The 144179-nt window shown below is 43.5% G+C and overlaps 2 protein-coding genes across 2 annotated transcripts; both read left to right on the top strand.

Annotated features, from left to right (window-relative positions):
• The first annotated feature begins 250 nt into the window (after positions 1–250).
• TMEM39B (transmembrane protein 39B) lies at positions 251–23254 on the top strand. Its single transcript, XM_060784146.2, has 9 exons — positions 251–447; positions 3860–4041; positions 6337–6556; positions 10286–10369; positions 10489–10640; positions 12747–13083; positions 15008–15195; positions 18203–18323; positions 22738–23254. Exons 2-9 carry the CDS (start codon positions 3914–3916, stop codon positions 22972–22974), a joined length of 1467 nt encoding a protein of 488 aa, XP_060640129.1. The 5' UTR covers positions 251–447; positions 3860–3913; the 3' UTR covers positions 22975–23254.
• Positions 23255–42333: 19079 nt separating this feature from the next.
• Positions 42334–109577, top strand: LOC132781443 (uncharacterized). Its single transcript, XM_067460747.1, has 5 exons — positions 42334–42463; positions 67910–68034; positions 70584–70838; positions 89004–89126; positions 109137–109577. The coding sequence occupies exons 1-5, from the start codon at positions 42334–42336 to the stop codon at positions 109140–109142; spliced, it is 639 nt and encodes a 212-aa protein (XP_067316848.1). The 3' UTR covers positions 109143–109577.
• Positions 109578–144179: the final 34602 nt, after the last annotated feature.

The raw sequence follows: 144179 nt of genomic DNA on the forward strand, positions 1-144179 counted from the left end.
TATTTGTCCACACTACATGATACTTCACTATGCATCTGCAAAAATTCCACAAATCGGGAGGAGGAGGAGAGACAGAGAAAGGATAAGCGAGACTCATAGGACTTGATCCCAGCTGCTGCCTGCTTGTTTAGAGCCTGCAGCCATTACATTTTGCCTTTCCTTTCATGCTCTTTTAGAAAAGGAAAGGCCAGATTTCCCCAAGACAGCCTTCTTGGCTGAGTCCTCATTCCACGTGCAGAAGATACCACCCCAGCCTCTTTGTTCCCGGACGCGCCTGCGCAGTGGCGCGCACATTGTGTTCCCAGCCGCGCCTGCGCAGTGGCGCGCGCTTCGCCTTCCCCGACAACGCTGAGGAATCCATTTGTCCTTGCTAGGCCGCCGTCGCCACCTTCCCTCTTCGCCATCTTACTCCCTTCGGCTTTCTGCTCTCGGACTGAGAAGAGATGGGTGAGGAAAGGGAGGGAGGGACTGGGCGGGAGGCTGCATGGTCTGCCCCATGACCCCCCCCCTTGATTAATCTAAAACCCATTTCTAATGAGACCGCATTAGGCCGTCCACACCGCTCTGTTGTTGCGCGACCGTCCACTTTGCCATAGCAACAGTGTCCCTGGAGTGCTTGGATGTATAGTTTACTGGAGCCCACGGGTGGCTCCTTGCCTGAGGTTTCCAAATGCTCCTCACCTGGAAATTGGGAATAATGTTGCCATGGTGATTGCAGCGGGATAATAGCGCTACAATATAATATAAGAATGCTAATATATTATATATAATATTTATAATGTTATATAATATATACTTCAACTTATGATATAATGCAATATATTATATAATACTAGTAGTATAATATACTGGTGGTATATGTGCTGTGGTATAATATATAATAACAGTATTGTATATTATATTGTTGATACTAGCCACCCCCTGCCACGCGTTGCTGTAGCCCACATGGGGGTTCTGTGTGGGAGGTTTGGCCCAATTCTATCGTTGGTGGGGTTCAGAATGCTCTGTGATTGTAGGTGAACTATAAATCCCAGCAACTACAACTCCCAAATGTCAAGATTCTATTTTCCCCAAACTCCACCAGTGTTCACATTTGGGCATATTGAGTACTTGTTTGAGTTTGGTCAAGATCCATCATTGATTGAGTGCACAGTATCTGTGGATGTAGGTGAACTACAACTCCAAAAACAAAGGACACTGCCCACCAAACCCTTCCAGTATTTTCTGTTGGTCATGGGAGAACTGTGTGCCAAGTTTGGTTCAATTCCATCGCTGGTAGGGTTCAGAATGCTCTTTGATTGTAGGTGAACGATAAATCCCAGCAACGACAACTCCCAAATGACAAAATCAATTTTTGGAGTGAAGAACATACATTGGGTTGTTAGGTGTCTTGTGTCCAAATTTGGTGTCAATTCGTCCAGTGGTTTTTGAGTTCTGTTAATCCCACAAATTTTTATTTATATAGATTGTAATATAATAATACGAATGTTTTAGTTATACTACTGATAATATATAATAGTATGTAATGATAGTAGTGTTTTATTATTGTATATTTGTATATTTTAAGTTGTATTGAAGTGTTTTAAATTGTAAATAGCTTTGAGTCTCCGTATGGAGAGATAAAGCGGGTTATAAATAAACAATAGTGCAATGTGGTAAGTCCTTGAAACCAGGCAGGCAGAAAGAGGAAGAAGTGATTGGATAAACCTGCATTGTAAATCAAGCATGGGTAAACTTGGGCTCTTCAGGAGTTTTGGTCTTCTAACTCCCACAATTCCTAACAGCCAGCTGTTAGGAAATGTGGGAGTTGAAGTCCAAAACACCTGGCAGTCCAAAGTTTGCACATACCTGTTGTAGATAGATATTTTTGTGTATAGATATAGATACACAATAGATTATTGTTGTTGTTGTTATAATAAATATAGTATAATTTTTCCTTTATTCAATTTGTTGTCGATCCACTCCTTTGGACTTCATGCAATTCTACCATTTTAGAAATATATAGGATCCTGTGCTATTTTTTTTCCATTTCTGGCCAAATAGCTTAAATTCGGATAATATTTTGACTTTGGTATGTTAGCAATTAAATTTTGTGGCAGTGTCATTAATTGAATAGCATTTTACACACACAGACACACATATGGATGTGTGTATGTATATGTATATATACACACATATACATAACATATATAACATTATATATATACACACACACACAGTATAAAACAAAATATGTGTTGGTCAGTGTAACAGCAAGTCATAACCTCCACATTCACATGGAACAATAAAAAAAAGATGAACTTGTAGAAAATGGTAGAAGTACAAAGTCGTGGCAAGAAGCATAAAGTGAAGAGGCAGAAGCCTCATGTTCTTCATACTGTATTCATTCCAGGTTATCTCCCTCTCTCTCTTCATGAAGCCAAATATGCCAGAAATCAAAAAACACAAAATCAACAAACCCAGAGTTCCTCTAAGGCAGTGATGGGCAACCTTTTGAGCTTGGTGTGTCAAAATTTGCCAAAAACCAGAGCATAACTTGGCTGGGGTGTCAACTTCGAGAGAGAAAAAACATAATTTTGCAATATTTATAGTTTAAATAAGAAAAATGTATATTCCAGGCTGACTTATGGAGTGAACAATGCTCAAATGTGCAGATGTTAAATTTGTAGAGCCTTTTACAAATTTAAGGATGGAATTAGATTGGCTCTTATAAGGTGTACTTCTCTGTATGCGGCTGCATGTAGCTCCGTGTCATCAAAATTGCCATGTGTGTCAGTGCTGACACGCATGTCATAGGTTCACCATCACGGCTCTAAGGGGACAAGAGCATGAGGCTCGAAGTTGCTCCGTTGAAACCCTAAAGCAGGGGTCCTCAAACTTTTTAAACAGAGGGCCAGGTCACAGTCCCTCAAACTGTTGGAGGGCCGGATTATAATTTGAAAAAAACTTGAATAAATTCCTATGCACACTGCACATATCTTATTTGTAGTACAAAAAATACTTTAAAACAATACAATAATTAAAACAAAGAACAATTTTAACAAATATAAACTTATTAATATTTCAATGGGAAGTGTGGGCCTGCTTTTGGCTGATGAGATAGGATTGTTGTTGTTTGCTTTCGAGTCATTTCAGACTTAGATTGACCCTGAGCGAGGGCTGGGTAAATGACCTTGGAGGGCTGTATTCCATCCCCGGACCTTAGTTTGAGGACCTCAGCCCTAAAGGCCTGTACTCTCTCGCTAGTGCTCCCTCTGGCACTAGCCCTTAACTCAAAATGCTGCTCTTATGGCAAAGTAATAATAATATTTATTTATTTGATCAGTCATATGGCCATTTCAAAATAGAACACGATTAAAAAAACAAGGCAAAAGGGTGAGCCAAAGTGAAACCTGGGCCGAGCAACAGCTCTTAACTCAAAACGCTCTTCTGTTGGGATGCTCTTAAGTAGAAATTCCACTATACTCCAAAAACTTCATTTTTGTGGCTGCCACAAACAATGTTGGATTGGTTGAGACTTGATGAGATATTTATTGAAAAACTATAGGAAAATTTGCTGCAGGATGACCCTCCCACAAAAACAAAGTTTTTGCAGATTAATAAATATTTCCCATATTGTTATGATAGACCCAACCAGGAAATGACATTTATAACCCAGGAACAAAAATCGTGTTACATAGTGTTACAGTTCAGATTGTCTGAGTTTGCAGTCAGTCTTCAAATCCAGCCTTCATGTAGCTGTCCATTTTTTAAAACCAGTGTGTCTGTCCATTTTTTTAAAACCAGTGTGTCTGTCCATTTTTTAAAACCAGTGTCGTGTTTTACAGCGATTGCAGGCTTAACCAGGCTTTCCTTTCAGTCCTTAGAACCAAAGGTATCATCTGAGGAGAGCTGCCTTCGCCTTGCGGTGGTTATGGCAGGGGGAAGGCGAGGGCCTAACCGGACGTCCTATTGCCGCAACCCTCTCTGCGAAAGCGGAGCTGCCGGAGGGGCCAGCCATTCCACCAGTTCCTCAGTCACCAGCGTGCGGTCAAGGACCAGGTAGGCAGCAGCTGGCTCTTACCTTCAAATAAGAGTTCTGTCCTGTCTCAAACCTTTCTTATGTCAACTAAAGGTGCATCTCCACACTGTAGAATTCATGGAATTTGACACGACTTAAACTTCATGATTGTAAGAGCTGTTCAGCAGTGGAACTCACTGCCTCAGAATGTGGTGGAAGCTCCTTCCTTTGGAGGCTTTGAAGCAGAAGCTGAATGGCCATCTGTCAGGGTTCTTTGATTGTGCTTTTCCTGCAGGGCATCTGGAGCTGGACTAGATGGCCCATGGGGTCTCTTTCAACTCTATGAACTACCATGGCTCAAGGCTGTTGACTCCTGGGAGTTATGCTTTAGTGATGCACCTTCCCCTTTTGGCAGAGGATGCTAAAGACCTAGTCAAATTGCACCTCCCAGGATTCCATCACTTTGAACCGTAGCCATTAAAGTGTGCCAAAAGTGCATTAAGTTTGGGACACTTTGACAGCCTCTTTAAATGCACCCTTAGTCCCTATCTGCAGAGTTTTCTGAGTTATTGAAGTCTGTGTTTAATTGAGCTGTCAACAAGTATCCAAAATGCTCAGCATTTATGAGAATCTGTCCCTCTTCCTGAACTGTCACTCTTCCAGCCAAATATTTCTGAGGTTTGGGCTGTTTTTGCCTCCCAAAAGCAATGTGTAAAGCATTACGGTTGTCTAGTCTCAGGTGCAATTCATTTTCTGCTGCAAGTGTGCATCTTGTGGTATTAAGCTTTATAAAAATTCAGCAAGCTACAAAAATGCAACCGTTATTCTTGATTAAGGGCCAACAAGTGCAAGCAAGATAGGGCTCTTTATTTTGTTTTGAAAGAAGACAGTTAAAAGAGGAATGGGGTGGATGGAGCTGGAGAGAGATCGAGAAGGAGGGGATATTTTGTGGAAGATGTCAAAGAGTGCCGAGAATTTCCACGAAGAGCAAAAAGTTCACGTTGGCAACTTAAGGCCATTTTCTTAACCTACTATGTCCCAAAAATTGTGATGGAGGTTGCCAGCTCAATAAGGGACAGGGCACCTTATTTATCGTGTCAGGAACGAACCAAAACAGTTGTATTACATTAAAAACAGACAAACAAGCAAACAAAACACACAATTTGCAGACTTGGTGTTCTATAAAATGTCCTTTTACCAGTAGCTGGCCACTTGGAGTGCCTCTGGTGTTGCTGCAAGAAGGTCCTCCATTGTGCTTGTGGTAGGACTCAGGTTGCATTGCAGTAGGTGGTCTGTGGTTTGATCTTCTCCATACTCGCATGTGGAGGGCACCTAAACCTGTAATAATTGCATAGAAGAGGGAATTTTTAGCTGGCATTGCTTACTTACTTGAGCTGTTGGAATTTAAAATACAACACTTCCGACAGGCCTTCCCAGTCTGTTTTAACTATGCATTTTAAACTCACACCTTGTGTTTACTACATTTTAATCTTTGTTCTGTGTATTTTAATGTTTGTACTGTGTTTCATAGAAATACTTTTTAATATGTGTATTTTAGATAATGTTTTATGATGGTGTGTGTTTTAGCTATGTTGTGCCTTGCCTTGTGCCACAAGGAGAGATGAGGAAGAAATATTATTATTATTATTATTATTATCCATGACACAAATAGGTAATTGTTTTTAATTTTGCCATGTAGTAGTAGTAATAGTAGTAGTGTTATTGTAAGCCACTTTTAGTCCCCATGGGGAGAAATGCAAAGTAGAAATAAAAGATGATAATAATAGTAGTAGTAATAATAATGTTATTGTAGGAGGAGCCGGTGGCGCAATGGGTTAAACTCTTGTCCCAGCAGGACTGCTGACCGACAGGTCAGGGGAGGGGTTGAGCTCCCTTTGTCAGCTCCAGCTCCCCATGCGTGGACATGAGAGAACCCTCCCACAAGGATGATAAAACATCAAAACATCTGGGCATCCCCTGAGCAATGTCCTTGCAGACAGCCAATTCTCTCATACCAGAAGTGACTTGTAGTTTCTAAAGTCGCTCCTGACATGAAAAAAGAATGTTACTGTAAGCCACCTTGAGTCCCTATAAGGAGAAATGCAAAGTAGAAATAAAGATGATGAGCATAATAATAGTGATAGTTATGACATTTTAAGCCACCTTGAGTCCCCATGATGAGGAAGGCGTGTAAGAAATGAAATTATTATTATTATTATTATTATTATTATTATTACAACGTAACTGTTAAAGGTACAGGAGCACTGTTCTCTATTTTACCTGACAACCTCCTTTGTGAGTCGTACTATTTTTCTTTTTCCCTTTTTGTCCCATAGGAGTGGTTCGGGGACGGGCCTATCCAGCCCTCCCCTGGCAGCCCAGACGGTGGTCCCCCTCCAGCACTGCAAGATCCCAGAGCTGCCCACCGAGAGGAGCATCCTGTTTGAGCTCCAGCTCTTCTTCTGCCACCTCATTGCTCTCTTCGTCCACTACATCAACATCTACAAGACAGTGTGGTGGTACCCACCCTCGCACCCACCTTCTCATACTTCCCTGGTGGGTATCGTTCTTTGTTGTGTCCCCTATTTGCAAAGTGGCCAAATTGTAATCATGAATTCAAAATGCCAAATAGAGGCTGTCCCCAAGTTACAAACATCTGGCTTACAAGCGACTCCTAGTTAAGAACAGGGCTGAGACAACAGGAAGTGAAAGGAATCTCTTATCGGAAAGAAAATCCATTCCTGGGAGAGTTATTATAATGAGGAAAGGGGGTCTCCACTGAAGCTTTATTCCCAATTATTGTTTTCACCACAAGCCAAATTTTCCAAAATCCAATTGTCACCAGGACAGAAAGTGAAGTAAAATCTTCTGAACAGGGGCTCAGGCAGCAAAGGAAACACCACAGGGGTGTTAGTCCTTCCCTATGAGACCCAAAAGTAAAAATATATGTCTTTTTGGCTGGAGTTACACTTACAAAATGCCCTTGCTCTGACTTACATACAAATTCAACTTAAGAATTTGTGGCAGGGGGTTGAAGTAGATGACACATGTGATCTCTTCCAATTCTGTGATTCTATAAGAACAAACCTACAGAACCTATCCTATTTGTAACTTGGGGACTGTCCTCTTAAAATGACACTTAGTATGTTATGATGATTTCCTAAAAGCCTTATTAAAATTGAAGACCTCATACTGCTTCCAACAATAGTTGGTGTAGAAATGCTTTGTAGGGTCCTTGGGTCAGACTGGGGGGTCCTGGGGGGTCCCTTCCAGCTGTAGGATTGTATTATTTTAATCCAGAAGAAGCTGGAGCGCTTTGGTTCTTCTGTTGTAGTTCATTCCATCATCATCACCAGGAGCCCCTGGTGGTGCAGTGGGTTAAACCCTTGTGCTGTCAGGACTGCTGACCGAAAGGAAGGTGGTTCAAATCCAGGGAGCAGAGTGAGCTCCTGTCTGTCAGCTCCAGTTTCTCATACATTAGCATGAATGAAGCCTCCCACAAGATGGTAAAATGTCTGGGCATCCCCAGGGCAACATCCCTGCAGATAGCCAAGTCTCTCACACCAGAAGCAACTTGCAATTTCTCTCTCTCTCTATTTGAGAAGAGAAAATACAGTTATATAGACATATACTATACATCTCCCTCTCTTTTATTTATATTCACCCCTGTGCTCCCCTTCTCCAGAGCCATCTCTTTTCCTAAAGTCCCACCAAAAAAATCAGTTCTTCATTTGGAGATAAATTCCCATCTTCTTTTTCCAATAATTTTTCTAGAAATTTTCCCCAGATACTTTCAAAGTCATTTTTTACATAATCCTTTCTTTAGTTTTGAGTTTGATGTTAGCTTATCGTTCAATGCCATTTTCCAGATTTCTTTATACCGTTCATTAATCTGTATTTTCATTGCCCCTTTCCAATATTTTGCAATTAATAGTCTAGCTGCTGTTAATAGCATGTCTATTAAATTTTTTCCCTCTTATCTTTCCCAACCTCTTCTTTAATTAAAAGTAATATTTCTACTGGATTCCTCCTAATTTTTATATCCATAATATTTTCTATTTCTGTTATAACCAATTCCCAAAAATCTTTTACATATTTGCAGTCCCATCACATATGCATGTAGGTTCCAATTTCTTGGCATCCTCGCCAACATTTTTCATTATTGTTCTTATTTATAATGTTTAACATTCTCAGTGTTAAATACCATTTCCAAATTAGTTTATAATACTTTTCTTTTATTCTAATTAACATGTTTTTTAAGTGTCTTGCTATGCCGTCGCGCCTGGGGGCTATAGATCTTAGTGAAAGAAACATGGACGTGACATCTTTCCCCGGGGGATTGCTTCTTGCCCTCCTTTAGAGAACTGGAACTCTCAAGGATCCAGACACTAGATAACTTGAAATAGTCTTTATTGTTCACAATGAGTTATCTTCCTTAGGCATAAACTTGATATTTCCACAGGGGTAAAGAAAACATACTTTACAGTCTCTGAAGTCTGAGTTTTCCAGCGGAGAAGATTTCCAAGTTCCCTCTTTCTCAATGTTCTGTGAATGCCTGAACATTCACAACCCCAGTCCAATGACCTATATTTGAAGGCACAAAGTCTTCCTCTTGATGCCAAAGGACTGGTTTGAAGGCGCTTAAGATTCCGCAACGTTGTCCGGATGAGCTGGATATGAAGAATGAATCTTAAGAGTACAAACTTAAGAATTGGTGATAAGAGATGACTTGACTGAGGGCTTTCGAGCCAAGCCTTTCTCACATCCATCTGCTGAGTTGTCTGATGGTAGAATGAAAAGAAAGCACTGCCCTCTTCCCTGGGAAGGGGTGGAGTCAAACAATTGGGCTGGGGGAGCAAAATAACATTGATTGACAGCTACAGATAACCAAACAGTTAAGCTATACATTCACATATAAGTGGGGCCAGTCGCGCCGTCACACTTGCTTTCCATATCTCTTCCCGTTCTTTTTCAGTTATCATTGTTCCTACTTCCTCCTCCCATCATTCTCTTAATGTTAGTCTTTTCTTTTTTCCTGTGTCTTTAATTACTATTTTATATATTTTACTTGTTCCTTTTAATTGCTATTTTCTCTTTTTAATCCTTTTAATATCAATTCCTAAAATTGTGTTATTTGCAACTTGCAATTTCTCAAGTCACTCCTGACACACACAAAAAATCATCACCACCATAATAATAATAATAATAATAATAATAATAATAATAGTCATCACTATAGTAATAGTAATAGTAACAGTTGTAGTAGAGATTGAACTTGGTTTGTTTCCCGCTTTCTCTCTTAAAAAAAAGACTCAAAACAGTTCACAATAAAACCAATTCAATATATCATTTACATTTACACCGGTGGTATATGACACCAATTAAATTAAACCACATGTATAATAACATACCGAAAACCTGCTGGAAGTGTAATGAACATGATGGGAGTTTCTTTCGTATTTGGGGGAGTTGTGAGGTAGCCCAGAAATTTTGGAAAGATATACACGAAAAAACCCAACAGATTTTCAATAAGAAATTCCCAAGGAAACCGGAATACTATTTAGTGGGGATTACAGATAAAGACATAAATCTGAACTCAAATGAGGATATTTTGTTTACTTATGTGACGACGGCCGCCAGGATGGTATATGCGAATATGGAAGCAAAATGTAATACCAGAGAAGACTAATTAGTTAAAGAAGATAATTGAAATTAAAGACATGGACACATTAACTTTTTTATTAAGAAAAAATACAGGAAACCCGACCAAGCAAACAGACTGGACAACAATTGAAGTTCATATAGAAAAGAAATACACGGAGTTGTAAGTCATAAAGGGAGAGCATATATTCAAAAGAGACAATGTGAGCAGAATTAGAAGGAAGTACTCCTCGTTTTCTCTCTCTCTTTTTTTTTTTCACCTCACTTTTTCCCTTTCCCTCCACTTTTTTTGGGGGGGGGGAGGAGGAATTTTTTTTCTTCTTGTTGGATGTAATCTTTATTGTACTCTTTGTATACTATTTTCCTACTTTTCTATCCTCTTCTAGTTTATTCTCCCACTTTCCATGTAACTATATAAATGTTCAATAAAAACTATATACAAAAAAACCCAATATATCATTTACACCTAAAAATAGACAAACATTCAAATAATTTTAATTTGTTTTCGTGCACGTCCTGGTTACACAAAGAAACTCACTAACTGCAAGTTTCCCCTTGTTCTCTCCTTCCAAGACATCTCATTTTGCACTCAGCAGACTTTTTCCATTTCTTTTCCTCTTGCAGAACTTTCATCTCATCGACTTCAATGTCCTCGCCGTGACGACTATTGTTCTCGCAAGGAGATTGATCGGGGCCATCTTGAAAGAGGTAAAAGTGGGGATCCCACAGGGCTAGGGGTCTTTCCTGTCTATTTTAGTGGAGCTTTCCTTCTTCCGTAGGAAGAGCTGCCAATTGACTTCTATCTTGCTCTTCTTGGCTCCCCCCAGGCTTCTCACACTGGCAAGGTCTCCCTGCCACGTTCCATTTTCCTTGTGATCACTTGCTTTGCAGTCCTTACTGGGGCAGGTTGGATCTTCAGATCAATAGTCCACCTCTTCAGGACATACTCTTCCCTCAACCTCTTGTTCCTATGTTACCCGTGAGTACCCTTCTCTCATATGTAGGCAATTCAAAGGTGCAATTATTTGCATAGAAATAGACAGATTATTTTTTAAATCATAAACTATTACATTTGGCCCGGCCATAGGTTTTTTAAATCCTTGCATGTTATTGTTTATATGCGAGTTATATTAATTGTATTGTTTTATTTGCTTATTGCTTTTTGTTTTATTGTTGTGTTGTCAGGCTTGGCCTCATGTAAGCCACTCCGAGTCCCCTTGGGGAGATGGTGGCGGGGTATAAATAAAGTTTTATTATTATTTTTATTATAAGCCACTGGACACATTCTTAGAAGAATGGAATCTTATCTATCTACCTATCTATCTACATATATTGGAGGGAAAGGGAAAGACTTTATGTTTAGGTTTGGAGACATAAAACATTGAGAGATTTGCTTGTAAATGTTAAAACAAACAGAAGTCAACAATTTGCTCGATATAAAGTGGAAGAAAAAATGTTAAATTTATAGAGAAGCCAAGAAAAGAGAAGCCGGAAATCTACTTTTGAAGCTATTTTTTTTGTCTATGTTGGTAATTTTAAGAGTTACAAGTACAGTAGAGATGTGTGTTGGTTAAGTAATCTGGATTGCTGTGAGTTTTCTGGGCTGTATGGCCATGTTCCAGAAGCATTCTCTCACCATGTTTCACCCACTTCTATGGCAAGCATCCTCAGAGGTTGTGAGGTCTGTTGGAAACTAGCAAGTGGGATTTATATATCTCTGGAATAATGTCTAGAGTGGGAGAAAGAACTCTTGTCTGCTTGAGGCAAGTGTGAATGTTGAATTTGGCCACCTTGATTAGCATTTAATGGCCTTGTAGCTTCAAAGCCTGGGTGATTGCTGCCTGGTGGGTCCTCTGTTGGAAGGTTTTAGCTGGCCCTGATTGTCTCCTCTGCAGTATTTGTTATATTGCCAGCCTCCCGAGATGAGGACCTGTCCTTTCCTTCTTTCTAAAGCATCCTATATATCAATGCTTCTTAAATCCAAGTGGGCCTCCTTCGCTCAATGTTGGATTCCTGAAATGTTGGGCCACAATAAAAGGTTTCGAATGCCATTGTAGGAGTGCTGGTGGTGCAGTGGGTTGAACCGCTGAGCTGCAGAACTTGCTGACTGAAAGGTTGGTGGTTCAAATCCAGAGGGTGGAGTGAGCTCCCACTGTTAGCCCCAGCTTCTGCCAACCTAGCAGTTTGAAAACATGCAAACGTGAATAGATGAATAGGTACTGCTTTGGTGGGGAGGTAATGGCACTCCATGCAGTCATGCCGGCCACATGACCTTGGAGGTGTCTATGGACAGCTGGCTCTTCAGCTTAGAAATAGAGATGAGCACCACCTCCCAGAGTCAGACTCAACTAGACTTAATGTCAGGGGAAACTTTTACCTTTTTAATGCAGTCCATTTACACAAGACTGCAGAATATGCTTCAGCTGTACTCCACAAAAAAAGGAAGAAAACAGCCTGTTTATTAAGGCTTGCAAATCTTAATTTATTATAAGTAAATGGTTTTTACCTGGGTCACATCAAAATTTCTTGGGCAAAAAGGAGTTGGGAGTAGAAGATGTTTAAGACATCCTGCTATACAAGCCGTCCCTGAGTTACAAACATCCAACTTACAAATGACTCCTAGTTAAGAACGGGACTGAGACAACAGGAAATGAGAGAAATCTTCCCCTCGGAAGGAAGGGAAATACACTTCTGGAAGAATTATTATTTGCTGAAGCTTTCTCTCCAAAATTTGTTTTGACAACAAGCCAATGTTTTCAAAATCCAATTATCACAGGGATAGAAAATGTGTGTGTGTGTGTGTGGGGGGGGGGATCTTCTGAATAGACAGCAAAGGAAACCCCACAGGGGTTTTCACCCTTCCCTATGTGATCCAAAGTTTCTGTGTGCGTGTATGTGTATGTGGCTGGAGTTACACTTTAAAAATGTCCCTGTTCTGACTTGTATACAAATTCAATTTAAGAAAAAAATGTACAGAACCACTTTTCTTCGTAACTTGGGGCTGCCTGTATATGGATGATTCCACCTCACTAAAAGGAGGCCATTCAGAGCAGCTTTCTTTCTTTCTTGATTCTTTCTTCTCTAGGTTCGGCATGTATGTCCCCTTCCTGCAGCTGAACTGCGACTTCCGCAAGACGGGTCTCTTCTCCCAAGTGGCCAGCATTGGGCCCCGGGAGACAGGCGAAGTCAGCCCCAGGGGAAAGGACTACCTTGCGGCCCTCAAGGAGACCTGGAGGCAGCACACACGCCCACTCTGCGGCACAGAAGCCATGCCCAGCCACGCCTGCTGCCTCTCCCCGGACCTTATCCGTAATGAGGTGGAGTTCTTGAAAATGGACTTCAACTGGCGCATGAAGGAAGTGCTGGTCAGCTCCATGCTCAGCGCCTACTACGTGGCGTTTGTGCCCGTCTGGTTCGTGAAGGTATGCTCACCCAGTAGCAAAGGGACAAGTGGCCTTGGTTCTTTGAAATTGTCCTACAGCAGGGGTCCTCAAACTAAGGGCCGAATACAGCCCTCCAAGGTCATTTACCTGGCCCTTACTCAGGGTCAACCTAAGTCTGAAATGACTTGAAAGCACACAACAACAACAACAACAATCCTATCTCATCAGCCAAAAGCAGGTCCACAGTTCCCATTGAAATACTAATAAGTTTATATTTGTTAAAACTGTTTTTCATTTTAATTATTGTATTGTTTTTAAGTGTTTTTGCACTATAAATAAGATATGTGCAGTGTGCAGAGGAATTCATTCATATTATTTTTTCAAATTATAATTCGGCCCTCCAATAATTTGAGGGACTATGACCTGGCCCTCTCTTTAAAAGCTTGAGGACCCCTGTCCTACAGCTTTATTGACTCTCCTTCCCCGTTTTCCCAATGCTGGGACTTAAGGAAGCTTTATAGAATCATAGAGTTGGAAGAGACCTTGTGGGCCATCCAGTCCAGCTCCCTGTCAAGAAGCAGGAAAATCACATTCAAAGCATCCCTAATAGATGGCCATCCAGCCTCTTTTTAAAAGCCTCCAAAGAAGGAACCTCCATCACACTCTGGGGCAGAGTGTTCCACTGCTGAACAGGTCTCCCAGTTAGAAAGTTCTTCCTCATGTTCAGGTGGAATTTCCGTTCTTGTAGTTTGAAGCCATTGTTCCACGTCCTAGTCTCCAGGGCAGCAGAAAACAAGCTTGCTCCCTCCTCCCTATGACTTTCCCTCACATATTTATACATGGCCCTCATCATGTCTCCTCTCAGCCTTCTCTTCTACACGGTAAACATGCCCAGTTCTTTAAGCCGCTCCTCATAGCGCTTGTTTTCCAGACTCTTGATCATTTTAGTCGTCCTTCTCTGGACATATTCCAAATTGTCAACATCTCCTTTAAATTGTGGTGCCCAGAATTGGACACAGAATTCCAGATGTGGTCTGACGAAGGCAGAATAGAAGGGTAGCATAAAAATAAGGAAGAATTAAATGTTAATACAAATGTAGCTAGAAACATTCAGAAATGTGTTGCTTCTGAATAACTTTCTCAGGGACTTTTTGAGCCATGAGGTGGAAAGCCATGTATAGTTGTTGGTGGTAACCAAGTGGTTGTCTGCTTTTTGATACATGTATTTAATTGCATGTATTTTATGTTGATATGTTTTGGCTTTGTTCTGCACAACCTTGAGTCATTAGGAGGGACAGGTAAGAAATTATATGTATTATTATTATTATCAATATCATCATCATTCTACTCAATAATCCAACATAGAGGAGCTGGATGCTGTAAATCACCTGGAAAGTTGACAGCCTCTTGTAGGAAAACAAAACCCTGATGATGGTGGTGGTGGTAAATGTTATTTCTTACCTATTTCTCCTCGAGGTGGAGTACAACATAGTTAAACTACATAGATAAAAACATAAAACCATTAAAAACACATGGCAGGGGGTGGGGCGGGATGGCCCTTGTGGTCTCTTTCAACTCTACAATTCTATGATTTTTAAAAGACATACATATAAGATGAAAACATCCACAGAACAGTAATTTGTCTGAAATGATCAAAACATTTCACCCTCAATATTTTATGGGACTTTCAATATCTCTGCATCTGTCACATTAGACTTGCTGTCTCTGATGGCAGATAATAATGTTGTCTGTCATTACAAAGCAGTATTGGCTGGCATTATTCGGGCCGGATTGATTGACCCTTGCATTTTGGAATGTGAAAACAGTACACATTTGGAAGAAGCTTGGTTGCCTTTTGGTATAAAAAGAACCTCCCCACTTGGCCCACCTCCCTTTTCAGTCTCTTCCCTCCAAGGATGGGCTTCTCTCCCTCTGACTCACTCTTACCTTTTTCCTTCCCCAGAGCACTCAGTATTATGACAAGCGCTGGTCCTGCGAGCTCTTTCTCCTGGTCTCCATCAGCACCTCCGTCATCCTCATGCAGCACCTCCTCCCGGCCCGGTATTGTGATCTCCTCCATAAGGCTGCAGCGCACCTGGGCTGCTGGCAGAAGGTCGACCCGGCCCTTTGCTCCAACGTCTTGCAGCATCAGTGAGTAGCGCCCCGAGTGTCATCTTCTTTTAGGGGATTTGCATTTGCAGGGGATAATCCTGAAGGGTAGCTGTTGCTTGTGCAAATGGACTCCACAGAACCTATCTTGTTCATAACCTCGGGGCACCTGTATGTGTATGTTTTAATATAATAATAATAATAATAATAATAATAATAATAATCCTTTATTTATACCCCGCTAACATCTCCTGAAGGACTCGGTGCGGCTTACAAGAGGCCGAGGCTCAATTCATCAGTAAAACAACAGCAAACAAATACAACAATAAATAAACTCATAAAACAATAGCAATAAACATTCGACAATAACACCACGACGCATTTAAAAACTAAGGCCGGGCCAAATGTAATGATTAATTTTTTTTTAGATGCTGGACATAACCAGGTGAAATTGATAGGTTTTTGGAGATAGGTGCGGTATGCAGACAACCTTAAATCTCTAGTAAATTGCATTTGGGACATGATGCTTGGAGTTTCCTATTCTGGGAAGCCACACTGGAACAACCACGTCTTCAAGCTCTTCCTAAAGACTGCCAACCTTGGGGCTTGTCTGATGTCCTTGGGGAGAGAGTTCCAGAGTCGGGGGGCCACCACAGAGAAGGCCCTGTCCCTCGTCCCCACCAATCACGCTTGCGACGCAGGTGGGATTGTGAGCAGGGCCTCTCCAGATGATCGAAGAGATTGTGCGGATTCGTATACAGAGATGCGGTCACGCAGGTAGGCGGGTCCCAAACCGTTTAGGGCTTTTAGGTAAGCACCTGCACCTTGACTTGGGACCGGAAAATGAACACTCCTTAAACAGGAGGGTTGACCTCTCCCTGCAAGGAGCACCAGTTAACAACCTGGCCGCCGCCCGTTGGACCAGTTGAAATTTCCGGCCCGTTTTCAAGGGCAGCCCCACATAGAGCGCATTACAGTAGTCCAATATATTCTTTTATCCTTGCATTTTAACTGTGTTTAATCTGTGATTTTATAGATGTATTTAACTATGTCGTGCCCTGCCTCGAGCTAAAGGAGAGGCAGGTAATAAATAAAATATTATTTTTATCATCATCATCCTATTTAATTGTTTTTAAATTGTTTTTAATTTTGTCATATTTTTAAATTTATTGGGTTATGTCACATTATTGTAAGCAACCTGTTGCAGCCCAGCCACCTATGTGACTCCTTTTTACCCAAAATGAAGAGCTAATTAGCCCAAATATAGCTCAGCCAACAGGAATCAATCAACTGATTAAAAGTTTATGAAAGAAAGGAGTGTTCTATAGAAAAAAACTAGTTCAAAAATACATTCCAAAGTAAAAAGTACAAAAATATTTCCGAGATATATGTAAAAGGCAGAAGCAAAAGTACATCCAAAGTATAAGCTTCAAAAGTCATTTCAAAATCTAGAGTATAGTCAGAGCATGGGTTGTTGTAGGTTTTTCGGGCTATATAGCCATGGTCTAGAGCAGGGGTCCTCAAACTAAGGCCCGGGGGCTGGATGCGGCCCTCCAAGGTCATTTACCCGGCCCTCGCTCAGGGTCAGCCTAAATCTGAAACGACTTGAAAGCACACAACAACAACAACAACAATCCTATCTCATCAGCCAAAAGCAGGCCCACACTTCCCACTGAAATACTAATAAGTTTATATTTGTTAAAATTGTTCTTCATTTTAATTATTGTATTTTAAGTGTTTTTGCACTACAGATAAGATATGTGCAGTGTGCATAGGAATTCATTATTTTTTTTTCAAATTATAATCCGGCCCTCCAACAGTTTGAGGGACTGTGACCTGGCCCTCTGTTTAAAAAGTTTGTGGACCCCTGGTCTAGAGGCATTCTCTCCTGACGTTTCGCCTGCATCTATGGCAAGCTTCCTCAGAGGTAGTGAGGATGCTTGCCATAGATACAGGCAAAATGTCAGGAGAGAATGCCTCTAGACCATGGTCATATAGCCCTAAAAACCTACAACAACCCAGTGATTCCGGCCATGAAAGCCTTCGACAATACATAGAGTATTCTTGAGGCAGGAATAAACACAGTCCTGCACTGACAATAAAGACAAAATGCACAATACTTAGACCAAGAACTGTATCCAAATGAGATTCCCCAATCCCAAACAGGAAAATGTGACATGAAAAGCAAGGCCAGAATCTCCGATCACGGAACGCAAGGAAAAGGAAATTTTCTTCTGAAAATGCACAGTTGTCCGCACATAAAGCAATCCAAGGGGTTAGTTTAAGAAACCGAATTGGTTCCCATAGAAACACTAACTATCTAACACCTGGAATCCCCCTTTTTATCTTTCAAACATTGAGAAAACCTTAATTGCCTCTGCTTGGCACTATCTCGCCGTAACTGAAGACTCCGAGTTGTGGGCAACAATCCAATGTCTTCCACCTCCCTCACATCTTTCTCAAGGTCAGGTAGAGCCTCTGGCTGCGTTTGATGTGAAACACCCTCACTAAAAGCAAATATGTCTGTAAAGCCATTCCCATCATCCAGAGAAGAAGTACTTTCTCCCTGAGGTACTACAGAAGTGGTGGGCTCCAATTCAGGAGCCCAAGGCACCACCAAAGAATCCCCCTTCTCCTCCTCAGACCAGGCCTCAACACTGCCTTGAGTCCCTCTGGGGAGAAAGGTGGGGTAGAAATAAAAATGGATGATGATGTTATTGGAAACCACCTTGATGGTGATGGTGCCGTTTTATGATCATCAATGCACCCAAGGGGTCTGAGATTCAACTTTAGGCTCCACCAACTGAAACAGGCCTTGCTAACTCACGAAAAAGAGAACTGGCTAGGAGTCCATTATGCCTCATTGTGGTAAATCCCTTTCTACAATAAGAAACAAACAAATTATTGGTAATGACAGACTGGCTAAAGGTGTGATTGCAGAATTGTCTTCCAAACCCTTTCTTGGGAGTAACCTGTGGAGTAACCTCTGGATTGACAGGGGTCCCTGCTTCCTCCCCATGTCCCAATGATTTTTGATGTCCTTGTTCAGGTGGACGGAGGAGTGCATGTGGCCCCAGGGGGTGCTGGTGAAGCACAGCAAGAACGTTTACAAAGCTGTGGGCCATTACAACGTGGCGGTGCCTTCAGACGTCTCCCACTTCCGCTTCCATGTAAGTCTTCTACCCTTTTGGCAATTCTGGCCATTTCTAATCCAGCTCCAGAAAGCTCATAGAAGACCCCAATCCGCTTAGACATACACATAGACCCTGGATGATATGGGGACCCAAAGCCATTCATTGAACTGGTGGGAATTTGAAGGCGTGTCATTGCAGTCCTGGACCAGCACTTCTCCTGTGTAGGAGGAGTTGGCTCGTGGGGCAGAGCTAGTGTTATACAGCTAGTCCCCAAGTTACAAACAAGAGGTTCTTTAGGTTTGTTTTTAAGTTGAATATGTTTGTAAGTCAGAACAGGGACATTTTAAAGTGAAATTCCAACCAAATATATATGTATATTAGCTTTGGATAGTACAGGGAAGGGCGAACATCCCTGTAGTGTTTCCTTTGCTGTCTGCGCTCTTTTCAGAAGATTTCATCGCACTTTCTGTCCTTGTGGTAATTGGATTTTAAACATACGGCTTGTTGTGGAAACAGGATTGGAGCTAAAACTACACTGGAGACCCCTTTTCCCCGTGATAATAACTCTTTCAGGAGTGGATTTCCCTTCTGAGGGGTAGATTTCTCTCACTTCCTGTTGTCTCACTCCAGTTTGTAACTATGTTTAAGTTGGATGTTTGTGACTTGGGGACTGCCTATATATGTATTTATGATGGGAAATAGGAGAGAAAATACTCAGGTATGGTGTGGTAAACAAAAGAAAGTTGCCTAACTTTGGTAGTAGTAGTAATTTTATTGATTAGCCCTTAGGCCATATCACAATAAGAAACAGAACAAGGCCTGACAAGACCTGATCACACTCCACGTAGAAAGTTAAAATAAGACACTTATAATAATACAGTAAATACATATGATAAGACATGATAAAACTGATAAACTGATCAAGCTGAGTAGATACATCATATTTCATTATCACCCCTACAATTTACCCCAATCAGCCCTACATATGTGGTTCTCAGACGTATTGTTTTGCTTAAGTACAGAGCTGTTTTAAATGTTATTTTTGGGTCTTGGCCACACATAAAATATGTTGTTCTGATGTGAGAATCCCAATACATTGTCCGTTTGATATATGGACCAAGGTGGAAGTCTCTCACCTTTTGATACAATTTGCAATCAAACAATATGTGTGCTATATCCTCAATTTCAGGTGCCCCGCAGATACAACTCTGTTCATTATAAGGGATGCTATTAAATCTCCCGTATCTAACCATTGTCTCGAGCTGATCAAATCTGGCTTGAGTGAATACCTCCCTGAGATGTTTTGGTATTTGCATTTTTAGGTAGTTAGCAGTTTGAAAGGTACGTTTATATTGACTCAGCCATTTTAGATGTGAGGGCGATCTGGCTGGGACATCTGTCACCCCATTGATCGCCAGGGTTGATTCGGCTGATCTGGCTGGCTAGGCGGGTGTCCCCTTCCTTCCTCACCGCTCCATGTGCGTCCCTCCTGAAGCTGCGCGCTCGGTGGAAGAGGACGACGTCCCTGGTATAGAAGGAGTGTACCAAGGTCTCCAGTCTTCGGTCCCGGGTTTACGATAGCTGCGCTTCCCTGCTAGAACCTCCAAACAAGCTCAAGGCCTAACTTTGGTAGATTTTTTTTCCATGTCAGGAGCGACTTGCGAAACTGCAAGTTGCTTCTGGTGAGAGAAAAATTGCCGTCTGCAAGGACATTGCCCAAAGGATGCCCCAATGTTTTGATGTTTTACCATCCTTGTTGGAGGCTTCTCTCATGTCCCCCCATGGGGAGCTGGAGCTGACAGAGGGAGCTCATCTGCGCTCTCCCCGGATTTGAACCTCCAACCTGTTGGTCATCAGTCCTGCCAGCACAAGGTTTTAACTCATTGCGCCACTGGGTGAAGAGTCCCTAATGCTGCCTCTTATATCTGAGTATAAGGCATCTTGAGGCAGGGAAAGACCTTGTGGTGCTTCCGGGGCTGCCGGTGTCGTCCTCCACTGAGAGCTACTTCCGGAAGTAGCGCTGGGCTAGGATGGCGGCATCCAGGTGGTTCATGAGCTGCGCGTCATGCCCCAAGCAAAAGGTTAATAAATAGACTGGTAGGAGCATGGCCTTTTCCTGTTCAATCATCCCACAATAAATATTAATGTAAAATATTTACATTACATTATTTATGTGGTGGCGGACAGCAACCCTTTTTTTCCCCTTTCTCCCCTTTCTTCCTTCTCTACCTATTATTGGACTGCATCTCCCAGTAGTCCTCCTGATCTGTTTATCTACCTATATCTATCTTATCTATCTGGAGGGTTTCTGGGAGTTGCAGTCCAGGAGTAAGAAATTGGAAATATGCAGGAATTGGGATGGTCTTAAAGAAATCCAGGGAGAAGAAAGCTTGCAACTTGAAAGCAGTGCATTTGGATCACCTTCCTCTACTAAAGGGCCTGGTGGGATGCTGGGAGCTGTAGTCCAGAAGAAAGTGTGGATATGCTCTTGTGTGTTTTGTTTGCTGGGGAAGTCGTTTTTGCGCATGCTTTGTAAAAAATCTTTTTTGCTTTTTAAGTCCCTTATGCTATGATTTTCAATGTTTTTATGAGTGATGGTAACTTGTTGGCCTGATAGATGTTTTGTGTCCAAATTTGGTGTCAATTCGTCCAGTGATTTTTGAGTTATGTTAATCCCACAAACAAACATTACATTTCTATTTATATAGATATTCGTTGTGGTGAATGTCCTGGCAGTGTCTTTTAGGGCTGTGCTTTTGTCTTACACCAAACCTCATCCATTTGTGGGATTGTAATCCCAAAAAACTCCATGAGAAAAACTTAAGTTTAAATACACTTTTATTGTGTTTCCAGGTATATAACAACTGTGATAATTTGTGCTTGCTTTAAAAGTTTATACTTTAATGCCTCCTAAACTGCTCAATAATTTTTGAATAATTAGGTACCAGATTAAAAGTATTTTATGTAGTTTCTATTATTATTATTATTATTATTATTATTATTATTATCTTTATTTGTACCCCGCTAGCATCTCCCGAAGGACTCGATACGGCTTACAAAATGTACGGGTCATTGATCTTGATTTTTAGATATGCCAATTTAAAGTGTGTGTGTGTGTGTTTGAAAACATATATTAAGAAGCACAATGGGGTAAGAAAAAGTGACTGGACTTGCACTTTTGAGTGCCCACCGAAGTTTATCAATGAAGCCTGATTTATGTCAAAATCTATTGCACGGTTTTCAAGTGTTGCCAACAGACGTTGTGGTATTCTTTTGTAACAATAAATTACCAATTAACAGTCATTTCCAGTTATTTTAAAGCTTGAAACTTTGTAACTTAAATAGGAAATTGATTTAATTAAGTATATAGAGCAGTGTTTCTCAACCTTCCTCATGCCGTGACCCCTTAATACATTTTCTCATGTTGTGGTGACCTCCAACCATAACATTATTTTGCTACTTCATAACTGTAATTTTGCTCCTGTTATTAATTGTAATGCAATTATCTGATAAGCAGGATGCATTTCCATTCACCGGACCACATTTGGAACAAATACTCAATATGCCCAAATTTGAAAGGGGGAGGGGATTGATTTTGTCATTTGGGAGTTGTAGTTGCTGGGATTTAGAGTTCACCTACAATCAAAGAGCATTCTGACGGAATTGACCCAAACTTGGCACACAAAACTACCATGGCCAGCAGAAAACACGGGAAGGGTTTGGTGGGAATTGACCTTGAGTTTGGAGTTGTAGTTCACCTACATCCAGAGAGCACTGTGGACTCAAACAATGATGGATCTGGACCAAACTTGACATGAATACTCAATATGCCCAAATGTGAACACTGGTGGAGTTTGGGGAAAATAGACCTTGACATTTGTGAGTTGTAATTGCTGGGATTTATAGTTCACCTACACTCAAAGAGCATTCTGAACCCCACCAACAATTAAATTGGACCAAAATTTCCACACAGAACCCCCCCTGACCAACAGAAAATACTATTGTCGAAGGCTTTCATGGCCGGAATCACTGGGTTGTTGTAGGTTTTTCCGGGCTACATGGCCATATAGCCCGGGAAAACCTACAACAACCCAGAAAATACTATGTTTTCTGATGGTCTTTGGCGACCCCTCTGACACTCCCTGGCGACCCCCGCAGTGGTCCCAACCCCCAGGTTGAGAACCACTGATATAGATGGTTATAGAATAAACCATATTATTTTATTTATTTTGTGTTATTGAACTCCTCTTCATTATTTGATTTTTAAAAAGTCGCTCATCCCCTAAAAAATTTTTCTGTCTACGGTACTGCTGCCAATGTTGCCACCCAAAAAATATGGGTGCGACTATTACATGGCAGCAACTATTATGCAATGAAATGCATTAAGTGTTGGTGCATCTTCACTTCCAGTCTGCTGCCAGTTCCATTTTCTCTCTCTGTTCCTTTCCAGTTCTTCTTCAGCAAACCCCTCCGGATCCTGAACATCCTGATCCTCCTGGAAGGGGCAGTCATCTTCTACCAGCTGTACTCGCTGGTGGCATCGGAGAAGTGGCACCAGACCATCTCACTGGCCCTGATCCTCTTCAGCAACTACTATGCCTTCTTCAAGCTACTGCGTGACCGGCTGGTGCTGGGCAAGGCCTACTCCTACTCCGCCACCAGGGAGGCCGACCCCAAGCTCAACTGAAGGCCTCACAGTTTTTATACAAGGGGAGGGCAAGGGGTGCCAGGGGAGCCACCTCAGAGCTCCGTTGGGCCAGAGGCTGCCTGAGAAAGGTTCCCCAAAAGACCCCTCACAGAAACGCAGGAATGGGCTGGAACAGCACACGGCACTGGAGGAACGTGCAGTCAGGCCGGCCCTGAGCTTTGTATGTCTGGGGTGTGTGTTTTTTTTACCACTGCTTTGGTTTTCGTTTTCTTTGATAACTGGTGTATGATAAGGAAAAATATCTTATTTTTGTACTCTTTGCGGCTGTCTGTCTGGTTTGTTCATCTTCAGTGGAGGCAGAGACCATAGCTCAGACCTTTCAAAACATTTCATAGGAGTGACACACTTAGGATCATAGAACCATAGAGTTGAAAGAGACTGCAAGGCCATCCAGTTCAACCCCCTTCTGCCAGGCAGGAAATGCACAATCAAAGCCCCTCTGACAGATGGCCATCCATCCAGATATAATTGAGATAGGTAGCTCTTATATATTTATATATGGTATATATATATCATAGAATCCTAGAATAGGAAGAGATTACAAAGGCCTGTTGCATTCCAGGCCAGGAAACACCTCTGTGCTTAACCACTGCACTCCAGTCCAAGTTTAATCAGCAAAGCGGTTTATTGAAAATTATATAAACGCACTTCAGCAAAGTATTGTCCAAGGCTTTCATGAACGGAATCACTGGGTTGTAGGTTTTTCAGGCTGCATGGCCATGTTCTAGAAACATTCTCTCCTGACGTTTCGCCTGCATCTGTGGCAGGCATCCTCAGAGGTTGTGAGGTCTGTTGGAAACTAGGAAAGTTGGGTTTATATATCTGTGGAAAGTCATGGTCAGTCTTATGTAGTGTTTTTTCGGTGTGGCTTATAACAGTAAATAAGGAACACTCAATCACAGGGGAACTCCAGACAAAAAGCAATCCGTAACAGCTAATCACCTCTCACCAAAGGATTCCCCCAGGAAGTAACAAGCCATATCTAAAAACTGTCAGGCCATCAAATGCTAATCAAGGTGGCCAATTGAAACATTCACACCTAGCTCCAACAGAGAAGAGTTCTTTCTCCCACCCTGGATTTTCCACAGATATACTGTATAAGCCCCATTTTCCAACAGACCTCACAACCTCAATGTATGAGGCTAGCTTGAATCATGGGAGATGAATCGTTCCCACAAATAGTCCCGCCGAAGGTGAAGCACTAGAGGGGCTCTTGCCTATTGATCTACTCATATTTGCATGTTTTTGAACTGCTAGGTTGGCAGGAGCTAGGGCTAACAATCAAAGCCCTCCCTGCAGATGGCCATCCAGCCTCTGTTTCAAAACCTCCAGAGAAGGAGATCACTGGATTCCTAGGCAGCAAAGAATTCCACACTTGAACATCTCTAACCATTCTTTCTAATGTTTAGGTGGAATCTCTTTTCCTGCCATTTGAATTTATTGCTCCATTGGGTCTTAGTATCTGGAGTAGCAGAAAACAATCTTGTCGCCTCCTCAGTGGGACATTCTTTCAAATACACTATGTTACAAAATTTGAAAAAAAATTGTGTTCCTGGTTTGAAAGTGTTGTTTCCTGTTTAATTAGGTGGTCCTTGCTTTAAAAGTACTTGTTATACTCCAAAAACTTCGTTTTTGTGACGGCCACAAACTATGTTGAAATGGTTGAGGCTCTAGGGGATATTCTTTGAAAAACTGTAGCAAAATGTGCTGCAAGATGTCATGCAAAAACAAAGTTTTTGTCGTTTAGTAAATGTTTCCATGTTTTTATGATAGAACCTATTAGGAAACATTTATAACTCAGGAACAAAAATCGTGTTACATAGTGATATTTAAATATGGCCGCTGTGTCCCCTCTCCTTTTCTTCTCCAGGCTAAATATACTATCCTCTCCTTAAGTCGTTCCTCATAGAGATTGGTTTCCAGACTGTTGACCCTTTTGGCCTTCCTTCTCTGGACACGTTCCATCTTGTCCATCACCTTCTTGAATTGCTTTGCCCAGAAACATGCACAATATATCTAGAGAGGTCTGACCAAAGCAGACGAAAGTGGGACTATGCCTTCCCTCTTGCTGTTGCCTTCCCCCATTGTCTGGAACAGCATTTCTCAACCTGGGGGTTAGGACCCCTGGGGGAGGGATCACGAGGGGGTTTCAGAGTGGTCACCAAAGACCATCAGAAAACATTTATTTCTAATGGTCTTAGGAACCCCTTTGGCAAAGAAGGCTGAAGATCTCTCCGCCTGTCCTCTTCCTATTTTGAAACAGACTGCGAATCCTCCCACCAAAAGCCCTCCCACTGTGATTGGCTGGCCTCTCAGCCAAGGGGAGGGATGTTTCTGAGACTCCAAGCAAGGAGGGGAGAGCAGGCGTGTTCAGTGCATGTCAGCATGGCATGTATGTGTTGGTGAGGGAGAGTGCAAGGCTGGAGGGAGGCTCGTGCCAGTGATTCCCTTCAAGGCATTGGGGTTCTGTGACAGTTTTGGCCCAATTCTATTGTCGGTGAGGTTCAGAATGCTTTTTGATTGTAGGTGAACTATAAATCCCAACATCTACAATTCCCAAATGTCAAGGTCTATTTTCCCCAAACTCCACCAGTGTTCACATTTGGGCATATTGAGTATTCGTATCCAGACCTATCGTTGTTTGAGTCCACAGTACTCTCCGGATGTAGATGAACTACAACTCCAAAACTCAAGGTCAATGCCCACCAAACCCTTCCAGTATTTTGTGTTGGTCATGGGTGTTCTGAGTGCCAAGTTTGATTCAATTCCATCAATGGTGGAGTTCTGAGTGCTCTTTGTAGGTGAATTATAAATCCCAACAACTACAACTCCCAAATCTCAAGGTCTATTTTCCCCAAACTCCACCAGTGTTCACATTTGGGCATATTGAGTATTTGTTCCAAGTTTGGTCCAGATCTATCGTCTGAGTCCACAGTACTCACTGAATACAACTCCAAAACTCATGGTCAATGCCCACCAAACAATTCCAGTATTGGTCTATTTTCCCCAAACTCCACCAGTGTTCACATTTGGGCATATTGAGCATTCTTGTAGAGTTTGGTCCAGATCCATCATTGTTTGAGTCCACAGTGATCTCTGGATGTAGATGAACTACAACTCCAAAGGCAAAGGACTCTACCCACCAAACCCTTCCAGTATCTTCTGTTGGTCATGGGAGAACTGTGTGCCAAGTTTGGTTCAATTCCATCATTGGTGGAGTTCAGAATGCTGTTTGATTGTAGGTTAACTATAAATCCCAGCAACTACAACTCTCAAATGACAAAATCCATCACCCCACCCATATTCAAATTTGGGCATATTGGGTATTTGTGCCAAATTTGGTCCAGTGAATGGAAATACATCCTGCATTTCAGATATTTACATTACGATTCATAACAGTAGAAAAACTACAGTTATGAAGTAGCAACAAAAATAATTTTATAGTTGGGGGTCACCACAACATGAGGAACTGTATTAAGTGGTCCTGGCATTAGAAAGGTTGAGAACCACTGGTCTACGCTGCATAATCCTTGTCTTGGAGGTGCATAGGGCTAGTAGGCCAGCTGCGTCTGCTGGCCACCAATGCAAGAAACAACAGATGCACCAAAAACAGGTGGACGCCAACGGCTCTCCAGAGCCGAGCAAATTGTGCTTCCAGTTGCGCTGAGCGACAGTCTGGCTCCAGCCATGTGCCATGTGCAAAAGACATTGTCCGCCAGGCGGCAGCCATTTAGAATCACTTCAGATGATTTTTGCTCTTTTTTCCTCCCCGCTGACTTGCTGCTAAAGCATCCCCATCTCATTTCCACACCAGCTTTTCTTTTAATCCCTTGGAATAATAGTCAGATTTGTTTGCAGAAGGAAGGACCACAATCCCAATTCAATCAGGTGCCAAACACACTTCCCTACAAATTGAGACTTTGCAGACAAACTGTACTGTGAATTATATGATTTCCAACAATCCGTCAGATGATATTATCCTCTTGCTTTCCCCCTCCCTCCACCCCCAATTCAAATGTCAAGGCGACTTACAACAGATTAAAAAAAACACATTGCTAAAATTTATAGAATGCGGAGCTGGATGATTAAACTCCAAAAAAGGAAAGCAGATCTTGAAAGCACAACAGAATAATAAACACAAAAGCCCAAGGCATGGAAAGGAGGGTTTGTATACATCGGTCCTCAAAGGCCTGTCAATCTCACAAATATTCAATATTTGGAAATGCAACTCGAAGGAGGCAACGCAGTATGGCATTTGGGGAATATTCTGAATATCTGAATATTCTGTGCCATTTTTCTCTCTCTCCGTCAGGTGGTTTCTAACATGAACAACTTAATAGCATCCACCTGTGTTAATTGTTTTCCCCATTCAACCACAATGTTATCGGGCATTTCAGCACACTAATGTTATCAGACTAAGCTTTTTCTGCTGTTTCCAAGCTTTGCTCAGTCACAGTGTGGTATGTTTTAGTGTTTATATATGTTAGTTTTTAATTTAAGGCATTCTATGATTTTTAATGTCAGCTATATTGAGTCTGGAGCCAGGAGGGGAGGCGGGTAAGAAACAACATTATTATTAATACACAAAGAAGTGGGAGTAGGAGAGGGACGGACAGACGGACGGAAGGGACGAAGGAAGGAAGGAAGGAAGGAAGGAAGGAAGGAAGGAAGGAAGGAAGGAAGGAAGGAATCTCTGCCTAGTCTCTGCCCTGGAGACTAGGATGTGTAACAATGGCTTCAAGGAGATTCCACCTGAACATTAGGAAGAACTTTCTGACTGTGAGAGCTGTTCAGCAGTGGAACTCTCTGCCCCGGAGTGTGGTGGAGGCTTCTTCTTTGGAGACTTTTAAACAGAGGCTGGATGGCCATCTATCGGGGATGCTTTGAATGTAATTTTCCTGCTTCTTGTTGGGAGGTTGGACTGGATGGTCCACAAGGTCTCTTCCAACTCAATGGTTCAAGAAAGGGAGGGAGGAGGAAGGAAGGAAGGAAGGAAGGAAGGAAGGAAGGAAGGAAGGAAGGAAGGAAGGAAGGAAGGAAAGAAGTATCTGCCTAGTGTCTTCCCTGGAGACTAGGACGTGAAACAATGGTTTCAAACTACAGCAAAGGAGATTCCACCTGAACATTAGGAAGAACTTTCTGGCTGTGAAAGCTGTTCAGCAGTGGAACTCTCTGTCCTGGAGTGTGGTGGAGGCTTCGTCTTTGGAGGCTTTTAAACAGAGGCTGGATGGCCATCTGTCGAGGGTGCTTTGAATATGATTTTCTTGTTTCTTAGCAAAATGGGGTTGGACTGGATGGCCCACAAGGTCTCTTCCAACTCAATGATTCAAGGAAGGAAGGAAGGAAGGAAGGAAGGAAGGAAGTCTCTGCCTAGTCTCTGCCCTGGAGACTAGGATGTGTAACAATGGCTTCAAACTACAGGAAAGGAAATTCCACCTGAACATTAGGAAGAACTTTCTGACTGTGAGAGCTGTTCAGCAGTGGAACTCTCTGCCCCGGAGTGTGGTGGAGGCTTCTTCTTTGGAGACTTTTAAGCAGAGGCTGGATGGCCATCTATCGGGGATGCTTTGAATGTAATTTTCCTGCTTCTTGTTGGGAGGTTGGACTGGATGGTCCACAAGATCTCTTCCAACTCAATGGTTCAAGAAAGGAAGGGAGGGAGAAGGAAGGAAGGAAGGAAGGAAGGAAAGAAGTCTCTGCCTAGTGTCTTCCCTGGAGAGTAGGACGTGAAACAATGGCTTCAAACTACAGCAAAGGAGATTCCACCTGAACATTAGGAAGAACTTTCTGGCTGTGAGAGGTGTTCAGCAGTGGAACTCTCTGTCCTGGAGTGTGGTGGAGGCTTCGTCTTTGGAGGCTTTTAAACAGAGGCTGGATAGCCATCTGTTGAGGGTGCTTTGAATATGATTTTCTTGTTTCTTAGCAGAATGGGGTTGGACTGGATGGCCCACAAGGTCTCTTCCAACTCGATTCAAGGAAGGAAGGAAGGAAGGAAGGAAGGAAGGAAGGAAGGAAGGAAGTCTCTGCCTAGTCTCTGCCCTGGAGACTAGGACATGTAGCAATGGCTTCAAACTACAGGAAAAGACATTCCACCTGAACATTAGATGTTCTTAACTGTGAGAGTCATTCTCTGCTCCAGAGTGTTGTGGAGGCTCCTTCTTTGGAGGCTTTTAAGCAGAAGCTGGATGGCCATCTGTTGGGGATGCTTTGAATGCGGTTTTCCTGCTTCTTGGCAGGAGATTTGACTTCATAGTCCACGAGGTCTCTTTCAACTCAGTGATTCGATGGAGGGAGGGAGGGAAGGAGGAGGTTGCATCCCAGAACTGGGTACAAAGTTCCTTGTCACCATAATGCTTCACACTTCTGAAATACTGCTGGCCACAGCAGTTGAAATAGGGATCAAAATGCTATTGTTTGCATTGCTATCATCATGATCTTTTTTTCTATCCCACCTTTCTCCTTATAGTCACTCAATACCTCCTTTATTATTACTATTATTCTTCACCCATCTCTCCTGACAGCTCGAGGTGGGGCATCACATAGTTTAAAGGTAAAGGTTTCTCCTTGATATTAAGTCTAGTCATGTCCAACTCTGGGGGGTGTTGCTCATCTCCATTTCTAAGCCGAAGAAGCGGCATTATCCATAGACACCTCCAAGGTCATGTGGCTGGCATGACTGCATGGAGCGCTGTTACCTTCCCACCATAGCGGTACCTATTGATCTACTCATATTTGCATGTTTTCTAACTGCTAGGTTAGCAGAAGCTGGGGCTAACAGCGGGAGCTCACCCAGCTCCCCAAATTCGAACCACCAATCTTTCAGCAGCTCAACATTTAACTCACTGCTCCACCGGGGGCTCCATCACATAGTTAACATATGCCCATAAAAATACATATTACAACATGCACAGGTTAAAATACATGACACAAAAGTTAAAACAGAATAAAAACCATGTGATTTTAAAATTTCATGATTTTCAAGTATGTTGAGGATCCCCATGTTGTGTTTTCAAGTCATTTTTGACTCAAGGCAATCCTAAAATGAACCTATCCTGGGCTTTTCTGAGGCCAAGAGAGTGTGGCTGCCCCGAGGTTTCTATGGCCAAGTGGGGATTCGAACCCTGGTCTCCAGAGTCATCTAGAGCTCAAACCAATATGACTCCATCGTGCTTCCCAACCTTTCTTTGAACCATTATAATAGGTTACTTCTCCCAAAAGAACCCATACTCCCTACTGGTCTGTTTACTTCTTGTCCCACAATTCCTATTGAACCAGGCGTCCAACTGTTGTCTAACCAAGAGCCCCCAGTTGTCCTCTTTCTCTCCCAAGGGGCATTGCAGAAAAGAGGGTCCGGGACCCTCAGATTCAAAGCTCACTCCCCATTTGATCCTGCTTTGTCCAATGTTTTGAGCTCCCGGCTCCGAGGGCTCCCTGCCGGCTATCTAGGCCAAAAGGGCACCATCTGTCCGGGGCAAGATTATTGCAGATGAAATAAGAAAAAGTCTTCCCTGGAGATTAAATATTGAATAGGCACGTCGATGCCGCAGTGTGGCTGGTGTTGTTCGTCCGAGAAGAGAGCAGGAAACCCTACCCTCAGATGGCACCACCAGTAAAGGACTCTGTGTATTCTCAGGAGCACTCTGGTCAACTGGAGGAACAATCTTGTGAAGCCACTTTGGGGCTCCTTTAGGGGAGAAAAGCGGGCTATCACACTATAGTAATGGTAAAGGTTTCCCCTTGATATTAAATCTAGTTGAGCACGACTCTAGGAGGTGATGCTCATCTCCATTTCTAAACCGAAGAACCGGCGTTGTCCACAGACACCTCCAAGGTCATGTGGCCAACATGACTGCATGGAGTGCCATTACCTTCCCACAGAAGTGGTACCTATTGAACCACTCACATTTGCATGTTTTTGAACTGCTAGGTTGGCAGAAGCTTGGCCTAATAGCGGGAGCTCACCCCACTTTCTGGATTCAAACCGCCGACCTTTTAGTCAGCAAGTTCAGCAGATCAGCAATTAAACATTACATTCCCTAATTGGTTCTATCACAAAACATGGGAAAACCGAAGAACTGCCGTTGTCCACAGACACCTCCAAGGTCATGTGGCCAGCATGACTGCATGGAGTGCCATCACCTTCCCACAGAAGTGGTACCTATTGAACCACTCACATTTGCATGTTTTTGAACTGCTAGGTTGGCAGAAGCTTGGTCTAACAGCGGGAGCTCACCCCGCTCGCTGGATTAAAACCGCCGACCTTTTGTTGGCAAGTTCAGCAGATCAGCAGTTTAACATTATATTCCCCAATCAGTTCTATCACAAAACATGGGAAAACCAAAGAACCGCCGTTGTCCACAGACACCTCCAAGGTCATGTGGCCAGCATGACTGCATGGAGTGCCATTACCTCCCCACAGAAGTGGTACCTATTGAACCACTCACATTTGCATGTTTTTGAACTGCGAGGTTGGCAGAAGCTTGGCCTAACAGCGGGAGCTCACCCCACTCTCTGGATTCAAACCGCTGACCTTTTGGTCGGCAAGTTCAGCAGATCAGCATTTAAACATTACATTCCCTAATTGGTTCTATCACAAAACATGGGAAAACCAAAGAACCGCCGTTGTCCACAGACACCTCCAAGGCCATGTGGCCAGCATGACTGCATGGAGTGCCATTACCTCCCCACAGAAGTGGTACCTATTGAAACCCTCACATTTGCATGTTTTTGAACTGCGAGGTTGGCAGAAGCTTGGCCTAACAGCGGGAGCTCACCCCACTCTCTGGATTCAAACCGCTGACCTTTTAGTCGGCAAGTTCAGCAGATCAGCAGTTAAACATTACATTCCCAAATTGGTTCTATCACAAAACATGGGAAAACCGAAGAACCGCCATTGTCCACAGACACCTCCAAGGTCATGTGGCCAGCATGACTGCATGGAGCGCCGTTACCTTCCCACAGAAGTGGTACCTATTGAACCACTCACATTTGCATGTTTTTGAACTGCTAGGTTGGCAGAAGCTTGGCCTAACAGCGGGAGCTCACCCCGCTCCCTGGATTCAAACCGCCGACCTTTTAGTCGGCAAGTTCAGCAGAAAAGCAGTTTAACATTACATTCCCTAATTGGTTCTATCACAAAACATGGGAAAAGGAGGGATATCCTGCAGCACATTTTGCTATAGTTTTCCTATGAATATCTCATCAAGTCCCAACGAATTCAACATAGTTTGTGGCTGCCACAAAAACAAAGTGTCTGGAGTCGAACAACTACTTTCAAAGTAAGGACTGCACAGTTAAACAGGAAATAACACTTTCAAACCAGGAACAGAAACATTTTTCAATTTTTTTAACATAGTTATCAGATCATGAAGGAGGCAGTCTGTCATCTCTTAGAAAAGAAGGCAGTGATCATTTAAAGTCAGCATAGATTTCTCAAAAAGAAGTCATAGGCTCATCTCTTTCTTCGATAGAGTTACAAGCAAATAGTAGATGCAGGGAATGCTGTGAATGCAGCATATCTTGATTTTAGGAAGGCCTTCGACAAAGTCCCCTGTGATCTTCTTGCGAACAGATTAATCAAATGTGTGCCAAACAATGCTCCTGTGAAGTGGATCTTCTAATTGGTTGAGTGACCAAATTCAAAGGGTGCTTCTCTCCAAAGGTCCCACTTCTTTATCCTGGAAAGAAGTGACTATTTGGGGCCATAAAGAGGGTTCTGTCCTGAGACTTTCAGGGCTGTTTAGGGTCTTTATCAATGACTTGGATGCAGATTTAAAGGGAAGGCGGATCAAGTTTGCAGGTGGAATGTTCCTTAGACGATCCCTCGTTGTCTGAGTAGGATTGTCTTCCAAGATCGGTGTACTCGCAGTGGGTCCGTAGGTGACTGTGGAACCCTATTCTTGATCTGCATCTTCTTCCGCAGTGAGCACATTGGTGGAAGGTGGTCCCGGTCGGGATTGGCTTGATGCACCTTCCTCTTGGCACATTTCTCTCTTTCACCCTCCATTCGTGCCTCTTCAAATTGTACAGCACTGCTGGTCACAGCTGACCTCCAGCTCGAGCGCTCAGGAGCCATGGCTTCCCAGTTCTCAGTGTCTATGCCAGAGTTTTTAAAGCTGGCTTTGAGCCCATCTTTAAGTCTCTTTTCCTGTCCACCAACATTTCATTTTCCATTCTTGAGTTCGGAATAGAGCAACTGCTTTGGGAGACAGTGGTCGGGTATCTGGACAATGTGGCCGGTCCAGCAGAGTTGATGGCGGAGGACCATTGCGCAAAACCACACACATATACGCAAACACGCATATACACAAATACACACACACACACATATACACACACAAAACACACATACACAGACTGGGCCACAGCAACACATAGCAGGGGACGGCTAGTAAATAATAAATACCCCTCTCTTCTGCTTTGGTCAGACCTCTATCTGGAATAATAGGCCTGTGTCCAATTCTTTGCCCCACAGTTTAAGAGGAATCTTGGCTCTAAGCTGAAAGGGGTCCAAAGAAAGAGGGTCGCTAAAAATGTCAAAGGTCTGGAGACCATGAATAATCCCTCTGAGGAGCAGCTGAAAGAGCTGGGTCTGTTTAGCTGCAGAAGAAAAGGTTGAGAGAAGGCATGATGAGAGTCATGTTTAAGAATATGAAAGGATGTCCTAAGGAAGAGGGAGCAGACTTTCTTTCTGTTGTCCTGGAGACTGGAACTCAGTGGAGACATGGGTTCAAATGACAAGAAAGGAGATTCCACCTGAACATTTGGAAAAACTTCCTGACCATAAGAAGAGATGTTCATCAGTGGAACTCTCTGCCTCGGAATCCGGTGGAAACTCCTTCCTTGGAGGCTTTTAAGCAGAGGCTGGATGGCCACCTGTCAGGGGTGCTTTGAATGTGCTTTTCCTGCATGGCATCATAGGGCTGGACTAGATGGCCTTTGGGGTCTCTTCCAACTCTATTATTCCATGATTCTATCTATCTACCTATCTATGGTACCTATCTTTTCTGGAGGTTTTCACATAGAGGCTAGATGGGCATGATTGTGCTTTGATTGTGCTTTTCCTGCATAGCATGAATAGAATTGGACTGGGTGGCCCTTGGGGTCCCTTCCAACTCTAGAATTCGATGGATCTATCTATCTATCTATCTATCTATCTATCTATCTATCTATCTATCTATCTATCTATCTATCTATCTATTTCCTTCTCTGGAGGTCTTTAAGCAGAGACTGGATGGCCATCTGGTGGGGGTGCTTTCATTGTGCCTTTCCTGGAGGACAGAATGGGAGACTGGATGGCCATCTGTTGGGGGTGCTTTCATTGTGCATTTCCTGGAAGACAGAATGGGGTTGGACTGGATGGCCCTTGGGGTCTCTTCCAATTGTTGGATTCTATGGATCTATCTATCTATCTATCTATCTATCTATCTATCTATCTATCTATCTATATCTCCTTCTCTGGATGTCTTTCAGCAGAGACTGGATGGCCATCTGTTGGGGGTGCTTTCATTGTGCATTTCCTGGAAGACTGGATTGGGGTTGGACTGGATGACCCTTGAGATCCCTTCCAGCTCTATTATTCTATCATCATCATCACCACCACCATTAGAAATGTCATGTCGCTTGAGGAAGCATCCACAGTTTTGGGCAAAGAAGGCGATATAAAACTACGAATCCCAAGATCCCATAGCATTGAGCCATGGCTGTTTGAGTGGAGTCAAACGGCATTCATTCTACAGTGGAGATGCAGCCTGAGATATCTATTTTCCTAGGTTAAAATAGAATTTTTAATGAATAGTTTTTTTCCAATTTGTGCATAATTAACCCCAGCAAATACTGGAAATCTATTATCTATGTTTATTTCCAAATGACTCCCAATAAGTTGGCAAACCCATTGGCCATCCATGGTTTGAGGCCCAACTGGGCTGACCTAAAAGTGTCCTAAATGTCCAGTTGGATAGAACCACAAGAGAAACAAGGGGACCCTCGCAACTTCATCTCCGGACCCATTTTACGTCTCTCCAGCAGAGGGTGGCCTCCCCTTCTGTTTGCGGGAAAAAGATTACAAGAAGCTTCCATTTTAGATCAAAGTGGCTGAATTTTTCAAGAAGGGAGAAGTGTCATCGTGTCATTGTATTAAAAAAGGAAATGAATCCAAGGAATCTTGCTGCACCTTTACAACTGATTCGTTGCAATTCCAATCCACTTCTTTTATATCGCCAAGGATTGAAAGTTAAAGGCCTCTGATTGAAATCCACAAAAACACAAGACAAAATCAATCACTGAGGCCCCAGGACATTGACATACAATGCAGTGTAGACTCAGATTATGCAGTTCATGTTCTTATCATTTGAATCCATTGGTTCATGTTCTTATAATCTGGATCCATCGGTTTATGTTCTTACAATTTGCATCCATTAGTTTATGTTCTTACAATATGAATTCATTGATTCCTCTTCTTATCATTTGAATCCATAGGTTTATGTTCTTACCATTTGCATCCATTAGTTGATGTTCTTATCATCTGAATCCATTGGTTTATGTTCTTATCATCTGAATCCATTGGTTCCTGTTATTATCATTTGAGTCCATTGGTTTATGTTCCTACCATTTGCATCCATTTGTTTATATTCTTATCATTTAAATCAATTGGTTTATGTTCTTGCCATTTGCATCCATTTGTTTATATTCTTATCATTTGAATCCATTGCTTTATGTCAGCGTTTCTCAACCTGGAGGTTGGGACCCCTGGGAGGGGTCATGAGAGAGTGTTGAGGGGATCACCAAGGACCATCAGAAAACACATGGAGGCAGAGGCGGCCCTAGGTAATTTTCAACGGTAAGAAAACAGTATTTTGCCCCCCCCCCACCCGCAACCAATCATTGATATAGATTTTCTGTTCGTCGTGGGAGTTCTGTGTGCCATATTTGGTTCAATTCCATCATTGCTGGAGTTCAGAATGCTCTTTGATTATAGGTGAACTATACATCCCAGTAACTACACTTGCCGCACTTGCTCCCTTGCCTGGCCCGCTTTGGGTCCGGAGGCGTGCCTGAAGTCCAGAGGCGTGCCAGGAGAAGAGGCGACTTTTGGTGTCTTCAGACATGCCTCCGGACCCGAAGCGGGCCAGGCGCAGCGGCTCCGCCCCTTGGCCCACCCGCAGATTGGGAAGAGGAGAGGAAGCGGATGGAGCACCGAGGGATCAGGAAAGGGAGCCGGTCATGGGGAAGGGATCGAACACGGAGAACGATTGAGCGCCGCTCTGCTCATGTACCCGGTGGCCGGGTGGAGCAGGAACGAGAGGGGCTAGGCGAGGCTCAAGGGCCCGGCCCCTTTGGGAAGAGGATCGCCCGGCAGCGAGGCAAGAAAGCCGAGGCTCCCCCTGGACTGCTAGGGCTGTTGTGAGCTGAGGGGGCGCTCCTCGAGTGGCGGTCGAGGGGCATTTACAGAGGCGCCTCTGCGCCCCTGGCAAAAAAAGTGTTCTGCGACTGCTTACTTCGCGTAATGGACAAGCCGCCCCTGCATGGAGGTTCTGTATAGGAAGTTTGACCCAATTTTATTATTGGTGGGGTTCAGGATGCTCTTTGCTAGTAGGTGTACTATAAATCACAGTAACTACAAGTCCCAAATGTCAAGGTCTATTTTCCCCCAACTCCACCAGTGTTCGCATTTGGGCATATTGAATATTCGTGCCAAGTTTGGTCCAAATCCATCATTATTTGAGTCCACAGTGCTCTCTGGATGTAGGTGAACTACAACTCCAAAACTCAAGGCCAATGCCCACCAAATCCTTCCAGTATTTTCTGTTGGTTGTGGGAGTTTTGGGTGGCAAGTTTGGTTCAATTCCATCGTTGATGGAGTTTGGAATGCTCTTTGATTATAAGTTAACTATGAACCTCAGCAACTACAACTCCCAAATAACAAAATCAATGCCCCTCAACCCCAACAGTATTCAAATTTGGGCGTATTTGGTATTTGTGCCAAATTTGATCCAGTGAATGAAAATACATCCTGCATATCTGATATTTACATTACGATTCATAACAGTAGCAAAATCACACTTATGAAGTAGCAACGAAAATAATTTTATGGTTGGGGGTCGCCACAACATGAGGAACTGTATTAAGGGGTCATGGCATTAGGAAGGTTGAAAACCACTGGTTTATGTTCTTACCATTTGCATCCATTTGTTTATATTCTTATCATTTGAATCCACTGGTTTTTGGTCTTACCATTTGAATCAATTAGCTCTTGTTCTTATAATATGAATCCACTGGTTTGTGTTCTTATCATTTGAATCCACAGGATCCTTTTCTTATCAAATAATAATAAGAGGAATACGTGTATTACCCACTTCTTCACTGGCACAAAAGGGAACCGGTTCCATGTTCTACATGACATCTTTCCGAATCTCGAAAGATTGAATTCATGTTATTTTTCAGTCTCTTGCAGAATCCCAAGTGATGGTTCTGGAGTGACATAATAATAATAACAACAGTCAAGAACCAACATTGAGGGAAGTCAATAGTAGTAAACTGCTTAAAGTGCAAAAGACAAAGAGTGAATACCATAAAAACACAATGCAAAACTGGCATATGAAGGCTCTCCTTGGACAGTTCCTGAGAAAAATTGGGAGCCAATTTGACAAAGAAAAAACATGGCTGTGGCTCACAAATGGAACTTTGAAAAACTAGACTGAGGGCCTGATTCTGGCAGCCCAAGAACAAGCCATTAGAACAGATGCCATCAAAGCCAGAATTGAAAAGTTGACAAAAGATCCCAAATGTAGACTCTGCAAGGAACCAGATGAAATGATGGATCACATACTCAGCCGCTGCAAGCAGATCGCACAGACAGACTACAAGCAGAGGCACAACACTGTTGCTCAGATGATTCATTGGAACTTGTGCTGCAAATAACACCTGCCTGCGACAAAGAACTGGTGGGATCACAAGCCTGAAAAAGTTACAGAAAATGAACACGTCAAACTACTCTGGGACTTCTGCATTCAGAGTGACAGAGTTTTGGAGCACAATACTCCTGACCTCCTGATCATGGAAAAAACCAAGTATGGATCATTGATGTTATAATCCCAGGCGACAGCAGGATTGATGAGAAGCAACTGGAAAGGCTTACACGATATGAGGATTTAAAGATCGAACTGCAAAGACTCTGGCACAAGCCAGTCAAAGTGGTCCCAGTGGTGATCGGCATACTGGGTGCAGTGCCTCAAGACCTTGGCCTGCACTTAAAAACAATTGGTGCTAACAAAATTACCATTTGTCAGCTGCAAAAGGCCACCCTACTCAGATCTGCATGCATTATTTGCTGATACATCACACAGTCCTAAACACTTGAAAAGTGTCTGACATGTGATCCAATACAACAGCCAGCAGAGTGTCTGCTGTGGACTCATCTTGTTGTGTTAATAATAATAATAATAATAATAATAATAATAATAATAATAGAATGGGTGGGATCATAACCCTGAAAAAGTTACAGAAAATGAACACATCAAACTACTCTGGGACTTGCGCCTTCAGACTGACAGAGTTTTGGAGTACAATACTCCTGACCTCATGATCGTGGAGAAAACAAAGTATGGAACGTCGATGTTGTAATCTCACGCGACAGCAGGATTGACAAAAAGCTAATGGAAAAGCTTACACGATACGAGGATTTAAAGATCGAACTGCAAAGACTCTGGCATAAGCCAGTAAAGGTGGTCCCAGTGCTGATCGGCACACTGGGTGCAGTGCCTAAAGACCTTGGCCTGCACTTAAAAACAATTGGCGCTGACAAAATTACCATCTGGCAGCTGCAAAAGGCCACTCTACTCGGATCTGCACGCATTATTTGCCGATACATCACACAATCCTAAACACTTGGGAAGTGTCTGACGTGTGATCAAATACAAAAGCCAGCAGAGTGATCTTGTTTGCTGTGTACTAAACTTGTTGTGTATCAAATAATAATAATAATAATAATAATAATAATAATAATAATACGCTTGGGAAGTGTTTGACTTATGATTTTGTGATACTAAATCCAGCATATATATCTCGTTTGCTGTGACATACTGAGTTTTTGTGTCAGCAAAATAATAATAATAATAATAATAATAATAATAATAATACGCTTGGGAAGTGTTTGACTTATGATTTTGTGATACTAAATCCAGCATATATATCTCGTTTGCTGTGACATACTGAGTTTTTGTGTCAGCAAAATAATAATAATAATAATAATAATAATAATAATAACTTTATTTATTTTCCACCACCATCTCCCAAAAGGGACTCGGAACGGCTTACAAGCATGTGGTAGTGCAGCGGAATATACAAATATGATAAACACAGTAAAACACATAACATGTTTACAATAAAACACAAAAACAATTGTAAACAATAGCAATGCCAGTAACATAAAACATATTTTTTTCATTTATTTACGACATTTCTATCCCGCCCATTTCAGCTCGATAGCAACTCAGGGCGGCGTACAGACCAGCAACAATTAGATGCCATATATAAATACATATCTCAATAAAAACCATTAAAATACATCATAAATATATTATTGAAGGCTTTCATGGCCGGAATCACTGGGTTGTTGTAGGTTTTTTTGGGCTACATGGCAATGTTCTAGAGGCATTCTCTCCTGACGTTTCGCCTGCATCTGTGGCAAGCATCCTCACTACCTCTGAGGATGCTTGCCATAGATGCAGGTGAAACGTCAGGAGAGAATGCCTCTAGAACATGGCCATATAGCCCGAAAAAACCTACAACCCACATCATAAATACATATAAAATCCATAAAAAACTATAAAACTATAAAAATCAATAAAAAAAACCAATCTACTTAAAACAGTATAATTAAGATGAAGCTTTGCTTTTTATTTTTTATTTTCCAAAAAGGGAATCTGTATCAATGCCCTCTTCAATCCAGCAGGGAGCCTTCTTCCTTGGGAGGCGGAGGTCTTGGGAGCCAAAAGAGGCCTCTTCTGGAAGCTGGCACTAGTCGGCACCCATGCACTGCTCCTGTTTCCAACTCTGAAATTCAGTCGTAAAGATGGCATCCTTCTGGCAAAGCCATCCTAGGAAGGAGGGGCCAGGAGGGCCTTCTTACGGTCAATGAGCAGAAGAGGGAAAGTGGCAACGGCTGCGGGAAGGAGAAGAGGAAAGAAGGGATGAGGGACTGGGGAAAGCCACTTTGGTTCCAGCAAACATCATGGGGAACTGGCACAAATTGGCCATCTGCAAGGGTGTTGCCCAGGGTACACCTGGATGTTTTACCATCCTGTGGGAGGTTTCTCTCATGTCCCCACATGGGAAGAGCTCCCCAGATTCAAACCACCAACCTTTTGGTCAGCAGTCCTGCCAAGAAAGGGTTTAACCCATTGTGTCGCCATAACCACAATCCCCCATGTGGTCACAATCCTGGCAGCTGCTCTGAAAGAAGTCCAGAAAGGGAGGCACATATGGTACCACACTTATGCAGGGCGGAAATGAAATGCATGGATATAGGATGTGGGACAGTAATCCACGCAAAAGGGACCTAGGTGTCTTAGCAGAACATAAGCTGAACATGAATCAAGATACCCAAAAGCCATCCGGTCCAACCCCTGTCTGCCGTGTCAGGAAGATGCCATAAAAGCTGCACATGAGCCAGTAGTGTGATGCAGCAGCAAAAAAGGCCAATGCCATTCTAGGATGCATCCATACAAGATAGGGTCCAGACCTATGGAAGTGATGTAGCTATGGATTGACGATAGGAATATATACTACTGAACATGAGCCAAGAGTGTGATGCGGCAGTGAAAAAGGCCAATGCCATTCAAGACTGCATCCATACAAGGATAGGGTTCAGATCAAGGGAAGTAATATAGCTCATCGGGAATAAGACGGCATTGAGTTCTGGACAAAGCAATTCAACAAGGAAATGGAGAAAATGGAAAGTGTCCAGAGCAGAATGGCCAAAATGGCCAAAGTTTTGGAAACCATACATCTATGAGTTGGGGGTTTCTAGCACGGAGAAGAGAAGGTTGAGGCATGTAAGAAATGCTATTATTATTATTATTATTATTATTATTATTATTATTATTATTTTATACATACATACATATTTATTGAAGAGGGGGCAATGATTGTTTTCTGCTGCTCCAGAAACTGGGGCACAGTGGAACAATATGTCTCTGTCCAATGGTCATGTCATGACACAAAAGATTTGTATTTTAAATTGGACTGTGGTGAGTATGTGTGCACAGTTTTGTCAAGATCCCTCATTGGTGGGGTTCACCGTGCATTCTGGATGTGGCTGGACTACAACTCCCATTATTCAAAGTAAATCCCCCCCCCCCCAACCTCTACAGTATTTTAGGTTTGTGAGCCACAGTTGGTCCAAATCCATTGGTAGGGTTCACAGTGCTCTATGGATGTGGGTGAACTACAACTCCCATCATCCAAGGTAAATCCCCCCCCCCCAAACTCTACATTATTTTAGGTCTCTGTGCCACATTTGGTCCAAATCCATTGGTAGGGTTCACAGTGCTCTGTGGATGTGGGTGAACTACAACTCCGATCATCCAAGGTAAATCCCACCCAACCTCTCCATTTTTTTAGGTATGTGTGCCACATTTGGTCCAAATCCATTGGTAGGGTTCACAGTGCTCTGTGGATGTGGGTGAACTACAACTCCCATCATCTTGGGTAATATCCCCTGGCCTCCCCCTAATCCCTCCCCCCAACTGTATGCAAAGTTGGTCATGATGGGTCTGAGTGTCAGGTTTGGTGCAGATCACAGTGCTCTCTGGATGTGTGTGGACTACAGCTCCTATCATCCAAAGTCAATCCCTAACCATGACTATTTTAAGTTGGCCGTGATGGTTCTGTGTGTCAAGTTTGGCCCAGATCCATCATGGGTGGGGTTCACAGTGCTCTCTGGAGGTGGGTGAACTACAACTCCCATCATCCTATGCCAAGCCCCTTGACACCCTACCAGTATGTACAGCTGATCATGATGGGTGCCTATTTGGGACTGCAATGCCTTTGTTTTGCCCCCGACTGAGCGCTCTGGCCTTCTGCATTGAAGGCTCCATGCATTTGGATCGGGGCCATATCCTTCCCAGACGGATCCATCCAGCCGCCATGCGCTTGATCCAACATGTCAGTCTTGCATTGGCGGCAAACATCTCCCCCTTTTGCTCCAGACTCCTGATTTTGTAATTAAAGCTTTTTATTACAATCCCTGGGACAGGGAGAGGTGTCTCAATCTAATGAGTGGATCAACCCGTTCTGCAACCCGTCTGGAACCCAAACTCAGTCCTTGCCTGTCAGGATATGCAGCGGCGGAGGGCTTGGCTGTATGAGAAACCCCAAAGGGCAAAGGGTTCTTGCACAAGTGCCTTCCGGGAAGAAGAACACTTGTCACCTTTCGAGAGCATGAACTTGTACCGAGAGATCGCTTTTGGTGAGTCCCAATTGCCATCAAAAGACCTTAAGGGTTGTATCCTCCTTAAAGGACTATTTTGCTGAATGTTTCAAAGTCTGAACGAGTTGCAAAGGCCTTGGAGTAAGAATGACCACCAAAAAGGAAATGTGGCCACCATCCACTCCTTTAGCCACTTAGCTGTCATTTACTTGCTTGGCTTATTATTATTAGTTCATTATTGACTTAATTTTGCCCCTGACTTTCCCCCGATACAAAGACATCACAATAAACATGACACCTATCTATCACGTTTAGATTTTAACTAACCGAATGGTGCAAAAATGCTTACTCTTTACACACCTGAGTTATAGCACTATGTAACAAAATTTGGGGAAAAAATGTTCCTGGTTTGAAAGTGTTATTTCCTGTTTAATTGTGCAGTCCTTACTTTGAAAGTAGTTGTGCTAGTCCAGAAACTTCATTTTTGTGGCTGCCGCAGACGAAGTTGAATTGGTTGAGACTCAATGAGTTATTTGTTGAAAAACTATCACAAAATGTGCAGCACAATGTCCCTCCCGCAAAAACAATATTTTTGCAGTTTAATAAACTTGGATTTCCATGTTTTTATGATAGAACCAGTTAAGAAATGACATTTATAACCCAGGAACAAAAATCATGTTACATAGTGTCGTCATCATCATCATCATCATCATCATCATCATCATTAGATACACAGCAAGCTTAGTACACAGCAAACAAGATCACTATACTGGCTTTGGTATTTCATCACTCATTGGACACTTCCGAAGTGTCTAGGACTGTGTGATGTATCGGCAAATAATGCGTGCAGATCCCAGTAAGGTGGCCTTTTTCAGCTGACAGATGGTGATTTTTGTCAGCACCAATTGTTTTTAAGTGCAGGCCAAGGTCTTTAGGCACTGCACCCAGTGTGCCGATCACCTCTGGGACCACCTTGACTGGCTTGTGCCAGAATCTTTGCAGTTCAAACTTTAAACCCTTGTATTGCATCAGCTTTTCCAATCGCTTCTCATCAATCCTGATGTCGCCTGGGATTGCAACATGGACAATCCATACTTGTTGTTTTTTTTCTTTTTTAGCATTTCCTTGGGAGATGCTAGCGGGGTACAAATAAAGTTATAATATATTATTATTATTATTATTATTATTATTATTATTATTATTATTGAGGGTTAATTGGGACTGCCGCTGCCAAACAGGAGCCGTTGGAAGGCACGACGTTTGGAGCATTCTTCCAATGCGAAATCAGCATTTACATGCGCAGCTTTGAGGCCTAATTCCCATGCATGATGTAAAGGAGGGAAAACATTAGGAAATTGAATTATTATTATTATTATTATTATTATTATTATTGTTATTATACATCCACTATTTCCAGCCTTTGCTTTCCCCCCCAAAGGGCCAGATCTGCTAGCTGGGCCTTGCTCCAAAGCACAGCCGCCATGTCTGTCTCCTTGCATTGATGGCATTGATGCTCTCTCTGCTGGATGGGGAGGGAAAGGGGGGGCGACACACAGACAAGGAAGCTTTCTAAGCCCCTGAATAGTTGCCATGGGGACGGAAGGGAAAGGTTACTGTGGTCCCCATGGGAACGGCTGTCGTCAGGCACCCCCCCACCCAAACTATCACCAGGGGGGTTGCTGCGCATCCTATATCCCTTTCCTTCCATCAGGACAAAAGAATGGGATGGGGTTGCAAGCAAAGGCAAGGAGAGATACAAAAGGGGAAAAATATTCCCCCATAAAGCCAATATAAAAAGAGGAATGGGCTCCCAATGCTGAGATTTCAGGTTTTGGAGAGCGAGGCATCCAAGGGTGCATCTACACTGTGGAATGGATGCAGTTTGACACCACTTGTCATTATGTTTATTTAACTGCCAGGGCTCAGTGCTATTGGACTGTATGAGTTGTAGTTTTTGGATATGTATTAGGTTTGCTTATTTATTAGTCACCTTAAGTCCCTATGGAGAGAAAGGTGAAATAATAATAATAACAACAACCACAACAACAACCACAATACCATTGGTGAGATATTGGTTTCACCTACACTATGGAATAGATGTGTTTTGATACTCCTTTAGCTGCCAGGGCTTAATGCTATGGGATCGTAAGAGTTGTAGTTTGGGAATTTATATTAGGTGTGTTTATTTATTAGGCATCTTGAGTCCCTATGGAGAGAAAGGCGGGACAGCAAAAAAAAAAAAACACAACAACAATACAAATGCCTCCAGAACATGGCCATATAGCCCGGAAAAACCTACAACAACCCAATAATACAATTGGTGACATATTTTTGTACCTACACTATGGAATAGATGCGTTTTGATACTCCTTTAGCTGCCAGGGCTGAATACTATGGGATCATAGGAGTTGTAGTTTGGGGATTTGTATTAGGTGTGTTTATTTATTAGTCGATTTAAGAACCTATGGAGAGAAAGGCGGGATAACAACAACAACAATACAGTTGGTGCAATGTTGGTCGCATCTACACTATGGAATAGATGCCTTTTGATAATCCTTTATCTGCCATACTATGGGATCGTAGGAGTTGTAGTTTGGGGATTTATATTAGGTGTGTATATTTATTCATCAATTTAAGAACCTATGGAGAGAAAGGCGGGATAACAACAACAACAATACAGTTGGTGCAATATTGGTCGCATCTACACTATGGAATAGATGCCTTTTGATAATCCTTTATCTGCCATACTATGGGATCGTAGGAGTTGTAGTTTGGGGATTTGTATTTGGTGTGTTTATTTATTAGTCACCTTAAGAACCTATGGAGAGAAAGGCGGGATAACAACAACAACAACAATACAGTTGGTGCGATATTGGTCGCATTTACACTATGGAATAGATGCCTTTTGATACTCCTTTATCTGCCAGGGCTCAATATTATGGGATTGTAGGAGTTGTAGTTTTGGGATTTGTATTAGGTGTGTTTATTTATTAGTCACCGTAATTCCCTATAGACTGAGAAAGGTGGGATAATAATAATAGTAACAACAACAACAACAACCAACTGCTGAGAGAGGGGGGCAGAAGACAGTTTCACCTTGTCTCCTGTGCTATTCTAATAATATAATGTAATATCATATAATATATTGTATATACATATAATATTTATAATATTATGATGTAATGCAATATAATACTACTACTAATAATATGATATTGTAATTATATATTTATATTACATGTAATATTAGTAATAATATTACAATATAACGGTATAGTACAATATTGTCATATTTAATACTGATATTCTACTATGCTAATAATATAGTATATTGTTTGTATATATATCTTGTAAGCCGCTCTGAGTCCCCTTCAGGATGAGAAGGGTGGCATATAAATGTCGCAAATAAATAAATAAACAAACAACACAATTGGTGAGGTATCAGTTGCATCTTCACTATGGAATGGATGTCATTTGATACTCCTTTATCTGCCAGGGCTCAGTACTATGGGATTGTAGGAGTTGTAGTTATTGGTTTTTTATTAGGTGTGGTTATTTATTAGTTACTTTAAGGCCCTATGGAGAGAAAGGCGGCATAACAACAACAACAACAACAACACAATTGGTGAGATTTCGGTTGCATCTACACTATGGAATAGATGGCTTTTGATACTCCCTTATCTGCCAGGGCTCAATGCTATGGGATTGTAGGAGTTGTAGTTTGGGGATTTGTCTTAGGTGTATTTAACCGTTAGCTGCCTTGATAGATATTATTATTATTATTTGATGAGATATTGGTTGCACCTACACTGTGAAAAGAATGCAGTGTGGCACCATTTAAACTGCCATGGCTCAGTGCTATGGAACCTGGGAGATGTGGTTTTCTAAGGTCTTTAACTCTTTCTTCATAAAAGTACCAGTGCCTCACCAAACTACAACTTTCAGGATTCCACAGCTGTTAAAGTAGGGCCAAACTGCATTCATTCGACAGTGTAGACACATCTCTCTGCAATTGCCATTGCATCCGTGCATCAACCTTATTTTGGATGCAATTTTGTAGGATACGATGAGTATCCGCATGGCAGGCATTCTTGAGTTACAGGTTGTGCCTCCATTATCCAACACTCCAAATCCTGCAATGGGGAGTTGTAGTTTGGCACGTTCATTGGTCTTCTCGGCCTCGACGAACTACGACTGGATTCTGAGACACGGCAGCTAAGATGGGTCGAAACTGCATTAATTCTACAGGGCAGATGCACCCACGAGGCTGGCTGCCCAAACACCTGGCTGAGAGCAGCTCCATCCCTTATGGGTGGGGCTTCTCACCTGTCTCAGCTTACCTGGCCTCTCTTTCACCTTTCCTTGGCTTCCTCTTCCTTCTCCGACTCTCACCTGGATTTGGTGCCAGGTGACTCAGGTCTATGGGACAGGAGGCTGTGACTCATTATCCCTCCTTCCTAGGATTCAGGAGAGAAAAGGTAAAGAGGTGTGTTCAATAATGTGGGTCTAACTTGTATTGTCTATGGAAAGGATGGCGAAAGTCCAGCCCATGGGCCAATTATAGAGTTGGAAGGGAACCCAAAAGGCCATTCAGTCCAACCCCAGGAAGTCATAATGCAAGACAATGAAACGTCGGTTGTAAGTAGCACCCTGCTATTTCTTTGACTCACAGAATCCTAGGGTTAGAAGAGATCTCAATCAAACTCCTTTCACAATCCAAGCCCTCCCGACAGCTGGCCACCCCACCTTGGTTGAAAGCCCTCAGAGACGGAGGCTCCACTGGATTCTCAGGCAGCATTTTCCATGGTCAAACAGCTCCAACCATTGAGAAGATCTTCCTTGCATTTATCCAGAATTTCCCATCCTTTGAATCCACTGCCCCATTGTGTCTAGGGTGCATCTACACTGTTGAATTCATGCTTTAACTGCTTTGGCTCAATGCTATGGAATTGTGGTATTTGTAGTTTATTGAGGCACCAGCGGAGAAGGCCGAAGATCTTGTAAAACTACAACTCCCGAAAGGTGCATCAATTTTGCATCAGATTTAGGTCCCTGCAAGTGATTATGCAAGGGCGGAGAAACCAGTGAATGCTGTTGGATTCCAATCTCCATCATCCCTCATCAGCCAATAGAAACCCAGGACCCTTTGGGTGTTGTTGGATCTCAATTCCCATAATTCCCTGTCAGTCTATATTATTTTTTATAGTGCAATGTACCCTAAATCATAGAATCCAAAGATTATAGAGTCCAACCCCATTCAGATGCAAAACTCTATACGGTTTAGGTTCAGGTTCAAAACCCTATATGGTTTAGGTTCAGATGCAAAGCCCTATACACTTGAGCTTCAGATTCAAAACCCTATATGGTTTAGATTCAGATGCAAAGCCCTATATGGTTCAGGTTTAAATTTAAAGCCCTATACAGTTGAGCTTCAGATTCAAAACCCTATATTGTTTAGATCCGGATGCAAAGCCCTATACAGTTGAGGTTCAGACAATTTGAAAGGCTAAGGGTGAGGCAACAGTTTTGTTGACACCCCTTGAAATGACACACGGCTCAATGCTCTGGGATCTGCGTTGTCATTTTACAAGGTCTATGGCATCTTCTGCCCTTCTTCCAACCCCATGCCGAGATGCAGGCACGCCCAAAAAAGCCCTCCTGACAGATGCCTATTCAATCTGTGTTTCAAGACCTGCAGATAACCAATGCAAAGCCACTTTTTCCTGCTCCATACATGTGTGTTTGCCTAGAAGATGTCACAGGGCTCCCAAGCAAGAGCTCATCCCTCCTTCTTTGTGTTTTCCTTCCCATTTTTTGTGGCTCCTCCGTCTCTGGTTGTGAAAGGCAAAGCACAAATAATAATCCCCTGACACTCATCCCTTTGAAAATCTGGCCTCTTGGGCTGATGTGCAAGTGACTCACGCCTCTCCCTTTTGTGCCTCTTTGGGGTTGAGCCAACCCCTTTCTCAACTGGTGGGAATTGTCGGATGGGTGCTATGCTTGGCTTTCATGTTAGAGGGAGGACACTGGAAACCCATTGGTGGCTTGCAAAGGAAGGGGAAGAGAATGGCAGCAAAAGGGCATGAGCTATCTGGGGCCACACACAAGCTGCCACTTGCAGGATTAAAATCCAGAACTTGCCACAAAGCCCTATATTTGTATCTGTGTATGTCTCTCTCAAACATAGTAAGGCATATGCAGAGGCGGCCCTAGGTAATTTTCAATGGTAAGCAAACAGTATTCCCCCCCCCCCCCAACCAATCATTGATATATACATATTTTCTGTTTGTCGTGGTTCAAATTGGTTCAATTCCATCATTGGTGGAGTTCAGAATACTCTTTGATTGTAGGTGAACTATACATCCCAGTAACTAGACTTGCCGCATTTGCTCCCTTGCCTGGCCCGCTTTGGGTCCGGAGGCGTGCCTGAAGACCCTGGCTTGTGCACCAAAAGTCACCTCTTCTCCTGACTTTCTCCTCAGCCATTGGGACCTAGAGAGAGAGAGAGAGAGAGAGAGAGAGAGAGGTGGAGATGCCCACCTTTCCTGAAGGTAGGCGCAAAAACAAAGGAGGGAGCGGAGGTGGGAGATACCTCCAGCCGGAGGAGCTCTCTCTCTCTCTCTCTCTCTTCGTCCCAATGGCTGAAGAGAAAGTCAAGAGAAGAGGCGACTTTTGGTGTGCACGCTGGGGTCTTCAGACACGCCTCCAGACCCGAAGCGGGCCAGGCGCGGTGGCTCTGCCTCTTGGCCCACCCGTGGATTGGGGAGAGGAGAGGTGGAGAGCCGGGGGATCGGGAAAGGGAGCCGGTCATGGGGAAGGGATTGAACGCGGAGAACAATTGAGCACCGGCTCTGCTCGCGCACCCGGTGGCCGGGTGGAGCAGGAACGAGAGGGGCTAGGTGAGGCTCAAGGGCCCGGCCCCTTTGGGAAGAGGATCGCCCGGCAGCGAGGCAAGAAAGCCTAGGCTCCCCCCGGACTGCTAGGGCTGTTGTGAGCTGAGGGGGCGCTCCTCAAGTGGCGGTCGAGGGGCATTTACAGAGGCGCCTCTGCGTCCCTGGCAAAATAAGTGTTCTGCGACCGCTTACTTCGCGTAATGGACGAGCCGCCCCTGGGCATATGAGTCCTGGACTAGGATTTTGGAAAGAAAGGGATTTTGGAAACCTCAACTATATAGGGTTTTGAATGCGATCAAAAACATATGGGTTTTGAATTTGAACCTCAACTGTATAGAGTTTTGCATCTGAATATAAATCACATAGCCCAGATTGGACTATTGCAATGCGTTCTCCATGGGGCTGCCCTTGAAGACGGCCTGGAAGCTCCATCTGGTATAACAGGCAGCAGCCAGGTTCCTTACTGGAGCAAACTATAGGGAGCATACAACACCCCTTTTAAAACAGCTTCACTGGCTGCCAATAAGTTGCCAAGCCAAATTCATGGTGCAGGTTATAACCTATAAAGCCCTAAACAGTTGGGGCCCCACCTATCTTTGTGATCACATCTCCCTCTATGAACCAGCACGAACTTTAAGATCTTCCGGGAAGGCCCTCCTTTCGCTCCCACCACCGTCACAAGCATGGTAGGTGGGGACAAGAGAGAGGGCCATCTCGGTGGTGGCCCTCACCTCTGGAACGCCCTTCCTAGAGAAATAAGACAGGCCCCATCCCTCCCCTCCTTTTGTAATAGCTTGAAGACCTGGTGGTTTAAACAAGCTTTTGAGATCATAGAATCATAGCATCAAAGAGTTGGAAGAGACCTCACAGGCCATCCAGTCCAACCCCCTGCCAAGAAGCAGGAATATTGCATTCAAATCACCCCTGACAGATGGCCATCCAGCCTCTGTTTAAAAGCTTCCAAAGAAGGAGCCTCCACCACACTCTGGGGCAGAGAGTTCCACTGCTGAATGGCTCTCACAGTCAGGAAGTTCTTCCTCATGTTCAGATGGAATCTCCTTTCTTGTCGTTTGAAGCCATTGTTGAATACAGCCCCAGATACTGTTGAATATGGCCATATCTTTTTCTACCAATTACCCAGGTCACTTCCTCCTATTAGGCCCCGGAAATGAACAGCCATAGACTGTACCTATTATTGTTGTTGACTGCTACAGCATTGCACCTAATTTCCCAGGCCCTCTACAAATTGCACTAGCCTTGGCCTGGCCTTTTAAATTGCCTTCAACAGGCAGGATTATTTTAAATACATAAGTGCTATTGTGATTTTTATATAGTCTTGTTAATTTTATGTTTATGTTGTTTAGTTTGTATGTATTGATGATGTTACTTGGAAACCGCTCTGAGACTTCTCGGGGAGATAGAGCGGTATATAAATAAAGTTTTGTTTGTTTGTTTGTTTTGAATCTGAACTTCAAAAATATGGGGATTTAAATCTGAACCTAAACCATATTTAAATCCCCACTTGGCTATGGAAAGCCTTTGGGCAAGTCTCATTCTCTCAGCCTCAGAGGAAGGCCAACGCTGAACAAATCTTCCTGAAAAAAAACTGATATAGAGTTGCCCCTAGTCAGCAAAAATGAATCCGCACGATTTGTCATTGGGAGACTTAGGTTTGAATCCCACTCAGCTTTGAAGTCCTCCTGGGTAGCCTTGGGTAAGTCACGCTTTCTCAGCCTCTGAGAAAGGCCATCGCAAACCTTTTCGGAACAAATTCTGCCAGGAAAACCCCACAATCGGTTTGCTTTGGGGTCGCCATAACTCAGAAAAGATTCAGAGGCATACAGCAACAGCAACGTTCATTAGACGTTGTTGCAGATTACTAGGTAACCTTCCTCCTTGCCCTCTTTTCCTCTCTTTCAATTGCTCTGGAAAGGAAAGGAAATCCCACGCAAAACAAGGGAACCGAGTCCCTTTCGCATCCCCCGCCTCATTTCCTCTTTGGCAAAAAGAGTAAGCCTCGCTTTCCACAAATGACCGCTTCAACCCCCGGGAGTTGGCCGATAGTGACTCCTCTCCAAAAGACAGCTTTGGCAACACTTGCAGCCACTGATTTTGTCCTGACTGGGTCTTACTTTTAGAAATCATTATGTCAAGAGCGGGAAGAAGGATAACTCCATCTTCTTCCTGAATGAAGAGTCTGATGTGTGAATTTGGGTGCATAGTTTGGGCATGTGAGCAGGGCATAACATCGGCATCATCGCAGCCCAGAAGTATCACTGATGGCATCAGGGTTGCATTGGGGCCAGAGACAAATTCCTCTCTCAGAAATCCCTACTTCTATCCTGAAAGCCCAAAATGTCTTGGTTATCTTCTACCTTCTGTCTCAAAATTACAAGTAATTGGGATGTGCAGGGATTGGAGTTACTTGGGTAGAGTTCGATTACACTATGGGCCCGTCCAGAGAGTACCTTTACCCCAGGAGCTTCTGCAGCAAACAGGAGGGTGGCCAGACACCGTTCTCTGTAAACATGGAAGCAATCGCTACAAAAGGCATAAACATGAGATTTCCATGTGCTGGAATATTACACTTTTGGGCTTTCAGGCCAGAGGTGGAGATTTCTGAGAGAGGAATTTGTCTCTGGCCCCAGTGCAACCCACATCTGCCTGATGCCATTAGTGATACTTCTGTGCTGCGATGATGCCAATGCTATGCCCTGCTCACATGCCCAAACTATGCACCCAAATTGACATATCAGAGTCTTCATTCAGGAAGAAGATGGAGTTATCCTTCTCCCTGCTCTTGACATCTTTGCATGTCTGTTTGTCCCTGCAATTAGAAATCATATGATTTTTTTATCTCGGTTTGTTCCCAGGTTTTAGATGTTTGTTCCTGATTGGTCGGTTCCTAAAAGGAAGGTGACGCTTGAGTTGAAGGCAAAAACTTTGTTTGTGTGCCAGAAACGGCATGAAACATGTGGGGGACACGTTTTCTCTGGCCATGACAAAGTTGTGCCCCCTCCCCCCCCCGGTCAATGTTGTATATATTTTCACAAGAAGAGCAATCAGGAACAGCCGTGTATAACCCAGGAACAGGACCCTGTTGTTTGATGCCACAAGTACACAACCATATCTATCTGGACAGATGGCCAGGCAGCCTGGCTCTAAAAAGTGTCTATAATGACAAAGTTCTGCTCCTGGCTTGAAAGTGTGTTTTCCTATTTGATAGTGCAGTACTGACTTGGACAACTTTGTTTGTGTGGCAGATACTTCATGAAACGCCTGGAGGGCACGGTTTCTCTGACCAGGATAAAAAACTGAACTTTTGCACTGATTCGCATATTCAAATCTCCACATATCCGCATCTTGAGAGGTTTTTTTTTAAAAAAACCTACCTAAATTTTCAGCGGAAGTTCTGCAAGTCCATCTTGGGAGCCTCTAAATCTCACAACAAAAACATCAAGTCTGGACAATGGAGGCAGAAATCCTGGGACTAACAGGTCTGTATTTGGACCTATTCTGAAATCCTGGGAGTTTTCCCCCCTGTTTAAAACACCTTGATTTAGTGCTGCTTGGAAATGCCCTATATAACATGGGTTTTTTGTTTTGTTCCTGGGTTATAAATGTCATTTCCTAATTAGTTCTATCATACAAACATGGGAAAAGTTTATTAAACTGCAAAAACTTTGTTTTTCTGGGAGAGACATCATAGAATCAAAGAGTTGGAAGAGACCTCATGGGCCATCCAGTCCAACCCCCTGCCAAGAAGCAGGAATACTGCATTCAAATCACCCCTGACAGGTGGCCATCCAGCCTCTGTTTAAAAGCTTCCAAAGAAGGAGCCTCCACCACACTCTGGGGCAGAGAGTTCCACTGCTGAACGGCTCTCACAGTCAGGAAGTTCTTCCTCGTGTTCAGATGGAATCTCCTCTCTTGTAGTTTGAAGCCATTGTTCCATTGCGTCCTAGTCTCCAAGGAAGCAGAAAACAAGCTTGCTCCCTCCTCCCTGTGGCTTCCTCTCACATATTTATACATGGCTATCATATCTCCTCTCAGCCTTCTCTTCTTCAGGCTAAACATGCCCAGCTCCTCAAGCCGCTCCTCATAGGGCCTGTTCTCCAGACCCTTGATCATTTTAGTCGCCCTCCTCTGGACACATTCCAGCTTGTCAACATCTCTCTTGAATTGTGGTGCCCAGAATCATGCAGCACATTTTGCTATAGTTTGCCAATGTATATCTCATTGAGTCTCAACCAATTCAACATAGTTGTGGCAGCGAAATTTGTAACAAAATTTGCAAAAAACCGCTCTGTTCCTGGTTTGAAAGTGTTATTTCCTGTTTAATTGTGTGGTACTTACTTTGAAAGTTGTTGTTCTATCCCAGAAACTTTGTTTTTGTGATTGCCACAAACTAGGTTGAATTGGTTGAGACTCAGTGAGATATTCATTGAAAAACTACAGCAAAATGTACTGCAGGATGTCCCGCAAATACATTTTTTTGTAGTTTCATAAACTTTTTCCATGTTTTTACGATAGAACCCATTAGGAAATGACATTTATAACCCAAAAACAACAATCGTGTTACATAGTGTCATTGACTCTCCTGGAAGGTTCATGTATGTTCGCCAGGAGCAGGGCCTCAAAACTGGGAAGGAAATAGCATCATTGGGCAGGAATGACAATTACCGAAAGGAGATGAAAAGCAGGGCTCAGGGGCAAATGACTTGGCGGTTTCTGCACACCTTTTTGGGAGGGGAGGCACCCCCCAGTCTCGCCAAACTGGTCTGACTGGAGGCAAGACTAGAGTGGGGAGGCAGGAAAAGCCAAAAGCAGGAACATATGGTGCTGCAACGACAGATTTTGAAAGATATTGGCACCCTTTTGGGTCCCATCCTAATCATTTGGGTGCCAATGAGTCACTGGGGGAGAAGCAGATATTCCCAGGAACAGCTCAGCGCTGGAGCTCAGGATCAAAATTAGGAGGTTGTTTCTCCCCAAAAAAGGATTTCCCTTTCATTCCCAAATTGCCATCTTTTCAATAACAGAAAGTTTTAGTTGAGCATCTGGAGATATAGTTTAGGTGTCTCAAGAAACGGGTCAAAGTGATCAAAGGAAATGGCAGCACAGCAAATTCATGACTCCCATAGTCATTGAACCAATTCAGGTAGTTTCACTTACCCACTTACTCACTTCGGGCCCACAAAGAGATATCTAGTACAGGTTGAGTCTCCTTTATCCAAAATCCTTGGGACCAGATTCTGTATTTGGATTTCATTTTTCTCTAGATTTTGGACTCCTTTCATCTAAGTCCCAGCCTTTTTTTTTTTGACCAGGGACCACTTTGACCTGGGACTACTTGACCAGAGACCACTTTGACCAGGGACCACTAGACCAGGGACCACTTGACTGGGGACCACTTTGACCAGGAACCACTTTGACCAGGGACCACTTGACCAGGGACCACTTTGACAAGGGACTACTTGACCAGGGACAATTTTGACCAGGGACTACTTGACCAGCGACCACTTTGAACAAGGACCACTTTGATCAGGGACCGCTTCCAGGATCACTTGATCAGGGACCACTTGACCAAGGACCACTTTGATCAGGAACCATTTTGACCAGGGTCCACTTGACCAGGGACCACTTTGACCAGGGACAACTTTGACCAGGAACCACTTTGACCAGGGACCACTTTGACCAGGGACCACTTGGCCAGGGACCACTTTGACAAGGGACTAGTTGACTAGAGACCACTTTGACCAGGGACCACTTGACCAGAGACCAGTTTGACAAGGGACTACTTGACCAGAGACAACTTTGACCAGGGACCATTTTGACCAGGGAGTACTTTGACCAGGGACTACTTGTCCGGCGACCACTTTGACCAGGGACCACTTGACCAGAGACCAGTTTGACAAGGGACTACTTGACCAGAGACAACTTTGACCAGGGAGTACTTTGACCAGGGACTACTTGTCCGGCGACCACTTTGACCAGGGACCACTTTGATCAGGGACCGCTTCCAAGACCACTTGATCAGGGACCACTTTGACCAGGGACTACTTGACCACTTTTTAATTCTATTTTTGGAGCCCCCGGTGGCACAGTGGGTTAAATTGCTGAGCTGCTGAGCTTGCTTACCAAAAAGTCACAGGTTCAAATCCAAGGAATGGGGTGAGCTCCTGCTGTTAGCCCCAGCTTCTGTCTACCTAGCAGTTTGAAAACATGCAAATGTAAGTAGATCAGTAGGTACTGCTCTGGCGGGAAGGGAACGGTGCTCCATGCAGTCAAGCCGGCCACATGACCTTGGAGGTGTCTACAGACAACACTGGCTCTTTGGTTTAGACATGGAGATGAGCACCACCCCCCAGAGTCGGACACGACTTGATTTAATGTCAGATGAAAACCTTTACCTTTACCTTTAATTCTATTTTAATATTCATTTAAGTGTACATTGTGTTTTAAGGCATCAAATCGTCGCCTGTATGTAAAGCCTCCTTGAGTCCTCTCGGGGGTGAGAAAGGCAGGGTAGAAATGTCGTAAATAAATCAATAATAATCTGCAGAGCGAAATCACTTTCTTCAATTTTCATTTTACACTGCATGAAATGGTCAGTGTGGATGGGGCTCAAATCCGACTGGGACCCCATCAAAGAGAGGACCATCCCTGTTAATTCAAAGCAATCCCGGTCTTTCTGCTCCTGCTTGGACTCATTTCTCAGGCCAAGCACATCCTCTTGTGCATCAGAGCAGAGAGAGGAATGTCTGGATCTGGGAAGGGAAAGCAGGAAGGGATGGGAGGAGCGAGAAGGAGGAATCCCCCTCCCCATTGCCTTCTTGGTATTCAGGGCAGGGGCGATGGGAGCTGCAGAAACCATGGCTATGCACGGCTGGGGGTTGGCCATGGCGCAGGCGCAGGAGCAAGGGATCAGGCCTGGAGCCCCTTCCTTTCCTTCCCCTTCACAGCTCCCAATCTCTCTGCACTTTGATGTCAAGGACTCAATGGAGCCATGGGTTCAAATGACAGGAAAGGAGATTCCCCCGAACTTTAGGAAGAACTTTCTGATAATAAGAAGAGCTGGTCAGCAGTGGAACTCTCTACCTTAGAGTCCAGTGGAAACTCCTTCTCTGGAAGTTTTTAAACAGAGACTGGATGGCCATCTGTCAGGAGTGCTTTGGTTGTGCTTTTCCTGCCTGTCAGAAGGAGGTTGGATCACATGGTGCGTACAGTCTCTTCCAACTCTATGATTCTATGAGAAGTTGGAAGAGAGTTTAGAGCAGCGTTTCTCAACCTGGGGGTCAGGACCTTGGGAGGGATCATGAGGGGGTGTCAAAGGGGTCGCTAAAGACTATCAGAAAACATAATATTTTCTGTTGGTCATGGGGGTTCTGTGTGGGAAGTTTGGCCCAATTCTGTCATTGGTGAGGTTCAGAATGCTCTTTGATTGTTGGTGAACTATAACTCCCATTGACCACAACTCCCAAATGTCAAGATCTATTTCCCCCAAACTCTACCAGGGTTCACATTTGGGCATATTGGGTATTCGTGCCAAGTTTGGTCCAGATCCATCATTGTTTGAGTCCACAGGGCTGTCTGGATGTAGGTGAATTACAACTCCCAAACTCAAAGTCAATGCCCACCAAAGCTTTCTAGTATTTTCTGTTGATCATTGGAGTTCTGTGTGCCAAGTTTGGTTCAATTCCATCATTGGTGGAGTTGAGAATGCTCTTTGGTTGTAGATGAACTAGAAATCCCAGCAACTACAGCTACAAAATGGCAAAATCAATCCCCCCCCAAACCCCACCAGTTTTCAAATTTGGGCATATTGGGTATTTGTGCCAAATTTGGTCCAGTGAATGAAAATACATCCGGCATATCTGATATTTACATGACGATTCATAACAGTAGCAAAATTACAGTTATGAAGTAGCAACGAAAATAATGTTATGATTGGGGGGTCACCACACCTTGAGGAACTGTATTACAGGGTCACGGCACTAGGAAGATTGAGAAACACTGGTTTGGGGTCATTGCTTTGGATGGCAATGCCCAGGTTACCCGGCTTTCTGAGAATGGTAGCAATAGACACCATACGTTTTTGCCACTGCAACTCTTCCTGCTTTGGGAGGTGTTGGACACTAGGGTTGCTTTGGAGTTCGGGAAAGATACTTTCAGGGACTCAGCTCAAAGCTGGAAATAAAGCTGGCCTCACAATGCAAGGGAAACTGAGACAGGGCAGCTGCTCCTTGGCCAAGACACATTCTCCTCCTCTGAGATGCAGGACAATTTCTGGGCTCCTCCATTCCCGGGAGCATTCAGCTCCAAGGCCCATATACAGCCGACAAGAGGCGAGAAACGGCATCCAGAACCCAAGGAGAGGAATGTCCGAGTGTCCAGGACAGAAATGGACACCTCGTCCTCAAGGCGTGAAAGGAAACACACTTAGGCCCCAAGCAAGTCAGGGAAATGCCCTCCAAATGCCCCCCAAATTATCTAGATCAGTGTTTCTCAACTTTCCTAATACCACGACCCTGTAATACAGTTCCTTGTGTTGTGGTGACACCCAACCATAAGACTGTTTTCATTGCTACTTCATAACTGTAATTTTGCTACTGTTCTGAATCGTAATGGAAATATCTGATATGCAGGATGTATTTTCATTCACTGGACCAAATTTGGCACAAATACCCGATATGCCCAAATTTAATACTGGTGGGGTTGGGGAAGGGTTGATTTTGTCATTTGAGAGTTGTACTTGCTGGGATGTATAGTTCACCGAGCATTGGAACTCCACCAATGATGGAACTGAACCATACTTGGCACACAGAACTCCCCATGGCCAACAAAAATACTAGAAGGGTTTGCTGGGCATTGATCTTGAATTTTGGAGTTGTAGTGCACCTTCATCCAGAGAGCATTGTAGACTCAAACAATGATGGATCTGGACCAAACTTGGCATAAATACACAATATGCCCAAATGTGAATACTGGTAAAGTTTGGGGGAAATAGACCTTGACATTTGGGAGTTGTAGTTGCTGGGATTTATAGTTCACCCACAATCAAAGAGCATTCCGAACCCAACGAACGACAGAATTGGGGCAAACTTCCCACACAGAACCCCATGACCAACAGAAAATTCTTAAGGCCATCCAGTCCAACACCCTTCACCAGGGCAAGAAAACGTAATCAAAGCCCTCCTGACAAAGAGCCATCAAGCCATAGATATAGATAGATATATATGATTCACACACCGAGAGATATAGTATCATAGATTTGAATGGGACCCCTAAATTAGGACAATTATATGTTGTATTTGCTGGGATTTATAGTTCACCTACAATCAAAGAGCATTCTAAACTCCCTTAACGATGGAATTGAACTAAACTTGGCACCCAAAACTCCCACAACCAGTAGAAAATACTGGAAAGGTTTGGTGGGCATTGACCTTGAGTTTTGGAATTGTAGTTCACCTACATCTAGAAAGCACTGTGGACTCAAACAATGATGGATGTGGACCAAACGTGGCACAAATACACAATATGCCCAAATGTGAACACTGGTGGAGTTTGGGGAAAATAGACCTTGATATTTGGGAGTTGTAGTTGCTGGGATATATAGTTCACCTTCAATCAAAGAGCATTCTGAACCCCACCAATGATAGAATTGGGCCAAACTTCCTACACAGAACCCCCATGACCAACAGAAAATATTGTGTTTTCTTTGGCGACCCCTCTGACACCCCTCTCGCAACCCCCCCCCCGGGATCCCAAACCCCAGGTTGAAAAATGCTGATTTAGAGTCTCCCCAAAAACAAAGGGATCCAAGACCTAGAAATTCCCTGAGTCTTCCTTGTCTAAGAAAACCCATGGAATTTCCCTAAATCCTCAAGTGACTCGGAGGCATATACATGTCCAGAAAGAGAAATGCAACTTCTTGGTTGGATTGCCATATCAGCCTTTCCTCCTTGGCCTCTGCTGGGATTTACTTGGGTTTCCTTTTTGAGGGTTTCCCCTCAATCTACTCAGCAGTTCTGGTGAAAACCACCTCAATTTGGGCCTTTTCTCCTTTCCTGTGGGGCTTCCCCTTTCTCCTTTTTCGCTGGCGATCATTCGGCTTTCAAAAGCCCCGCATTGTGAAAGCATCAGAGGGAAGAAAACGGTGCCGTGTCAGGCCCTTTGGGGATATTTTCAGGAGTCTCATTTGCAAACTTGGATGGAGAGCTAATACCCCAAAGGACGGGTTCAGGACCCAAAATGATATTCACAACCAAATAAACTTCATCAGGGAGAAATGTATGGTACTAGACTTAGGAAACAAAAGGGAAATGGAAGGATATAGGATGGATGACACCTGGCTTGAAAGCAATCAATGGGAAAGGGATTTAGGGGTCTTTATAAACCACAAGCTGAACATAAGCCAAGAGTGTGACAAAGCAGCTAAAAATGCCAATATGATTGGTAAATTTTAAGCTGTATTTTACCTGTGTGTATGATAAAATTATTATTATTATTATTATTATTATTATTATTATTATTTAAAGATTGAACTACAAAGACTCTGGCACAAGCCAATAAAGGTGGTCTTAGTGGTGACCAGCACACTGGCTCCAGTGCCTCAAGACCTTGGCCTGCACTTAAAAACAATCAGTGCTAACAAAATTACCATCTGCTGCAAAAAGCCACCCTACTCGGATCTGCATTCATTATTCACCGATACATCGCACAGTCCTAGACACTTGGGAAGTGTCCGACATGTGATCAAATACAAAATCCAGCATAGTCATCTTGTTTGCAGTGTACTAATCTTGCTGTGTATCAAATAATAATAATATACTTTATTTATAACCCACCCTATCTCCCCAGGGGACACCGGGTGGTTTCCAGCAAAATAAACACAGTGGCAAACATTCAATGCCAAAACAACAATAACAAATCAATCCAATGTGTTAAAAACAGACTCAATAAAAAATAAAATAGCAACTTAAATAAAGAGACATGATACATCACAAACATTTACAACATGACAAGTCCTTAAAACTCTTAAAATTACACAAAATTATTACGTTATATGTATTTTAGTAGTGCTTCCTTCTACTTAGCTGTTTTAACTATGTTGCACCCAGCCTTGAGCCTCAATGAAAAGATTATTATTATTATTATTATTATTATTATTATTATTATTATTATTAGACTGTTATAAAAACACAGTATGTCACAGCAAACTAGATATATACTGGATTTCGTGTCACAAAATCACAAGTCAAACACTTCCCAAGTGTCTAGGACTGTGTGATGTATTTTCGAATGATGCACACAGATCCAAGTATGGTGGCCTTTTGCAGTTGACAGGTCGTGCTTTTGTCAATTTATTATTATTATTATTATTATTATTATTATTATTATTATTATTATTGTCTAAGCTGGAGAGATGACATGACCTCATCTCTGTTCTGTTTTGATCAGGTTTCACCAGGAATAATAGCCCTGCATCCAGTTCTAAAGAAAGGAATTCAAGAAAGAGATGGGCAAGATGGAAAGTGTCCAACAAAGGGCCACCAAAGGTCTGGAAACTATGAATCCCTCTAAGGAGCAGGTGAAGGAGCTGGGGATATTTAGTTTCGGAAAGAGAAGGCTGAGACATGAGAGCCATGTTTAAATATTGGAAAGGATGTCCCACTGAGAAAGACAAAGCTTGTTTTCTACCACTCCAGAGACTGGGACACAATGGAGCCAAGAATTTAAATTTTAGAAAAAGAGATGCCACCTCAACATTAGGAAGAACTTGATGGTCAGGGCTGTTCAACAGTGGGATCCACTGCTGCCTGTTTGGCGAAACAGCAGAGCTCTTCTCAACCCCCCCCCCCCCAAATGTTGGGACGTGCTGCTGTGTCCTTCTTTTACCAAAGGGCCCAAAACCTCCAGAGTCTCTTTATCCAATCAAACACTATAAGGAAGGAGATTGTTCAACAGGTTTATTTGATCAAACCATCCTGCCGGGTGAACAGAAAAAAGTGCTATACAATTCTGGGGTGCAGCTCATTTTTATGGTCAAAACTTTGAGCATGTGAACAAGCTATTTTCAGGGTATTTTCTCCAATTTGTGCCTCATCTCTATCTCTTCCTTTTGTCCCTTCTGGCTCCAGTGCTTATCAGTATTTTCCTCAGCAGCCCCTTCCTGCATTCCCCCCGTCCTCTTGCTTGTTGTTTGGGACCCGCCTACCTGCGTGACTGCATTTCTGTGTATGAACTCACACGATCCCTTTGATCAACTGGAGAGGCCCTGCTCGCACTCCCACCTCCATCGCAGGCGTGATTGGTGGGGAAGAGGGAAAGGGCCTTCTCGGTAGTGGCCCCTCGACTCTGGAACTCACTGCCCAAGGACATCAGACATGCCCCAACTTTGGCAGTCTTTAGGAGGAGCCTGAAAACGTGGTTGTTCCAGTATGCCTTCCCAGAATAAGAAAATACTCTCAGCAATAGGTCCTTTAAATGCACTTTATCATTGATTTAGGATTGTTTGCTCGCCCCATCTCTCGCCGAAAATTCTATCCCAGTATATTACCTTGTTCATGCCCAGCATTATTTTTTAATTTTTAATTATCACATTTGGCCCAGCCATAGGTTTTTTAATGCTTGTTGTTACTGTTACTGTTTATTGTTTATTTTTTGTTTATGAGATTTATTTTGATTGTTTTGTTATTGCTTTTATTATTATTGTTCTATGGGCTCAGCCTCATGTAAGTCACACAGAGTCCCTTAGGGAGATGGTAGCGGGGTATAAATAAAGTATTATTATTATTATTATTATTATTATTATTATTTCCCATTTAAACTTGTCTGAGCTCTCTGCTTTGGCCCGTAATTTTCCATTGCTACCTTAGCTCTAGTCCCTTCAAAACTGCAAATCCCAAGATCCACCTCCCATCTGCAAAGCAAAATTTAGCATCACTTTCCCTCCCATGGCTCCATAGGATTGGATAATAATAATAATAATAATAATAATAATAATAATAATAATGCTTTATTTATAGGCTGCCCTATCTTCCCGAGAGGACTCAGGGTGGCTTCCAGACAAAGGAAAGAACTTGGATTCAGAGTTTGTAATGGAAAGAGAAGGGGAAATGTCTAAGCAACAAAATCTGGGATTCCCTCGCATGGTTCATGTGGTGTCAGACTGCAATGTGGAGAAAGGGACAGAGCCACAGCAGCCACATTTTCTGAAAGAGAGGGTACTCTGTGTGTCTCTATGGGGAAAGCACTGCTGGGGAGGTCTGTTGGACGTCTCTGGGTGGGAACCATCTGCTGGGGGTCCCTCTAATCCGAGGGATTAGCGGCCACATGGCAGGTGCGCCATCCATTGCAGGTAATCAGGGGAGAGGCACAGGACCACCAATTAGGGCTAATCCCATCTCTGCACCTGACTCAAGGAAGCTCAGAGGTGCCGGCATCTATGCCTGAGAGAACTCATTCTCTGCTTTTCAGGAAATGGCATGGAAAGGTTTGCATCTACACTGAAGAGTCTATGCAGCTTGACCCCACTTAAACAGCCTTGGCTCAATGCTATCGAGTCATGGGAGCTGTAGTGTAGCGAAGCACTAGTCCTCTTGGGCAGGGAAGGTTAAAGGTCCTGCAAAGCTACCACTCCCATGATTTCCCAGCATCGAGCCATGGTGGTTCAAGTGGTGTCCAACTGCATTCATTCTGCAGTGTATATGCAGCCAGTGTCTCCTGTGAGTGCTGGTGCCTCACCAAACTACAACTCCCACAATTATTATTGAGCCAGGGCATGGCATCAAACTGCAGTAATTCTGTAGTGTAGATGTACTCCATGAGGACAGTAAAATCAGTGAAGGGAAGTTCATTGCCCTAAGTTTGGGAAAGCTAGTCCTGTGCAACTGCAGCTCCCAAAATCCACAATGTTGTAGATATAGGATTATGGGATTTGTTGGCAGCAGGGATGGGTGGGTCATTGGCAGAGGAGCAGTGAATCCACTCCAGGTTTTGGTTTGAATTGTAAAGGCTCTATTTATAATGTCGAACCTGATCTCCAAGCTGTGCTCAGTCTTGCACATCTTGCACATCTCCTTGAAAGTTCAGACTAAATTTCATAACATGTCAATTGAAAGTTCAGACTAAAAACCAAAGCATATTTATTAAAAGTTTGAAATAAAGGCCATAACATGTTCATTGAAAGTTCAGACTAAAATCCAAAGTGTTTTCATTGAAACTTTGAACGAAAGTTCAAAGACTATTCATTGAAAGTTCAAACTAAAGTCCATAACATTTTCATTGAAAGTTCGGACTAAAATCCAAAGCGTATTCATTGAAAATTTGAGCGAAAGTCCATAACATTTTCATTGAAAGTTCAAACTAAAATCCAAAGCGTATTCATAGAAAGTTCGAATTAAAGTCCATAACATTTTCATTGAAAGTTTGGACTAAAATCCAAAGAGTATTCATTGAAAGTTTGAACTAAAGTCTGTAAACTTTTCATTGAAATTTCGGACTAAAATCCAAAGCGTATTCATTGAAAGTTTGTAGTAAACTCCATAACATGTTCATTGAAATTTTGGAATAAAATCAAGAGCATATTCACCCTCCTAGTGCTATGGAAGTCATCAGCAGTATAAGGTCCAAATATTCAGGAACACACATTGCTACTATCTTCTTTGCCCCATGATGCTTAATGGTCTTGCCAAGAATCTGGGCACATGTTTTCCAAGTCAAATCCCGCAACAAAATGCCAAGCGTCATCTTATTACTCCGTCGCACCCTTTTGATGTTCCAAGCATGTGGGACGATTGATCCTTGAGGGAAACATTACAACGACCTGATTTGGTAGTACAGTAAGTTATATCTCCATATTACTGACAAGGTCTACAGCGAATGCACAGAGGAGATTGCAATTCAAGCCCAATGCAATACAACTTTGTGCAATAAATCCCAAACAGAGGTGCTTTTTGTCTGCCATAATTGTCTCCCTGTTTGATAAAGTCCTTAGTCTCTTGCAGCATTAAAAAGGAGGAAAGGGGAGGAGGAACATAGCTACGATTAAGGAGGAACATAGCTACGATTAAGTTTAGTTAAGATTAACTGTTTTTTAATTTATATGAAAGTATATTATTATTATTATTATTATTATTATTATTATTATTATTTGAAACACAACAAGATGAGTCCACAGCAGACAATATCGCTGTGTTGGCTGTTGTATTGGATCACACGTCGGACACTTCCCAAGTGTCTAGGACTGTGTGATGTATTGGCGAATAATGCGTGGAGATCCCAGTAGGGTGGCCTTCTGCAGCTGGCAGATGGTAATCTTGTCAGCGCCGATTGTGTTTAAGTGCAAGCCAAAGCCTTTAGGCACTGCAACTAGTGTGCTGATCACCACTGAGACCACCTTTACTGGCTTGTGACAGTCTTTGCAGTTCGATCTTTAAATCCCTATTATTATTATTATTATTATTATTATTATTATTATTATTATTATTATTGCACAATGTTTCATGCATCCAAACCCATTTCTTCAGGTGCAATATGAAGAGAGCTACATAGTTTGTACTATGGAATATTGTTCTCATTAATGAATTACTGATCTGAAAAGTAATAATTACCTATATTTTCATTTTTGTCTGTCTACTGAGGAATCTGTATAACAACCGAGTAAGAACAGACAAGAAACAACCGACTGGTTCAAGATTGGGAAAGGAGTACGGCAGGGTTGTATACTCTCACCCAACCAATTCAACTTGTATGCAGATCAATCCCTGCACATTATGCGATGTGCAGGGATTGATGAATCCAAGGCTGGAGTTAAAATTGCTGGAAGAAACATTAACAACCTTAGATATGCAGATGAAACCACTTTGATGGCCAAAACAAGGAGGAGCTGAGGAGCCTTATAACCAAGGTGAGAGAAGAAAGTGCAAAAGCTGAGTTGCAGTTAAACATTAAAAAACCAAGATTATGGCAACCAGACAGATGGATAACACTGTTCTACAAATTTTCCGTTTTTCTCAGTTGCGGAAACGAAATGTGCCGTTTCTTAATAAATTTAACATGCTGAATTCAAATATAATAATTAAATGTGTTAATTGGCTCTGGTTTTTATGCAACAGCTATTTCAATTTTCTCCACAATAGGTAATTCGTTAATATTATGATAATGCGCCTAACCTTACTGCATGTATATAAACCATGAATATTTACTAAATTTTAGTCAAATTATATTGCCAATAGTTTATACATGAGAAATATTTATTTAATTAGTCTATTGTTTATGTTTGTGCAGCAAGAAACTATATTAGTAGGCCGAATGCAGTTGAAAAGTCTGAAAGTTTAAATGTCGCTTTAATCGTGACTTTAGTTTGCTTCTCTTGACTTTTCTTTTGTATTCAAGGAAAGGATGGTCTCTTACAATGCTCCAGCAGTAGTCTGACAGCATTGACGGAGTCCATTTGCCTTGATATCTTTTTTCCATAGTGCTTTATTTACACACGTGCAAGGCATAACTACAGTAAAAAGAACAATGTAAAACGATGTTTAACGATACTGTCTCAGTCTTCAACTGACTGACCCTCACCTTCAAAAGTCTGGCCTTATATAGGGCTTCCTGGCTTTTGCACACGGCACTAATACTGCGTCATCAAACTTTCTAGAATATTCTAAAATCTTCCATAGTGGAAGTCGCAACATGCATTTTTTCAACCATATGTGATCACGTGATTGCTTATATCATAAAAACTAGAGCCACTATACATTTTTAAATGTCATTTTCATTTTCAGTACCCCAAAATCATAAAAGAACAACTATTTTCAGGCCCGCAACTTTTTCTCCGTTGAACAGTGTAATTGGCAAATAGAGGAAGAAAACGTGGAGGCAGTGACAGACTTTGTATTTCTAGGCGCAAAGGTTTCTGTAAATGTGGACTCCAAACAGGAAATCAGAAGACGTTTTACTTCTTAGGAGGAGAGCAATGACCAATCCCAATAAAATAGTGAAGAGTAGAGACACCACACTGGCAACGAAGATCCGCATAGTTAAAGCAATGGTATTCCCCATAGTAACCTATGGATGCGAGAACTGGACCCTAAGGAAGGCTGAGAGAAGGAAGAGAGACGTTTTTGAACTGTGGTATTGGAGGAAAGTTCTGAGAGTTCCTTGGACCGCAAGAAGACCAAACCAGTCCATACTCCAGGAAAGAAAGCCCGACTGCTCACTGGAGGGAAGGATATTAGAGGCAAAGGTGAAGTACTTTGGCCACATAATGAGAAGACAGGAAAGCTTGGAGAAGAGAATGATGCTGGGGAAAATGGAAGGAAAAAGGAAAAGGGGCCAACAAAGGGCAAGGTGGATGGATGGTATCCTTGAAGTGACTGGCTTGACCTTGAAGGAGCTGGGGTGGCCACGGCCGACAGGGAGCTCTGGCGTGGGCTGGTCCATGAAGTCGCGAAGAGTCGGAAGCGACTGAACGAATCAACAACAACATTTTCATAAAGCAATCTGTGGAAAAATGAATTTACTAATTACGGAGTAAGGTAGGAACTATGGGTACCTTTGGAAGGTATGATATTTTCCATATTTCATGCCATATTGATTATGGTACATCTTAGGTTTCTTCTTCTAGTAGTTTCTTTATAAAAATTCAGTAGTGAAATTTATGTATGCATTTATATAATGAGTATATTACATAAATATACTCATTACATTAGCATGGTGTATATTATTATTATTATTATTATTATTATTATTATTGTGGTGGTGGTGGTGGTGGCTGGTTTTTTTTCCTATTTATTTATATTTTCTCTCTCAAAGGAGATGCAAAGTGACAATGCTAAAAACTGGGTTGCTGTGAGTTTTCCGGGCTGTATGTTCCAGAAGTATTCTCTCCTGATGTTTTGGCCACATCTATGGCAGGCATCCTCAGAGGCTGTGAACTAAGAATGCCTGCCATAGATGTGGGTGAAATGTCAGGAGAGAATGCTTCTGGAACATAGCCATACAGCCTAGAAAACTCACAGCAACCCAGTGATTTCAGCCATGAAAGCCTTTGACAACGCAATGTGAATATAATACAATGTACACTTTAAAACCTACAATATATAAATACTAAAATAGAATTATGCATGTTACTATTAAAAATAAGTAGTTAAAACTCTTTAAAACTTTTAAAATACACAGCTGTGTGGGCCTGTGTTCGAATCCCTGTTTGGCCAGTGGGTGAGTCACACTCTCTCAGCTTCCAGAATCTATGAGATTGGTTTTCCATGAATCGGAAATGACTCAAAAGGACCCAAGAGGTGCCTTTATATGTTAGGGACGTAATTCTTTGCTAATTCTCTCTTCCAAGGAAGCAATGAGAAATTCCTCCATATCCTTCCCTGGAAATGTTTGCTGCTTTTGAGATGGAGCAAAATCTGCACAAATGTCCTGGACACTTCTCCATTCTCAGGGCCCAGCTGCCATCTGGAAAGATGCCTCCTCTCTCCTGTCTTTAGGATCAACCAGAGGGAATATAGTTTTTCAAAGGGCACGAGTCCAAACCCAAGGGACCCGGGCTATTCCTGAAGCCGAGTCCGGCGCTTTTAAGGAGGGGCTGCAATTGCACTTCATCTGAACAGACAGACACTCGAGAACCAGCAGAGACTCAAGAACCAGCAGGAAAATGATGTTCCCAGAAACAGCTCTCTTTGTGGTGAATTATATCCTCGCTCGGTATGTACTTCCAATGCATTTCCAATGGAAAGGCCAACTCCCTTGAAATGTACAGGCGCAGCTAGCTTCGACTTCTTTTGGTGCATCTAGACCAGGTGTTTGGAGTTCAACTCCCACAATTCCTAACAGCTGGAAGGCTGTTAGGAATTGTGGGAGTTGAAATCCAAAACACCTGGAGAGCCAAAGTTTGCCCATGCTTGCTCTAGACTGTAGAATTGATGCGGTTTAACCCCATTTAAACTGTCATGGCTCAATGGTATGGTATCACGGGATCTGTAGTTCGATGTAGTACCAACACAAGGCTAAAGGCCCCCGGTGGCGCAGTGGCTTAAACCCCTGTGCCGGCAGAACTGAAGACCAACAGGTCGCAGGTTCAAATCCGGGGAGAGGCGGATGAGCTCCCTCTATCAGCTCCAGCTCCTCATGCGAGGACATGAGAGAAGCCTCTCACAAGGATGATAAAAACACCAAATCATCCAGGCATCCCCTGGGCAAAGTCCTTGCAGACGGCCAATTCTCTCACACCAGAAGCGACTTGCAGTTTCTCAAGTCGCTCCTGACACACAAAAAAACAAAACAAAAAACCTGCAGCCCGTCATTCCACAGTATCGAGCCATAAAGTGATATGGAACTGCATCAATTACGTTGAGTAGATGCTCGCTAAGACCTGAGTTTTTTGACAAATTCATACCAATGAGCCTCGTTTCATGGCAAGTCCAAGCTACAACATCCTCAGTTTAGTCCTTTTGGTTTCTTCAGATTTGATCTCAGACCCATTTATGGGTCTTTTTGGCCATCCATAGGATCCTTAGAACTTTCCTCCAGTTCAAAAAGAGTTGGTATTTATCCCAATTGCTTTTCTTCTGTATCCAACTTTGAGGTCCTCACACAGAAATTGGAAATCCGATGGGTTCGATACCTTGGACACTTTCTTTAAGGTTCAGATTCAAACCTAGAGTCGATTTGCTACCTTACTGGCCTCAAAGTACCAGAGAAACAGCAAATGCGAACCACTTTCAGATCGAGTGAGATTTTGGTTCAGTTACAGTACTAGGGAAAGATATGTCTTTTATTAAGAAGATTAGACAATAGAAAACAATTTGTCACTTAAGAGGACTAATAGGAAAGTGGTCTGTACATTTCTGTGACCTGGGGATGGAAAAGTGAATGGGATGACACAGAATTTTAGATTGCAATGTATGACTGTATTGTGATATTGTATAAAATGTGATATGTGTGTGTGTGTGCGTGTGTGTGCTTCGATGCCCAGCAATGCTCAGGTTAGGTCTTTTGTAATGATAAATATTAGAAGAAGTCATTGTTTGTTTTTGGATTTGATGAATTTTCCCATTAGAAAATGTATAAGGGTGAGTGAACTACAACTCCCATCATCCTGCGTCAGTTTCCCCCAAAACACTGCCAGTATGGGTATAAATGCCAAGTTTGGTACAGATTATTTGTTGGTTGAGTTAACAGTGCCCTCTAGATATGGGTGAACTACAGCTCCCTACTTCCAAGATCAATCCCCCTCAACCCTGCCAGCATTCAAAGTTGGTCATGGGCAGGCATGTAGCAGGGGCGGGGGGGGGGGCGGACTTGAGGGGCTTCAGCCCCCCCCCCCCATGAAATTCTCATGGTGGTCTGCAAGAAGGCCTTACTGGTGCATTATTTAAACTGTTATGTTTAGTCATATCATGATCTGATCACCATACTCAATATATCCCATATGCATGGGGGTATTGGGGTAATAGTACAAAAGGTTTGCTAGGGTAGACCCTCTTTCACTCAGTCTTAGCCCCCCCCCCCAATCAAACTCAGCCCCCCCCCCCCCGAATCAAAATCCTGGCTACAGGTCTGGTCATGGGGGCTCTGTATGCCAAGTTTGCTCCACATCCATTATCCGTGGGGTTCACAGTGCTCTCTAGATGTGAGGTGAACTGTAACTCTCACAATCCGGGGTCATTTTTCCCATCCTCAAACCCCAACTGTATTTTCTGTTGGTCTGCAGATGGGAGGTGGATCTTGGGATTTGCAATTTTTGAAGGGACTTGGGTTAAGGTAGTAGTGGAAAGTTACCAGCCAAAGCAGAGAGCTCAGTAAAGGGGAAAGATCAAAAGGGAAATGTCTAGTAACAAGCAGGCATAGTAAGGAGAGATGCAGGAGGTGAGGTCTGTTGCTTAGAAAAGCAGGCACTGATAAGAGTTGGCACCAGAAGGGACAAAAGGGAGAGAAAGAGATGAGGGACTAATTGGAAGAAAATGACCTGAAAATAGTCTGTACACATTCTCAATGTGTTCACCATAAAACTGAGCTACTTCTCAGTTTTGTATGACACTTTTTTCAGTTCACCCGGCAGGGTGATTTGATCAAATAAACCTGTTGAACGATCTCCTTGCTTCCTGTATTTGATTGAATAAAGAGACCCTGGAGGGTTTTGGGCCATTTGGTAATAGAGAGAAATGGCAGCACACCCCAACAACACCCTGGGAGAGGAAGCCAATCCAAAGCTCGCATCCTTTGCCCTTTGACGACTTGTATTCCCTCTGCAGGAGGCCCCGGAGCCCTTCTCCCCGCCGGGTCTTTGCGGAGATGCCCTGGAAGCGGCTGTCCAGCCTGCACCCAGCCTCCTACTCTGTCCGCCATGGTCTTCAGGACTACTGGGTCAGCCCTCAGAGGCGCCACTTGGCCGGCAGTGCATGGCACACCTCAGCCAGGAAGGTCCTGGTGCTGCCTGGAAGCACCGGCGTCTCCGACGTGGAGTCGGCCCACTGGCCCAGCTCAGGGCAATACAGGCACAACCTCATGTGAGTACTGAGGGCAAGGGGCCACTGGGCAGTTGCAAGGAAAGGGTTGAGGGATCAGGCCTATAGGTCACGTTTGCATGGCTTCAGGGCAGTAGATCTTCATGTGAGTAACGGGTTCAAGGATCCACATGTCAGAGCTGTTTGACAGTGAAATATACTATCTGCAAATCCAGTGGAGTCTCCTTCTCTGGAGGTCTTTAAGCAGAGGCTGAGTGAGCATCTGTTGGGGGGGGGGGGGCTTTAATGGTTTCTTCCTGCCCAGCAGAAGAGCGGAGGGACTGGATGGCCCTTGGGGTCTCTTCCAACTCTCTGACTCTATGGTTCTATGAGTAATAAGTTTGAGTATCCACACAGAGTGGGTTGGACAACGAATTCACAGTACAGTTGCAACAAAAGGCATAAGGGCCCTGTGAATGACATTTATATGGCTTATATGTTTGATTGCATGCAGCGGATAGAGATCTTAGTTTAAGATCAAACCAAAGGCTTGGAGAAAAAAACCAAGATGTGTTAGAGGAACCCTATCCTAAGATAGGAAAATTACACAGATCTAACCTACCAGACGAGGCAGAGGAAGATCCCAAAGGGGTTCGTTTACATCACAAAAGGGTCAGGATTAGTAGGCAGAGAATGTTATGCCATTAGATTACATAACATAGATTACATAACATAGATAGGATGCTTGCCATAGATGCAGGCGAAACGTCAGGAGAAAATGCCTCTAGACCATGGCCATATAGCCCGAAAAAACCTACAGCAACCCATAACAGACTGTTTGTCATTTGTAGTTATTGTTCTAGGGTTTTGATGTTTGGGATGCAGTAGTATTATTCTAGAAAAAGTATTTTTAATCTTTTGTTGTTGTTGTTGTTGTTTGTATGTAGGTTTTGTTTTAATCTGTCTTAATACATAATTTAATTATTAAAAAAGGATTGGTAGGCAGAGAGGGGAACCCTTCATTCTATAACTACCTCAAACTATCAGAACCTATTGTCAACAACACATTGTGAGACATTCTTCACTCTTCGGAGTAAAGCTTTGTTGCATTTCCAACAATGTGCACTTTGGGGTAATACAGACGCAACCTTATGCGAGTTAAGGAGTTCAGGGATCCACACAGAATGGGGTGATGGATGGGGGAAAAGGACATGGGATGGTTACAATGAAACTGATCAAGGGTCCAGTGGATGTTATTCCCGTAGCTCAGTGTTTCTCAACCTGGGGGTCGGGACCACTGGGAGGGGGTTGCAAGGAGATGTCAGAGGGGTCACCAAAGACCATCAGAAAACACAGTATTTTCTGTTGGTCATGGGGGTTCTGTGCAAGAAGTTTGGAGACAAAAGTTAAAACCACTTCTGTCATTGGTGGGGTTCAGAATGCTCTTTGATTGTAGGTGAACTATAAATTCCAGCAACTACAATTCCCAAATGTCAAGGTCTATTTTCCCCCAACTCCACCAGTTCACATTTGGGCATATTGAGTATTTGTGCCAAATTTGGTCCAGATCCATCATTGTTTGAGTCCACAATGCTCTCTGGATGTAGGTGAACTACAACTCCAAAACCAAAGGACACTGCCCACCAAACCCTTCCAGTATTTTCTGTTGGTCATGGGAGTTCTGTGTGCCAAGTTTGGTTCAATTCCATTGTTGGTGGAGTTGAGAATGCTCTTTGATTGTGGGTTAACTATAAATCCCAGCAACTAGAACTCCCAAATAACAAATTCAATGCCACTCACCCCGCCTCCTCCCCCCAACTTCACCAGCATTCAAATTTGGGCATATCGAGTATTTGTGCCAAATTTGGTCCAGTGAATGAAAATACCAGTACATCCTGCATATCAGATATTTGCACTACGATTCATAACAGTAGCAACATTACAGTTGTGAAGTAGCAATGAAAATAATTTCATAGTTGGGGGTCACCACAACATGAAGAACTGTATTAAGGGGTTGCGGCATTAGGAAGGTTGAGAAACACTGCCATAGCTTATGAGAGGTTTTATGTTGACATTTTCCCAAAGGTTGCACTTGACCTTTCAGGGCCACCTGCCACCAAAGGGCCACATACAGACTCCCCTTTCTCCAGTATATTTGGAGAAAATGAGCATTTCGACAGGGTTTCCTTCCTACTTTTCCAGGTAGAAAGCAACCAGTGATTAAATTTCTACCTGGCCATAAAGTTAGAGAAGCGATACAACCTGAGCATCCTTCTTTCCTATCCCATGCTTGCATTTGACGCCTTCATGCACAAAGGAGCATGCATCCAAGGATGCTATAATACTATGTAACATGATTTTTGTTCCTGGGTTATAAATGTCATTTCTTCATTGGTTGTATTATCAAACATGGGATAAGTTTATAAAACTGCAAAAACGTTGTTTCTGCAGAAGGGACATTATTCTGCATCACATTTTGCTCTATTTTTTCTTTTATTTTTTTCATTGTATTTTAATCTCATTTTTATTTTTTTATTTTCTCGCTTTTTTCTGCAATGATGCTATTTTCTTCTGTGTTTCTTACTCCAGATTAATACTTTTATTTTATTTAATCCATTCTTTAAGCGGTGTCCCGTCTGTCATCTTGATGTGTTTATTCTGTGACTTTGATCTCAGGAAAGTCAGTCTGTCCATATTCATAATATTTACAATTTTCTTTATCCGTTCCTCTTTAAGTGGCATTAACTTTTGTCTCCAAACTTTAGCAAACACAATCCTTGCTGCTGTTGTTAAGTAAGTCAATAGTTTGTCTTTACTGATACTAGCTGTCCCCTGCCACGCATTGCTGTGGCCCAGTCTGGTGATCTGGAAAATAAAGTAATGAGAAAGTGTTGGTTTCTAATATATGTAATTTTTTTATGCTTGTGTTGATGTAGAGATTGTCTGGTTGGCCTACTCTGGAGCATGCAACATAAAATTGTCCTTGTTTAGGGGTCCCTTTCAAATATATGATGCTATATCTGTGTGTGAGAGAGTCATATCTCTCTATATCTATGGCTGGATGGCTCTTTGTCAGGAGGGCTTTATGTTTTCTTGCCCTGGTAAAGGGGGTTGGACTGGATGGCCTTAAGTATTTTCTGTTGGTCATGGGGGTTCTGTGTGGGAAGTTTGTCCCAATTCTGTTGTTAGTGGGGTTCAGAATGCTCTTTGATTGTAGGAGAACTATAAATCCCAGTAACCACAACTCCCAAATGGCAAGATCTATTTCCCCCAAACTCCACCAGTGTTCACATTTGGGCATGTTGAGTATTTGTGCCAAGTTTGGTTCAGATCCATCATTGTTTGAGTCCACAGTACTCTCTAGATGTAGGTGAACTACAATTCCAAAATTCAATGTCAATGCCGACCAAGCGCTTCCAGTATTTTGCTGGTGGTCATGGGAGTTCTGTGTGCCAAGTTTGGTTCAATTCCATTGTCGATGGAGTTCAGAATGCTCTTTGATTGTAGGTGAACTATAAATCCCAGCAACTACAACTCCCAAATGACAAAATCATAATTTTTTTTGCGTGATGGTCACTCCTTGTGTTGTGATACGTTTTGTTGCCAAATTTGGTGTGATTTCGTTCATTGGTTCTTTTGTTTTTAAGCAACTCAATATGCACAGAGCATTTATATATATATAGATTCCATTGAATATTGGTCATTCCCAATAGGAAATACTCCGATTGCGGTGGGAATATAAAATGTTTTGTCATATTTCATGAATTTTTTCCAGAAGGATTTCACCTTCTCACAAGACCACCACATGTGGTAGAAGGAACCTTCACACTTTCCACATTTCCAGTATTTATAATTTAAGTATTTTGAAATTTTTGCTATCTTCTTTGGTGTCATATACTATTGATACATCATTTTAGCCAATTTTCCTTCAGGTCAAAGGCATAGGTGTAATTTATTTATTTTTGTTGTTGTTCCATATTGTCTCCCACTCTTCCATCATAGTAAAGGTAAAGATTTTCCCTTGACATTATGTCCAGTCGTGTCCAACTCTGGGGGTTGGTACTCATTTATTTATTTATTTACAGCATTTATTTTCCGCCCTTCTCACCCCACAGGGGACTCAAAGTGGATAACAATGCACATATATAGGGTAAACATTCAATGCCATAGACATACAACATATATAGACAGAGACACAGAGGCTATTTAACTTACCAGCTTCATGAGAGGATGCTTTTTTAATTCCAGCCACCAGGGGAGCTGTCGCTTTACCATCCACTTGTGACACCAATGGAGTACTTCCTCATTCTTTTGCACGCTGGAGAATTTTTATGACATTGTAAATTAGTTAAATTAGCCTCCCTGTATAAGCGGTACCTAAATTGCCTACTTGACAGATGCAACTGTCTTTTAGTCTATTGTTTTAATGAATTGCTCTAATGTTTTAATGTATTTGTTGATTGTCTATATCAGGGGTCCTCAAACTTTTTAAACAGAGGGCCAGGTCACAGTCCCCCCAAAACTTTAAAAATAATACAATAATTAAAATGGAGAACACTTTTAACAAATATAAACATATTAGCTGTCCCTGCCACGCGTTGCTGTGGCACAGTCTGTTGATCTGGAAAATAAAGTAATGAGAAAGTGTTGGTTTCTAATATATGTAATTTCTTTATGCTTGTGGGTAAACAGTATTTCTTGCTGTTTATTTGTCAGTGTTGATGTGGAGAGTGTCTGGTTTGCCCACCCTTTCAAATCTATGATACTATATCTGTATGTGTGTGAATCACATATATCTATCTATATCTACGGCTGGATGGCTCTTTGTCAGGAGGGCTTTGATTATGTTTTCTTGCCCTGGTGGAGGGAGTTGGACTGGATGACCTTCAGTATTTTCTGTTCGTCATGGCGGTTCTGTGTGGGAAGTTTGATTCAGTTCCATTGTTGGTGGGGTTCAGAATCCTCTTTGATTGTAGGTGAACTATAAATCCCAGTAAGTACAATTCCCAAATGTCAAGGTCTATTTTCCCCAAACTCCATCTATGTTCATATTTGGGCATATGTAATATTCGTGCCAAGTTTGGTCCAGATCCATCATTGTTTGAGTCCACAGTGCTCTCTGGATGTAGGTGAACTACAACTCCCAAATTCAAGGTCAATGTTCACCAAACCCTTCCATTATTTCCTATTAGTCATGGGAGTTCCGAGTGCCAAGTTTGGTTCAATTCCATCGTTGATGGAGTTCAGAATGCTCTTTGATTGTAGGTGAACTATAAATCCCAGCAACTACAACTCCCAAATGAGAAAATCATAATTTTTTGAGTGATGGTCACTCCTTGTGTTGTGAGACATTTGGTTGCCAAATTTGGTGTGATTTTGTTCATTGGATCTTTTGTTTTTAAGGAGCTCATTATGCACAGAGCATTTATATATATAGATTTCAATAGGAAGTGTGGGCCTGCTTTTGGCTGATGAGATAGATTGTTATTGTTGTTGTTGTTGTGTGCTTTCTAGTCGTTTCAGACATAGGTTGACCCTGCGTGAGGGCCGTGTAAATTACCTTGGAGGGCCGTATCCGGCCCCCGGGCCTTAGTTTGAGGATCCCTGGTTTATATGGTGATAGCATCGTACGTAAATAAATAAATAAATAAATAAAGGTCGACAGCAAGCTAGACAAATGGTTGGAAGCTCACTCCAACCTAGGCTGGCTTCGAACTCATGACCTCTTGAGTTTTAATGCAGCTGACTCCCAACCAGAGGTGCCACAACCTGGTCATCTCCATTTCAAAGCCGAAGAGCCAGCATTGTCCATAGACACCTCCAAGGTCATGTGGCCGGCATGACTGCATGGAGTGCCATTACTGTCCTGCCGGAGCAGTACCTATTGATCTACTCACATTTGTATGTTTTAGAACTGCTAGGTTCTATGTATTTACTGTATTATTATAAGTGTCTTATTTTAACTTTCTACGTGGCGTGTGATCAGGTCTTGTCAGGCCTTGTTGTTCTGTTTCTTATTGTGATATGGCCTAAGGGCTAATCAATAAAATTACTACTACTAGAACTGCTAGGTTGACAGAAGCTGAAGCTCACGCCGCTCCTCAGATTCGAACCTCCGACCTTTTGGTCAGCAAGTTCAGCAGTTCAGCAGTTTAACCCACTGCGCCACTGGGATCTCTATCATATTTTGCTCTGATTTTTCAATGACTATCTCATTGTGTCTCAACCAATTCAACCTCGTTTGTGGCAGCCACAAAAACAAAGTTTCTGAAGTAGACCAACTACTTTTCAAAGTAAGGACCGCACAATTAAACAGGAAATAACACTTTCAAACCAGGAACAGAAACATTTTCCACATCTTGTCACATTGTTATGGGTCCCTTCAATGCATGCAGACCTATTTTCCAAGAGGGGATCCTCCATTGGATTTTTTGAGAGGGCTCTCCATTGCAACCCCTCTTGCTTTCCAAAACTGATCCTCTCTTTCCCTTTTGCTAGCCATGCGCCAGCATCCACTCCACCAAGGAGCACATTGGCATTGAGCAGTTGCTGGGTAACTGCATCCTGCCTCCCCAGGCCCCTCAGCCAATGGGGGCTCCTCCTGGTGATGTCATGCCCCCCCTTCCCGGCTGCCATTGGCCCCTTGCCCAGCTGGCCTTTTCAGCACCTTCCTGGGGTGGTTACCTGGGAGAAGCTGCAGGTTGGGAGGAGCCCTGCGCCTTCCCAGAGAAGGACCGAAAAGGACCCCCGAAAGGTCACCAAAGCCGAGCTCTGAGCCAAAGAGAAGCACATGCCAAAGCAGACAGATGTCAAAGCAGGCTGAGAGAGACATAGCACTGTCTGGCCTTGCAATGGAGCCCTGATTATCATGGAATCACGCAACCCTAAAGATGGAAAAGACCCCACCCCAAAGGCCATCCCGTCCAAGCCCATTTGTCCAGCCAAACTTAAAAGACTTCTGTAGAATCCAGGAAGACACAATCAAATTCCTCCCAACAGATGGCCTTCAGCTTTTGCTTAAAAGACTTCCATAGAATCCTAGAGTTTGAAGAGAGCCCTCAATGACCATCCAACCCCATTCTTTCAGGCAGGAGGACACAATCAAAGCACTTCCATTAGGAAGAACTTCCTGACTGTGAGAGCCGTTCAGCAGTGGAACTCTCTGCCCCGGAGTGTAGTGGAGGCTCCTTCTTTGGAAGCTTTTAAGCAGAGGCTGGATGGCCATTTGTCAGGGGTGATTTGAATGCAATATTCCTGCTTCTTGGCAGGGGGTTGGACTGGATGGCCCTTGAGGTCTCTTCCAACTCTTTGATTCTATGATTCTATGATTCTATGATTCTAAGATGGCCATCCAGCCTCTGCTTCAAAGACTTCCATAGAATCCTAGAGTTCTTTCAGACAGGAAGACACAATCAAATCCTTCCTGACAGACAGCCATCACACCTCTGCTTAAAGACTTCCATAGAATCCTAGAATTTAAAGAGAGCCCTCAATGACCATCCCATTCTTTCAGGCAGGAGGACACAATCAAAGCACTTCCAACAGATGGCCGTCCAGCCTCTGCTTCACAGACTTCCATAGAATCCTAGAGTTGGAAGAGAGCCCTCAATGGCCATCCAACCCCATTCTTTCAGACAGGAAGACACAATCAAATCCCTCCCAACAGATGGCCTTCCAGCCTCTGCTTCTATAAAACCTTAGAGATGGGAGAGTGTCCTCAATGGCCCTCCAACCCCATTCATCCAGACAGGAAGACACAATAAAATCCTTCCTGACAGATGGCCATTGCACCTCTGCTTAAAGACTTCCATAGAATCCTAGAGTTTGAAGAGAGCCCTCAATGGCCATCCAACCCCATTCTTTCAGACAGGAAGATATAATCGAATCCCTCCCAACAGATGGCCATCCCACCTCTGCTTGAAAACTTCCATAGAATTCTAGAGTCGAAAGAGAGCCCTCAATGGCCATCCAGTCCAACTTATTCCAGCTAGGAAGACACAGTCAAATCCCTCCCAACAGATGGTCTTCCAGCCTCTGCTTCCATAGAATCCTAGAGATGGAACAAAGTCCTCAGTGGCCATCCAATCCCATTCTTTCAGGCAGGAAAGAGAGATGTTGACAGGCTGGAGTGTGTCCAGAGGAGAGCGACTAAAATGATAAAAGGTCTGGAGAACAAGCCCTATGAGGAGCGGCTTAAGGAGCTGGGCATCTTTAGCCTGAAGAAGAGAAGGCTGAGAGGGGATATGATAGCCATGTATAAATATGTGAGAGGAAGCCACAGGGAGGAGGGAGCAAGCTTGTTTTCTGCTTCCCTGGAGACTAGGACGCGGAACAATGGCTTCAAACTACAAGAGAGGAGATTCCATCTGAACAAGAGGAAGAACTTCCTGACTGTGAGAGCCGTTCAGCAGTGGAACTCTCTGCCCCGGAGTGTGGTGGAGGCTCCTTCTTTGGAAGCTTTTAAACAGAGGCTGGATGGCCATCTGTCAGGGGTGATTTGAATGCAATATTCCTGCTTCCTGGCAGGGGGTTGGACTGGATGGCCCATGAGGTCTCTTCCAACTCTTTGATTCTATGATTCTAGGAAGACACAATCAAATCTCTCCCAACAGATGGATAAAGACTCTGCATAAAGACTTCCGTAGAATCCTAGAGTTGGAAGAGAGCCCTCAATGGCTATCCAAGCACATTCTTTCAGGCAGGAAGGCACAATCAAATCCCTCCCAACAGATGGTCTTCCAGCCTCTGCTTCCATAGAATCCTAGAGATGGAACAAAGTCCTCAGTGGCCATCCAATCCCATTCTTTCAGGCAGGAAAGAGAGATGTTGACAGGCTGGAGTGTGTCCAGAGGAGAGCGACTAAAATGATAAAAGGTCTGGAGAACAAGCCCTATGAGGAGCGGCTTAAGGAGCTGGGCATCTTTAGCCTGAAGAAGAGAAGGCTGAGAGGGGATATGATAGCCATGTATAAATATGTGAGAGGAAGCCACAGGGAGGAGGGAGCAAGCTTGTTTTCTGCTTCCCTGGAGACTAGGACGCGGAACAATGGCTTCAAACTACAAGAGAGGAGATTCCATCTGAACAAGAGGAAGAACTTCCTGACTGTGAGAGCCGTTCAGCAGTGGAACTCTCTGCCCCGGAGTGTGGTGGAGGCTCCTTCTTTGGAAGCTTTTAAACAGAGGCTGGATGGCCATCTGTCAGGGGTGATTTGAATGCAATATTCCTGCTTCCTGGCAGGGGGTTGGACTGGATGGCCCATGAGGTCTCTTCCAACTCTTTGATTCTATGATTCTAGGAAGACACAATCAAATCTCTCCCAACAGATGGATAAAGACTCTGCATAAAGACTTCCGTAGAATCCTAGAGTTGGAAGAGAGCCCTCAATGGCTATCCAAGCACATTCTTTCAGGCAGGAAGGCACAATCAAATCCCTCCCAGCAGATGGCCGTCCAGCCTCTGCTTAAAAGACTTCCATAGAATCCTAGAGTTGGGAAAGAGCCCTCAATGGCCATCCAACCCCATTCTTTCAGACAGGAAGACGCAATCAAATCCCTCCCAACAGGTGGCCTTCCAGCCTCTGCTTCTATAAAACCTTAGAGATGGAAGAGTGTCCTCAATGGCCCTCCAACCCCATTCATCCGGACAGGAAGACACAATCAAATCCTTCCTGACAGATGGCCATTGCACCTCTGCTTAAAGACTTCCATAGAATCCTAGAGTTTGAAGAGAGCCCTCAATGACGATCCAATTCCATTCTTTCAGGCAGGTCACAATCAAATCTCTCCCAACAGATGGCCGTCCAGCCTCTGCTTCAAAGACTTCCATAGAATCCTAGAGTTGGAAGAGAGCCCTCAATGGCTATCCAATCACATTCTTTCAGGCAGGAAGGCACAATCAAATCCTTCCTGACAGATGGCCATCACAGCTCTGATTAAAGACTTCCATAAATTCCTAGAGTTTGAAGAGAGCCCTCAATGGGCTTCCAACCCCATTCTTTCAGGCAGGAAGACACAATCAAATCCCTCCCAACAGATGGCCATCCAGCCTCTGCTTAAAAGACTTCCATAGAATCCGAGAGTTGGAAGAGAGCTCTCAATGGTCGTCCAACTCCATTCTTTCAAGCAGGAAGACACAATCAAAGCACTCCTGACTGGTGGTCATTCAGCGTCTGCTTGAAAACCTCCAGATAGAGACACCATGGGGCTCCCTGGCAATCTATCCTAGAGTTGGAAGGGACCTCCAAGAGCCATCCAGTCCAACCCTTCTCCTAGGCAGGAAGACGAATCCAAGCCCTCCTGACAGAGGCCCATCCAGCCTCTGCTTAGAAACCTCCAGAGAAGGAAGGAGACTCCACCAGAGTCCCAGGCTGCATTGAACACTGTTGAACAGCTCCGACCCTCATCACATTCCTCCTAATATTGGCGAGAGGTCACTTTTTTGGCACTTCACCAAATTCCAAATATGGTATATCAGATAAAATAGTGCAATGGTCTTGTATAGATTTCCTCTTTCTGCCTTGTCGATGTGTAGCAAACTTGTTGTGGATTTCAAGACATCCAAGATGCCGAAATCAGAGGGCAGACATTGCTTTGGGGCTGGTCTTCAACACTGGCTCCTTGACAGTTTGGACTAAAGTCCGGAGCGGATGCACCATTTAACTTCAAGTCACCAGCCGCTTTCAAGTTGGTTGTTATCACTCCTCCCAGGCACTAGAAAGCAGGGATATGGTGGCAATGATGGGGAGGGGGTCTATTTTTATGATTTGGGGCGACTTGCCAGAATTAGCTGTTTGGCCGATAGGAGAAGGACCTAAGAATAAAGCCATGGAACAGGTGGCCAGACGGTCTGATGGTCAGCCGCCAAGCTTGGGGCAGGGGAGGGGGGCCAGGGAGCAAACAGAAACCCCATTCCATTCATAAAACCCCCCTTGAAGCCCCCTCCCCACCCAAACTGGCAGCCCCTCCTTGCTCTTTGGGAGCTTCACTTTCGCCATCTGTCTTCTCCCTATATCTCGGTCCTCCTTGTTGTTTTCGTGCTTTAAAGAGGTGCCTTTTTGAGGAGGGAGGGACTATCCATCCCGACTGTGCTATTTGGAAAGCTGCAATTTCCAAAAGATGTAGTTTATAACAACCTTTGGAGGTTTCTGGGATTCCTGCCACCCCAAAATGAAACTTAGAAACTCTAGAGGGATCTAGAGCAGCTGTACAAAGAAAGGATTAAGAACAGATGTATTGGGAAATTATTGACCGTGTGAATTGTATAATGATACTTATATCAATCGATAGATAGATAGATAGTTAGATAGATAGATAGATAGATAGATAGATAGATAGATAGATCAGACAAACAGACAGATGGATAGACAGACAGTAAGGAATTGTGGGAGTTAGTCCAAAACACCTGGAGGGCCGAAGTTTGCCCATGCCTTTGATAGATAGATAGGTAGATGGATAGGGTAGCTAGAGTAGATGGGTGGGTGGATGGGTGGATAGATAGATAGACAGACAGGCTAGATAGATGGCTGAATGGATAGATAGGTGGATCTAGAGTAGATGGGTGGATAGATAGATAGATAGATAGATAGATAGATAGATAGATGGTTTTATATGTTATTGTATTTGTGTAGGCACCAAGATGTGCCTTTTTGTAAGCCGCCCCGAGTCCCCCCTCGGGGGTTGAGAAGGGCGGGGTAGAAGTATACGAAATAAATAAATAAAATAGATAGATGGGATAGATAGATGGATGGGTGGGTGGGTAGATAGGTGGATGGATAGCTAGATGGATCTAGAGTAGATGGGTGGATAGATAGATAGTGTAGATAGATAGATAGATAGATAGATTAGATAGATAGGCTAGATAGAGTGGGTGGGTGGATGGATGGATAGATGGATAGGATAGATAGGTGGGTGGGTAGGTAGGTAGGTGGGTGGGTGGGTGGGTAGGTGGATAGATAGATGGATAGATAGATAGATCAAACAAACAGACAGATGGATGATATGTACAGACAGACAGACAGACAGTAAGGAATTGTGGGAGTTCATCCAAAACACCTGGAGGGCCGAAGTTTGCCCATGCCTTTGATAGATAGGTAGGTAGATGGATAGGGTAGCTAGAGTAGATGGGTGGATAGATAGATAGACAGACAGACAGGCTAGATAGATGGCTGAATGGATAGATAGGTGGGTCTAGAGTAGATGGGTGGATAGATAGATAGATAGATAGATAGATAGATAGATAGATAGATAGATAGATAGATAGATAGTGTAGATAGATAGATAGATAGATAGATAGATAGATAGATAGATAGATAGGGTAGATAGAGTGGGTGGGTGGATGGATAGATGGATAGGATAGATAGGTGGGTGGATGGGTGGATGGGTGGATAGATAGATAGATAGATAGATAGATAGATAGATAGATAGATAGATAGACAGACAGACAGACAGGCAGACAGGCTAGATAGATGGCTGAATGGATAGATAGGTGGGTCTAGAGTAGATGGGTGGATAGATAGATAGATAGATAGATAGATAGGGTAGATAGAGTGGGTGAGTGAGTGGATGGATGGATAGATAGATAGACAGACAGACAGACAAGATAGATGGCTGAATGGATAGATAGGTGGGTCTACAGTAGATGGGTGGATGGATAGATAGATAGATAGATAGATAGATAGATAGACAGACAGATAGGGTAGATAGAGTGGGTGAGTGAGTGGGTGGGTGGGAGGATGGATAGATAGATAGATAGATAGATAGATAGATAGATAGATAGATAGATAGATAGATAGATGGGATAGATAGATAGATGGGATAGATAGATGGGATAGATAGATGGGTGGGTGGATGGGTAGATAAATGGATAGCTAGATGGATCTAGAGTAGATGGGTGGATAGATAGATAGATAGATAGATAGATAGATAGATAGATAAATAGGGTAGATAGAATCGTGGATGGATGGATAGATAGATCGATTGATCTAGAGTAGATGGGAGGATGGATAGATAGATAGAGTAGATAGATGTGTGAATCCGATGGTGTCTTCCTGCCTGGGAGAAGCATGGCCTTTAGGATCTCACTCTCTTCTAATCTATGATACTAGGATATGGATTTGTAACTGAGGCTGGATGCCCATATGTCGAGAGGGCTTTGATGGTGCCTTTTTGTTTGATACAAGAAGATAGGACTGGTTGGCCTTTAGGGGGTACAGTTCTCTTCCAACTCTAGGATTCTGTGTTCTGCATACATTGTATAAATAGAGGATTAATGAGGACACTTCCTGATGAACTGGGACCATCAGAAGGGTGCATGGAATCCCATAACGATGTCACAAGCAAAAAGGAAAGGTGTAGAATGGAGATCCTCAGCTTAGCCATCCTACCAAAGTCCTCCTGTTCCTAGGGATAGGGGACAGTGGGACATGTTGTTCCTTCTGCCTGAAATAGAGGCGCAGCTAAAGGAATAGCCATGCTCTCTTATGCACATGGGTACCTGTTGGGGCAAAGGCTTTGGGGGCCCAAGGAGAGGCAGCCCCAGAAGAGGAGCACAAAGGCCAGCCCCAGAGAGCAGATGGCCCCTCTTGAGTGAATGACAGGGCTGCCACAGCGTGGCTCAAAGAGCAGCAGATGGGCCCCAGGGGGAGAGGCCTGCACACAGAGGGGGCTCCGCTAAGCCTGGCGCGGCCTATAAATACTTCTTCTTTGCCACCTCTTTCGGCTTTCTCCAGTTAGGAAACAGAGCCAATGGCAAACCCTGGGGAGGGAGAAGCCCCACCGCACTGCCCTGGAGAAGCACACTTCCCCTATGGAATGGGAAGGGATCCCTAGAGGTCATCCAGTCCAACCCCATTTCAACCATGCAAGAAAGCCCAGTCACATTGTCTTCTTAATGTGGCACCATGCCATTGACTCCTGTTCCTCTTGACACAGAATCACAGAATCCTAAAGTTGGAAGGGACCCTTAGACGTCATCTAGTCCAACCCCATTTCAATCATGCAAGAAGGCCCAGTCGCATTGGTCTTCTTAACTGCGGTACCACGCATAGGAGTATAGTGGCTAAATCCAGGGAAGACATGCTACCCCTCTATTCTGCCTTTGTTAGGCCACACTTGGAATATTGTGTCCAATTCTGGGCACCACAATTGAAGAGAGATATTGACAAGCTGGAATGTGTCAAGAGGAGGGCAACTAAAATGTTCAAGGGTCTGGAGAACAAGCCCTGTGAGGAGCGGCTTAAAGAGCTGGGCATGTTTAGCCTGAAGAAGAGAAGGCTGAGAGGAGACATGAGAGGGGTGAGAAAGGTGGTATATAAATACTGCAAATAAATAAATAAATAAATAAATAAATAAATAAATAATGATAGCCACGTATAAATATGTGAGAGGAAGTCATAGGGAGGAAGAAGCAAACTTGTTTTCTGCTGCTCTGGAGACTAGGACATGGAACAATGGCTTCAAACGATAAGAAAGAAGATTTCATCTGAACATTAGGAATAACTTTCTGACTGTGAGAGCTGTTCGGCAGTGGAACTCTCTGCCCCGGAGTGTGGTAGAGGCTCCTTCTTTGGAAGCTTTTAAACAGAGTTTGTACAGCCATCTGTCGGGGGTGCTTTGAATGCAATTTTCCTGCCTCTTGGCCTGCATGTTGAATTGGGGTTGGACTGGATGACCTGCATGTTGAATTGGGGTTGGACTGGATGGCCCATGAGGTCTCTTCCAACTCTATGATTCTATGATTCTATGACTCTTGTTCCTCTTGACACAGAATCACAGAATCCTAAAGTTGGAAGGGGTCCCTAGAGTTCATCCAATCCAACCCCAATTCAACATGCAGGTCATCCAGTCCAACCCCAATTCAACATGCAGGTCATCCAGTCCAACCCCAATTCAACATGCAGGTCATCCAGTCCAACCCCAATTCAACATGCAGGTCGTCCAGTCCAACCCCAATTCAACCAGATTTCTCAAGAGCAAGATGACTCCAAAAGGAAACAAAAGCAAATCACACTCTCGGAGGGAAGCAAACCCTGGCCGAACGAACCCTGAAAGCAGTGCAGTGGCTTTGAGTGTTCAGACTAGGACTTTGGAAGGCCAGATTTCATCATCAACAGCAACAACAAACAACAATACTTACTTACTTACTTACTTACTTAGGCATTCCCTCGTTGTCCAAGTAGGATAGTCCTCCTATATGGCATTCATTGACCGTGCAAAGGCATTCGACACAGTGAATTGCAGCGCTCTCTGGACCATCCTCCAAAAAATTGGGTGCCCTAACAAATTTGTGAACATCCTGCGGCTCCTCCATGATGACAACAGTTTTGGACAGCGATGGCTCCCAAAGTGACCCATTTAAGGTGGAATCAGGTGTCAAACAGGGATGTGTTATTGCCCCAACTTTATACTCCTTCATCGCTATGATACTTCATCTTGTTGACAGGAAGCTTCCCACCAGAGTGGAAATCATCTAATGAATAGACTGCAAGCTATTTAACCTCAGCAGACTGAAAGCCAAAACCAAGGTTGCAACAACATTTGTTATAGAACTCCAATATGCAGATGACAACATCGTCTGTGCGCATTCAGAAGAAGACATACAAGCCACTCTAAACACCTTCGCAGAAGCATACAAGAAGCTCGGCCTGTCATTGAACATTGAGAAAACCAAAGTACTCTTCCAGCACTCACCAGCCAACGCCTCTCCAATGCCAGAAATACAGCTTAATGGTGTAACATTAGAAAATGTTGATCATTTCCGCTACCTTAGCAGCCACCTCTCCATAAAAGTCAACATTGACACTGAAATACAACACCGCCTGAGCTCTGCGAGTGCAGCTTTTTTCCAAATGAAGCAGAGAGTGTTTGAGGATCAAGACATCCGTAAGGGTGCCAAGGTGCTTGTTTATAAAGCTATTGTCCTCCCAACCCTGCTATACGCCTGCGAGATGTGGACTGTCTACAGACGTCACATGCAACTCCTGGAACAATTCCATCAGCGCTGCCTACAGAAAATCCTGCAAATCTCTTGGGAAGACAAACGAACAAATGTCAGTGTGTATTGTCGAAGGCTTTCATGGCCGGAATCACTGGGTTGTTGTAGGTTTTTCCGGGCTATATGGCCATGTTCTGGAGGCAATTTATTTTTCTCCTGACGTTTCGCCTGCATCTATGGCAAGCATCCTCAGAGGTAGTGAGGTCTGTTGGAAGTAGGAAAAATGGGTTTATATATCTGTGGAATGACCAGGGTGAGACAAAGGACTTTTGTCTGCTGGGGCTAGCTGTGAATGTTTCAGCTGATCACCTTGATTAGCATTCAATGGCTTGGAAGGGCCTGGGGGAATCTTTTGTTGAGAGTGATTTTATGTGCCTGTCTGTTTCCTCTCTGTTGTTTTGCTGTTGTAATTTTTGAGTTTTTTAATACTGTTAGCCAGATTTTGTTCATTTTCATGGTTTCTTCCTTTCTGTTGAAATTGTCCACATGCATGTGGATTTCAATGGCTCGTCTCTAATTAAATGTCCAGGGATCAATACTATGTAATTTGATGGCGCGTGAGACTCAAGAAAATACGGTAAGTCGGGAATGACTTTGAGGCACATCAACCTTGGGCCAAGGGCATGATTTGGCTGAAATGCAAAGCAGAAACCAGGGCCAAGAATTATGGCTATAAAACCATGGCGTTAACAAGCCCCACCAAAACAAACACGGAAAACTTTGGCTATGCACATTGAACCTGCTCCAGATCAGACAGGTGGAGGCAAACCAGAAATGGAGGCGTCTCTGGTTCAGAATAATATGCCTCTGCTAGTCATTGTTCTGCTTCAAGACAAAATGAGCCATTCCCATTATTCTTGCATAATTGCCTTTGAAATGCTCTTGGTCTTCTGTTGCTTTTTCTTAACCTTTAAGGTGCGTCTACACCAGGCATGGGCAAACTTGTGCCCTCCAGTTGTTTTGTACTGCAACTCCCACAATTCCCAACAGGCTCAAGCCCTTTCCTTTCCCCCCTCAGCCACTTAAGGAAGGGGCTGAGGCTGTTAGGAATGGTGGGAGGGCCCAAATTTGCCCATGCCTGGTCTACACTGTAGAATGAATGCAGCTTGACCCTGCTTTTACTCCCATGGCTCAGTACTAAGAAATAATGGGAGTTGTGGTTTTGCAAAGTACTTTATCTCTGCTAAAGAGCAACTAGAGATGGAGACACGTTCGTCTTTGAAAATATCACTTTTGGAAGAACATTGGGAAGTGTCATTGTTGTCATTATTTATTGGTGACAGCAGCAACTCAGGCTTGTTCTTACTGTGTGCCTTTAATATGTTACACAGAACAGATTATAGTTGCCAACTTACTTATGGAATATTGCTCCTCTGCTTTTAAGCTCATTGGTGACAGCAGCAACTTAGGCTTGTTCTTGTTGTGTGCCTTTAATTAAGCTGTTACACAGAACCGATTAGAGGTGCCAATTTACTTATGGAAACATTGCTCCTCTGCCTTTAAGCTCCTTGGTGATAGCAGCAACTCAGGCTTGTTCTTGTTCTGTGCCTTTAATATGTTACACAGAACCAATTAGAGTTGCCAACTTACTTATGGAATATTCCTCCTCTGCCTTTAAGCTCCTTGGTGATAGCAGCAACTTAGGCTTGTTCTTGTTCTGTGCCTTTAATTAATCTGTTACACAGTACTGATTAGAGTTGCCAACTTACTTATGGAATATTGCTCCTCCGCCTTTAAGCTCCTTGGTGAGAGCAGCAACTCAGGCTAGTTCCTGTCGTGGGCCTTTAATTAATATGTTACACAGAACTAATTAGAGTTGCCAACTTACTTATGGAAACAATGCTCCTCTGCCTTTTTAAGCTCTTTGATGACAGCAGCAACTCAGGTTTGTTCTTGGCGTGTGCCTTTAACGAATTCCTGATCTTCTTGCTAAGATGTTTTCCAAAGAGGTCCACCTTTGCCTTCCTTCAAGGTTGAGAGAGTGTGGTCAGTTCACCCATTTGTTTATATGACTTGACCCTGGGCCTCGTCTTTTCAAGTAGAGTCTGACTTGTAGACTTGTTTTCCTGGCAAGATTCATTGAGAAGAGGTTGCCCTTGGCCTTCCTCTGAGGCTGAGAAAGTGGGACTTTACCCAAAGTCACCCACTGGGTCTGCATGGCCTCCAGGGGAGATAAACCCACCCTCTTTCCTTGTCCCTTTGGCCATCCTTTCATTTCTTTTACCTCCCCTTTTGCAGATGGAAAAACCGCTGGCAATACCTGAATCACCATTACCTGGGCAAGAGAACCCAGCGAAGCCGCCGTGTCACACATCTGAGCTTCTGAACTCTTCCCCAAGGGCCATGCATGAGAATCCACAGGTAAGTGGAAAGTGCTGTATTGCATTCAATTACAACCGTCCCCCTTGCAATGCTAAGAGTGCGTCCACACTGCAGAATTAATGCAGTTTGACACCACTTGAACTGTCAGGGCTGTGCTATGAAATGCTGGAAGTTTGCAAAAGAATGCTGCTGCCTCTCCAAACTCCCATATTTCCATCCCTGACAGTTCAAGTGGTGTCAAACTGCATTCATTCAACAGTGTTGACGCACTCTCCGAGAATATAATTGGCCTCCGCTTCCTTTTCTCTTTGTCTTTTTTTTAATCTCTCTGTATAATCTGCATTCATTTATTCATCTTTTTATTCAGAGAGTGGAAATGGAGTCAAACCACAATCATGCTGTAATGTAGACTCACGGTAGGACTCTAGAAATCTGGGTTCGAATCCCCAATCGGCCTCAGGCCCCTTCTACACTGACACACAATCCAGTTTCTGAACCCAGGTTATCTGCTTTGAACTGAATTATGTGGCAGTGTGGACTCATATAATCCTATTCAATGCAGATGCTCTGGATTCAGAAACTGGATTATATGGCAGTGTAGAGTCATATAATACAATTCAAAGCAGATAACCTGGTTTTAGAAACCAGATTACACAGTAGTGTAGACTCATATAATCCGGTTCAAAGCAGGTAATATGAATTCAGAAACTGGATTATATGGCACTGTAGACTCATATAATCCAATTCAAAGCAGATAATCTGGATTCAGAAACTGGATTATATGGCAGTGTAGACTCCTATATTACAATTCAAAGCATATAATCTGGATTCAGAAACTAGATTACACAGTAGTGTAGACTCATATAATCCAGTTCAATGCAGGTAATCTGGATTCAGAAACTGGATTATATGGCATTGTAGACTCATATAATCCAATTCAAACCAGATAATCTGGATTCAGAAACTGGATTATATGGCTGTGTAGACCCGTATAATCCAATTCAAAGCAGATAATATGGATTCAGAAACTAGATTACACAGTAGTGTAGACTCATATAATCCAATTCAAAGCAGGTAATCTGGATTCAGAAACTGGATCATATGGCAGTGTAGACTGATATAATCCAATTCAAACCAGATAATCTGGATTCAGAAACTGGATTATATGGCTGTGTAGACCCGTATAATCCAATTCAAAGCAGATAATATGGATTCAGAAACTAGATTACACAGTAGTGTAGACTCATATAATCCAATTCAAAGCAGGTAATCTGGATTCAGAAACTGGATCATATGGCAGTGTAGACTGATATAATCCAATTCAAACCAGATAATCTGGATTCAGAAACTGGATTATATGGCAGAGCAGACTAATATAATACAATTTAAAGCAGATAATCTGTATTCAGAAACCAGATTACACAGTAGTGTTGACTCATATAATCCAGTTCAAAGCAGGTAATCTGAATTCAGAAACTGGATTACATGGCTGTGTAGACTCATATAATCCAGTTCAAAACAGATAATATGCATTATACAGCAGCGTAGAAGCATATACTCCAGTTCAAAGCTAATAATCTGGATTAATAAACCGCATTATATGGCAGGGTAGACTCATATACTCCAGTTCAAATCAGATAATCTGTATTATACAGCCATGTAGAAGCATATAATCCAGTATAAAGACGATAATCAAGATTCATAGGTAAAAGGTAGTCCCCTGACATTAAGTCCAGTCATGTCTGACTCTGGGGTGTGGTGCTCATCTCCATTTCTAAGCCGAAGAGCCAGCGTTGTCCGTAGACACCTCCAAGGTCATGTGGCCAGCATGACTGCATGGAGCGCCGTTACCTTCCCACTGGAGTGGTACCTATTGATCTACTCACATTTGCATGTTTTCGAACTGCTAGGTTGGCAGAAGCTAGGGCTGACAGCGGAAGCTCACGCCGCTCCCCAGAATTGAACCTGCGACCTTTTGATCAACAAGCTCAGCAGCTCAGTGCTTTAACTCACTGCGCCACCGGGGGCATAAGATTCATAAACCACATTATATGGCAGTGTAGACTCATATAATCCAGTTCAAATCAGATAATCTGGATCCAGAAACTGGGTTATATGCCAGTGCACATCCAACCTCAGTGGATGGCAATAGCAACCCAAGGAAAGCACCTGATAGCATCCATATCATTTGGAGTCAATCCGGAAGCCTATAAGAAGCCCACAAATGGGTCCATTCTGTGCTGTGATGGTTCTACTCTGGTAGGGACTCCAAACAGTGGATAGGACACGCTGGTTTGGTCAGAATCACCTTGAACTTTCTCCTATTTCAACACAAAGAATGGGCCACAACTTTTTTCGTCCCCAGAACAGAATTGTGACATTTTGTTGGCAAATGCAGTCCTGGCAACACTTCTTGCAGTTGGGAGACTTCCCCGCATCACTTCCTGCAGAGGAGGCCTTTTTTCCATTACGTTCCTTGGGGTCAGTGATGTCACTCCCTTTATGTGCAAAGCAGGGAGTCCCCACAATGACGCAAGACGGCTTCCATCAGCAAAAGTGCCTCCGAAACATTTCAAACACATGAAAAGGGGATGTGACTTTGGGTTGCTTTAAAAAAAAATGCATGCTGTGGGCACCTATTTCCCGATACGGAAGGAACATGATTGTGCTGGAAAGACCAGAAAGAACAGAAATTCGACACACTCCAACTATTCTTAGCTTTAGACACACTCATGCAGCTATCTTTATCCTGGTTTAACCCAACCAAACATCTGTTTCCTAGGGTTGCATCTACATTGTAGGATTAAGGCAGTTTGACCCCACTTGACCTGCCTTGTCTCAATGCAGTGGGCTCCTGGGAGTTGAAGTTTGGTTAGACACCAGCATTATTTGGCAAAGGGGTTCGAGACCTTGGAAAACTACAACTCCGAGGATTGCACAACATTGAGCCATGGCAGTTTAAGTGGTGTCAAACTGCATTAATTCCACAGTGTAGATGCACCCATAGACCACAAAAGAGTACTGCTGAGTTTGGTTGGGGAATAATGAGCAACAGACAGGTGATTCCTGTTGATTTAACGCATCTACTCTATTTGGGACTAACAACTGGAATTCAGATCTTACTCTACTTGTGTACAATATAGATCTCCCATATCCATGCTGGATATATCCCGTATCCATATGCATATCCAGGGTTTGAGTCCTCTGAATCATATCCATGTTGGCTATGGGGGAGATGATAGATAGATAGATAGATAGATAGATAGATAGATAGATAGATAGATAGATAGATAGATAGATAGATAGATCAATAGATAGATAGATAGATCGATAGATAGACAGACAGACAGACAGACAGACAGACAGACAGACTGACTGACAGACTGTATATAGATATTCCCCATATCCAACATATAGATATAAATAGATAGATGACAGATAGATAGATAGATAGATAGATAGATAGATAGACAGACAGACAGACAGAAAGAAAGACTGACTATATATATATATATATATATATATATCTCCAACATATAGATATAAATAGCTAGATGATAGACAGACAGAAAGACTGACTGACTGACTGAATATATATATATTTATATATATATCCCATATCCAACAGATAGATAGATAGATAGATAGATAGATAGATAGATAGATAGACACACTGATATATATGTTGGATATATCCCCCATAGCCAACATATAGATATAAATAGCTAGATGATAGTTAGATAGATAGATAGATAGATAGATAGATAGATAGATAGATAGATAGACAGATAGACAGACCAATACACACACACACACATATATATCCCCCATATCCAACATATAGATATAAATAGGTAGATGATAGAGAGACAGACTGATTGATATCCCCCATATCCAACATATAGATAGACTGCTCTCTCTCTCTCTCTCTCTCTCTCTCTCTCTCTCTCTCTCTCTCTATATATATATATATATATATATATATATATCCCTCATATCCAACATATAAATAGGTAGATAGATATATGCCACCAAAGTGTATATAATGTGTATATCTATATACACATTATATCTATCTATCCTATATGTTGGATATGGGGGGATATCTATATACAGTCAAATTCTGTCTGTCTGTCTATGTATCATCTGACAGAATTTGACTGAATATAGATATCCCCCCATATCCAACATATAGGATAGATAGATATAATGTGTATATAGATATACACATTATATACACTTTGGTGGCACAGTGGGTTAAAGCGCTGAGCTGCTGAACTTGCTGACTGCATGATAGCAGATTTGAATCTGGGGGGCGGCGTGAGCTCCCACTGTTAGCCCCAGCTTCTGCCAGCCTAGCAGTTCGATAACATGCAAATGTGAGTAGATCAATAGGTACCACTCCAGCGGGAAAGTAACGGCGCTCCATGCAGTCATGCTGGCCACATGACCTTGGAGGTGTCTATGGACAACACTGGCTCTTTGGCTTAGAAATGGAGATGAGCACCAACCCCCAGAGTCGGACTTGACTGAACTTAATGTCAGGGGAAAACCTTTACCTTTTTACCATATCCAACATATACAGTATATGTATATATATAGAGAGATATATAGACTATAGATAGCTACATATAATCCCCCATATCCAACATATATAGATGGGTGGATGGATGAATAGATATACTGTAGATATAAACAGATATCCCCCATATCTCACATATAGATATAGGTGGATACATAATATATATAGATATATAGATATATATATATATAGATATCCCTCATATCCAACATATAAATAGATAGACTGCATATAGATATATAGATATCCCCCATATTGAACATATAGATATCAATCGATAGATTCATATATGGCAATGCAGATTCATATAATCCAGTTCAAAGCAGATAATCTGGATTCAGAAACTGGTCTATATAACAGTGCAGATCCATCCTAGCGGCTTTGAACTGATTTATATGGCAGTGTTGGACTCATCTAACCCAGTTCAGAGCAGGTAATCTGGATTCAGAAAGTGGATACCATTAAAAATCTTAGAAATCAAAAATGTGAAACAGATTTAAAATTACATTTACATGAGGCCAATTAACTACAGTCTCTCTAATTCCTCCTCCTCCTCCTCTTCTTCTTCTCTCCATAATAGCTATTATTATTATTAATATTAATACCCCACTTTCCCTCTCTAAGAAAGAGACTTGAGCATCTTACAGTAAAATCAATACAATTTGAAACCTAAAATCATACAAACATTAAACTAGAATCAAATATTAACAGCATTAAAAATGAACAGTTTAAAGTTTAAACCCTAGCTATCTGGGCTAAAACTATTGCTATCAGGTATATAGCCCACGGTGGTGCAGCAGGTTAAACCACTGAGCTGCTGAAAGGTCGGCAGTTCAAATCTGAGGAGTGGGGTGAGCTCCCACTGTTAGCCCCAGCTTTTGTCAGCCTAGCAGTTCGAAAACATGTAAATGTGAGTAGATAAATAGGTACTACTTCTGCGGGAAGGTAACGGCTCTCCATACAGTCATGTTGACCACATGGCCTTGGAGGCGTCTATGGACAACGTCGGCTCTTCGGCTTAAAAATGGAGGCGAGCACAAACCCCCAGAGTCAGACACAACTAGACTTAATGTCAAGGGGAAACCTTTACCTTTATGTAGTTATTGGCAATAGCTTTCAGTGTTTTACAACAAGAGATTCCTATGTAGTTGATTTTCACGTTGATTCCACATTTCTTTTTTTAATGTTATATTTCTTGTACAGTGTTTAGTATATTGGGGTATTATTCACAAAATATCAAGGTAAAATTTGCTCAAAAACTAAGGAAATTGGGAGAATATTTGAATCAACAAAGCATGTATATTTTGAATGGAACAAATCCAGGATAAAGTTTGGGTTCCATGGAAAATTAACGTCGATGTACAAAATAGTTTGGGAACCACTTGCTTTAAAGGCACCCAATCCCGTATATTATTGGAAGCTAAGCCGGGTTAACCTAGTTTGTATTTGGATGGGAGACCATCCATGAACATCAGGTGCTGGAGGCAACGTTTTGAAGGAAGGGATGGGCAAAAGCACCTCTGAGCTTCCCTTGCCAAAGAAAACCCTTTGAAACCCATGTCAATAATAGGCAACTTGAAGAAACGTAGACACACAAGCTCAGGTCCATTTGATCACAAATGCTGCATGCTGTTGCTTCCAAAGAGTGCAGAAAGGGGCCTTTTTTGGACCCAGTATGCCCCAAACAGTTCTGCTGGGAATGGCAGTCCAAAAAGAAGAGTCTAGAACAGTGGTTCTCAACCTTCCTAATGCTACGACCCCTTAATACGCTTCCTCATGTTATGGTGACCCCCAACCATAAAATTAGTTTCGTTGCTACTTCACAACTCATTTTGCTGCTGTTATGAATAGTAACAGTTTGGGGGAGGATATTGATTTTGTCCTGTGGGGGATGTAGTTGCTGGGATTTATAGCTCACCTACAATCAAAGAGCATTCTGAACTCCACCAACGATGGAACTGAATCAAACTTGGCACACAGAATTCCCATGACCAACGGAAAGTACTGGAAGGTTTTGGTGGGCACTGACCTTGAGTTTTGGGAGTTGTAGTTTACCTACATCCAGAGAGAACTGTAGACTCAAACAATGATGGATCTGGACCAAACTTGGCACGAATTCTCAGTCTGCCCAAATGTAAACACTAGTAGAGTTTGGGGGAAATAGACCTTGACATTTGAGAGTTGTAGTTGCTACGATTTATAGTTCACCTACAATCAAAGAGCATTCTGAACTCCACCAACGATGGAACTGAATCAAACTTGGCACACAGAATTCCCATGACCAACAGAAAGTACTGGAAGGGTTTGGTGGGCACTGACCTTGAGTTTTGGGAGTTGTAGTTTACCTATATCCAGAGAGAACTGGAGACCCAAACAATTATGGATCTGGACCAAACTTGGCACGAATTCTCAGTATGCCCAAATGTAAACACTAGTAGAGTTTGGGGAAATAGACCTTGACATTTAGGAGTTGTAGTTGCTAGGATTTATAGTTCACCTACAATCAAAGAGCATTCGAACCCTACCAAGGATTGAATTGGGCCAAACTTCCCACACAGAACCTCCATGACCAACAGAAAATACTGTCAGTTCTTGTGGGTTTTTTCGGGCTATATGGCCATGTACTAGAGGCATTTCTCCTGACGTTTCGCCTGCATCTATGGCAAGCATCCTCAGAGGTGAGGTCTGCTGGAGCTGGGAAAAAAGAGGTTTATATATCTGTGGAATGACCAGGGTGAGACAAAGGGCTTTTGTAAGTTGGGCTGGGTGTGAATCTTTCAACTGACCACCTTGATTAGCATACAATGGGCTGACAGTGCCTGGAGCAAACTCTTTTTGAAAGGTGATTAGATGTCCCTGCCTGTTTTTCTCTCTGCTGTTTTTGCTGTTGCAATTTTAGAATTTTTTAATACTGGTAGCCAGATTTTGTTCATTTTCATGGTTTCTTCCTTTCTGTTGAAATTGTCCACATGTTTGTGGATTTCAATGGCTTTTCTGGTGGTCTTTGGTGACCCCTCTGACACCCCCTCGCGACCCCTCCAGGCGTCCCGACCCCCAGGTTGAGAAACACTGATTGCCGATGAATCCCTTGCTTGTATTTCGGAGGAAGGAAGTGGGAAAACCATCCTGAAAAATACTCTATGCAATGCCTATGATCGCCATAGGTAGACATAGGTGACTCCGGTGTGCCTTCATTCCCTTTGAGCCCAAACGCTGCAAGATAGAATTGCCATTGGGTTGGGAAAGCTGCCTTTTAGATCTGAATCCCCAACCATTGAGAAGCATCTGCAGGTCACAGGCCGGACTTTGCCCAGACTTGATGGAAAGCATTTCCTGCAATCTCTCCTAGCAGAGTGCTTTGCTTTCTGGCTTTGGCATGCATGCTTCCCAACCCGAAGCCCATCGAGTGTGGCTCCGGCAGATAAGCCCCCTCCCCGCTTCCTCTTCCTCTTTCCCAGGCCTTCCTGCCGACCTCAGGATCCTTGCAAGCTGCTTCCCTGACCTCAAGTGACCCTGCTTCCTTCCCCTCCCCATTTCCTGCCTCCGAGGCTCCTGTGCCAAGGCATCCCAGCTCTGGTTTATTATATCCCTGCTTCCTTTGCCTTTTCTCTAATCCTGACAACCCTAATGCCCACTCTCACTCTAGTTTCAACCCTTCGTCTCCCTCCTTTCCCTCTCCAAAAAGACTGAGTCCAAAAGGATGGGCTCCATTCGCAGCTTAAGCAGGATGTATTACAGCAACAGTAAAAAAGATGGGGAATCCACCCTGATTCATATCCCCTGTGCTGTATTGAATCGCAGAGCTTCAAGACCTTACTTTTGAGGGCACTACAACATCCAGAATCCTAAGCCAGCAGTGTTGGGATCCCGAGGATATCCCTTTAGCTAGATTCTGGATGTTGGAGTTTTCATCCTCCCCGCCCCAACTTTGGACCTAAATATTCCCAAGGCACCAAGTCTTTGTTAGGGAAAGACTACCCGAAAATACAGCAGAGCATCCAAAAACAAAAACAGGATACAAAAGCTGAGCATCAGCTAATAAGCATTAGAATGTGAAGTGCTGTGGGATGTTGCTTCATAGAATTTAGAGCTTAGGAGGCAAACATGCAGAGTCCAGTCTTTTAAAAAATCACAAAAGGTTTATCATAATTAGAATTTTATTAATTTTTATATAGATTACAACGAAAGAGTGAGAACAATAAAGTATAGGAAAGTGAGGAAATAAAGAAAAAGAAAAAAGAGAAAAAAGAAGAAACAAAAAAGTATACTAAAATCCCAAATAACCCCTATAAAAAAATTCTACAAAAAAGGTTTATCTATATAAATAAAAATGTAATGTTCGTTTGTGGGATTAACATAACTCAAAAACCACTGGACGAATTGACACCAAATTTGGACACAATGCACATATCAGGCCAACGAGTGACCATCACTCATAAAACACTGGAAAACACAGCGGAAGAGACTTTAAAAGCCAAAAAATAAAAAAATATATTACAATGCATGTGCAAAACCACATATATACACATATGCACAAATATATACGCACATATACACACAAAAACACATATACACAGCAACGCGTGGCAGGGGACAGCTAGTTTACAATAATAATAAATAACTACATTTCTTAATAGATAAAGAACTGGGTTTGAGCTACTCTAACACCCATCTCTTCTGAGGGGAAAACATCAATCACTATATCTCTCTGACACACATGCAGAGAGAGATCTCAAAGCACACAGCACATACTTCCATATTAAAAGTGTAAGAAGTTGTCATGGGGACGAAATTTGTCCCATCCGTTTGATTCGTGTTTCCGTTTTGTTCCATCCATTTGGATGGCACGAAACGGAAAGGCCCCTCTTGGAATGAAAATAGACTCGAAACAAAAGGCAGGTGGGAGCGGGTACCGACTCCAAGACTGCTTTTTGGATCTATTGCTTGCACGTAGACCCAAAGCGCCAAGGCCTTGCTTTGCTCTCAGCTCCAGGCTTCGCCAGGCCCGGGTGCGTAGGTCCAAAGCTTGCACCCATAGGCCCAGGCACTTATGGCCTACGGGTGAAATGTCCTCCCCGCCCAATAATGGGTCAAAAGAAAACAGATCCTTTGGTCCCAAAAACAACAAAAAATCCCAATATCTCACCTCCCGTTTTCGGAAGGCTCAGACGAAACGAATCAGGGGCCCCACCGAAAGTCGGGACATGAAACAGATGAAGGTAAGCCTCGAATGCACATGACTAGTAAGAAGATAGACGTCAGATTTAAAAACGCTTGCAGTAGAACTGTCATACAGGAGATATGGAGAAGACTAAACTGTTCCTCATTGAGGCCTGCAGACTTGAGCAGTGTGGGGTTGAATTCCAACAGTCTTGGACTGGTGAACTGGTTGGGACATGGATGGGAGACCATCAGTGAATAGCAGGGTTATTTCAAATGATAAATCCTGGCTGTCATTGTCTCCAACTTAAATATTAGGAAGAACTTCTTGATTGGAAGAGGTATTCAATAGCGGAATCCGGTAGAGTTTCACTCTCTGGAGGCTTTAAGCAGAGGCTGGATGGCCGTCTGTCGAGAGGGATCGGATTGTGTTTTCCTGCAGGACAGAAACAAGTTGGACTGGATGAACCTTGGGATCGCTTCCAATCCTATGATTCTATTAGTAATAATAATAATCATCATGAATTTTGTCGAAGGCTTTCATGGCCGGGATCACTGGGTTGTTGTAGGTTTTTTCGGGCTATATGACCATGTTCTAGAGCAGCGTTTCTCAACCTGGGGGTCGGGACCCCTGTGGGGGTCGCGAGGGGGTGTCAGAGGGGTAGCCAAAGACACAGTATTTTCTGTTGTGCATGGGAGCTCTGTGTGGAAAGATTGGCCCAATTCTATCGCTGGTGGGGCTCAGAATGCTCTTTGATTGTAGGTTAACTATAAATTCCAACAACTACAACTGCCAAATGTCAAGGTCTATTTCCCCCAAACTCCACCAGTGTTCACATGTGGGCATATTGAGTATTTGTGCCAAGTTTGGTTCAGAGTCATCATTGTTTGAGTCCACAGTACTCTCTGGATGTAGGTGAACTACGACTCCAAAACTCAAGGTCAGTGCCCACCAAACCCTTCCAGTATTTTCTGATGGTCATGGGGGTTCTGTGTGCCAAGTTTGGTTCAATTCCATTGTTGGTGGAGTTTGGAATGCTCTTTGAATAACGGCGAACTATAAATTCCAGCAACTACAACTCCCAAATGACAAAATCAACCCCACCAGTATTGAAATTTTGGTGTATCGGATACTTATGCCAAATTTGGTCCAGTGAATGAAAATACATCCTGCATTTCAAATATTTACATGACGATTCATAACAGTAGCAATATTTCAGTTATGAAGTAGCAACAAAAATAATGTTCTGGTTGGGGGTCACCACAACATGAGGAACTATATGAAGGGGTCGTGGCATGAAGAAGGTTGAGAACCACTGTTCTAGAGGCATTCTCTCCTGACGTTTCGCCTTCATCTATGGCAAGCATCCTCAGAGGTTGTGAGACTGAGGATGCTTGCCATAGATGCAGCCAAAACGTCAAGAGAGAATGCATCTAGAACATGGCCATATAGCCTGAAGAAACCTACAACAACCCAATCATGAATTTATTACCTCTTCCTGCGACATCGAATCTCCTCATAGTTTTTAGTCCCAGACCTCCCAGAAATGTCTCTTTGGGTGTTTCTGCTTCTCCCAGATCCAACCCCAGTTGTGACCCTAACATTCCTGATTCAGGTTCTGTAGGATTTTTTTTCCTCCCCGGCCCTGCCGTTTGGAAGTATGCCAAGCTGCTTTCATTGTGTCTTTTCCGCCTTTGTGGCGCAGCCGGGTTCACGACTCCAGGCAGGCCATGACTCATGCTCCGAAACCTGCCAGGGCAAAGTGCAGCCCGTGCCGACAGGCCCAAACCTCAGGAAGGAGACTCACGGGCCGACAATGTGTGGCGCAACCGGAGCAGAGGGTGAGCGCACTCTTGAGTCACCTGCGCTTTCCTCTCGGCCTTGAGCATCTCGGCAACGTCAGCTTCCTCTTCCTCTGCTTTCCGGTGCCCGCTTCCCCACCCGTTTCCAGCCTTGGGTTCAACGTCATGAATGAAAGGAACCTTTCCCCCAAAAGGCTAGATGCCTACAGTTTTGCTATATTGCATCCCACAACTTGCGTAATTTCTGGAGTCTAGACCAGAGCTTTCCAAATGTTGCAGATTGGTGCCACACTTTTTAGATATGCATAATTTCACAACACAGTCAATCTGTTTCACTAGCAAACCAGGGTTAAACCAACTCCTTATTTATTTATTTATCTTATCAGAAGTGAACCAAGGATACAGTTGTAATGTATTTAAAAAGCACAAAGTTTAAAAACTTGGCATTATGCTATATGTCCTTGGACCACTAACTGGCCACTTGGAGTTCCTCTGGTGTTGCTGTAAGAAGGTGACCTCCATTGTGCATGGGGCAGGGCTCAGACAGCATTGTAATAGGCCATCTGTGGTTTGCTCGTCTCCACACTCACATGTCATGGACTACACTCTGTGGCCCCATTTCTTAAGGTTGGCTCTGCACCTTGTGGTACCGGAGTACAGTCTGTTCAGTGCCTTCCAAGTCACCCAATATTCTGTGTGCCCAGAAGGGAGTCTCTCATTTGGTACCAGGTATGGATTGAGGTTCCGGGTTTTAGCCTGCCACTTTTGAACTCTCGCTTGCTGAGGTGTTCCTGCAACTATCTCTGTAGATCAGTGTTTCTCAACCTTCCTATTGCTGCGACCCCTTAATACAGTTTCTCATGTTGTCGTGACCCCCAACAATAAAATTACTATCATTGCTATTTCATAACTGTAATTTTGCTACTGTTATTAATCATAATGTATATATCTGATATGCAGGATGTATTTTAATTCACTGGACCAAATTTGTCACAAATACCTGATACGCCAAAAATTGAGTACTGGTGGGGTTGGGGGGAATTGATTTTGTCATTTGAGAGTTGTACTTGCTGGGATTTATAGTTCACCTACAATCAAAGAGCATTGGAACTCCATCAATGATGGAATTGAACCAAACTTGGCACACAGAACTCCCATGACCAAGAGAAAATACTGGAAGGGTTTGGTGGGCATTGATCTTGAGTTTTGGAGTTGTAGTTCACCTACATCCAGAAAGCACTGTGGACTCAAACAATGATGGATCTGGACAAAACTTGGCACAAATACACAATATGCCCAAATGTGAACACTGGTGGAGTTTGAGGAAAATAGTACTTGACATTTGTGAGTTGTAGTTGCTGGGTTTTATAGTTCACCTACAATCAAAGAGCATTCTGAAACTCCGATAGAATTGGGCCAAACCTCCCATACAGAACCCCCAGGACCAACAAAAAATACTGTGTTTTCTGATGGTCTTTGGCGACCCCTCTGGCACCCCCTCGCAAACCCCCCCCCCGGGTCCCGACCCCCAGGTTGAGGAATGCTGCTGTAGATCTTAGAAAACTATTTACTGATTTAAGCCATTTGTGTGCTGGCTGATATCCGAACAGAGGATGGTCTAGAGATGTTACTGCCTTGGTCCTTTCATTATTGACTGCTACTTCCCGGCAGATGTTAGGTGGTGCAATACCGGCTGAACAGTATAATTTTTCCAATGGTGTAGAGTGTAGACATCCTGTGATACTGCAGCATGTCTTATTAAGAGCCACATCCACTGTTTTAGCATGGTGAGATGTGTTCCACACTGGGCAGGATGTTTACACCGCTGGAGAAATTATACCGTTTAGCTGGTATTTCACCATTATTTATTTATTTATTTAGAGGATTTCTATACCGGCCTTCTCAACCTCAACGAGGGACTCAGGTCGGTTCTGACATCTACCAGGAAGTAGCAGCCAATAATGAAAGGACCAAGGCATTGACATCTCCGGACCATCCTCTGTTCAGATATCAGCCAGCACGCCAACGCCTTAAATCAAGAAACAGCATTCTAAGATCTACAGAGATACTTGCTGAAACACCTCAGCAAGCGAAAGTCCAAAACTGGCAGGCTAAAACCCAGAACCTCAATCCATGGCTGATACCGAATGGGCACACAGAAATCTGGGTGACTTGGAAGATGCAGAGCCAACCTTAAGAAATGGGGCCACAAAGTGGAGTCCACGACATGTGAGTGTGGGAAGAGCAAGCCACAGACCAGCTACTACAATGCAACTTGAGCCCTGCCACATGCACAATGGAGGACCTTCTCACAGCCACGCCAGGGGCACTCTAGGACCTCATCACACTAGAGAGAAAAATCCACTTAAAATCCTGTTTCTATCGTCTGCAGAATTCTGGGGATTGTAGTTTAGGGTGGAGCCTTTAACAGCCTCACTAAACTACAAAGTCCAGAATTCTGCAGAAGGCAGAAAGTAAGTGGATTTTTTTTCTCTCTAGTGTGGTGCTAGTAGCCAGCTTCTGGTCAAAAGACATTTAGTAGAATGCCAACTTTTTAACTTTGGTTGTGTTTCCATGTTGGTGACACACTTTTTAGATATGATAATTTCGCAACACAGTCATTCTGTTTTGCTAGCAAACCAGGGTTAAATCGACCCCTTATAACAGATGCGGATGGAGCCCCCGGTGGCGCAGTGGGTTAAACCCCTGTGCGGGCAGGACTGAAGACCGACAGGTCACAGGTTCGAATCTGGGGAGAGGCGGATGAGCTCCCTCTATCAGCTCCAGCTCCTCATGTGGGGACATGAGAGAAGCCTCCCAAAAGGATGATAAAAACATCAAATCATCCATGCGTCCCCTGGGCAACATCCTTGCAGACGGCCAATTCTCTCACACCAGGAGCGACTTGCAGTCACTCCTGACACGACCAATAAAAAAAACCAGATGCAAATACATACATAAATTGTAATAATAATGAAATGTATTGAAACACAACTTAGCTAATATAAATCTTTCAGAGATATATACCACTGAACTTGCTGACTAAAAGGTTGGCAGTTCGAATCTGTGGAGCTGAGTGAGTTCCTGCTGTTAGGTCCAGCTTCCGCCAACCTAGCAGTTCAAAAACATTAAAATGTGAGTAGATCAATAGGTGCCGCTTCTCCAGGAAGGTAACAGCGCTCCATGCAGTCATGTTGGCCACATGACCGAAGAGATGTCTACAGACAAGGTCAGCTCTTCGGCTTAGAAATGGAGATGAGCACCATCCCTCACAGTCAGACATGACTAGACTTAATGTCAGGGGAATCCTTTACCCTATCTATCTATCCACATATATATGTGTGTGTGTTTGTTTGTTTATTTCACATAGGTTTCTCGTGACATTCACGTGATATTCTGCAGCCAACACACTAACATGTCATGACACACAGTTTGGAAAGTTCTAGCCTAGACCATTCTTTTCCTGGCCAAAAGAGAAAAGGTTGCATTGAGGCCCACCCACACTCTACACAATCACAGCTCTACAATTCTGTTCTAATCCCCATGTTTGCATACTATGGATACAGCCGGAGTCCCAGTGCACAACACAAATGCACATCGGGAAAGCACGGTGCCCAATGTGCCCTTTTTGCAATTCACCAACAAGGCTGCATTGCATTCTGCAATGGGCTAAGTTTCCAAACTTTACATGGATGCACTACTAAACTGTGGATAATAGTGATCCTTATTGAAATGAATAACTGTGGAGTTGCACTGGAAGACGTACAAAATGCTTATAAGAACATAAGGAGGTACATGAAACCACAGATCCCATATCCCATGGATATGAGGTTGTATTGCAGCCCATGACGTTGATATAGCATTCTCGGTTGATAATGCTTTTTTTCGTGTCAAGAGCGACTTGAAAAATTGCAAGTTGCTTCTGATGTGAGAGAATCTGCAAGAACGTTGCCCAGGGTATGCCCGGATGTTTTGGTGTTTTACCATCCATGTGGGAGGCTTCTCTCGTGTCTCCGCATGGGGAGCTGGAGTTGACAGAGGAAGCTCATCTGCGCTCTCCCTGGATTCGAACCTCTGACTTGTTGGTCTTCAGTCCTGCCAGCACAAGGGTTTAACCCATTACACTGCTGGGGGCCTATAGTTGATAAAGCTGAGAGAAGGCTTTAGCAAAAGAGGAATGCCACATAATAGGGAAGTCACGGTCCTGAACATGGAGATCTGAGCTTCAATAACAAATGTGGTTCTCCATTGCCATCAAAAGATACATTTATTCCTCCGTAATTTGGGAGTTGTAGTTCACTTACATCAAGAGAGCACTGTGAACCCAAACGACGATGGATCTGGACCACATTTGGCATGTCTTCCAAACATGGCCAACTTTGAATATTCTCTGTTGCCATCGAAAGATATATTTATTTCTCCACAATTTGGGAGCTGTAGTTCACCTACATCGAGAGAGCACTGTGAACCCAAACGACGATGGATCTGGACCACATTTGGCATGTATTCCAGACATGGCCAACTTTGAATATTTTCTGTTGCCATCGAAAGATATATTTATTCCTCCACAATTTGGGAGCTGTAGTTCACCTACGTCGAGAGAACACTGTGAACCTAAACGACGATGGATCTGGACCACATTTGGCATGTATTCCAAACATGGCCAACTTTGAATATTTTGTGTTGCCAAGTTGCTCCAAGTTGCTCAGAAATGCACCTAATGTTGTTTGTGCACCAGATTGCACACTTGCAAATGCAAAAGTAGGCATGCCTGAATGGAGACGAAATTGCGCTTCTGCGCATACACAACACTGCATGTCTGCCCGCAGCTTTCCATTCGGATTCCTCCTTGGGCTTCTCTGTATTCCTAGGGCACAACTTCACACATTTCCAGACCAATACTGATGCATTAAGAAAAATCCCATGAAGGTAGCAATGTGCGCACACTGAAACACACACGTATCTGCCCCTGCGCATGGGAGGCCTATAGTGGTCTGGAGCAGGGGCCCCTCCCGCCGGTGGTGCTCTGCAGGGCCGCATTTCCACAGGACAAAGGAAATGTCTCAGCCTGTTCCAAGCCCCGACAGCTGCCAAGGGGCCTCGCTCAATTCCCCATTCATCACAGCCGCCTAGACAGAAGATGCTGCTTAAAGGCACAGCGGGCCCTTTCTCTCCCTCACCATCTTCCCATTGCCTGCAAGGTGCATCCTCGCACTCGGCTCTCTCCATATTCCATATCAAAACTCTGGCACACCACGCGATGTATGTCATACTTGACATGGACAGATTCATGCCACATCTATAGCGATATCTATCAATGATCTGGACGAAACTTGGCATGCAGATCCCCCATGACCAACAGAAAATGCTGGAGGGGTTGTGGGGAGATGGAGGGGAGGAATGGACCTTGGATTTTGTGAGTTATAGTTCACCAACATCCACAGAGCACTGTGTACCCAACCAACAATGGATCTGGAGCACTCTTGGCACGCATACCCACCATGGTCAACTTTGTATACTGGCAAGATTTGGAGGGGATTGACCTTGAATCTTGAGATTTATTTATTTACTAGCCGTCCCCCGCCACACGTTACTGTGGCCCAGTCTGGTGATCTAGAAAATAAAGTAATGAGAAAGCGTTGGTTTCTAATATATGTAATTTCTTTATGCTTGTGGATAAACAGTATATCTTGTTGTTTCTTCGTCAGTGTTGATGTGGAGATTGTCTGGTTTGCCTACTCTGGATCATGTAACATATAATTGTCTTAATTTAGGGGTCCCTTTTAAATCTATGATACTATATCTGTATATGTGTGAACCATATACATCTATCTATATCTATGGCTTGATGGCTCTTTCTCAGGAGGGCTTTGATTACATTTTCTTGCCCTGGTGAAGGGAGTTGCACTGGATGGCCTTAAGTATTTTCTGTTGGTCATGGGGGTTCTGTGTGGGAAGTTTGTCCCAATTCTGTCGTTCGTGGGGTTCAGAATGCTCTTTGATTGGAGGTGAACTATAAATCCCAATAACTACAACTCCCAAATGTCAAGGGCTATTACCCCCAGACTCCATCTGTGTTCAAATTTGGGGATATGGGATATTCGTGCCAAGTTTGGTCCAGATCCATCATTGTTTGAGTCCACAGTGCTCTCTGGATGTAGGTGAACTACAACTCCAAAACTCAAGGTCAGTGCCCACCAAACCCTTCTAGTGTTTTCTGTTGGTCATGGGAGTCCTGTGTGCCACGTTTCGTTCAATTCCATCATCAGTGGAGTTCAGAATGCTCTTTGATTGTAGGTTAACTATAAATCCTGGCAACTACAACTCCTAAATGATAAAATCAGTTTTTTAAGTGATGGTCACTCCTTGGGTTAGTAGGTGTCTTGTGGCGAAATTTGACAGCAGTTCGTCCAGTGGTTTTTGAGCTATGTTACTCCCACAAACTAACACTACATTTTTATTTATATAGATGTAGAACATTTGTATCCTGTCCTATTCCCGACCTCCGAAGAGGGACTCAGGGCTGCTTCCAACAATATAATACACAATAAAATACACAATTACATAAAATGATAATAAATATACATTTAAAAACAGTTCGCCAAGTTTAAAAAGTGCTCCAAATCAGTCCAAAAAATGTGGTCCTTACAATATAATATAAGCCAATAAAAACTGTCTATTCTGCGAACGCTTGCTCCAGCCAAGTTTTAAGTGTCTTGCGAAAAGTTAGGAGGGAGGGACAGATCTAACCTCTTTAGGGAGGGAGTTCCACAGCCGAGGGGCCACCACGGAGAAGGCTCTGTCTCTCGTCCCCACCAAACGCAACTGCGATGATGGCGGGACTGAGAGCAGGGCCTCCCCAGATGATCTTAAAGTCCTTAATGGTTCATAGGAGAGACATGTTCGGACAGGTAAAGTGGGCCAGAGACGTTTAGGGCTTTATAGGTCAAACTTACTTACTTAGGCGATCCCTCGTTGGCCAAGTAGGATAGTCTTCCAGGATCAGTGTTTCTGGTGGGTCCGTAGGTGACTGTGGAGCCCTATTCTTGATCTGCATCTTCTCCCACAGTGAGGGCATTGGTTTCCAAGTGGAAGGCGGTCCCGGTTGGGATTGGCATGACACACCTTCCTCTTGGCACGTTTCTCTCTTCTGCCCTCCATTCGTGCCTCTTCAAATTCTGCAGCACTGCTGGTCACAGCTGACCTCCAGCTGGAGCGCTCAAAGGCCAGGGCTTCCCAGTTCTCAGTGTCTATGCCAGAGTTTATAAGGTTGGCTTTAAGGTCAAAACCAGCACTTTGAATTGTGCTCGGATTTATAGTTTATATCCCATCCAAAGAACACTGTGAACCCAATCGACAATGGATCTGGACCAAACTTGGGACATATACCAAACATGGCCAACTTTGGATACTGGCAGGGTTTGGAGGGCATTGACCCAGAATTATGGGAGTTATCATTCACCCACATCATTACACATTTTCTAATTTATTTATTTATTGTATCAGAAGCAAATTGAGAGTACAGTTGTAAAGTATTTAAAAGCACAAAGTTTAAAAACTTGGCATTATGTTACGCCAATGCCTTAAATAAGGAAATAGTTTTCTAAGGTCTACAGAGATACTCGCAGGAAGACCTCAGCAAGCAAGAGTCCAAGAGTGGCAGGTTAAAACCCGGAACCCCATTCAGTGGCTGATACCAAATGAGAGACTCCTCCTGGACACACAGAAGACTGGGCAACTTGGAAGGCACTGAACAGACTGTGCTCTGGCACCACGAGATGCAGAGCCAACCTTAAGAAATGAGGCTACAAAGTGGAGTCCATGACATGTGGGTGTGGAGAAGAACAAACCACAGACCACCTATCACAATGCAGTCTGAGCTCTGCCACATGCAAAATGGCGGACCTTCTTATAGCAACACCAGAGACACTCCAAGTGACTAGCTTCTGGTCAAAGGACATTTAATACACATTTTCTAATGGCATCATTCATAAAATCCAAAACAAAAAACATGACTTTTTCTAATCAATAGCCTTACAATTTACCTAGCTGACCTGAGCTAGTGTATCTATAAAACCCACTTGATAGGAGATCTATGCCCCAGGACCATGGACAGAAATAAACACTTGTCTTTATTGGTTGACAGTGGCCCAAATCCTGCATCACTTCAGTTCGGTCTAAATATCCAGGAGTGGAATTACGTATCATGTTGGAGACGTTTCTGGTTGCTGTTATCGTTGTATGTGTGTCTTCAAGTCCTTTCTGATGCATGGTGACCTTATCATAGGGTCTTCTTGGCAGGATTTCTTCAGGAGGGGCCTGCCGTCACCAGCATCCGAGGCTGAGAGAGTGTCACCCGCCCATGCCTGTTTGGTTTTTCAACCCTGTGGCTTTTGATGTAGCTTTGGCTAATCTTAAAGGTCTGTTTGATCACATTTGGTCGCACAGATAGGATCCAGGGAGGAACTGATCCCTTTTTTCTTTTCTTTTCTTTTCTTTTTCAGCCTTGATCCCAGAGGAACCCGCTGCTGTGTTCGTCGTAGCAAAGTGACCCATACTTCGGCTTTTTTGGGTCCATCTCCACTCCATGAAACGACGTTTCTGCGACTGCATTGTTGAATTTATTTGGTTTGGCACTATTTTGATTGCTGTGGCTCAATGCTATGGAATCCTGAGATTTTTACTTTGATGCGATACCAGTACTCTGTGGCAAAGGAGGCTGAAGTCCTTGTCAAACTACAAGTCCCATGATTCCATAGCAGTTGAGCCATGGCAGTTCAAGTGGTGTCCAACTGCATTAATTCTAGATGTACTCAATCACCCTTTCTAGTAAAACTGGAGCTCTAGCTACACTAGCATATAATGCAGTTTAACTGCATTGAACTGGATAATATGAGTCTACACTACCATGTAATCCAGTTCAATGCATTTACCAGTACATCACACTAGAGCAGTGGTTCTCAACCTGTGGGTCCCCAGATGTTTTAGCCTTCAACTCCCAGAAATCCTAATAGCTGGTAAACTGGCTGGGATTTCTGGGAGTTGTAGGCCAAAACACCTGGGGACCCAAAGGTTGGGAACCACTGCACTAGAGAATGAATCTGGTTTCTGCCTCCTGCAGAATTCTGGGGTTTGTAGTTTAGTGAGGCTGTTAAAGGCTCCTCCCTAAACTACAAACCCCAGAATTCTGCAGGAAACAGCAACCAGATTTAAATTGGATTCATTCTCTAGCGTGACTGCATTCTGGAACTGCATTATATTCCAGTGTCGATGGGGCTTGACTGGAGGAATGGCTTTGCTTCTTCTATGTCTGGGCCAGCAATTGCAAACAATATTGTTCAAAAGTAAGACGTTGCAAAAAAAAAAAATCCGAAAAAATGTTTGGATTTTTAAAAACATTGCGCCAAGGTTGCATCTACACTATAGTTTGGCACCACTTGAACTATGACGGCGCAAAGCTATGGAATCCTGGGAGTTGTATGTTGTATGTTGACTGGGGCTGCATCTCAATGTAGAGTCAATACACAGCCCAATTCTGTGAAACCCTGGGAGTTTTTGTTTTGCGAGTTTTTCAGCTTCCTGGGTTGCTGCGAGTTTTCTGAGCTGTATGGCCATGTTCCTGAAGCAATCTTTCCTGGTGTTTCTTTTTTTTTAAAAAAAAAATTTTTTTTATTGTGATTATAAATAATATTTACAGCGAAAGTGGGGGAAACCATCTCAAAGTGATAGTGAAAGTAAGGAAGAAAGAAAAAACTGAGAAGAAAGTCAGGGGAAATGAATAAATGAAAGAGAAAAATTATATATATATATATATATATATATATATATATATATATATATATACACACACATACATACATACATATACATACACACACACATATATATGATGACTTCCCATTGTCGTCTTAGATGTCTCGATTAATATGTATTGTGTTTTGAATGTCTCTGCCAGTTTGGCTTCTTCCGTTGTTGCTTTTCACACTCCGGACAGTCTATAATGAATGTTAATTGACTGTGTTTCGACCACATCTATGGCAGGCATCCTCAGAGGTTGTGTGGAAACTAGGCAAGTGAGGTTTATATATCTGTGGAATGTGGAGGGTAGGAGGAAGAAATCTTGTCTGCTTGAGGCAAGTGTGAATGTTGCAATTGGTCACCTTGATTGAATGGTCTTACAGCTTCAAAAACTGGTTGGTTGCTGTGCCGCCAGACTTGGGGGCTATTATTCTTAATGAAGGAGGAATGGACGTGGCATCTTTCCCCCAAGGGATTGCTTCTTGCCCTCCTATAGGAAACTGGAACTCTCAAAAACCCAAAACGCTGTAAATAACTCAAAATAAGTTTTATTGATCACAAAGAGTTATTTCTTAAAGCAATGAGCTGGAAACTTCAGAGGGGTGAAGGAAAATGTACGTTACAGTCTCAATTAGTCCTGGGTCCAAGGTGTTTGAAGCTGAGAAGCCTCACCAAGTTTCCTCTTTCCTCAATGGCTGTGAAAGAGGAAACCACAACCCCAGTTCAGATGGCCTATGTTTTGAAGACTCAGGATCTTCCTTTGGTGCCAAAAGAACCGGTTTGAAGGCGCTTGGGTCTCCTCAATGTTGTCCAGGATGATCTGGACATAAAGCATGAGTCCCAAGGGTAAAAAACCTCAGAGTTGGTGCTAAGAGGTAACTTAAATCAGGGTCCTTTAGAGTCAAGTCTCTTACTCACGTCCATATGGTAGGAACTCTGATGGCAGAATGAAAAAGAAAGGAAGCACTCCCCTCCTGCAGGATTGAGGTGGAGCCAAACAGTACTGATGGACTGCTATAAGTAACCAATCCATACAACTATACATAAGCAGGGTAAAAGGGGCAGGATTAAGCATGATACAACAGTTTAAATCTTGCAACTAACAGTTCTATACATAGGTGGCACCACTCGCGCCGTCACAGTTGCTGCTTGGGACGATCCTTTGTTGGGAGGTGTTAGCTGGCCCTGATTGATCATCCCAACAAAGGATCCCCTCGGAGAGCAACCAGCCAGGCTTTGAAGCTGTAACGCCATTCAATGCTAATCAAAGTGTCCAATAAAGGATTCCTCCAGGCAGGAAGCAACTAGGTTTTGAAGCTGCAAGACCATTCAATGCTAATCAAGGTGGCCAATAAAGGATTCCCCCAGGCAAGAGGCAGCTACACTTTGAAGCTGCAAGGCCATTCAATGCTAATCAAGGTGGCCAATAAAGGATTCCCCCAGGCAGGAAGCAGCTAGGTTTTGAAGCTGCAAGGCCATTCAATGCTAATCAAGGTGGCCAATAAAGGATTCCCCCAGGCAAGAAGCAGCTACACTTTGAAGCTGCAAGGCCATTCAATGCTAATCAAGGTGGCCAATAAAGGATTCTCCCAGGCAGGAACCAGCTACACTTTGAAGCTGCAAGGCCATTCAATACTAATAAAGGTGGCCAATAAAGGATTCCCCCAGGCAGGAAGCAGCTAGTCTTTAAAGCCGTAAGGCCATTAAATGCTAATCAAGGTGGCCAACTGCAATATTCACACTTGCCTCAAGCAGACAAGAGTTCTTTCTCCCACCCTGGACATTATTCCACGAATATATAAACCCCACTTGTCTAGTTTCCAACAGACCTCACAACCTCTGAGGATGCCTAACATAGATGTGGGTGAAATGTCAGGAGATAATGCTTCGGGAACATAGCCATACAGCCCGGAAAATTCACAGCAACCCAGTGATTTCAGCCATGAAAGCATTCGACAACACATCTTCAGCTTCCTTTTGCTTTGCCAAACTACAGCTCTCGGGATCCCATAGTACTGATCCATGGCAGTTCAAGTGCATCATTCTGCAGTGTAGATGAAGCCAAAACCTTTCATTTGAGAATGGAAAAGGTGCATCAATTTCACCGTGTAGCTGGAGCCAAAACCTTCATTTGAGGAGGAGCCCTGGCTCTTTTCTGGGTCAAACATGACCATGGTGGAGGGCCTTGAAATGCAGATGTTCCTGCCTCTGCTCTGCCCTTCCTGATGTCAGATTCCTGTCCTCATCTCCAAGCAGAAGCCGCCTTGTTTGTCCTCGGAGGAAGGACAGTGCCGGCAGATGGTGGCATACATGGCGCCATCACGAGACGCGCCGACGGATGAACTGCGGATGTTGCGGGTGACATTATTAATGTGTGGAGGAGCAATATTGCCAGGACGGGAGATACAGACAGGCTGGGCGGCCATCTGGATCTGGCCCTTGCTCGTCTACATCCTTGGCTGCATCTACACTGTGGGTTTAATGCCGTTCTGCACCACTTGAACTGCCTTGAGGCAGGGTGCAGAATGGCACCATGGAGCCATGCCAGTTACACTGGTATCAAACTGCCTTATTTCCACGGTGCAGATGCACCCTCGGTTAATGAATGAAAACTACTACAAAGGCGCCACCTATACTGTCCTATCATCTAGTTTCTGCTCCTGGATGATCTGATTTGAACTGGATTAATTAGCAGTGTAGCCTCATATAATCCAGTTCAAACCAGATAATCTGGGATCAGAACCCGATGATATGGCAGTGTAGATCCAGATGAAGAGGAAGACAAAGGAGAGATTTTGGGAGGAGAAACTGGGATGTTTTGAAAGCAATTGGGACAGTGGGATGGTAAAGGATGAATTAGTATAGTGACATAATAGAGACTTGAATGCATCCAACCCAAACACTCATGTTTTTGCTGGACCTTATTTAAGAAAGTCAAGATTTATTAAGAAAGTCAAGACCTTATTAAGGAAGTCAAGAAAAGCCCCCTTTTCGCCTGCTTTTGCATTTTGAGCGCAGTTTGCAGCAATTGAATTGAACTGAGGACAAAGGGAGGGAGGAGAGCAAAACCAGGACATTTCAGACGCAGCTGAAGTACTTCAAACTCCATTTGCAGCGATGTAAATAAGCCAATGGCAAAGGGAGAAAGTGGCAGGAGAGGATGGAAATTGGGACATTTTCAAAGCAGATAGAAAAAGTGGGAAGACTAAAGTAGATTTTTCTTGCCAACTTGAGTGAAGATAGAGATATCATCTTTGGAAAGGAAGGCAAACAGCCAAGTTTCATTTCTACGAGACTGAAAGTAGAAAATCCAGTATAGTCTACATACCATGGGAAGAGAGGGTGCGCCCGCACCGTAAAACTAATGCAGTTTGACACCACTTGAACTGCTTTGGCTCAATGCTACATAATCCAGGGAATTGTAGTTTTATAATTTCTTTAACCTTCTTTGGATGTATCTACACTGTAGAATTAACACAGTTTGACATCACTTTATCTGTTGTGGCTCAATAGTATGGAATCCTGGGATATGTAGTTTGGTGAGTCTCAGCACTCTTTGGCAGAGGAGGCTAAAGGCCCTCTAAGAATACAACTCCCAGGATTCTACTGCATAGAGCCATAGCAGTTAAAGTGGTATTGAACTGCAATAATTTGATAGTGTAGACCAAGTATGGACAAACCCAGGCCCAGAGGCTGGATGCGGCCCCTTGGGCTCTTCTCTCAGGCCCTCTTCTCTCTCGCCATCTTATCCCTTCTCTCTTTCCTTCTTCCCTTCCTCCTTCTTTACCTCCTTCTTTCTCCCTCCCTCCTTCTTTCTCTTCCACCATTTTGTCCTTCCTTTCCTCTTTCTCCTTCCTTCTCTCCTATCTCCTTCCTTCCTTCCCTTTTGTCTTTCCTTCTCTTTCCTCCCTCAAGTCGTTCCCTCCCTCTTTTTCCCTCCTTCAATTTCCTTCTATCCTTTTGTCCTCCCTCCCTCCTTCCCTTCCTTCCTTCCATCCATCATCCTTCTCTTCTTCCATTTCTTCCTTCCTTCTCTTTTTCCTTCCTTCTTCTATCCTTCCCTTCCACCCTTTGGTTTCCTTCTCTCTTTCCTTCCTCCTTACCTCCCTCCCTTCCTTACCTCCCTCTTTCTCCTTCCATCCTTCCTCCCTTTGTCCTTCCTTCCTTCTCTCTTTCATTCCTCCTTCCCTTTCCATCCTTCTCTTCCTCCCTTCCGTCCTTCTCTTTTTCCTTCCTCCTTCCCTTTCTTCTTCCCTTCCACCCTTTTTGTCCTTCCATTCGTCTCTTTTTCCTCCTTCCCTTTCTTCCATCCTTCTCTTCTTCCCTTTCTTCCTTCCTCCTTCCCTTTCTTCCCTTCTACCCTTTTGTCCTTTCATCCTTTTCTCTTTTCTTCCTCCTTCCTCCCTTCACTTCCTTCCTTCTCTTTTTCCTTCTTCCTTCCATCTTTCCCTTCCATTCTTTTGTCTTTCCTTCCTTCCTTCTCTCTTTCCTTCCTCCTTACCTCCCTCCTTCCTTCACCTCCCTTTTTCTCCTTCCATCCTTCCCTTCCTCCCTTCCATTCTTCCTTCCTTCTCTCTTTGCCTCCTCCTTCCCTTTCTTCCTTCCTTCCATCACCGGGAAGGAGCCCCTGGTGGCGCAGTGGGTTAAACCCCTGTGCCGGCAGGACTGAAGACCGACAAGTCGCAGGTTCGAATCCGGGGAGAGGTGGATGAGCTCCCTCTATCAGCTCCAGCTCCTCATGCAGGGACATGAGAGAAGCCTCCCACAAGGATGATAAAAACATCAAATCATCCAGGCATCCCCTGGGCAACATCCTTGCAGACGGCCAATTCTCTCACACCAGAAGCGACTTGCTCCTGACACGGCAAAAAAAAAAATCACCGGGAAGTGAGTTCTCTTAGCAGGGGGTGTTAGCATGCAGCCCCCAAGTTGGAAAGTTTGCCCATGCCTGGTGTAGACGTCTCCAGAGAGACTATTGATGAGATTCCAACGTCAGACTTTTTTAAGGAGGCTACAAAGCGATGTCACTAAAAATAACTAAAAGCACAATTCATCTAGGCAGGTTTTACACTGACCATGTAATGCGGTTCAATGCAAGTCAAAGTGCATGATATCATATCATCAGTGTAGAGCCAGCCATAGTGAGCACAGTATATTTGGAACCAGAGAAGGCATTTGCAGATGAAGTACAGTAGAGTTTCACTTATCCGACATAAAAGGGCTGGCAAAATATCGGATAAACGTAAATGTCAGATAATATGGAGTCTCCTGTTACCTGTCCGATGCGGTGCTAGACACCTAGAATACTAACAACAGGGACTCAAAGGGTTAAGGCAAGGCAATGCCCGGATGCAGAAGAGGAGCGTGGAAATCACTAAGTGAAGGAGGGAGGAAACGTCCACTTCCGGTCCTGCCTCTTTTCCCCCTTACTTTCCACCTCCTCCTCCTTGTCTTGCCCTTTTCATTTATTGGAAATGGAGAGAGAGTTGGGGAGCACCCCTTTAATTGAAGGGGAAATGCTGGAGGAAAAGAGGGGCGTTGGATTAGAGCGTCGGATAAGACGGAAAGTCGGATATGCGAAGGTCGGATCAACGAGACTCTACAGCTCTTGTTTAATAAATAGAAAATATCTATGTATGTAACATAGTGAGTGGGGAAAGGCTCTCATTGAATTCCATAAGTTACGAGCATCTCTCCTGTTTGAGAAATTCATAACAATCCCATCGTTCCCGCCCCCAAAAATGTTGTAAAACGTGTGTCTTTTGTTGGGGAAACTGCCGACTTCTTCTGTCGCAACGAGCATGACTAATTCCAAGAATATGGGAAGAGGAGGAAATATAGATTAAACCTGGAGCGGAACTTTTACAACCTACAAAGACCTGCATAACAAAAAAAGTTTGTTTTGTGTCGGCTCGCAAAACCCAGATCTGAATAAAAATGGGTCTAAAAACACTGGGGAATCTTGGATTTATCATCAGTTGGGGCATCAAAGCAGGGAGTGCCTTGGTTGTTAAGGGACTTCATTACCAAACTATTATTATTATTATTATTATTATTATTCCAACACAAAAACACAGTATGCCACAGCAAACAAGATATATATGCGGAATTTAGTATCACAAAATTATTATTATTTATTATTAATTATTATTATTATTATTATTATTATTATTATTATTATGTATTACTTGCATCTCCTTCCGACTCAAGGCTGGGCACAACACAGTCAAATACATCTATATTGGTGGTTCTCAATATAGTTCCACGTACAGTTCCTCATGTTGTGGTAACCCCCGAACCATCAAATTATTTTCATTGATATTTCATAACTGTAACTTTTGCTGCTGTTATTAATCGTAATGTAAATATTTGATATCCAGGATGCATTTTAATTCACTGGACCAAATTTGGCACAAATACCCGATATGCCCAAATTTGAATACTGGTGGGGTTGGGGAGGGGGTTCATTTTGTCATTTGGAAGTTGTAGTTGCTGGGATTTATAGTTCACCTCCAATCAAAGAGCATTCTGAGCCCCACCAACAATGGAATTGAATCAAACTTGGCATACAGTTCTCCCATTACCAACAGAAAATACTGGAAGGGTTTGGTCAGTTTTGGAGTTGAGTTTTGGAGTTGTAGTTCTCCTACATCCATGTAGCACTGTGGAATCAAACAATCATGGATCTGGACCAAACTTGGCATGAATCCTCAATATGCTGAAATGTGAACACTGATGGAGTTTGGGGAAAATAAACCTTGACATTTGGGAGTTGTAGTTGCTGGGATTTATAGTTCACCTATGATCAAAGTACATTATGAACCCCACCAACAATAGAATTGGGCCAAACTTCTCATATAGAACCCCCATGACCAACAGAAAATACTGTGTTTTCTAATGGTTTTTGGTGACCCCTCTGACACCCCCTTGCAACCCCTCCCAGAGGTCCCAACCCCCCAGGTAGAGAAATACTAGTCTTAAAAAATGGGGAATCTTGGATTTATCATCCATTGGGGTATCAAAGCAGGGAGTGTCTGGTTGTTAAGGGACTTCATTCCCAAACTATTATTATTACTATTATTATTATTATTATTATTATTATTATTATTATATATTTCTATTATTTATGGTTTTCACTGTAGAATTAATGCAGAGAAGCCTGAAGGCCCTATGAAACTACAACTCCCAGGAATCCAAGGCCGTTCAAATGGGGTCAAGCTACATCCATTCAGTATTAGTCCCAAGAGCGTCACAATACTATACTATAAGGAGTAGCCTTATGTCACTGTCATGGCGACGTTCCTTTGACATTCTGGGATTTGTAGTTTGCCCAAGAGGAATGGTCTCGCCAAACACCCTTCTGAAGGGCTTGGGCGGGCATTCAGCTGGTGTCCAGATCTCATCGGCCAAAGGAGTGGTGCCCAGTGAACTGGCAAATAAATTGTGTGCCTTTTATGCCAGAATTGGCACTAGAAACATGCAGACGAATTGCACAAGGGAAGTCTGGGATGTTGTTGAAACCTCTTCACTATGCACCACAGCATTGGGGCAAAGCGGCTCAGAAATGGGGGGTTGCCAAGTCCACTGTTGTGTGCCTTTCTGTTTAGAATCACAGAGTTGGAAGAGATCCCAATAGGTCATCCAGTTTAGCCCCCTTCTGCCAGTCAGGGAGGTAACATCAAAGCCCTTTCAACAGATAGCCATTCAACCTCTGCTTAAATGCCTCCAGAGAAGGAGATTCCACCAAACTTCCAGACAGTTCTTATGAATGGATGAAAGACTTGGAAGGGGTCCCAAGAGGCCATCCAGTCCAACCCCTTTCTGCTAGGCAGGAAGACACCATCAAAGCCCTCCCAAAAGATGGCCATCCTGCCTCTGCTTAAAGGCCTCCAGAGAAGAAGATTCCACCAGACTTCCAGGCAGTTCTTATGAATGGATGAAAGACTTGGAAGGGGTCCCAAGAGGCCATCCAGTCCAACCCTTTTCTGCTAGGCAGGAAGACACCATCAAAGCCCTCCCAAAAGATGGACATCTTGCCTCTGCTTAAAGGCCTCCAGAGAAGGAGATTCCACCAGACTTCCAGGCAGTTCTTATGAATGGATGAAAGACTTGGAAGGGACCCCAAGAGACCATCCAGTCCAACCCTTTTCTGCCAGGCAGTAAGGCACCATTAAAGCCCTCCCAACAGATGACCATCCTCCCTCTGCTTAAAAAACTGTGCTCATTCCATTGTTGACTAGCTCTGACAACCAGGACATTCTTCCTAATGTTTATCTGGAATCTCTCCCTGCCATTTGCTTCCATGGCTTGGAACATCACTCTCAGGTTCCCCTCGATCTCTTCTTCTGAGTTATAGCAACCCCCAAAGGGAACCAATTATAAGGCTTTCTGAAGCTGAGAGAGTATGACTTGCTCAAGTCCAGTCCTTGGGTTCCCAAGCAGGGATTCGAACCCAGGTCTCCAGAAGCCATCACCCAATGCTGAAATGGATAAGTCATGTAGGATCCTGCTAGCCGATTCCTACCACCTTTTGGTGATCACTTTGGATAACTAGTTTGGATTGAAACCCAGATGTGGATCCATGCTCTCCAAACAGATAAATACATCACTCTCTCCCCAAACAGGTCACAAATTGTTTAGGATGTGCCACTAGGAGGAATGTTTCCTTTCCAAAGAGCGAAATCTGGGCCATCAAGAAATTGAAAATTGCACTTTTGGACAGTTTATGGACCCAAATATTTCCTGCACTTGAAGGGTTTCTGCCAATGATTACAGAGGTCCTGACGCATTGGAAAATGCCATGGCTGGGTTGGGTCCCACGATGCCCACTGGGCCTTGGCAACCTGGCATTTTGCATTTTTTCCTAATTGAAATAATTGAAACGACGTGCAGCCAGGCACCCATCTTCCCATAATACCCTACCTGCAGATGCCCTACTTGCTTTGTTGATTGTTTTCCCCATTCAAGGGAGAAAACAGTGTGCAGTTTGCCCAATTAAACAAGGGCAAGGCCCATGAAAATGACTACAAAAGATTTGTTTAGGCCATGCCATTAAAAGTTGAAAGAATTACAAACTATCCAGGAAGTAAACAGGTTGGAATTGGTGCCCATAGACGGAACTGGCACAAATCAGCACTGGGATCCTTAAAAACCTCATTCCTACATGACTTTTCCACACCTCACAGTTATAGCACATTGATTCCGTTTTAACTTCAATGGCTTTGTTTGATGGGGTCCCGGGATTTGTAGTTTGGAGAGTTTGGCTTACTATCTTAAATGCTTCCTCTCCATTGCAAGTCCATGGGAATAATAATAACAATAATAATACTCTGGGACTTCCAGATTCAGACAGACAACAACGACAATCCATACTTTGTGTTTTAACACGATCGTGAGGTCGTTGTTGCAATCTCAGGCAACAGTAGGACTGAAGAGAAACAACTGGAAAAGCTGACACGGTATGAGGATTTAAATCCGGGCATACCCTGGGCAATGTCCTTGCAGACAGCCAATTCTCTCACACCAGAAACAACCTGCAGTTTCTCAGGTCGCTCCTGACACGACAAAAAAACAACAACAGGAGAGTGATCTTTTCTGCACTGGCAGTTTATGTGAAAGGCAGTCAAGAACCAACATTGATGGAAGTCAATAGTAAAAAAAAGTGCTTAAAGTGCAAAAGACAAAGAGAAAATTCTGTAAAAATACGTACAATGCAGAAGAGAAAACTGGCAAAAGAAGGCTCTCCTTGGACAGTTCCTGGGAAAAACTGAGAGCAAAAAGGAACTTTGAAAAAGGAGACAAAAGGCCTGATTCTGGCAGCCCAAGAACAAGCCATTAGAACCAATGCCATCCAAGCCAGAATTGAAAAGTTGATGACAGATTCCAAGTGTAGACTCTGCAAGGAAGCAGATGAAATGATGGATCACATCCTCCAGTGCTGCAAGAAGATCGCGCAGATAGACTACAAGCAGAGGCACAACACAGTTGTACAGATGATCCATTGGAACTTGTGCCACAAATGCCATCTGCCTACAACAAAGAACTGGTGGGATCACAAGCCTAAAAAAGTTACAGAAAATGAACATGTCAACTACTCTGGGACTTCCGAATTCAGACTGACAGAGTTTTGGAGCACAATACTCCTGACCTCACGATCGCCCGGGGGGGGGGGAGGGGGGATATGGATCATCCATGTTGCAATCCCAGGCGACAGCAGGATTGATGAGAAGCAACGGGAAAACTTTACACAATATGAGGATTTAAAGATCGAACTGCAGAGACTCTGGCACAAGCCAGTAAAGGTCGTCCCAGTGGTGACCGGCACACTGGGTGCAGTGCGTAAAGACCTTGGCCTGCACTTAAAAACAATCAGCGCTGACAAAATTACCATCTGTCAGCTGCAAAAGGCCACCCTACTCGGATCTGCACGCATTATTCGCCGATACATCACACAGTCCTAGACACTTGGGAAGTGTCCAGCATGTGATCCAATACAACAGCCAGCAGAGTGATCTTGTCTGCTGTGGACTCATCTTGTTGTGTTTCTGATAATAATAATAATAATAATAATAATAATAATAATAATAATATGTTGGTACCTCTTTATTATGTGTATATTAATATGGGCATTTTATAGTATTATCTTTTATCTGTCCATTGTTGTGAGGACAGGCAGATAACAATAATAGTAATATTTATTTTCATTTGATACATAACAATATTAGTACACAGCAAACAAGATCACTATGCTGCCTTTTGTATTTGATCACACGTCAGACACTTCCCAAGTGTTTAGGACTGTGTGATGTATCGGTGAATAATGCATGCAGATCTCAGTAAGGTGGCCTTCTGCAGCTGACAGGTGGTAATTCTGTCAGCGCCGATTGTGTTTAAGTGCAGGCCAAGGACTTTAGGCACTGCACCCAGTGTGCCGATCACCACTGGGACCACCTGGCTTGTGTCAGAGTCTTTGCAGTTCAATCTTTAAATCCTCTTATCGTGTCGACTTTTCCTGTTGTTGTTGTTGCTGTTATTTAGTATTAGTGTCTGTCTTTGTTAAATGTCCTGATTCCAATTAAAGTGGAATAATAGTGCTATAAATGTGAGGTGTGAAAGGGACCCTGATATGAAGCCCATCTTTATATACTCTTTGGGGTTCGTGGTCTTCCAAAAATGTCCCAAAATAACAACAAATGGAAACAGAAATGTTGGAGACACAGGGATTATATATATTTATTGAATGTAAAGCAAAGCAGTTTTGGGGGCCATATGGGACCCCAGGCCAGATCTTGCTCACTGTACATGTAGATGTAGATGAAGATGTCTTTCAAACTATAAATGAAGACATGCAGAGTGCAGAGTGCGTTCAGTTTTAACGTCCCCTAAGAAACAACGCCTGCAGAAACCCCCATTTTGACGCAACCACAAAAGGAAAACAAAATGCACAGAAATAGGATGGGTGACTTCAGGCTTGAAAGCAGTCCCTGGGAAAGGGATCTTGGGAGTCTTTGTAGACCACAAGCTGAACATGAGCCAAGAATGTGATGCAGCAGCGAAAAAGGCCAATGCGATTCTAGGCAAAATCAATAAACGTTAGAATCCCGCTCTTCTGCTTTGATTGGATCTCACCTGGAATAACACTGTGTGGAGTCTTTTTCTCTAGAGCTCTGTAAACAGAGACTGCATGGCCATCTGTCGGGTGGGTTTGCATTGTGTCCTCCTGCCCAGCAGAAGGGGTTTGACTGGATGACCTTCCAACTCTTATGATGCTGTGTTACTACGGACCCTTTCCAGTTTTAAACCTGGCAGCTCTTGTTGAAAGACAGAGCATAGGAATGTGGCTCCACATCTGGACAGAGTCAAGGCAAGCACATGCCACTTATGCGCAGGGGTTGCCATGCCAACTGCGCTGCGGCAAGGCGCATGAAAGGGCCAGTCCCTGGAGTATTGCTTGGAAGATGGCAAAACAGTGGGAGGGGGAAACAGAGACCATAAAGACACATAGGATGATACTGACACATCTTCTCCGTCGATGGTTTGAGCATGTTTTCTCGGAACGATGATCATTTGAATGATGCTCATTTGTCTAAAGTGCAGTTGCCCAAGTCGCAAGGCTTTTGGTTCTTGCATGGATGGCTCAAAAGGAGAAACTGGTCCCATTGCATGCCACAAAACACACATAAGAGTGAAGACCCAAAGCTTTGGAAAGTGCAAAGGGAAACAGCAAAAGAAGGCTAAAGGGATTGGAAATGTTCAGCATCAGAAAGAGAGAAAAGAAGATCAGTCTTCTTGGAATTGCCTCCAGCGTTTTCAGCCTGGAAATATTTATCTAGGTTTCTTCATGGGGACCAACGAAGAAGAGCGATAAACAAGGCAAATGCAAAATGCAAAATATATGTCTGCATCTTTCACAGTGACCTAAATAAGAAGTTAAAGCTTCACACAGAGGCGAAAAGCGTCTGCAAACCTGGCCAGGATTGCCAGGAAAGAGCCAAAGCAATGGCTGGCAAGGGATGGGCCCCACATGTATTGCACCCTTCTTTTAAAATCTCTAAAACGCATTGGGATGCTTGGATGGATAAAATACTTTATACATTTCCCTTTTTCTTGGGCACATTTATTTATTTCGGTTTCTTCTACCCCGCCCTTCTCACCCCGAAGGGGACTCAGGGCGGCTTACAAAAGCAAAGGCACAATTCGATGCCCGTATCACATAACAGTCGTAAAACAAAATACCACCAATTCACAGTTAACAACAATTCCTACATTACAACCATAAAACCAATAAAATCAATAAAACCAATACAAACCCAGTTCCTCCTCAAAAACGGTCAGCGTTCGCTATCTCATAGTTCCAATTTCAATTCCACATTGTCCGTCCTGTCAGTCTTACTCGTCTGATTGTCTTATCTAGTTGTCAGATTGCCCAAAGGCCTGGTCCCACAACCACATCTTTACCTTCCTCCTGAAGGAGAGGAGGGATGATGATGCCCTAATTTCCCCCAGAAGTGAGTTCCACAGGTGAGGGGCCACCACTGAGAAAGCCCTGCTCCTCGTCCCCACCAGCTTCACTTGTGACAGCGGTGGGGTCGAGAGCAGGGCTTCCCCAGATGATCTCAAACTCCGGGGTGGGACGTAGAGGGAGATACATTCGGACAGATACAATGGAACGGAACCGTACAGGGTATTGTAGGTCAAAACCAGCACCTTGAATTGTGCTCGGAAAAGAACCAGCAGCCAGTGGAGCTGACACAGCAGGGGGGTGGTGTGCTCCCTGTATGTCACTCCGGTGAGCAATCTGGCTGCCGCTCGCTGGACCACTTGAAGTTTTCGAACAGTCTTCAAGGGCAACCCCACGTAGAGTGCGTTGCAGTAGTCTATTCGGGATGTAACAAGAGCGTGGACCACTGTGGCCAGATCAGACTTCCCAAGGTATGGGCGCAACTGGTGCACAAGTTTTAATTGTGCAAAAGCTCTCCTGGCCACCGCCGAGACCTGGGGTTCCAGGTTCAGCTATGAGTCCAGGATCACTCCCAAGCTACGAACCTGTGTCTTCAGGGGGAGTGTAACCCACATGTGTGCAAACCGTAATGGGGGGCATAATCAATGGCATGGTGGCATTAAAGACACAGACAAAATGACAGTGAACCCCAAAACTCTATAGCAGTATTTCTCAACCTGGGGGTCAGGACCCCTGAGGGGGTCACGAAGGGGTGTCAGAGGGGTCGCCAAAGACCATCAGAAAACACAGTATTTTCTGATGATCATGGGGATTCCATGTGGGAAGTTTGAGCCAATTCTTTCGTTTGGAGTTCAGAATGTTCTTTGATTGTAGTGAACTATAAATCCCAGCAACTACAAACCCCAAAAGTCAAGGTCTATTTTCCCCAGACTCCACCAGTGTTCACATATGCACATATTGAGTATTTGTGCCAAGTTTGGTCCAGATCCAACATTGCATGAGTCCACAGTGCTCTCCGGAAATAGGTGAACTACAACTCCCAAATTCAAGGTCAATGCCCACCAAACCCTTCCAGTGTTTTTCGTTGGTCATGGGAGTTCTGTGTGGCAAATTAGGTTCAAATCCATCGCTGGTGGAGTTCAGAATGTTCTTTGATTATAGGTGAACTATAAATCCCAGCAACTACAACTCCCAAATTACAAAATCAGTCCTCCCCCAACCCCACTAGCATTTACATGTAGGTGCATTGGGTATCTGTGCCCAGTTTGGTCCAGTGAATGAAAATACATCTTGCATATCTGATATTTACATTATGATTTATAACAGTAGTAAAATGACTGTTATGAAGTAGCAACAAAACAATGTTATGGTTGGGGGTCACCACAACATGAGGGTCTGTATTAAGGGGTCACGGCATTAGGAAGGTTGAGAACCACTGGGAGTGGCACCAACTGCTCTTGGGCAGGGAAGACTCAAAATCATAGAATCATAGAATCATAGAATCAAAGAGTTGGAAGAGACCTCATGGGCCATCCAGTCCAACCCTCTGCCAAGAAGCAGGAATATTGCATTCAAAGCACCCCTGACAGATGGCCATCCAGCCCGTTTAAAAGCTTCCAAAGAAGGAGCCTCTACCACACTCTGGGGCAGAGAGTTCCACTGCTGAACGGCTCTCACAGTCAGGAAGTTCTTCCTCATGTTCAGATGGACTCTCCTCTCTTGTAGTTTGAAGCCATTGTTCCGCGTCCTAGTCTCCAGGGCAGCAGAAAACAAGCTTGCTTCCTCCTCCCTGTGGCTTCCTCTCACATATGTATACATGGCTATTATATCTCCTCTCAGCCCTCTCTTCTTCAGGCTAAACATGCCCAGCTCCTTAAGCCGCTCCTCATAGGGCTTGTTCTCCAGACCCTTGATCATTTTAGTCACCCTCCTCTGGACATATTCCAGCTTGTCAATATCTCTCTTGAATTGTGGTGCCCAGAATCATGAAGAATACACCTCTTCGGACTTCATAGCACTGTCACAGCAGTTCAAGTGGTATGGAACTGCATTAATCCTCCAGTGTAGATGCATCCTGAGCTATATGTAACTAAAGATACAGAATATCAGTCGTAAGTTTCTAGACCTCATGATTGTCACAACTTGAAAAAAAAATCCCTTAGAATGCAATAAAAACACTTCCTTTTGCAACCTGGATACTGAGAGAAATATTCTAGTGCTAACTTCTCTTGATCGAGAAATCAAATATGAAAATGTGCATTATTCTATGCTGGAAAAAACAGAGAGATGTAGCTTTATGCTGCAGAGTCTCAGGTTCGAATCTCACCATTCAGCTTCTAACTCACAAAGCAATGGTCTTGAGCAAGACCATTATTTCCTTCCAATGTTAAAGGCGCTCAGTCCCTAATTGGGGGTTCGTCACGTCAGCTTAGGAGAGACAACGAGATAGATAGATAGATAGATAGATAGACATATTATCCCAGGATCCCTTATATCAGTGGTTCTCAACCTTCCTAATGCCACGACCCCTTAATACGCTTCCTCGTGTTATGGTGACCCCCAACCATAAAATTAGTTTCGTTGCTACTTCATAACTCATTTTGCTGCTGTTATGAATAGTAACAGATTGGGGGAGGATATTGATTTTGTCCTGTGGGAGTTGTAGTTGCTGGGATTTATAGTTCACCTACAATCAAAGAGCATTCTGAACTCCACCAACGATGGAACTGAATCAAACTTGGCACACAGAATTCCCATGACCAACGGAAAGTACTGGAAGGGTTTGGTGGGCACTGACCTTGAGTTTTGGGAGTTGTAGTTTACCTATATCCAGAGAGAACTGTAGACTCAAACAATGATGGATCTGGACCAAACTTGGCACGAATTCTCAGTATGCCCAAATGTAAACACTAGTAGAGTTTGGGGAAAATAGACCTTGACATTTGGGAGTCATAGTTGCTGGGATTTATAGTTCACCTACAATAAAAGAGCATTCTGAACTCCACCAACGATGGAACTGAATCAAACTTGGCACACAGAATTCCCATGACCAACAGAAAATACTGGAAGAGTTTGGTGGGCACTGACCTTGAGTTTTGGGAGTTGTAGTTTACCTACATCCAGAGAGAACTGTAGACTCAAACAATGATGGATCTGGACCAAACTTGGCACGAATTCTCAGTATGCCCAAATGTAAACACTAGTAGAGTTTGGGGAAATAGACCTTGACATTTGGGAGTTGTAGTTGCTAGGATTTATAGTTCACCTACAATCAAAGAGCATTCGAACCCTACCAACGATTGAATTGGGCCAAACATCCCACACAGAACCTCCATGGCCAACAGAATATACTGTGTTTTCTGGTGGTCTTTGATGACCCCTCTGACACCCCCTCGCGACCCCTCCAGGGGTCCCAACCCCCAGGTTGAGAAACACTGCCTTATATGATTCACTCCAAGGCATGCAATGATATAAATTATTACATAATGGACATTTCACGGATGAAAACTGGGACACATTGAGGACAAGGATCTGCAATTTGTTGTGGCTTCAAAGATCTGCAACAAAGAAGGGTAAATGGCTCACAAAACTATGCATCCCAAGATGCCATCACATTGAGGTTCTGGCAATTAATGTCGTGTCAAACTGCGATAATTCTGCAATGTGGACGCAAGCTAAGAGTGTGTCATCTGCCCAGCCAGCCTTCATGGCCAAATGGGGATTTGAACCCTGGTCTGCATCCACACTGCAGAATTAATGCAGTTTGAAACCACTTTAACTGTCATGGCTCACTGCTATGGGCTCCTGGGAGTTGTAGTTTGGTGAGGCGTCAGAATGCTTGGGCAAAGAAGGCAAAGACATTGTGAAACAACGACTCCTATGATTCAATAGCATTGAGCCATGGCTGTTAAAAGTGGTTTCAAACTGCGTTCGTTCTACAATGCAGATGCACCCAAAGAGTCCTTGCCTTCAACTGCAAAGCAATCACTGCCAATGTATAGAAGGCGTAATGAAGGAGAAGAGATGACTTTTGAAGGAAGGAACCAAGAGGGAAAATAGCACGATGTGCACAAATATGCCCCTATTCTTTGGCCCATGTTTGTTTATAGAGAGCTGTGATTTGTTCTGCGCCGCATTATGCGCCGCTTGCAAGGGCTCTGGATGCAATTCATGCAAATGAGATGCAAAACGTGGCCTTGGGGGAGAGCAGCCGCTTGCTTATTCCACGTCAGTGCTTCAGAAGCACATTTCATCCCGGCCTTAAAAAGCACGTTCCGAGGCTCCCTCCAATGTGCGCATGCGGCACATGGGAGCGCATTGCCCCCCAAAAAAGCACAGCCTTCTGATGCGCGACAGCGCCTTTCTTTCCCAATTGTCTTTTGGGAGGATGATAGCAAAATAAAAGATCATATGAAGAGCTCCAAATACTTGTGTGTGTGTGCATGCGCCTTCCAGTCGCCTTATGGCTCTAAATAAATAGGGACACGTTTATATCCATTTTTTTTTGGTTAAAGAAGCAGAGCCTTCCCTTCTTTCCATGGACAAACCAACAACAGATTATATCTTTTTTAAGGGCATTTTCCCATTTGAAGTATTCTCTGTTTGCCACCCCCAGAATCTGCTGCCTGAGGCCTATGCCTCGCTTTGCCAAATTGGGCCAAAATGGGACCCATATTGATCCAAGAGATCATCCAATGGGATCCACAGAAGAAATGTGTCTAAAGAAATTCAGCACTATTTGTGTATATATCAACAATTGGTTACCCATATTTGCATATATATATGTGTGTGTGCATGCACGCACCTTCCAGTCGCCTTTTGGATCTAAATAGGGACACGTTTATTTCCTTTTCCTATATATATATAATGCAATACCTTCGCAATGGGACCCAAGTCTGGACCCGAAATCCATTTATGTTGAATAGACAACTTATGGTAATTTTATATAATATTTTTAATAATCAGGTGCATGAAAAAAATTGGGTACACTGAACCCTCCAAAAACAAAAGGTGACACTGTCTCAGCTACCTAATTTCAGAATAAGGAATGCACAACCTGTATATAACATTATATATTGGTTATTATATTGGCTTTGGTGCCATGCTTTTGACCCATTGTTGGATCACATAGGTTCCAGTTTTTTTTTGCAAAAGTATAAGTGGGTCTATGCGCTCTCCATGTGCCACATGTACACATCCGGGGAACCTCAGAATGTGCTTTTAAAGGCAGGGAATGTGCTTTTGAAAGCAACGTGAAAATAGGGCAATAATAATAATAATAATAATAATAATAACAGGAACAATAATTTTACTTGTAAACTGCTTCTTCTAATAAGAGTAAGAATAAGAATTTTTACATGCAAACTGCCTCTCCTAGTATAATAATAATAATAATAATAATAATAATGTATGTGCTTTTGAAAGCAACGTGAAAATAGGGCAATAATAATAATAATAATAATAATAACAGGAACAATAATTTTACTTGTAAACTGCTTCTTCTAATAAGAGTAAGAATAAGAATTTTTACATGCAAACTGCCTCTCCTAGTATAATAATAATAATAATAATAATAATAATAATGTATGTGCTTTTGAAAGCAACGTGAAAATAGGGCAATAATAATAATAATAATAATAATAACAGGAACAATAATTTTACTTGTAAACTGCTTCTTCTAATAAGAGTAAGAATAAGAATTTTTACATGCAAACTGCCTCTCCTAGTATAATAATAATAATAATAATAATAATAATAATAATAATGTATGTGCTTTTGAAAGCAACGTGAAAATAGGGCAATAATAATAATAATAATAATAATAACAGGAACAATAATTTTACTTGTAAACTGCTTCTTCTAATAAGAGTAAGAATAAGAATTTTTACATGCAAACTGCCTCTCCTAGTATAATAATAATAATAATAATAATAATAATGTATGCCTCTCCTAATAATAATAATAATAATAATAATAATAATGTATGCCTCTCCTAATAATAATAAATAATAATAATAATACCTGCAAAAGGCCACCTTACTTGGATCTGCACGCATCATTCGAGAATACATCGCACAGTCCTAGACGCTTGGGAAGTGTTCAACTTGTGATTTTGTGATACAAAATCCAGCATATAGATCTCATTTGCTGTGACATACTGTGTTTTTATGACAATAACAATAATTTTACTTCTAAACTGTCTCTCCTAACAACAACAACAACAACAACAAAAACAATTGTATTACCCACCTCTCCCTGCATCTAGACTCTTCAAAGATCTCTATTCCTTCTTTGAGCCTCTCAATCCTGTGGCAGTGAGTTCCGTGGCTCCGCTCACCTCGCATTGCAGAAGTTTTTTCTTGGGTCAACAAGGAAAAGTCTCCTCTGTTCTGCACTGGGCACCATCATCTGTAATGTTTAACACACAGGACAATCTCACAAGGAAACAGAGATAACATTGTTGTATCTGGAGGAACAACAAGAGAAATGACCCTGGAAAAGTGGAGCCGGAACAACTCAAAGCAATTATTTGGCTTGTAACCCTTTCCGAGCCGGCTTGACTCCTCTACTCTGCGGAATTGATGAAGTTTGACACTATTTTCACTAACATTGCTCAATGCAATTTTGTGTGTGTGTGTGTCAGGAGCGACTTGCATACTGCAAGTCACTTCTGGTGTGAAAGAATTGGCCGTCTGCAAGGACATTGGCCAGGTGACGTCCCGATGTTTTGATGTTTTATCATCCTTATGGGAGGCTTCTCTCATGTCCTTGCATGGGAAGCCAGAGCTGACTGAAGGAGCTCATCCGCACTCTCCCTGGATTCGAATCTCCGACCTGTCAGTCTTCAGTCCTGCCGGGACAAGGGTTTAACCCACTGCGCCACCGGGGGCAATGGAACCCTGGGAGTTTGGAGAGGCACCAGCCCTCTTTGGCAGAGGAAGCCAAAGATCTTGAAAATCCTTTGTTGGGAGGTGTTAGCTGGCCCTGATTGTTTCCTATCTGGAATTCCCCTGTTTTCTGAGTGTCATTCTTTTTTTGCTGTCCTGATTTTAGAGTTTTTTAAATAATGCTAGCCAGATTTTGTTCATGTTCACGGTTCCCTCCTTTCTGTTGAAATTGGCCATGTGCTTGTGGATTTCAATGGCTTCCCTGTGTAGTCCTACACGGTGTTTGTGAGAGTGGTCCAGCATTTCTGTGTTCTCAAATAAAAGACACCCCCAGGCAGGAAGCAGCCAGACTGAAGCTGCAAGGCTATTCAAAGCTAATCAAGATTGTCAATTGCAACATTCACACTTGCCTTCAACAGACAAGAGTCCTTTCTCCCATCCTGGACATTTCACATATATAAACCTCACCTGCCCAGTTTCCAATACACTTCACAACCTCTGAGGATGCCTTCCATAGATGTGGGTGAAACTTCAGGAGAGAATGCTTCTGGAACATGGCCTTACAGCCCGGAAAACTCACAGCCACCCGATGATGATGATGATGAGATACAAGTCTTACAATTTCCCCTCCATTATAACAATAGAGTCATGGTATTTCCCCTTTTAAACATGTTGGAAAGAGCTAACCAAAATACATCCAAAGTGGTGTTTATTTTGGTGTTTGTGGCAGTCTCTAGTGCTCTGAAAGTGCTTCATCTTTGCCTCTACTATCCTTCCCTCCAATGAGCAGTAAGTTTTATTTCCTGAAGTATGGACTGGTTGGACCTTCTCGCGGTCCAAGGCACTCCCAGAATTTTCCTCCAATACCACAGTTCAAAAGCGTCTCTCTTTCTTCGCTCAGGCTTCATTATGGTCCAGCTCTCACATCCATAAGTTACTACAGGGAATGCCATTGCTTTAACTCTTTTCCACTTAACTCCAAGGAAGCCCCTCGGGTGCTGGACGAGTGCTTGGCCGCTGTGCTGTCTGGATGAGGAGGAACAGGCTGAAGATCAATCCCGACAAGACAGAGGTCCTCCTGGTCGTAAACCGGATCGGGGTATAGGGTGGCAACCTGTGTTGGGTGGGGTTACACTCCCCCTGAAGTCACAGGTCTGCAGTTTGGTGTCCTCCTGGACTCATTACTTATGCTCGAGGCTCAGGCGTCAGTGGAAGGGCCTTTGCACAATTAAGACTCGTGCGCCAACTGCGACCATACCTCGGGAAGGCGGATCTGGCCAGGATGGTCCATGCCTTAGTCATCTCCAGATTGGACTACTGTAATGCACTCTACGTGGGGCTGCCCTTGAAAATGGCCCGGAAATTTCAATTGGTTCAACGGGTGGCGGCCAGGTTGTTAACTGGTGCTCCTTACAGGGAGCAGTCAACCCTCCTGTTTAAGGAGCTCCACTGGCTGCCATTCATTTTCCGGTCCCAATTCAAGGTTCAGGTTCTTACCTACAAAGCCCTAAACGGTTTGGGACCCGCCTATCTGCATGACCGCATTTCTGTGTACGAACCCACACAATCCCTTCGATCATCTGGAGAGGCCCTGCTCGCGCTCCGACCTCCATCGCAGGCGCGATTGGTGGGGACGAGGGAGAGGGCCTTCTCAGTGGTGGCCCCTCGACTGGAACTCACTCCCCAAGGACATCAGGCATGCCCCAACTCTGGCAGTCTTTAGGAGGAGCCTGGAAACGTGGTTGTTCCAGTGCGCCTTCCCAGAATAAGGAAACTCCCAGCAATATGTCCTCTAAATTGACTTTATTATTGATCTAGGTGTGTCTGCACGCCCATCCCTCTCTGAAAACTCTATCCTAGTCATATTTCGCCTGTTCATGCTCAGCATTATTTTTACATTTTAATCATTACATTTGACCCAGCCATAGGTTTTTAAATGTCGTTGTGTTACTGTTAATGTTTATTGCTTATTTTCTGTTATGAGTTTTATTTTTATTGTTTTGTATTATTTGTTGTTATTGTTTTTATTATTAATGTATTGTGAGCTCAGCCTCATGTAAGCCGCACTGAGTCCCTTGGGGAGATGGTAGCGGGGTATAAATAAATAAATTATTATTATTATTATTATTATTATTATTATTATTATCATCTATGCGGATCTTCGTTGCCAGGGTGATGTCTCTACTCTTCACTATTTAATCGAGATAGGTCACTGCTCTCCTCCCAAGAAGTAAACATCTTCTGATTTCCTGGCTGCAGTCTGCAACTACAGTCATCTTCACACCTAGAAATACGAAGTCTGTCACTGCCTCCACATTTCCTCTATTTGCCAATTCTCAATCAGTCTGGTTGCCATCATCTTGGTTTTTTTAAAATGTTTAACTGAAACCCAGCTTTTGCACTTTCTTCTTTAACTTTGTATTGTCGAAGGCTTTCATGGCTGGAATCACTAGGTTCTTGTGGGTTTTTTCGGGCTATAGCGCCATATTCTAGAAGCATTTCTCCTGACGTTTCGCCTGCATCTATAACAAGCATCCTCAGAGGTAGTGAGGTCTGTTGGAATTAGGACAATGGGTTTATATATCTGTGGAATGGCTGGGGTGGGGCAAAGAGCTCTTCTCTGCTGGAGCTAGGTGTGAATGTTTCAACTGACCACCTTCATTAGCATTTGAAGGCCTGCCTGAGCCTGGGAAAATGTTTTGTTGAGAGGTGTTAAGATGTGCCTGGTTGTTTCCTCTCTGCTGTTTTGCTGTTGTAATTTTAGAGTTTTTTAATACTGGTAGCCAGATTTTGTTCATTTTCATGGTCTCTTCCTTTCTGTTGAAATTGTCCACATGCTTGTGGATTTCAATGGCTTCTCTGTGTAGCCTGACATGGTGGTTGTTGGAGTGGTCCGGTATTTCTGTGTTCTCAAATAATATGCTGTGTCCAGGCTGGTTCATCAGGTGCTCTGCTATGGCTGACTTCTCTGGTTGAAGTAGTCTGCAGTGCCTTTCATGTTCCTTGATGCGTGTCTGGGCGCTGCGTTTGGTGGTCCCTATGTAGACTTGTCCACAGCTGCATGGTATACGGTAGACTCCTGGAGAGGTGAGAGGATCCCTCTTGTCCTTTGCTGAACGTAGCATTTGTTGGATTTTCTTGGTGGGTTTGTAGATTGTTTGTATGTTGTGTTTCCTCATCAGTTTCCCTATGCGGTCAGTGGTTCCCTTGATGTATGGCAGGAACACTTTTCTTTAACTTTAATGATAAGGCTCCTCAGTTCGTCTTTGCTCTCGGCCACCAAAGTGGTATCATCTGCATATCTAAGATTGTTAATGTTTCTCCCAGCAATTTTAACTCCATCCTTGGATTCATCAAGTCCTACCCGTCGCATGATGTGTTCTGCGTACAAGTTGAATAGGTCGGGTGAGAGTAGACAGCCCTGCCGTACTCCTTTCCCAATCGTGAATGGTCTGTTGTTCCGTGGTCTTACTTGGCCATTGTACAGATTCCTCAGGAGACAGTTAAGGTGGATTGGTATCCCCATCCCACCAAGAACTTGCCACAATTTATTATGATCCACACAGTCAAAGGCTTTAGAATCTATATAAATAAAAATGTAATGTTTGTTTGTGGGATTAACAGAACTCAAAAACCACTGGACGAATTGCCACCAAATTTGGACACAATACACCTAGCAACCCAATGTATGTCCTTCACTCAAAAAAATATGATTCTGTTATTTGAGAGTTGTAGTTGCTGGGATTTATAGTTCATTTACAATCAAAGAGCATTCTGAACCCCACCAATGATAGAATTGAACCAAACTTTGCACAACAGAACTCCCATGACCAACAGAAAATACTGGAAGGGTTTGGTGGGCAGTGTCCTTTGGTTTTGGAGTTGTAGTTCACCTACATCCCCAGATCACTGTGGATTCAAACAAGGATGGATCTGGACCAAACTCTACACGAATACTCAATATGTCCAAATGTGAACACTGGTAGAGTTTGGGGAAAATAGAATCTTGACATTTGGGAGTTGTAGTTGCTGGGATTTATAGTTCACCTACAATCACAGAACATTCTGCATCCCACCAACGATAGAATTGGGCCAAACCTCCTACACAGAACCCCCATGTGGGCCACAGCAATGCGTGGCAGGGGACGGCTAGTAGTCAATAAAACAGAAGTAGATGTTTTTCTGAAACTCCCTGCCTTTCTCCATTATCCAGCGGATATTGGCAATTTGGTCTCTCGTTCCTTTGCCTTTTCTGAGCCCAGCTTGTAATATGTGAGAGGAAGTCATAGGGAGGAGGGAGCAAGCTTGTTTTCTGCTGCCCTGGAGACTAAGACATGGAACAATGGCTACAAACTACACAAAAGGAGATTCCATCTGAACATGAGGAAGAACTTCCTGACTGTGAGAGCTGATAAACAGTGGAACTCTTTGTCCCGGAGTGTGGTGGAGGCTCCTTCATTGGGGGCTTTTAAACAGAGGCCTGATGGCCATCTGTCGGGGGTGCTTTGAATGCAATATTCCTGCTTCTTGGCAGGGGGTTGGACTGGATGGCCCGTGAGGTCTCTTCCAACTCTTTGATTTTATGAGTCTACTAGCTGTCCCCTGCCACACATTGCTGTGGCCCAGTCTGGTGATCTGGAAAATAAAGTAATGAGAAAGCGTTGGTTTCTAATATATGTAATTTCTTTATGCTTGTGGATAAACAGTATTTCTTGTTGTTTCTTCATCAGTGTTGATGTGGAGATTGTCTGGTTTGCCTACTCTGGAACATGCAACATATCGTCGTCCTTCTTTAGGGGCCCCTTTCAAATCTATGATATTATATCTGTGTGTGTGTGAATCATATAGATCTATCTCTATCTATGGCTGGATGACTCTTTGTCAGGAGGGCTTTGATTAGATTTTCTTGCCTTGGTGAAGAGAGCTGGACTGGATGGCCTTAAGTATTTTCTGTGTGTCATGGGGGTTCTGTGTGGTAAGTTTGGCCCAATTCTGTCGTTTGTGGGATTCAGAATGCTCTTTGATTGTAGGTGAATTATAAATCCCTGTAACTACAACTCCCAAATGTCGAGGTCTATTTCCCCCAAAATCCATCTGTGTTCATATTTGGGCATATGGAATATTCGTGCCAAGTTTGGTCCGGATCCATCATTGTTCGAGTCCACAGTGCTCTCTGGATGTAGGTGAACTACAACTCCCAAACTCAAGGTCAATGCCCACTAAACCCTTCCAGTATTTTCTGTTGGTCATGGGAGTCTTGTGTGTCACCTTTGGTTCAATTCCATCATTGGTGGAGTTCGGAATGCTCTTTGATCGTAGGTGAACTATAAATCCCAAGGACTACAATTCCCAAATGACAAAATCAAAAATTTTTGAGTGAAAGACATACATTGGGTTGTTAGGTGTCTGCTGTCCAAATTTGGTGTCAATTCGCCCACTGGTTTTTGAGGTCTGTTAATGCCGCAAACGAACATTACATTTTTATGTATATAGATGTATTGCTGGAGTCTACCTTGCAGGATCTTGAGCATTACCTTACTGGGATGTGATTCATACAGACACTTTAATGCTAAGGCAAAGCAAAAGAGGAAGATGCTTCAGGAGCCTCTGGAGTTCCTATTGGAGGGACATTATCTCTAATTTAACAGCCAGGGCTCAATGCTATGCAATACTGGGATTTGTAGTTTGGTGAGGCCCCCACATCCTTTGACAGGGAATACTCAAGGCCTTGTCAAACAATACCTCCATGATACCATAGCAATGAACCAAGGAAATTGAAGTGGATTCATTCTACAGCAGGCATGGGCCAACTTTGGCCGTCCCGGTGTTCTGGACTTCAACTCCCATAATTCCTAACAGCCAGTAGGCTGTTAGGAATTGTGGGAGTTGAAGTCCAGAACACCGGGAGGGCCAAAGTTTGCCCATGCCTGTTCTACAGTATAGGTGCATCGCGAGGTTTTCGTTTCCATAATTGGAAGCTTTGGTGCTCTAACACTGTTGTGAAATTCCAAGCACACAGCAACAGTAATGCGCACCTTTTGGGGCCAAATGACAAAGAGCTTTTTGTGGACAACATTCAGCAACAAATACTTTTTTTTTGGTTTTAAGGTTTTGAAAATTGAGGTGCACATTAGATTCAATGGCGCATGAGACTTAAGTAAATACGGTATTACCTGGAAGATGGAAGATCCGGAGCGAGATTCGATGCAGGAGTCAGACGGGGGCCACGATGCGCACATTTGACAGAATGGGGCCATTGGCAGTTCAGAAGGAGGCCACGGATGGAGTTCTGCGTCTGGAGAGGCTTTGAAAGAAGAACAACAAGAACATGAAGGGAAGGAGAGGAAAAGAGATCATTTGGAGGTGGGATCTTCTTTGATGCAGCCATTTGAAAGGTACCGAGAATCCAAAGCCTGCATCCTGCTCATGCCTTGCACAGGCGCAAAGTCCCTTCCAAAAACAATTGTATATTTTTGTCCAGTGTGGAACATCTATACGAGGCATTGGCAAAATTGGGCTCTCCAGTGTTTTGGATTCTAACTCCCACAATTTCTAACAGCCTCAGGCCTGGGGGGGGGGGTCACGAGGGGGTGTCTGAGGGGTTGCTAAAGACCATCAGAAAACACAGTATTTTCTGTTGGTTATGGGGTTTCTGTGTGGGAAGTTTGGCCCATTTCTATCATTGGTGGGGTTCAGAATGCTCTTTGTTTGTAGGTGAACTATAAATCCCAGCAACTACAACTCACAAATGTCAAGGTCTATTTCCCCCAAACTCCACCAGTGTTCACATTTGGGCACATGGAGTATTCGTGCCAAGTTTGGTCCAGATCCATCATTGTTTGAGTGCACAGTGCTCTCTGGATGTAGGTGAACTACAACTCCCAAACTCAAGCTCATTGCCCACCATATCCTTCCCTTATATTCTATTGGTCATGGGTGTTCCATGTGCCAAGTTTGGCTCAATTCCATCGTTGGTGGAGTTCAGAATGCTCTTTGATTGTAGGTGAACTATAAATCCCAGCAACTACAACTCCCAAATGTCAAGGTCTATTTTCCCCAAACTCCATCAGTGTTCACATTTGGGCACATGGAGTATTCGTACCAAGTTTGGTCCAGATCCATCATTGTTTGAGTGCACAGTGCTCTCTGGATGTAGGTGAACTACAACTCCCAAACTCAAGCTCATTGCCCACCATATCCTTCCCTTATATTCTATTGGTCATGGGTGTTCCATGTGCCAAGTTTGGCTCAATTCCATCGTTGGTGGAGTTCAGAATGCTCTTTGATGGTAGGTGAACTATAAATCCCAGCAACTACAACTCCCAAATGTCAAGGTCTATTTTCCCCATACTCCACCAGTGTTCACATTTGGGCATATGGAGTATTCGTGCCAAGTTTGGTCCAGATCCATCATTGTTTGAGTGCAGAGTGCTCTCTGGATATAGGTGAACTACACCTTCCGAACTCAAGGTCACTACCCACCATATCCTTCCAGTATTTTATGTTGCTTATGGGAGTTCCGTGTGCCAAGTTTGGTTCAATTCCATCATTGGTGAAGTTCAGAATGCTCTTTGATTGTAGGTAAACTACAAATCCCAGCAACTACAACTCCCAAATGACAAAATCAATCCCCCCCAACCTCACCAGTATTCAAATTTGGGCATATTGTGCCAAATTTGGTCCAGTGAATGAAAATACATCCTGCATATCAGATATTTACATTATGATTCATAACAGTAGCAAAATTGCAGTTATGAAGTAGCAACGAAAATAATGTTCTGAGAAGGAGATATCTATGGCTGGATGGGCATCTGTCGGGAGGGCTTGGATGGTGTCTTCCTGTCTGGCAGAAAGGGGTTGGACGGGATGGCCCTTAGAGGTCTCTTCCAACTCTTGGATTCCACGATTCTGTATCTATTTGGATGGCCTTCTGTGGGGAAGACTTGAATGATGTCTTCCTGTTTGGCAGAATGGGATTGGGCTGGATGGCCTTTGGGGTCCCTTCCAACTCAAGGATTCTAATATCTATCTATCTATCTATCTATCTATCTATCTATCTGTCTGTCTACTTATCTATCTATCTATCTATCTATCTATCTATCTATCTATCTGGGTTAAACCCCTGTCCCGGCAGGACTGAAGACCAACAGGTCGCAGGTTCGAATCTGGGGAGAGCGCGGATGAGCTCCCTCTATCAGCTCCAGCTCCTCATGCGGAGACATGAGAGAAGCCTCCCATAAGGATGATAACATCAAAACATCCGGGCGTCCCCTGGGCAATGTCCTTGCAGACGGCCAATTCTCTCACACCAGAAGCGACTTGCAGTTTCTCAAGTCACTCCTGACACGACAAAAAAAAAACCTCTCTCTTTTCTCAATCATATCTATGGCTGGATGGGCATCTGTCAGGAGGGCTTGGATGGTGTCTTCCAGCCTGGCAGAAAGGGGTTGGACTGGATGGCCCTTAGAGGTCTCTTCCAATTCTTGGATTCCATGATTCTGTATCTATAATCTGGATGGGCATCTGTCTGGATGGCTTGGATGATATCTTCCTGTCTGGCAAAAAGGGGCTGAGCTGGATGGCCCTTGAGGGTCCCTTCCAACTCTGGGTTTCTATAATTCTATGAGAGGTTGGATGACCATCTGTCGGGAGGGATTTGATGGTGTTCTTCCTGGCAAAAGAGGGTTAAACTGGATGGCCTTTGATGGCCCCTTCCAACTCTGGGTTCCTATAATTCTATGAGAGGCTGAATGACCATCTGTTGGGCGGGATTTGATGGTGTTCTTCCTGGCAAAAGAGGGTTAGACTGGATGGCCTTTGAGCGTCCCTTCCAACTCTGGATTTCTATAATTCTATGAGAGGCTGAATGACCATCTGTTGGGAGGGATTTGATGATGTTCTTCCTGGCAAAAGAGGGTTAGACTGGATGGCCTTTGATGGCCCCTTCCATCTCTTTGATGATGTCCTTCCTGACAAAAGGAGTGGGGGCTGGACTGGATGGCCTTTGGAGGTCTCTTCCAACTTTAAGATGCTGTGAGAGGATGGATGCCAACCTGTCTTCTGTGTGCTGGATGCCAACTCCCATCGTCCCCTTCCTTCCCCTCCCTTTGCTTTGTCTGCTGGTGGCGAAGGAGCTGTTTTCCCGGTCGGTTTTGGCAGCAAAGCAGCTGAGCGCAAAAGCCTCCAGCGCCGGAGTGACCCACTAACCTTCTTCTTTGGGGAAAAAAAATGCATGAAATGCAGGCTTCCGCCTGTGATGCCTCTCTTTCTCATAGACACAAACACACAGTTAATTTGGAGCATACAAATGGGGACGCTCAGGCTTGCATTCAGCTGTAATTCCCAGACACGGTTGATTTAGAGAAGGTTTGCTCTTCAAAGCTGAGAAAGTGTGACTTGCCATAAAACACATTAATGTACCATAGAATACAGGCATATTAAAATACAGAGATCAAGGATGAAAACACAATGCTAATACAATCATAGAATCAAAGAGTTGGAAGACACCTCATGGGCCATCCAGTCCAACCCCCTTCCAAGAAGCAGGAAAATTGCATTCAAAGCACCCCCGACAGATGGCCATCCAGCCTCTGTTTAAAAGCCTCCAAAGAAGGAGCCTCCACCACACCCCGAGGCAGAGAGTTCCACTGCTGAACAGCTCTCACAGTCAGGAAGTTCTTCCTAATGTTCAGATGGAATCTCCTTTCTTGTAGTTTGAAGCCATTGTTCCGCATCCTAGTCTCCAGGGCAGCAGAAAAATTATTTTATTTATTTATTTACTATATTTGTATACCGCCCTTCTCAGCCCTTAAGTGACAAGCCTGCTCCCTCCTTCATATGACCTCCCCTCACATATTTATAGATGACTATCATGTCTCCTCTCAACCTTCTCTTCTTCAGGCTAAACATGCCCAGCTCTTTAAGCCACTCCTCATAGTGTTTGTTCTCCAGACCCTTGATCATTTTAGTTGCCCTCCTCTGGACACATTCCAGCTTCTTAACATCTCCCTTCAATTGTTGTGCCCAGAATTGGACAAAATATTCCAGGTGTGGTCTAACCAAGGCGGAATAGAGGGGTAGCATGACTTCCCTGGATCTTGACACTATACTAGATCATGTAAATAGACATGTAAATGTATCATTCATAGCTCAAACTTGCCTGGGTAGTCAATTAGATACTACACTTAGGCAGACAAATGTTGGACTTCCTTTGATACGGACAATATGCTCCTTTTGATGCAGCATAGAATCGCATTGGCCTTTTTTGCTGCTGCATCGCACTCTTGGCTCATGCTCAGCCTGTGATCCGCTAAGACTCCTAGATCCCTTTCGCATGGACTGTTTCCAAGGCAAGTATGCAAACATTAACCTGGAATCATATTGGCCTCTTTAGCTGCTCCATCACACTCTTGGCTCATGCTCAGCTTGTGGTCCGCTAATACTCCCTAGATCCCTTTCGCATGGACTGCTTCCAAGCCAAGTGTGCAAATGTTGACCTGGCCTTAGTCACCTCCAGATTGGATTACTGTAATGCACTCTACGTGGGGCTACCCTTGAAAACGGCCCGGAAATTTCAACTGGTCCAATGGGCGGCGGCCAGGTTGTTAACTGGTACTCCTTACAGGGAGAGGTCAACCCTCCTGTTCAAGGAGCTCCACTGGCTGCCGTTCATTTTCCGGACCCAATTCAAGATGCAGGTGCTTACCTACAAAGCCCTGAACGGTTTGGGACCCGCCTACCTGCGTGACCGCATCTTTGTGTACGAACCTACATGATCTCTTCGTTCATCTGGAGAGGCCTTGCTCACGATCCCACCTCCATCGCAAGTGCGATTGGTGGGGACGAAGGATAGGGCCTTCTCAGTGGTGGCCCCTCGACTCTGGAACTCGCTCCCCAAGGACATTAGGCATGCCTCAACTCTGGCAGTCTTTAAGAGGAGCCTGAGAACGTTGTTGTTTCAGTGTGCCTTCCCAGAATAAGGAAACCCTAAGCAACATGTCCCTAATCGCACTTTACTAATGATCTAGGATTGTCTGCTCGCTCCATCTCTCTCCAAATACCTATCCTAGTTATAGGTCACCTTGTCATACCCAGCATTTTTAAATTTTTAATTATTACATTTGGCCCTGCCATAGGTTTTTAATGCGTCGTGGTGTTATTGTTACTGTTTATTGCTTTGTTTATGAGTTTATTTATTGTTTGTATTGCTGTTGTTGCTTTTTTATTGATGCATTTGGGATTGGCCTCTTGTAAGCCGCACCGAGTCCTTCGAGAGATGGTAGCGGAGTATAAATAAAGGATTATTATTATTATTATTATTATTATTATTATTATATTGGCCTCTTTAGCTGCTGCATCACACTCTCGACTCACGCTCAGCTTATGATCTGCTAAAGCTCCTAGATCCCTTTCACATGGATTGTACCCAAGCCAAATGTCCAAACATGAACCTGGAATCATATTGGCCTCTTTAGCTGCTGCATCACACTCTTGGCTCATGCTCAGTTTGTGGTCCGCTAATACTCCCTAGATCCCTTTCGCATGGAGTGTTTCCAAGCCAAGTGTGCAAACATTAATCTGGAATCATATTGGCCTTTTTAGCTGCTCCATCACACTCTCGGCTCATGGTCACCTTGCGTTTCTATTGTAACACGGTTTCCAAGGCCAACATTGCAACCGTCCCATGAGCCTCACCCCAAGATTGTTGGCTCGGTTGGCCTTCCTGAGCCAGATGAAAGTGGACCGCAGGTTAACATTTAGCCCGGCAAACAATGCGCTGCTGACGCAGCAGCCATGTGCCTAAATGTTTTGAGCAAACAAGCCGGGCTTTTATGAGGCCCTGATAAAAGGAACAAACAGGCAGACTTTGCAAGAGGCGGAGTGGCCCTGAAGGTCTTTATCCTCCTACTCTTTCCAGCAACGGGGTTCAGGTCAACACATTTGGGGCTTTTGTGCCGATGTGCCTTTCCACCCTGGAATAGAAGCATCGGGGAAAATGAATTATAAGATGCAGTTTCGCTTGGAAAGAGTCCATGCGAAAGGGATGTAGGAGTCTTAACCGACCACAAGCTGAACATGAGTCAAAAGTGTTATGCAGCAGCGAAAAAGGCCAATGCGATTCTAGATTAATGTTTGGACTTTTGGCTTAAAAACAGTCCACACGAAAGGGATCTAGGGGCCTTAGCAGACAGTAACTTGAACATAAGTCAAAAGTGTGATGCAGCAGCGAAAAAGGCCAAGGACCACTCCCAAGAACCACAATATGTATCTTCTTGCCTGGCGGAATGGCTATCTATCAGGAGTGATCAGATGGTGTCTTCCTACCTGGACAAAGAGTGTTGAACAGGATGGCCCTTGGGGGTCTCTTCCAACTGTAGGATTCTGTAATGCAAAGAGAAAAATTCAGGCCATTAATGGCACACTTATTTCAACAGAGGCTGGATGACCATGTGTCGGGAGGGTTTGGATTGTGTCCTCCTGCCTGGCTGAAGAGAGTTGCACTGTATGGTCTCTTGGAGTCTCTTCCAACTCTAGGAATCTATCTATCTATTTATCTGTCATCTATCTCCTTCTCAAGAGGCTTTTAAGCAGAGGCTGGATGGCCATCTGTCAGGAGGGCTTTGATTATCTCTTCCTCCATGGCAGAAAGGGGTTGGAATGGATGACCCTTGTGGGTCTCTTCCAACTCTAGGAATATCTCTCTCTCTCTTTCTCTCTCTCTCTCTTTATCTATCTATCCCAACTATAGTCCCAACTATAGTTCTATCCTCATGACGCACTTTCCCTTGTCTTTAATGAAGGCTCGATCCCATTGTTCGCCGCTTCTGAGCTTCCCCGCAGACACATACTTCTCCATTTACTTATCTCACCCAGGGTTTTATCAATCTTATTCTGTGCATTTGGTCCGCCCGCCGTGCTTTTATTTCTTCATCACGTTATTTTGCATCTGTTTATTTTATTTTCTGTTATTTTCAGTATTTTATTTTGATGTTATTATTTGCTTGGGGCAGGATATAAATAAAGTTGTTTATTATTATTATTATTATTATTATTATTATTATTATTTATCATCTTTCTACATCCCAGGAGGCTGTTAAGGAGAGGCTGGATGACCATCTGTCAGGAGGGCTTTGATTGTGTCTTCCAACAAGATTGGAATGGATGACCCTTGCGAGTCTCCTCCAACTCTAGGAATCTATCTATCATCTATCTCCTTCTCAGGAGGCTGTTAAGCAGAGACAGGATGGCCATCTGTTGGGAGGGCTTTGATTGTGTCTTCCTCCATGGCAGAAGGGGGTTGGAATGGATGACCCTTGCAGATCTCTTCCAACTCTAGGACTCTATCTATCATCTATCTCCTTCTCAGGAGGCTGTTAAGCAGAGACTGGGTGGCCATCTGTCAGGAAGGCTTTGATTGTGTCTTCCTCCATGGCAGAAGGGGGTTGGAATGGATGACCTTTGGGGGTCTCTTCCAACTCTAGGACTCTATCATCTATCTCCTTCTCAGGAGGCTTTTAAGCAGAGACTGGATGGCCATCTGTTGGGAGGGCTTTGATTGTGTCTTCCTCTATGGCAGAGGGGAGTTGGAATGGATGACCTTTGGTGGTCTCTTCCAACTCTAGGATTCTGTGACACATAGAAAATAATCCAGGCCATTAATGCCACACTTATCTCAACAGAGGCTAGATGGCCATCTGTGGGGAAGGTTCGGATTGTGTCCTCCTGCCTGTCAGAACAGGGTTGGACTGGATGGCCCTTGGGGTCTCTCCCAACTCTCGGATTCTATTCTACAGCTTGCCATGCATGCGCACTCCCTCCCTGCTTGCACATTTCCATGCTGCACTCCATCTGCACGTACGCAGGCGCTTTGCCATCCGTGAGCCCCCCTCCCAAAAAAGGAG

Source organism: Anolis sagrei, chromosome X (genome assembly GCF_037176765.1).
Source record: "Anolis sagrei isolate rAnoSag1 chromosome X, rAnoSag1.mat, whole genome shotgun sequence".
NCBI classification, from domain to species: domain Eukaryota; kingdom Metazoa; phylum Chordata; class Lepidosauria; order Squamata; family Dactyloidae; genus Anolis; species Anolis sagrei.

Coding starts and splice junctions, on each gene's coding strand:
- TMEM39B (XM_060784146.2), top strand. CDS start 3,914: ATGGCAGGGGGAAGGCGAGGGCCTAACCGGACGTCCTATTGCCGCAAC. Junction 6,557..10,285: donor CACCTTCTCATACTTCCCTG/GTGGGTATCGTT, acceptor TTCCTCTTGCAG/AACTTTCATCTCATCGACTT. Junction 18,324..22,737: donor TCTCCCACTTCCGCTTCCAT/GTAAGTCTTCTA, acceptor GTTCCTTTCCAG/TTCTTCTTCAGCAAACCCCT.
- LOC132781443 (XM_067460747.1), top strand. CDS start 42,334: ATGCAGCGGCGGAGGGCTTGGCTGTATGAGAAACCCCAAAGGGCAAAG. Junction 42,464..67,909: donor GTACCGAGAGATCGCTTTTG/GTGAGTCCCAAT, acceptor GGCGCTTTTAAG/GAGGGGCTGCAATTGCACTT. Junction 70,839..89,003: donor CAATACAGGCACAACCTCAT/GTGAGTACTGAG, acceptor CCCCTTTTGCAG/ATGGAAAAACCGCTGGCAAT.